The sequence below is a fragment of the Mesoplodon bidens genome (assembly GCF_964165515.1).
Source record: "Mesoplodon bidens genome assembly, contig: HAP1_SCAFFOLD_105, whole genome shotgun sequence".
Taxonomy (NCBI): Eukaryota; Metazoa; Chordata; class Mammalia; order Artiodactyla; family Ziphiidae; genus Mesoplodon; species Mesoplodon bidens.
The window spans coordinates 608,893-753,071 of record NW_027671694.1 but is presented as its reverse complement, the minus strand read 5'-3'; the positions used below and the strand labels follow the sequence as shown (position 1 = coordinate 753,071).

General features: G+C 41.5%; 1 protein-coding gene and 2 pseudogenes across 3 annotated transcripts in view; all 3 read left to right on the top strand.

The window, feature by feature from the left end:
• Positions 1-41,637: 41,637 nt before the first annotated feature.
• LOC308611162 (aldo-keto reductase family 1 member B10-like) lies at positions 41,638-42,746 on the top strand (annotated as a pseudogene). The gene is made up of 2 exons: positions 41,638-42,111; positions 42,322-42,746. The product of its transcript is annotated as an aldo-keto reductase family 1 member B10-like (transcript).
• A 36,163-nt stretch (positions 42,747-78,909) lies between these two features.
• EGFL6 (EGF like domain multiple 6) lies at positions 78,910-124,307 on the top strand (the record flags this gene model as incomplete). Its single annotated transcript, XM_081260046.1, is given in 15 exon segments — positions 78,910-79,022; positions 79,118-79,230; positions 83,727-83,819; positions 87,894-88,013; positions 90,853-90,965; positions 92,557-92,607; positions 92,611-92,698; positions 102,585-102,712; positions 102,714-102,812; positions 102,816-102,909; positions 104,298-104,378; positions 109,963-110,064; positions 112,221-112,432; positions 112,436-112,486; positions 124,197-124,307. Coding segments are annotated over 15 exon segments (1,569 nt in total).
• A 17,675-nt stretch (positions 124,308-141,982) lies between these two features.
• LOC308611155 (transcription elongation factor A N-terminal and central domain-containing protein-like) overlaps positions 141,983-144,179 on the top strand; it is a 5,498-nt pseudogene continuing 3,301 nt past the window's right edge. The window contains exon 1 of the transcript in view: positions 141,983-142,007. The product of the transcript in view is annotated as a transcription elongation factor A N-terminal and central domain-containing protein-like (transcript). The remainder of the gene's footprint in view (positions 142,008-144,179) is intronic.

Below are 144,179 nucleotides of genomic sequence, written 5' to 3'. Positions count from 1 at the left end.
GTCCAGGAAGATACCACATGCCGCGGAGTGGCTGGGCCCGTGAGCCATGGCCGCTGAGCCCGCGTGTCCGGAGCCTGTGCTCTGCAAGGGGAGAGGCCACAGGAGTGAAAGGCCCGTGTATCACACAAAAAAGAAAAAGATCCAATATGGAGTCAGATTCTGTTCTTCCCTGTTACAAAAGTACCTGGACCCAAATCAGGGAGCATTCATTAGAAGATGGATTTCAGGTCAAAAGATAAAGAAATGGGAAGGAAGAGAGAGAGCAAAGTAAAGAATATCATTAGAAGACTGCTTTATGTTTCATTTGCTTTAGAAGTGGTTTGATATGACCAAGCCTTCTATTCTGTTTCACATCAAACTGGAATTAATCAAAACAGAATCTGTTTAACAACATTATAAAAGTCATTTAAAAATTAGAAAGGGACAAATGCTTTAAAATCTGCTTTGGGATGGATTTATAAAGTGAATAAAACGCAGAGTTAGGAGATCTATGGGCTTAACTTTGGTAGTATATGCATGACCTTGGGCCTGTAGTTCTAGACCATTTGTTCTCGAACCTTGAAATGCATCAAGCATCACCTGGGCAGTTTTTTAAAATGCAGATAGATGAGCCCCAGCCCCAGAATTTTTGATGCTGCTGCAGGTCTGAAGCAGGGCCTGAGAACTTGTATTTCTGACAAGCTCGTAGTTGATGCTGATGCTGCTGATCCACATATCACAGGTGGAGAACCACTGCTGTAGACCACAATGGCTCAAGTGGTCTTATTCTCCTAATGGGAGGAATTTTTGAGTCTTCCTGGCTGGGACCACAAATCAGACCTCCACGATTCAACAACTGAAGAATCACGGATTTCATTGCTGAATCACTGAGTATTTGCACATTTATAAGACTGCTTGACTATTAAAATGTCAAGGGCCATTAATCTTGCAAGAGGACTTTAGGGAAACGTTAGAGTTGTATTAAGCAAGAACAAAGTTGGGAAGAAGGTGGGGGACCTTAATCAAAGCATTATCATGAATAAGGGGAGCCCAAGTGGCCCTGAAACTCAAGGCATCAGCCCACTGGGAAACACCAGAAAATGTACAAGGAAGAAGTGATTGCTTTCTTCATCCTACTTATCATGATTCTTCTCTTTGTGGATGTGGTTGGTTTTGATGAGTGTTTCTCAACCTCCACACTAGTGATGCCAAAAACTCAGCCTCTGTGCACCGGTGCCAAACTGAATCTTAGAGACAGAGTTTTGGGTGAAGGAGAAAAGAATAGCTTTATTGCTTTGCCAGGCAAAGGTGGACACAGCAGGCTCGTGCCCTTCAAAGGCTGTGTGTCCCCACCCAGGAGGATTTGGTGAGGAGTTTTATAGCAATGGTTCAAGGGCAGGGTGGCTCATAAGGATCAGGGTGTGTGCAGGGCCTGCACTCCTTTAATCTGGCCTCAGGTGGTCTCCTGATGAGCTTTGAGGTTATCAAACTGTGGCCTTCTCTCTAGAACATCTTCCATTTGGTGAGGGTTTTACTTCTGCAGAAGAGCTTGAAGATATTGTTATGTGGAACAGGACCTTGAGGAGGAACAAGGACCCTGCCCCAGGGCTGCCCTTCCTTGGTCTCTACACCCCCTCCCTTCCCTGATTAGCAACTGTTTGAAAGGCTTCCATGCCCAGGAGCCCCACAGGGTACTGCTCAGTTTCACTAGTGACATTTGGGGCTGAATCATTCTTTGCTATGGGGCTCTTCTGTGCATTTTAGGATGTTGAGCAGCACCCCTGGCCTCTACCCACTGGATGCCAGTAGCACACCCCACTTCCTTCCAATTATGACTGCTCAAAATGTATCCAGACATTACCGGATGATGTCTTTTGGAGGGCAAAATCTTCACCCTCCTATCCTGGGTTGAGGACAGTTGGTTTTCCATAATCAGGGGATATTTTTAATGTATCAGCAAGTCCCACTCTGTTCTGGTGTTGGCCCAGCAGACTACAGCAGAGGTCCTCCTGCCAGGGCAACTTCACCCTGGGGGTGAGGCATGGGTGGGCCTGGGGACCAGGTACAGCCAAGCCTACCCCAGCTGCCTGTGGTTTTGGCTTTCTTTCCTGGAATACTCACTAAAATGATGATATTTGTGTAGATCTAAAGGCAAATAGAAAAGAAAACATGGAAAAAAATGCCCCCTGAACAATCATACCACAGTAAGAAGTAAACCTCAACTACACCTTTAAATATAAAAGACATGTCATGTTTGAACTCCCTCTTGATTTCATTGACTTATTCATTGACTTCATTTATTGGTGAGGCAGTTTTATTACCAATATCTCCCCCTTTAATTTAAACCACTTTCCTCTCAGCCCATCTTCAGTGGGGCTGAAACACTGCATAGGAGTCGTTTGTGGGCTCCAAGGTCGTTGGGTTGTCAGCCACGCTCTCTCCCTGCTGAAGATGAGAGCTGGGCTGCTCAAGGCTGCCATCCAACTAGGACCCATTGTTACCCGAAAACTGGGCTCGCCTTTTGGTGGGTGTTGGACCAAAAGATACAATCAAGCCAAAGATCAGAAGAAGAAAGGATTTATTATTACTTGCAGCACATAAGCAGAACACTGGGGATCTTTCCCAAAGCAGTGCCTCCCAAACAGCAAAGCTGGGAAGTTTTAAACTAAGGGTACATGCATATTCATTCATGAAGGGGTTTGAGCAGAGCAGAATTCAGCATAGAATTGGGGCCAAGGTCAACAGAGTCCAAGCTTTAGTTGATTCAAGTCAGGAGGGTCAACATCATCATTCCATCCTCCACCTGGGTGGGGACCTTAGTTCCTGCTGAACTCAGAGACTGGATCAGATTGTGATGTGCATCCCTTGAGGATGAACTAGGACTCTGTTTTATCACTGAACTATTGTTTCTTGACTACTTTTCCTTTGTTCCTGAATTCCCTCACTTCCCTTAAGATCGTTGAATACTGAGACCTGTTTAAGGGCAAGCATTATGGCCAGGCTTAGATCACAAAATGGCTTAGGCCAAATATGGCTTCTCTTATGTCAAGAAAGCCATGCCTGGTTCTCTTTCTCAGAGATCCACTACCCTATCAGCTTACATCACTTCAAGGGCCCGTGACCTGTGCAGTCACACAGGGCCCTGCACTTGCAAGGGTCCCCCATTTGGTTTACTGCTCTGTGGTCACCAACTTGAAATTCTTAATTTGTGAACAAGAGGCTCGTTTTCATTTTACACTGAGCCCTGCAAACGATGTAGCCAGTCCCGCCTTCATCCTTTGTAGAAACGTGATTCTAACTTAAGCCCCCTAGCGCAGTCTTACTATCTATTAAGGACTCTCTGTAAGCGTAAGAACAAATTTTTAAAATAAATAACAGCAACAAAAACAAAGATGACCATTTTTAAGAAGGGAAACATCTTCTCTGGCACTTTCCAAAATAAAGATGTCTAATACTGGCCAGCAGATGTCATCCTTGCTGCGTGACAAGAGGGGATTTTTAACAGGCCAGCTGGTCTTGAAAGATTTTTGAGCCTTCAGGGAGGCAAGTCTTCAAAGAACTTTGATCTAAGAACGCTTATTGTAACATAATGCTTTTTTTCTGATGAGAATACTACTGCAAACACAGGAAATTCACCATCCACCAACTCTAAGAACTGCAAATAATGATTATAACAAGGTATTAATTCAGTTAAGTAAGAAAATGTAACTAAATGTCACTTCTTCAGCTAAGGGGACATATTACTTTATTTCTTATTTATTTATATATATTTTTCTTTTTGGCTGTGGCACGTGGCATGTGGGATCTTAGTTCCCCGACTAGGGGTCTAACCCATGCCCCCTGCAGTGGAAGCACGGAGTCCTAACCACTGGACCATCGGGGACACATTATTTTGTTACTGGCTTGTCCTTTCAAACTGGTAGTTAACACAGGGGATACGTAATATTGTGACTTATGATAAGAAATATAATTTGGTCTCAGTCCCCATTTCTAGTAGAGAGCCACTAAAACCCTTGGAATTTCCTAAGTGAAGAGAGTGATTAAGGTGTCTTTTGTTATGTTGATGAGGTAACTTTTGGAAGCGTCTAAGGACGCGGGGGGTGGAGCGTTGGGGTGAGGGGGCGGCAGGCTGCCAGGGGAACCAACCGGAGGACCAGAGGTTTGGAACTTTCAGTTTCACACCCCAACACCGACTTCCAGGGCGGGGCTGGAGGTTGAATCAGTTACCAATGAATGGCCAGTGGTTTAATCAATCATGAGGATGTAACGAAGCTTCCATTAAAACCCGAAAGGACGGTGTTCCGAGAGCTTCTGGTTGGTGAACACGGAGAGATATGGGGAGAGGAGGGTGCTCGCAGAGAACATGGAAGCTCCGTGCTCTTTCCCCATGCCTGCCCTCTGCGTGTCTTTCACCTGGCTGTTCGCGAGTTACATCCTTTTATAATTAACCAGTGATGTAGTAAGTAAAATGTTTCTCTGAGTTCTGTGAGCCGCTCTAGCAAATTAATCGAACCCAAGGAGCGGGGCTGGGAACCTCTGGTTTACAGCCCAATATGCAATGGGCTAAATTCCAAGCCAGGCTCCTCAACCTGCCCTTGCTGTTCACCCCTGCTGAAGGTCATCCCACTACCCACAGTGGGGCAGCTTGGTGTCCTCACAAAAGTGCCCCAGCTTGTTCCACAGGACTGGTGAAAACTTTCCTCGTGACTGTCTGAGTTACTTAACACCCTTCTCAATCTCCCCACTTCACAATCTTTAATATTTAATATGTGTTAAATAGATTTAATATTTCCTCTCTAATATTTAATACTCTTCACCATCCAATAAACACTTTTTGGCTAAAGAGATCAGTTCCAGGATGGACCTGGTGGCAGGCCAGAGACAGTCCTCCACATCAAAACCATTTATAGAATGTATAAGGAACTAAGTTTTATTGATGCCAAGCAGCAAAATTGTCTTTTAATAGTAGTAGGGTTGCTGTCCTGAGCTCCAGCCTAAGATGACCTGGGAAGGAAGAGGTCTAACCTTCTGGGCCCCTCTGCCCTGCTGTTCTCCTGCTGCACAGGGCCTGCTGGGCCCCCCAGCTTCAGACGCATCTCTGTGAGGAAAACACAGAATCTGGAACTCCTCGCCTACTGTGTCTCCTTTATCCTATGAATAAGCCTTAACTGGCTCGTTTGCTGGTTCTATAGAAAACTAAGTCAAGGAGTCTGAGTGATCAATCTCTCTAATCCTGTTACCTGCCCTGGCCCTGCCACCTGGCCTGGATGAGTTTCCAACCTAATTGAGTACAATGAGGTCTGATGGGAGATCTGCTGGGGGCTTCTAGAAAAGCAGGTTCCTGTCTCAAGAAAGTATGTTAATCTGTGTACACTGCAACAAACTGCCCCGGGGGCAATAAGATTGCTTTGGTGGTTTAACTTTAGTTACTATCCTGACTGTTCAAATCACTCCCACTCCCATAGATGCTGGACAATTTCCAAACAGGTGAGTCTAAATAATCAACTTCCTTTTTTAAAAAACAAATTTTATTTATTTATTCTGGCCACACTGCACAGCTTGCAGGATCTCAGTTCCCCAACCAGGGATTGAACCCGGGCCATGACAGTAGAAGCGCTGAATCCTAACCACTAGGCCACCAGGGAACTCCCTCACCTTCCCTTTTAGCAGAATCCTGATGCAGTCTTGGATGTATGAAAACTCAGATAGGACCCAAGTCAAGGGTCTGCTAAAGTAATTCCTTTTATATTTGCTTTTCACATTTTTCTGTTTCCTCATTTTTCTCCAGCAGATCTGCATTATTCTAATTAGAAAAAAAAAAAAAAAAAAGCTACTCTGTGAGAACTATGTTAACATCTATCCATTAGTCCTTCCACTCTTGTGGGCCTTAGTTCCTCAATGGTAAAATGGGAGGTTTGGAACCTGTGATAGTTAAATTCATTCCAACCCTGACAAACCAGAATTTGGGGAATCTAAGGAAATGGGTGTCAAGACTGAGGAGGGGGCCACTTAAAATAACAATAATAATGTGGCCATAGATCTGTATATGTTAACATGGAATGACCTCAAAATAAATTTTTAAAGGGAGGGTGTGGAATACTGCATAGTTTTTGTGTATGTACAAAGAGGCTATCTTGAATGATATGAAAGAAACAGGTTACAGTAATTCCTCTGAGTTGGGGGTAGGGACCGGCCTGGGGGTCATTTTGTACTCTCTGGTCCACTTGGAATTTTTTACCAGATGAACTATATTGCCTTCTCAAATCAAGAAAAAAGAAGTAGGAGGGCTTCCCTGGTGGCGCAGTGGTTGAGAATCTGCCTGCCAATGCAGGGGACATGGGTTCAAGCCCTGGTCTGGGAAGATCCCACATGCCGCGGAGCAACTAGGCCCGTGAGCCACAATTACTGAGCCTGCGCATCTGGAGCCTGTGCTCTGCAACAAGAGAGGCCGTGATAGTGAGAGGCCCCGCGCACTGCAATGAAGAGTGGCCCCCACTTACCACAACTAGAGAAAGCCCTCACATAGAAATGAAGACCCAACACAGCCATAAATAAATAAATAAATAAATAAAAATTTTAAAGAAAAAGTAGGAAAGTGCCGTAACAACTTCCTGCCATTTAACTTTTTATTTATTTATGTATTTATTTGTTTGTTTGTTTGTTTTTGGCTGCATTGGGTCTTTGTTGCTGTGCGCGGGTTTTCTGTAGTTGCGGCGAGCGGGGGCTACTCTTTGTTGCAGTGCGCGGGCTGCTCATTTCAGTGGCTTCTCTTATTGAGGAGCTCGGGCTCTAGGCGTGCAGGCTTCAGAAGTTGTGGCACATGGGCTCAGTAGTTGTGGTTTCCGGGCTCTAGAGCACAGGCTCAGTAGTTGTACTGCTCGGGCTTAGTTGCACCGCGGCCTGTGGGATCTTCTCCGATCAGGGCTCGGGCCATATCCCCTGAATTGGAAGGCGGATTCTTAACCACTGCGCCACCAGGGAAGCCCCTGCGGTTTAACTTTATAAACATCTAGAGCACTTAATATATGTTAGCTATTTTCTCTGCATCCTCTCCCCTCAGTGGCACCTCAGCTTCCAAATTAGTTATCTCCATTTTACAGATGATTCTGAGAAGTTACATCACTTCCTCGGGTCATTCAACTTGTGAGCCGCAGAGCTAAGATTTGGGCCTGGATCTGTTTGACTCCAGAAAACATGTTTGTATTTCCCGCGTGTTTGCATGCAGGGAGATGGAGGCCACGGGTTCTAGATGATTTTTACCCAGAGCGATGAAGAGAACATGTGTGAGTGAGCTGCGGCTGCAGAGTGTGTGCAGCAGAGGGCTTGTGGGAATCAGGTGTGCTAGTGAGCCCTCTCTGTGATGGAGTGTTGGTCTCCAGCGCTGCCATCCCTGTTGGGGCCAGAGAGAGGAGAGGGCGAGCGAGTCCGAACCACTTTCGCTGGGGCCTTCCTCTCAGAGATGGCGCGGGCACGTCGCCTCTCACCCGCCCTCCTGCCCCGAGGTCAGAGCGCCTTGCCTCACCCCACACCCGGCCTCTCCTTGGGCTACTCACGGACCCTCACCACCACCTGCCTCAGGCTCCGCCAGAAACCTTGCCACCTCTCAGGAATTCTGAAAGATTCTTTCTGCTGTTCTTAGCAAAGTATAATCAAACGTGACTGGGAATTGCCTACTTGAGTAACGGAGCAAATCAGAAACACAAATGCCCAGCAATCTTGCTCTACTTGCACTGTTCTGGGCATCACGGCCTCCATCTGTGTACGTGTTCAAGGGAAGGAAAGCTACGTGAGGACTTGCACACGTGCAAGTTACCCGGGAGCGTGAGGACTGATGGCAATTAAGGCAGATTGTTTTCACGTGGATGGCAAAGCTTGTGGAGCTAAATATTGCTTGTTTTTCATTGTCTCTTACTTGGAATTTGGGTCAAATTGAAGTGTGAAAGTGAGATGGTAGATGGTTTAAACAACGCTTTCCTTGTTCCCACTAACTGTGCTCTCGTGCGCTAATACCTCCAGACTATATATTAAGCCTGGAATTTTCTATCGGCCCTGTCCCAGATGCTTGGTCTCATCTCGATTCAGATTAATTTGGTTGTTGACTGTTAAGGAGAGCTCTCTGTACTGACCTCACATTTTTCTTCAAGGTAGACCCTTGCAGTTCTCAAAGGCTCAAAGACTTTTGGTACTTTTATCTTCTTGGTCACTATCTCATCAAACTGTCCACTTGCTCACTAATCAGGGGTTTGTCCTTCATAGCACCTTTCTAATTCACATTTCCACCGTCTCTGCCTCTTAACATGAGTGCAGAAGATGACTGGTTTATCTGGAATCTTGCACTAACATCCTAGTGGATTTCCTTACTGGAGATGGAGTACTTCCTGAAGAGCTGGGTCATATTAATCTTCAAAAATGCTTGGGAATTCCCTGGCACTCCAGTGGTTAGGATTCTGCTTTTTTACTGCTGTGGGCCTGGGTTCAATCCTTGGTCGGGGAACTAAGATCCCACGTGCCTTGCAGTGTGACCAAAAGAAAAAAAAAAAAACAAAAAACTACTCTTTTAACAACTTTCAAGTATACAACACATTATTATTTACTGAAGTTACCATGCTGTACATCATATCCCCATGACTTATTTTATAGCTGAAAGTTTGTACCTTTTGACTTCTGTCACCCATTTTGCCCACCCCCTACCCCAGCCTCTGGCAAGCAACAAGCTGTTCTCCATATCTGAGTTCAGTTTTTTTGGTTCGAATTTTTTTTTTTTAATATTCCACATATAAGTGAGATAATACAGTCTTTGTCTTTTTCTAACATTTCATTTAGCATAATTCCCTCAAGGTTCATTCATGTCATAAATGACAAGATTTCCTTCTTTTTATGGCTGAATAATGTTACATTATATATATGTGTGTAGTATCTGTGTGTATGTGTGTATATATATATACACATACACACACATACTACACACACACACACACACACACACATATATATATAATCACGTTTTCTTATCCATTCATCTGTCAGTGGACACGTAGGTTGCTTGCCTGTCTTGGCTATTGTAAATAATGCTACATAGAACATGTGAGTGCATACATCTTTTCAAGTTAGAGTTTTCATTTCCTTTGGATAAATACCCAGAAGTAGAATTGCTGGATTATATGGTAACTCTATTTTTAACTTTTTGAGGAATTTCCATACTGTTTTCCATAGTGCTTCACTAATTTATATTCCCACCAGTGGTGCACAAGGGTTCCCTTTTTTCCACATTCTTGCCAACACTTGTTATTTCTTGTCTTTTTGATGTTGATCATTCTAACAGGTGTGAAGTGATATCTCATAGTTTTGATTTACATTTTCTGATGATTAGTGACATCGAGCACCTTTTCATGCACCTCTTGGCCATCTGGATGGCTTCTTTGGGAAAATGTCTATTCACAACTTCTACCTATTTTTTTAATTGTGTTTTGTTTTGTTGCTATTGAGTTATATGAATTCTTTTTGTATTTTGGATATTAATCTCTTATCAGAGACATGATTTGAAAATGTTTTCTCCTGTTCAGTAGGTTGCCTTCTCATTTTGATGATAGTTTCCTTTGCTGTGCAGAAACTTTTTAGTTTGATGTAGTTCCACTTGCTTTTGATTTTGTTGCCTTTACTTTTGAATTTAGGTCCAAAAAATCATTGCTAAAACTGATATCAAGGAGTTTGTCACCTGTTTTCTTAGGAGAGTTTTATGGTTCCAGGTCTTACATTCAACTTTTTAATTCACTTTGAGTTAATTTTGTGTATGGTGTAAGACAGTGATCAAGTTTCATCTTTTGCATGTGGCTGTCCAGGTTTTCCAATACCATTTGTTGAAGAAACTATCCTTTCCCCATTGTAAATTATTGGCTCCTTTGTTGTAAATTAATTGACCATATATGCATGGGTTTATTTTGGGATGCTCTATTCTGTTCCATTGATTCATCTATCTGTTTTAATGCCAGTATCATACTATTTTGATTACTATAGTTTTGTAATATAGTTTGAAATCAGAAAGCATAATGCCTCCAGCTTTGTTCTTCTTTCTCAAGATTGATTTGCCTATTTGGGGTCTTTTGTGGTTTCATACAAATTTGGGGATCATTTATTCTATTTTTGTGAAAATGCCTTTTAGTTTCTTTTGATTTCTTCTTTGATCCATTGGCTTACTAGTCCATTGGTTCAGGAGCAAGTTGTTTAATCTCCACATATATGTGAATTTTCCAGTTTTTTCTTCTTGTAATTGATTTCTAGATACCATTGTGGTCAGAAAAGATGCTTGATATAATTTCAATCTTAATTTATTGATTTGTTCTGTGAGCTAACATATGATCTGTCCTGAAGAATGTGTATTCTGTTGCTTTCGAATGTATTTTTCTGTATACGTCTGTTAAAGTCCATTTGACCTAATGTGTCATTTAAGCCTGTTTTTTTCTTATGGATTTTCTGTCTGGATGATCTATTCATTGATAAACGTGGAGTATCAAAGTCCCCTACTATTATTGGATTGATCTCTATGTCTCCCTTCAGGTCTGTTAATATTTGCTTTATATTTTTAGGTGCTCCTGTGTTGAGTGCATAAATATTTACAAATGTTATATCCTCTTGTTGGACTGACCCCTTTATCATTATGTCAATATAATGACCTTTTTTGCCTCTCATTACAGTCTTTGTCTCAAAGTCTAGTTTGTCTACAGCCTTTGTCTAAAAGTCTATTTTGTCTGATATAAGTATATTTACCCCAGCTTTCTTTTGGTTTCCATTTGCATATAATATCTTTTTCCTTCCCTTCATTTTCAGTCCAAGTCTTCCCAACAAACTATAAAGCCCTATGTTACCTCTTTAAGCTCCTCACCCACAATCAATCTGCCCCGGCTCAGTCTTCTCCAGCCACACCAACTTTCCTGCTGTTTGACACACTACCAAATAGAACATTTTTTTTTACTGTTAAGATATTTTTTAATCAAAGTATAGTTGATGTACCATATTATATACATTACAAGTATACAATATAGTGATTCACAGTTTTTAAAAGTTATACCCCATTTATAGTTTTTACAAAGCATTGGCTATATTCCCTGTGTTGTACAATATATCCTTATAGCTTATTTTTTAAATATTTATATATTTATATATTTATTTTGGCTGCACCATGTCTTCATCGCAGCATGAGGGATCCTTTGTTGCAGCCTGTGGACTACTTAGTTGCAACATATGGACTTCTCAATTGTGGCATGCATGTGGGATCTTGTTCCCCAACCAGGGATTGAACCTGGGTCCCCTGAATGGGGAGTGAAGTGTCTTACCCCCTGCATGGGGATCTCAGAGTCTTACTTAAGCTGTAAGGGAAGTCCCCCTTACAGCTTATTTTATACATAATAGTTTGTATGTCTTAATCCCCTAACCCTATATTGCCCCTCCCCTCTTCCCTTTCTCCACTGGTAACCACTAGTTTGTTCTCTCTATCTGTGAGTCTGCTTCTTTTTTGTTATATTCACTAGTTTGTTGTATTTTTTTAGATTCCACATATAAGTGATACAATACAGGATTTTTCTTTCTCTGTCTGACTTATTTCACTTAGCATAATACCCTCCAGATACATCCATATTGTTGCAAATGGCAAAACATCATTATTTTTTATGGCTGAGTAATATTCCATTGTATACATATATCTTCTTTATCCATTCATCTGTTGCTGGACACTTAGGTTGTCTCCCATATCTTGGCAATTTTAAATAATGCTGCTATAAAGTTTTAGGTGCATATATCTTTTCATATTAGTGTTTTTGTATTTTTCAGATATATACTCAGCTGTGAAATTGCAGGGTCATATTGTAGTTCTTTGTTTTGTTTTGGGGTTTTTTGGTAGTTCTATTTTTAGTTTTTTGACTAAAAATTAGTTCTATTTTTTAGTTTTTAGTTCTATTTTTAGTTTTTTGTGTTCCCACCAAAGAACTTTTGTTCTAGCTGTTTCCTCTTGTGGCTTAGAATATTCCTGTGGTAGCCTGTCTCCAAAATGGCCCCAATGAATCTCACCTGCTGGTATTCATGCCTTTGTGTAGTCCACTTCCATGCTGAGTAGAGCTGACCTGTGTAACCAATAGGATATTGCAGCAATGATGGGCTGTGACTTCTAAGGCTAGGTCATAAGAGACATACTGACTTCTCTCTTGTCCTCTTTTGGATCCCTGTCTCTGGGGGGAAACTGTTCACCTAGTCATGCGGACACTCAAACAGCCCTGTGGTGGGCCCAAATGGTCAGGAACTGAGGCCTCCTGCCAACAGCCATCCATGTGAGTAAGCACCCTTGGAAGTTAGTCCTCCTTCTCTAGGCAAGTCTTTGCATGACTGTAGTCCCAGCTAACATCTTGACTGCAGCCTTGGGAGACATCCTGAGTTAATTAAGCTGCTTCTGAATTCCAGACCACAGGAACTATGAGATAATAAATGTTCATTTTTGTTTTTAGCTTCTAAGTTTTGGGGTGACTTGTTTTCCAGCAGTAGTTAATACAGTTCCTCCCCTAGATACTGACTTTGTTAATTCCCTCACCTCTTTCAAATCTTCTCTCAAATGTCACTCATCCAATGAGTTCCACCCTGATCTCTCTATTGAAATCTTTGCTCTGCCCCCCAAATCATGATTCCTCCATATCCTGCTCTAATTTTCTTTTTCTCATAGCACTTATCACCTTCTAAAATGACATCTAATTTACATGTCACTTATGTTTATTTTTGTTTGTCTATTCCATCTCTTATAACACAACTTATTTGAACACAAGTTTCTTTATCTGTTCTATTCACTGATGTAACCCAAAAACCTAGAAAAGTGTCTGGCACTTAGTAAGTGCTCAAAAAATGTTTGATAATCACTTTGATCACTCTTCAGTGGCTCTCCAGAGCCTATAAAATAAGGTCAAAGCTATATAATTTACAAGATCCTCCCCAACAGGCCTTCTCTTTCTTCAAGCCTCTCTCTTGCTTTTTGCTTCTTTCTGATACATACTCTTCCTTTCATCCAAACTCACCTGCACACTATCTCGACCTTTACTTGTATCCTTCACTCACAGTACTCTCAAGACCATCTTGACATAGGAAAATCTGACCTACCCATTCTGCTCTTGCCTCATCCATAAAGACAGTCTTGGCTCCTTTCAGTAAAAGAGTTTTTTTTGTCCTTCTGTGAACTTGTTCAGTGCCTGGAGACCCCCTAAGGTTTACACTTATATTGCGTTTAAAACTAATTATATGTATATGGACTGTGAACATGTTGACAGCAAAGAACCATTCACCATTCTAATTGAATTCAGAAACATTTATTGAGCACCTACTAAATGGTAGTCACCTTGTTAAGAGTCTGGATACAAAAGAAAAGAATGGGGGTACAAAATGGGTAAGGAAATGCCCCAATCCTCAGTGTTTTGTGCAGAAGAGAGTATGTGGCCATGATGAAAGCAGCAAACAGCAAAGTAAAATGAACCTGTGAAGACATGAGAACTGGAAGCTAAAGGGGCAGAGAGCCAGCAAGAGGCTGGCAGGAAACAATGGAAAGCAGGTGATTTGAGGAAGCAATAATCAACAATGAGCAGTGCCACAGAGAGGTCAGGGCAGAGGAGGGCTGAAAAGCACCCACTGGGTGGCAGTGAGGGGGTCACCTTTAGTGTGGAAGATTCCATCAAGATGCTCCCTGTTCATATTTCCAGGGCACGCAGGAAGTCTACATTTCCCAGACTTCCTTGCAGTTCATATGGGTGGGCCATGTGACTGATTGCTGACCAATAGGATGAGGGGGGAAGTGATGTATGCCCAGTCATAAAAATTCCTGCACAATCCTTTACTACCTCTCAGCTTGCTGGCTGGCAGAATGCAAAGGATCCAGCACAGAGCTTCAAGAGAGCCCCAAGGTGGGGCCACAGGCTAGAAGGAACTTGGACCTCTGAGTCACCACATGGAGGACAGCTGCCCAAGAGAGCCATTCAGCCTGCATGCGACTATGACAGGGCAAGAAATAAATGTTTATTATGTCAAGCCCCTGAGAACTGGAGGCTGTTTGTTACTGCAGCTAATGTTAATTGTCTTGATATAGTGACATGGTAAAGAAGAATTTTAACAGTGGAGTGAATAGTGGCCAGACTGTTGTGGGCTTCGAAATAAAGGGTGGGGGGCAGGGAAGTGGTGATGATCTGGACACTCTCCAGAGGGGAACTCAGCTATAAAGTGTCATTTGCTAACATTTCCAGCAGCGTAGGGAATGAGTGCTTCAGCTTTGAGGGGTGAAAGTGGAGGTTCTGACTTGGTGTTCTTTTTTTCATTTTATTATTTTTAACTTTTAAAATTTATTCAAGTATAGTTGATTTACAATGTTAATTTCTGCCGTACAGCAAAGTGATTCAGTTATACACACACATATACATATATGTATATATCTATTCTTTTTCATATTCTTTTCCATTATGATATTGGGTATTGAATATAGTTCCCTGTGCTCCACAGTAGGTCCTGGTTGTTTGTCTATTCTATATATAATAGTTTGCATCTGCTAATCCCAATCTCCTAATCCAACTGTCCCGCGACCCCCTCCCCGTTGGCAACCAGAAGTCTATTCTCTACATCTGTGAGTCTGTTTCATAGATAAGTTCACTTGTGTCATATTATAGATTCCACATATAAGTGAGGTCATACGGTATTTGCTTTCTCTTTCTGACTTCACTTAGTATGATAAGCCCTAGGTCCATCCATGTTGCTGCAAATGGCATTATTTCATTCTTTTTCACTTCATTTTTAAAATTTTCATTCTTTTCTAGTATTCCATTGTATATATGTACCACATCTTCTTTATCCATTCATCTGTAGATGGACATTTAGGTTGTTTCCACGTCTTGGCTGTTGTGAATATTGCTGCCGTTCAAATAGGGGTGCATATATCTTTTTGAATTATAGGTTTGTCTGGATAGAGGCTCAGAAGTGGGATTGCAGGAGCATATGGCATCTCTATTTTTAGTTTTTTGAGGAACCTCCATAATGTTCTCCATAGTGACTGTATCAATTTACATTCCCACCAACAGTGCAAGAGTGTTCCCTTTTCTCCACACCCTCTCCAGCATCTGTTGTTTGTAGATTTTCTGATGATGCCCATTCTAACTGGTGTGAGGTGATACCTCATTGTAGTTTTGATTTGCATTTCTCTAATAATTAGCGATTTTGAGCAGCTTTTCATGTGCCTGTTGGCCATCTGTATGTTTTCTTTGGAGAAATGGCTATTTATGTCTTCTGTCCATTTTTTGATTGGGTTGTTTATGTTTTTGTTGCGTTGTATGAGTTGTCTGTATATTTTGGAAATTAAGCCCTTGTCGCTTGCATCAATTGCAGATATTTTCTCCTAGTCTGTAGGTTGTCCGTTCGTTTGGTTTATGGTTTCCTTAGCTGTACAAAAGCTTGTAAGTTTAATTAGGTCTCGTTTGTTTATTTTTTAAATTTTATTTCTATTGCCTTGGGAGACTGACCTAAGAAAACATTGGTATGATTTGTGTCAGAGAATGTTTTGCCTGTGTTCTCTTCTAGGAGTTTTATGGTGTCATGTCTTATATTTAAGTCTTTATGGCTTGGTGTTCTTAATATATCAATGTAGAAAGAACGTCCTCATTCTTTTTCACATATGTAGAGCATTCTATTGTGTGAATGTACAATAGTTTACTAATTAGTTACATATCATTCATCATTTAAACTGTTTAACATCTTTTGCTGTTTTAAATATGTAGCGTACATTCTATCAAAATTTTAATATTCTATAATATGTATCTTTACATTTATCAATTTCATAGGCTTCAGATTTTACTATCTGTGTAATGAGAAAATATTGATGGATATGAAGTAAAAGAGAGAAATTATCCCATTTATTTTTTTCCAATGAGGTCACATAGATTGAAAGCAAAGAAAACAAAGAACCTGAAAACAATCCAGTGAGAAAGATGCAGAGTGACCCAAAAAAGAACAACAACAACAAAAAAGATAAAAGTTACTTTTATTAAGAAGTTTAGCTGCATGTCAAAACAGAGAAATAGACTTCTTACTGCAATTCTCAATAATTGTGTTTCTGTCATGAAATAAAGGAGTTTCCCTGAGACTGTCTGAGCTTCTATAATTTGGACCACAAGCTGCCTTCTACAAATTGGGTGGGCCCTCTCCAGAGAGAGAAGCCAGATCTGTTCTTTCATCATATGGTTTCCATACCATAGGTGGTCGGTTTATTAGTTAGCAGACACAGGGCCAATCAACACCTAGAACCTCGTCTTATCAAAACCCCAATTCTGAAAGTTTGAAGACTTACAGTCTGGCTTTTTCCAAGTTCTAAAAGCAATAGAGAGCTGGCAGCAATCCCATGAAAACAATCTACTTAAGTCACCAGAAGAATGTTTAAATGCCTAAATTATTAGCAGTGTCTATTGAATTCATGCAAGGCATGCTTAACATTTAATTGAAGCTTTGAAAAGAATTGCATGGAGAAGGCTTTGCTGGGGGTGGGAGTTGGGGTCCAGCAATAGGGAAGTAGTTCTTCATTTCTTTTACCACTGCACTGTTTTTAGAAAAACATTTTTTTTAACCCACTGACACATCTGTTGGCCACGTGAAGGTCAAGTCCAGATCAATATGAATTAGAACAATTTTGCCTCTATCTCAGGAAATTAGGTAATTAAAATAAAGGCAAACTTCAGGAAAATGTTCTTTCTGTTCTTAGAGATATTGGTACTAGTGTCTGATTAATGAGCCTCGGATCTGAGTATCGGGGCCCTTATGTGCTCTTGGCTCTTACCAACATGCTGCATGCTGTGGGAAATGTAGAGAGTTCAAATCCCTTGTGGTTCCAAATAAGCTCACATGTATTAAGGAACCAAAATTCTCATTTTTAACTGCTCAAGTGGAGACCACCCAGACCTGGGAGAACTGCTGGGGTCCAGCGTCTCAGATGTGGGATTATAATTATTCAGAGTATATTTGTATTTGTTTTTTGCTTAATTTATGAAGTTAACTCGATATGTGATCTGAAATTGTTTCTCTGAGCTGTCAGGAGTGGCTGCAGGCCTGGCCTGGTTCAGGTGATGCCATCCTTGGAACATGTAACCAGTGTCCCCTTTTCTAATCAGGTGTGTGTGTGGGGACATGGGCTGATTGAGTTCAGCTCAGTCACTTGTCACTCTTGTCAGCCCTGGAAACACAAAGTTGATTTCTTACTCTCCACATCCTGACCTGACCCTGAATCCAATTGGGACCCCAGTTCAGGAGCCCATGGATGACTCATTTACTCAGCTGGCCTCCTGAGGCAAGAAAAGAAATTGATGGCCGCTTTCCTTTCAAAACTTTCACAGCAAGGCAGAGTGAATATTTTTGTTGATGATAATCTATATTAAATCACATTCTATAGAGCTCCTACTTACTAAGCTCTTATTCTAGAAACTGAGAACTTGGGAAGAGAAGTGTGAAATATGCTTGCATTGTAAGCAAACAAGATCCTATAAATCTTTCTGTCCCACCCCAGGGCCTGAGAGAGGAGAGGCCTTCTTGGGTCAAAGGGACTACTAATATGCCTCGTTACAACTGTAGATCAAAAAATAGCTTTACATTCTGGTCCCAAAATATGGTCACTACCCTTCTACCTCTTCTACACCCAGGTAGATAGAAAATGAGCAAAAACTCAATCTACTCCTTCAGAAAAGTTCCTAGTCTGTTTTCAGTGAAGTTTATCCATTACAGCTTCATCTGGGGGCAGAAATAGTGACTCTTATTGCTACTGTAAGAGAATGTGAAATGCTTATTAAATATTGCTGAAATAATATTAGACTGTGTGATAGTTGAGTCACAGCAGTTAAACCAGTCTAATTTCCCCCCATCTCTGTATCAGGTCCTCTTCTCTAAGGGCAGCCAGCAAACCGTGATACGGAGGTTCTTTGTTCTCTATTTCCCTCTATGATCAGGAACAATTTTAACCATGTGATGGCCTGATATTTTAGGTTATTCTCCTCTGTTTCTTTTTCTGCTTTCTTTTTAAAAATTAATTAATTAATTAATTAGGCTGCACTGGGTCTTAGTTGCAGCACGTGGGATCTTCGTTGCAGCATGCGGACTCAGTTGTGACATGCAGGATCCAGTTCCCCGACCAGGGACTGAACCCAGGCCCCCTGCATTGTCAATGCAGAGTCTTAGCCACTGGACCGCCAGGGAAGTCCCTCTTTTTCTACTTTCTTGATGGCTCTACCCTTACTTTTCTCTGCACAGGCAGCTTTGATTCCCTCAGGAAAATGATGATACAGGCAAAAGCAACTATACACAAGTGGCCAAAGTTTTACTTTCAAAAGCGCAGACCTGGGCTTCCCTGGTGGCGCAGTGGTTGAGAGTCCGCCTGCCGATGCAGGGGACACAGGTTCGTGGCCCGGTCCGGGAAGATCCCACATGCCGCGGAGCGGCTAGGCCCGTGAGCCACGGCCGCTGAGCCTGCGCGTCCGGAGCCTGTGCTTCGCAACGGGATAGGCCACAGCAGTGAGAGGCCCACGTACCGCAAAAAAAAAAAAAAAAAAAGCGCAGACCTGAGTATGATACAAACATCTGGAAGAAGGCACAGCAAAGATGGGTGCAGGTGCTCTGTGATCAAACATAGAGAAGATTATCTGGGATGTGGGGGAGGAAGAGAGTCAGAAGTTAATTGAGAATCATTTAGAGGCCAGTGGGTCCCTGAGAAAGCCTGTGTCCTTCATCAGCCAAGTCAAGGAAGAGAGGAGGAAATCATTGAAGACCGGCCTAGTTTGGACATCTTAAGGTGAAGGGGAGGTGTGCTCTGTCCGTGGTTAAAGCCTAGGTGGGCAGGAAGAGTCCAGGGCTCCCTGTATCCAGCTTGCTGTGGGAGCAGAAAAGACATCAATTTGTTGTGTCTACAGGAATTGTAAGGCAGCCTCCAAGAGTTTCTCAGAGCCCTGACTTGACCAAGAATGGCAGAATGTTCACCAGTGCCAAGGTGGGTTGTGCTCATGGAACTACCAGCCAGTGGACCTCAAAAGGCCTTGAAGTTGGAAACAAGGGCATGCAGGATGGGGACAGGAATGCCCAAGGACCAAAGACCAGTGGAGAATAAGGCCGGCTCAGTGGGTGCCAGGAGGAAGGGCCACAGTGGGAAGATGATCCCTATGTAGAGGCAGCACAAGATGACAGAGTGAGTTTCTATCCTCTAGGAAGAAAGACCCAAGGGAGGTTAAATTCCATTACTTGAAATTTTATTGGTGCTAAGAGTCATACCAGAAATCTAGAAGTACTTAAGTTCCTGGAGAAGACAGATTGGAGCAGATGGGTGACAAACAGAACTGCCTTCTTTCTAGCCATGCCATGAGCTGTGTCCTGAGGATGAATGACTGATGACCAGCAACAGCAGAAGGAGAGGAAACATGCAGAGAACACTTAGAAAGAGGAAAGAGAGGCTAAGAATGAAGCGCTTAATGTGTCCCAGACACAAGAGCGAAAAAGGGTAGGAGGAGAAGAAAGAATCATAAAAACATCGAGGAGGAAGCAGGGGGGCAAGGACATGTGGACCTGCGGGACATGATTACTTTGAACTCACCCTTAATGCCAGGTCTGAAGAGCTGGGTCATTTAGATGTTTATACAGAGTGGAGACACATTTTATACCAGGAAAAATGGAGAGTTCTCCATGACTAGGGTGTCCATATAATTCATCTTCTAAACTAGGACTCTTCTGAGTGTGAAAGGGAGTGCCAGGCAGGTGAGACAATGGGACGTATGGCTACTCCCTCCAGACCTGTGAGAGACAAGGAGGGACTGGCCATCTAAGGGAAATGGCTACATGCAGGTTCATTTTCAAATTCATTAATTGGCACTTGAGGCTAGCTTTGCCCCAGAACTCCACTAATACCTAGTCAGCTCTCAGTAAAGACTGTCTGCCGAACCAACCAATATACCTTATTCTTGTCATTCTTATCTAAACTGGAAATTAAGGAAATTCCCTGGCGGTCCAGAGGTTAGGACTCTGTGCTTCCACTGCCGAGAACCCGGGTTCTCATGGTGCGGCCACAAAAAAAAATAATAATAAGTAAATAAATAAACAGGAAATTGACTTACCATCACTTCCTGAGTTAAGGAAAGTAATTCTCAAAAGCATCCCTTGGGGGGAAAAAGGAGTCATCTTATAGTTGACTTCGTATGAAGTCTTTCGTGTCACAAGATCATCCCTAAATTATTTTAACCACAAAATATTTTTAGTGGAAGACATATTAGCCTGAAATGACCTCAGTCGTTACTGATTTGGGATACCTGTAGAAGCCACTTTACTCATATCAACTCATCATTTCTCTGAAAACACCTATGAGTAGGTATTGACACTATATCACCCATTTTGCAGAGGAGAAAACTGAGGCACAGGAAGGCTCGGTGCCCTGTCCTGGGTCATAAACAGTGGAGTGGGAGAGCCACCAGGGTAGCACCACAGCAGGCTGGCTCTGAAGTCCGTGCACCATGCTGCCTCTTGCAATCACTGTCAGTGCATGTCATTGTGAACAAGCCTTTCTAGAAGCTCTTCAAATGCAATAGAATACACCATTAAGTCTGAAGATCACAAGTGTCTACCCAGTGAATGAAGAAAACATGACTGAGAATAAAATGTTCAGTGGCCCCAAGATACAAGTGGCTGTATCTCAAAACAACTTAGAAGGATGATGGAAACCTGGAAGATTCCTTTAGGTGATTCCAAAAATGCCTTCTAGAATGAAAAAGACATCAGTATTGGAAGGTGCATGTGGAGAATCTGAATGAAATACCTTTCATAAAATGTGAACAGGGAAAAATTCTAAAAGTAATGTTTTATATTACATGTATATTTAAATATTTAAATATATTTAATGTTACTAAATAAGTAGTTCTCAACTGGGGGCAGTGTGGCCTCCTAGAGGACATTTGACAATATCCAGAGACATAATTTGTCATCAGAACATGGTAGGGGCAGGGAGGTGCTACTAGAATGTAGTAGGTAAAGGCGAAGGATGCTTCTCAGTGAGCTTCTGTTGTGATTGTGTGTACCTAAACCCCATAACACTCAGCCTGGAGAAAGAACACTTCACAGGACTGTGATGTCACTTGTGATTGGATATAACCCACAGTTGATGTAGGAAAATGTTTCTCAAACATGTCCTCGACACTAGTTGTATGAAACATTCGTAAAGAATGGCTTGTGTGGTCTTATGATTTGGGAAAATGCAGTATACCAAATTCTCCCGTGTAGCTTGGCAATGGACACTTTGTGTAAGTCTCGAAGAAGTTCTGGAAAATACTGGAGTTTTGTTTAATCCAAAATTTTCCAAATTTATTTGATCACGCAGCCTTTAAAAAAATTCAGAATGGGTAGAGGGCAGCGACGCTTCTTGTGTTGTCATGTTTGGCTGTTTACATGTTGAAATGTGTTTTATGAAGAATTAATTTCATTTTATTACTTTCTATATGACTTTAGAGCAGTATACTAGTTTTCTTTGGGGGTGGGGTGGGGGAGGTACATGAAGGTTATATTACCTATGAATTTCATGTGAGGATAGGAAAGTGGGTGCTGTAAACAATCTGTCAGAAGAAGGTATGGTTCCAGTCAGGTGGACAACCACTACTGAGCAGCAATCTTCGGCACAAAGGAGAGCGATGGTCCAGGCTACACAGTCCATCACAGATGAGCCCAAAGGAAAGGAGAGAACATGAGCTGTGGAGTCCTGCTGAGGTTGCAGCATCACAGAGCAGAGCTGGAAGCCACTCAATTCCTCGAGGCCCACCTCCCACTTAACAGACAAGGAAACTGAGATTCCACCAGGTAACATGTCTTGACCAAGGGCCCTCTCAGTCGCCACAAAATGAAGGGTCTTCTTGTGCACTCCTTGAGTGGATGAACAGAAATTTCCTGAAGCAAGTATTGTCTCATCATATTGTTTCCACAGAATTTACTATGTCGGTTCATGTTCACAATTCCCTGAAGAACCATAGAGTGATAATATGTTAACTATATTTCCCTGGGACTCGTCCGTTCCCTTGAACTATGTTTACCCAACCCCACAGCACAGACTTGAAATAGTCCCCCTGGAGACTGCATGATAGTTTGGAAAGAGAATTGGCCAAGAAGCCAAGAAATATCAAACCCCCCAAAATCAGCCTGATTCTTAAGGATAACACCTTTTATATTTATTTAAACATAAAAAGTATCACATACCTCACTTGCCAGACTTTGTTGAAATGAAATGCGACTCTTTCAAACAATCATATCAACCCTAAAAGGATCAAAGTTTGCCACAACTGAGCATTTTCAAAAGTGAGAAGTCAAGGGTCTCAGAGGCTTGGCTTTTGACCTGGCTGGTTCAGGATGCTTGAGTGTGTCACCTCAATTTTCTGTCTTCCCCATCTCTATAATAAGGATGGAAATGTATTTTCAGTTTTTCTCAGGGTCGTTTTGAAGGTAAGGTAATACAAAGTATTTGAAAGCTCTTTTAAGATTTATAAAGCTTCACAAATATAAGGGACTGTGGTTATGACACGTGCACGTAGCTTTTCCCACCCTGAAATGAATGTATTTCAGGTGACTTCTGTGTTGGACCCCAGACTAATTCAGATTCCTAAGTTTGTTCATTGCCAAGTGGTTTCAGAGTGACTTACTGATTTATCCAAAGCAGTCTGGCTTCCTCCCTGTGGATGAAACCAGCAGAGAAGCCAGATAGTTCTGGAATTTAAATCCAGATGTTTTCATCATGCTTTCCAATATACACTCAACTGCAGTGGTATTTCTCCATTTCCCCAAAGGATCAGGAAATAGAAATGTTTCCACATACAGCATTGTATACTCTCAGTCACAGCAAATATGCACCTTGACTATTTTGACTTGAAGAGATTTCTGGATGCTTGGAACATTCTTTCCCAGGCAGACAGTGATGCTTAGCTTCTGGTCATTTATTTTTTTCTTCTTTTCTTTCTTTGTTTTTTTATCTTGTAAAGACCTCCATCCAAGGACCACCAGGAACACCTATAGTTGACGTGAACCTGTAGTAGAACATGTTGGGCTTATTGTTCTTTGCATCAAGGGAGACTGCCCACCATGGGGAACCACAGGGCATTTCATTAAGAGGTTTTCAGAAAGGACTTATTTTAGAATTTGAGTTTGTGTTAGATGACTTGGAGGAGAGTTTATGGAAATGGGGTTTTGCTTTAGAGTGGATACTGTGAATAAGTGGGGGTAATTCCATGATTGAGTATTTTAATCTTATTTATAAGGCAGAAGAACTACATTCAGGTCAAAGCTCTAGGTGGTAGAAGCAGCAGTCATTATTTTTGCCAGGAGAGGACATGTTTGGTCATTTTTGTGACCTTACAATGCTCACGTTTTGTCTTCTGTATTCACACGTGATAACAGGATGGTGTTGTTTTTGTCTTGATCCCTCCTGGTCATGGAGAGTGGCCTTGTCTGACGTTGATGCTCTGTGCAACATTTATATTCAGGAAAACACCCAGACCCAGCTCTAAGGCAGGCCAGCTTCTAGAAACTTCAAAGCCTACTTGATAAGGGGCTGCTTTTCTCTTTCTCAATATCTAGCATGAAATAAAATATAAATACAAATCCCTACACACAACAAAAGCATAACTTAATGAATTTTTATAAGATAAATACCCTTGTAACCACCATGCAGGTGAAGAACTTGAGCTGTGCCAACCCTCCCGGTGCCTATCTCAGGCAGAGCCCAAGGGAATAGATGTACTTTCACAATAATCACTTCCTTGTGTTTCTTTATCATTTTATCACTCAGCGTCTCTCCCTAGACATTGTAGTTTGGTCTTTCTCATCTTAAAAACTTCATATGGCTTTTGAGTCTTTGAACCCATAGATTCCCCTCTATCCCTTTCTTAAATTTATCTGTTGAAAAATTGAGGTCATTCGACCCACACCATTTCAGTGTCTGGATTTTGCTATTTCCTATTCTTGGGCAGTTCAACCCTGACCTTGGTTTTCTTTATTCCCTTCTGCTGTAATCTGGATCCAGAGGTCTGAATGGGCTCAAGTTCAGCGTCTTTGGCAAGTCTGTAGGTGGTGTTGTGTTCTTTCCTAAGGAGGTATATTCTGTCTCATTGTCCCTTAAATTATTTTTATAAGAAAAATGAATGCTGTGTCCAGGTGGGAAATACTGACTTAGCACATCCCTAACCCCCCCGAGGAGGCCAGCTGTGCTTAGCAATCCCCACCAGAGGAAACCTGGAAGACAAGGCTGAGGAAGGCTTCTTATAGCACAAAGGGCCAGGAATGGAACCTGGGATTGTACTAAATGTCTGTGAATAATTTCCCTTTTCTGCTAGTTTTATATGTAATGTGGAAATGCCTGTCATTCAGAAAAACTTAAAATAGAGCATGGTGACATCTGGCACAGATCACATTTTTCTGTGATATGATGAAAAATGCATGGTCTATTATAACATAAGAATTATTGGAATTAGTACAAGTAGACCATAGGATTCTGTGCTTCCATCCCACAAGTACTCAACTGTCACTTCTTTGTGGATTCAATGAAATATGCAAGGAGAATACAGTGCCCGGTAAGGAAGGAAGGCTGCCATCACTGATGATGGTGTCAATCTCACCATAATTAACAGGGCTTTATGTCAGCTATCCTAAAAGTTAAAGAGATCAACTAACAAAGAGTAAAACTCATCAATGTTTTACTCAATGTACTCATGTGAACAAATACTGTGACCCATTTACCCTCCAATGTCATATTCCCTGGTTCAGTCATAGTCCCATCAGGAAAATGGAACTCATAACAGTTGTTTTAACAGAGTGAATTAATAGAAGGAGTTGGTTAAACTGGTGTTGGAGGACTGAAAACAGGTAAAGGGAACACGGAGGTGTCTCAGAGATAGTAACTACTGGAAGCAGCCACCACCCCTGGGGCTTGGTGGGAAGAGGTTGAGGTTATCTGAACCTAGAGGATGTCAGGAGGGTCCCCATGGGGCTACAGCCCAGACCTCTGGATCAGGTTCTGATCTGATCTGATGATTCTGATATGGCTGAGTGGGTGCTATAAGGATCATCTGATGATGTGGGGAAGAAGAAGGAACTGGAACCAACTGCTCGGGCTGGGGCAAGAACCACCACTGGGGAGACACTAACAGGATCCGCAGTAAACAAGAAGGAGCACAGCCTTCTCCCTCCTCCAATCTTTTTTTTTTCTTAATTTTCATTGGAGTATAGTTGATTTACAAAGTTGTGTTACTTTCAAGTGTACAGCAAAGTGAATCAGTTATACATATACATATATCCACTCTTCTTTAGATTCTTTTCCCATGTAGGTCATTACAGAGTATTGAGTAGAGTTCCCTGTGCCATACAGTAGGTCCTTATTAGTTATCTGTTTTATATATAGTAGTGCCTCCTCCAATCTTGCTGTGTTCCTCTCGTGTCCCCTCATGGCAGAACCTAACATGGAGCAACTGGCAAATCAAAGATGTAGAAGAGCGAGGTTGGGCCTGAGCTATAGTAGCCTAATAACTGACACACTTCCCTCTGTTCTTCTACTCAGATATTTCTGATTCCCTTTGTTTTCATCAAAACTATCACCCTCTTCTTTTGAAGCTTGTTTATGAATCCAACGTCATTCTTAAGGGGATGGGGGATGTGGTGATGTCTTGGGTATCCTCAGCTGTAAGACAGCCCCTAATTTTGATGTGTCAAGGAACCAGGGCATGGGCTTCCCCAGTCGCTGGCTAGTGAGCATCTCCTCTTCCTTTGCAATAAAGTTCTTGTCAATGCCAGTGTCTTGTAAATTCTTCCTTTTTTTTCTTTTTTTTAAGTGAAATATAGTTGATTTACAATGGTGTTTTAATTTCTTATCACCAGAGTTATTTGGTGACTATATATATATATATATATGTGTGTGTGTGTGTGTGTGTGTGTGTGTGTGTGTGTGTGTACATACATTCTTTTTTTAAAAGTACTCTTTTCCATTATGGTTTATCACAGGATATTGAATATAGTTCCCTGTGCTATACAGTAGGACCTTGTTGTTTATCCATCTTATATATAATAATTTACATCTACTAACCCCAAACTCCTACTCCATCCCTCATCCACCTTACCTCCCCTTTGGCAACCACAAGTATGTTCTCTATATCTGTGAGTATGTTTTGTGTTTCATAAAATTTCATTTGTGTCATATTTTAGATTCCACATGTAAGTGATATCATATGGTATTTGTCTTTCTCTTTCTGACCTACTTCACTTAGTATGATAATCTCTAGGGTCTATTCATGTTGCTGCAAATGGCATTATTTCATTCTTTTTTTATGGCTAATATTCCATTGTATATATGTACCACATCTTCTTTATCCATTCATCTGTTGATGGACATTTAGGTCACTTCCATGTCTTGGTTATTGTAAATAGTGCTGTTATGAACATAGGGATGCATGGATATTTTTGAGTTATATTTTGCCCAGGAGGGGGATTGCTGGATGATATGGCAACTCTATTTTTAGTTGTTTGAGGAATTGTTTGAAATTTTTGAGCCTGTGGTCTTTTTTTCCATACCATCATGCATTCGTTCCCAAGGCCTTTTGTGCCCAGCCTCTGATTTCAAATTGCTTAGGAGCACTACACAGGTGGTTACTGGGGCCTGGAGCTTTCTCCAAAGATGCAAGTCCTAGAGTCTACCTGTTTCCTTTCTGTGTTGTTGCCACCAAAATTCTGAAATGAAGCTTCTGCTTTAAACCATGACCTTGGACCCCAAACTTGGCAAGATCTTTAAGAATATGAGGTGATTAAGGAATGTTGTGCACTTTGGGGGCTCCCCATTACTGAGCAGAGTGTATGGGGTAATTCTTCGGAGAAACATTAATAAGTACAGATACACATGGTACTCTCATTCAGTGTAAACTGCCTAGAACAAAGGACAATGCATTCTATTCATGATTCATTCATACATTCATTCACCAATTTAGTAAATATTTATTGAGCAGCTATCATGTGCCAAATAACATTTTTAAACCCTGGCAGTACAGCAGGGACAAAACAGATGACACCCTGCCCTCATGGGGTTTGCATTCTAGTGAAAGAAACATACAACAACTAACAATGTAATATATTAGGATGCAGTGGGTGCTCTTGGGCTGCACCCCACAGGCCTGCAAGCCTTGTAGTTGCCAGTCTCGAGACTGAAGAAAGAGACCAGAGACAGTGACAGAGACATCGATGGTTTATTGAACAGGAGATCTTAAGCAAAAGGTCCTGAAGTGACACCCCACCATATACGGAAGACAACAAGTGGGATGTGGCAGCAATCTTTGCTCCTCGGGAGGACAGAGGCTATACCGTTTATAGGGAGAATTGGGCTTATCAGTAATCAGGGACTAATTAAGCCCTATAATTAAGAGGGTTGGATAGTCATGTGAGTGAAGCAGAGACTGGTGGAGGAGGGGATGTACACAGAGCAGGAGAACAGCCATCTTGAATGGCCTGCCCTTACAGGCACTATGCAGAAACATAAAGTGGTGGGGGGGGGGGCAAGTGACATAGGGGACTATTTTAGAGAGGAGACATCTGTGCAGACATCTCAATAGAGACAGTGGTGTTTTGTGGCAAGTCTCTGCAGGTCTCTTGCATTTTTGCCCATCTTTTAAGCAAAGGCATTGACAGCTTTTGTTTTGTTTCCAAAAATGTTTGTATAGCAACCAGACTTGGAATACAGAGATAGTGTCTCCCTCTGAGGCTAAGGGCAGATTTATTTCTTGACCAGGATAATAAAGATAATGTCCCCCCTCCAGGGCAAAGGTTGAGCAGGTTCGCTTGTAGCCCACTTAAGTGATTGGGAATTTCCTAAACTTGGGGTTCCTCAGCTTTGAAATAGAGCCTTTGCATTACAGTGGGCCCTTGGGCCTGCTTCCATATCACCATATGGGACTTGAGGGGTAAGATAAATGGATACAGTCAGGAAGCTCACACTGCCTGCTACGATTGTCTTTGTTCTACCTACCTCTAGGAAACTGGCAGGCCAACTTGGCAGCTTGTAAGTAAGGTACTTCGTAGACTACTCAGTTTTGGCAGGAAGCATTGCAATTTTATTTTATTTTTTCTGTTTTTATTTTTTAGTGAAGTCTAGTTGATTTACAATATTATATTAGTTTCAGGTGTACAACACAGTGATTCAATATTTTTATAGATTATACTCCATTTAAAATTATTATAAAATAATGGTTATATTTCTCTGTTCTGTACAATATATCCTCATAGCTTATTTATTTTATACTTAGTAGTTTGTATCTCTTAATCCCATACCCCTATCTGGTGGGTTTTTTTTTTTTTTAATTGAGGTATAGTTGATGTACAATTTTGTGTTAGTTTCAGTTGTACAGCACGGTGATTCAGTTATACATATATTAGACCACTCAGTTTAGACAGCTGACTTGGTCTCAAAGACACTAAAGGAGGCCTTTCGTTATTAGTAGCCCCTACAAAACCATTACTTCAGCACATGCTCAAGATTGCTTTCTTGATGAGATTAAAATCAAGAGTGTTTTGAAACATAAATAAATAAGTGAAAAAAAAATTCTTCCAGCTATTACTAAACATTTCAAATCACTAAGAGAAGGAAAGCATTAAGCACCTTCTAAACATCTGCTGGGTTAAATTAAGGACATGCCAAGGAGTCCCCCAGAAGGCTTAAAACTGCTTATCTTATCAAACACTTTCATTTGTTATGAAATGAGTTCTGGCACATATTCTTTGCTATTAGCAAGCCATGCTCACTTTTTAAGAAATCTCTTATTATGCACTGTAAAATTATGCACAAGAACAGAAAAAAGGTTTGACAAATCACCTCAAGGTAAAGAAGAACAAAATAGCTTCTGCAGATCATTTTTAGTCTCCAAGCAACAGTTACAGTTTTTAACAACAGTGCAACAATATAGTGAGATTTGACCACCCGAATTTTCCCCAAGTCTTTCCAAATTCATAACAGGTTCAGCTGTATCTACTTGGCAAATCTTCAAAGGGGAATAAGATTAAGACAACCATGCGTATCAGCCACGTTATGACTCTCCAAAGACACAGTGCTATCTTTCCATGAAAGCCCAGCATTTTCCAGTAGTTTTAAACTCAAAATCCAGCCCCAGTAATGATGGACAGATGTTATGATATATTTGTGCAAACCCATAGAACATGCAACACCATGAAGCTGATGAGAAGCAGAATTTGGGGTATTTCCCATTCCTTTTGATTTCTATTCCATAACATTCCATAAGAGCTCAGAAAGCATGGAGACATCATTGCAACCTAAAATTCAGGAGTTTATTACAGACTTGGTGCCATCACATAAGAGGGCCAATGAGGGCATGGCAAAGCAAATAATGTATCTCTTCCTGATACAGAAATGCCTTCATCCCAGAGGAGACCTCGGTGAGAATGGGTTTTGAGTGATCATCTCCTAGGTACCACTATCCTCTGATTCCTTTGTAGTTAGGTGACTGAATTCTTTCTTCAGGATAAACAGTAGTGCAAATCCTACTGGATTTCACAATGATTTACAAGGACAAAATAATGCTTTCCTCTTACACACACACCCCTTGCCCCTGTGGGTTGTTTCACTTTCCTGTAGTTGTAGCCATGCCACACCCCTTCCCTAACCCCGACCCACCCACAGTCCCCATTGCATACTTCTCTTGTCAACTTGGTTAAGCTGGGAGTTAAGATTCTCAGTGACTTAGTTACAGTAGGCTGATTACCCATATGTACATTGTATCTTATTTTTTTAAGAACTTTCCCTTTAAAATTGAAATCTATCTTATGCATCTATACACTTTATACACCAGTGGCAGATCTGGATAATTAGTGTATCCAGATCCAGCTTTTTGCATTCTCTCACTACTTGGATAAATATAATAGAAGGCCAAGGAAGTGTACATCACCCTAATTTCATTGGGACACTTGATTCTCCGAGAGGGGATCTATCAAAGAAACTACAATAGGGACTTCCCTTGCGGTCCAGTGGTTGACTTCGCGCTTTCACTGAAGGGGGCACGTGTTCGATCCCTAGTCGGAGAACTAAGATCCGCATGCTGCTCTGTGCGACCAAAAACTAAAAACATAAAGAACTTAGAATAGTCACCTGAGGTCTGAGGATTACCAAGAAAAACAATGTTACCCTTGTGTTATCCTGTGGGTAGTGCCAACAGCCAGCCAGTCTATATAAATCACAACCAGGAAAACAATAAATCAATCCATTCACTGTCTCTGGAATGGCTCTCTGTCACATTGGCATGGATTAGACTTAGAGATGGTAGATATGGCCAGCTTGGAACAATGATGTGAGGTGTGCTTTAGATGCCAGTGTGGATAAGTGTCTATGCAAGTAAATTCAGGAGCCAGCAAGAGGCACAGAGAGGTGACATAACTTGCCCAAGGTCACACAACTTGTTGGCATTTGAACCCATGACAGGCAAGAGCCATAGGTCAAACACTCAAAGACTGTGCTGTCTCTCTGCATAGCTAAACAGGTTATATAGAGTCCAGAGGGGCAGAAGCCACCAAGATGGACCAGCAGAGGATCGAGACTCAGAGTGGCAATTTCAAGGAGAACTGGGGATGTAGGGAGGGTGAGGAAGAGAATGAGGAAGGGCTCTTAATTAAAGCAAGAAGAAAATGCCACAACAGATCCTCCAGAGATTGACTGATTTCTCTTTAGGGAAATTTCAAAAACCAGGGCAAGTGAGGGAAAGGAGGAAGGGCTGGCTGAGCTGAGGTCCAGGGCCAGCCCTTGGGTTTCTCTTAGGAACAAGGCGTGTGTTGACTGGGCCAGAGCTTCTCAAACTGTAATGTGCACTAGAATTACAGGGGTATCTTTAGTGCAGATTCTGTTCCAGGGGGTCCTGAGATTCTGCACTTGTAACAAGCTCCTAGGTGGTGCTGGTCCATGCACCACACTGAGTAGCATGGGACTAGGCTAATAAGAACAACATAGATTTTAAATGGCAGCTTATGTCTTCCAAGGCAGTCCCTCCAGGGTTCAAGTGGGGCCTAGCCTTCAACAGGATGAGATTCTTAGGTGGGAGGTTCTAAAACCAGCTGCCCATCAAAAACACGCATGGGCCTCAAAGCTGTATGCCCGAGACAGTTTCCCAACAATAAAGACCTTTATCCAGCTGTTAAGGCTCCCTTTGATGGTTTCCTGGCTTGGAACTAGAAGATGCTCAGGAGCACGTGGAGAGATACGTCTTTGTGAGAGGATGAGGGGGTCTGCATCTCGACTTTGTGGCCATTCCATACGTCTGTGTTCACGCAGGCACAGGAGGTCAGCGTTTACTGAACTAAACTTATTGAGCAGTTACTCTGCTCAGAGCACTATTTATCACCACTGTGTATACGGTCTGTAAGGATACATCAAACAGTTAACAGGGGCTGTATTTGGGGCATGAAATTTGGAGCAGAAAGTTTCATGTGACTTTCCACTTTAGGCAGTTCTGTGTGGCCTGAGCTGTTAAATAAGCATACTTTACACACTGAGGGACAGAATATACCATCTGACCTACTCCAGATAAACCAAGCTTTTCTTGCTTCTATGTCTTTGGACAAAGGCCTCTGTCCAGAATGCGTTTGGCCACTTGGCAAACTCTGTTTTCAGGTCCTGCTCTCATGCTACCATGTCCAGGAAGACCCCTTGGTGAAATCACAGGCTGAATCTAGACTCTTTGATGTGCTGTCACAGTACCCCATCCACTCTTTTATGAGAGTCTTTACCACAGGCTATTATAATATTGGGGTCTTTTTTGCTCTTTCTTCTACTAGACAGTGAGCAACTTGAAGGCAGAGGCTTGGTTTCCTTTCTTCCTGTATTTCCAGCTCCCAGCTTAGGGCCTGGTATATAGTAACCACTAATCCCTGTTCTTTAAATTAATCATTGTGTTGATAGGTACACACACTGTTGGTTTTCACACACTTTAGGTCTAGTTTTCAGCTGCTACAATCAGATTTGGGGATTTGGGGACCTTGCTGTGATCCTGATCTGGACTGTAAAATGTGGTCACAGTGGTTTACCACACCTTGTATTTTGGGCCAAGTTCCTAGTTGGGCTTAACACCACCAGAGTTACCACTTGTGGGCCACTGAAGTGGCTTAGTGAGCAAACCCAAATTTAAGGTCCTGTATTGATTGTCAACCATCACACAGCCTGGCTCAAGTGAAAGTGGAAGTAGCTGTTGTCAAGCTCGCAATTTGTTCAGGCTCTCTCCCTTGCCATTAACCTACACTCTTCATCTGTAAGTAATTTAAATTCCTCTGACCTTTTGTTTGGAGAAGGTAGCCGAGTCTTGACAAGGCAGGTCACCCCAAAGCTCTGCTGGAGAGATCTGTCTCCAAATCCTCCCCAAGGGACTACCTCTCAACCTCTTGAGTTAAGCCTTGGGGTCGAGCGCTAACAAGCAGCTCTGTTCTCTGTCATTTTGTGCAAGAAGTAGGCTGGGAAAAAGAAAACAAGTTTATTTGAAAAGTAGGAACTGATAGCAACAATGATAGAGGACATGCTGGAGCACAGACACACTTACTATGAGTGATACAAATCCTCAGGGACCACAGCTGTAGAAACAGAAAGTAGCTAAGAAATATGTACCGAACAGGCCTAGCATTTTGTACTTATGTGAGCCAAGTCATACTCCATTATCCACATGAAACTGTCTGAGGCTACACTAATAGAGTAGCCACTATCCACATGTGGCAATTTAAATTTCAATTAATTAAAATGAAATAAAGGGACTTCCCTAGTGGTGCAGTTGTTAAGACTCTGTGCTCCCAATGCAGGAGGCCTTGGGTCTAGCCCTGGTTAGGGAACTATATCCCAAATACCGCAACTGGGAGTTTGCATGCCACAACTATGGAGCCTGTGAGCCACAAGTAAGGAGCCCACAAGCCACAACTAAGACCTAGTGCTACCAAAAAACAAATTAAATAAAAAATTAAATGAAATAAAATTATTCAGTTCTTGTGTTGTGTTAACAATATTTCAAGTGTTTAGTAGACACAGGTGGCTGATGGTGACCATTTGGACACCACGGACATATAATATTTGCATCATTGCAGAGAGTTCAGTCATCCAGTATGTGTCTAAGTATGCAGCAAAGTGGTGTTTGTACTCTTTTCTCTTCACTAAATATGCCCCTAGAGTCTTCTTTCTGATCATTCTCCAAACCCTCTGAGGGCACCGTGCCTATTAAGACTACTTCTTTGAATGGAACGAAAGGGAGCTAGGAACAACAAAGCCAGTAGTCACTGTCAAGCACAAGCTCATTATTTTCCATTTCTTTTATTCCCAGCCAACCCCCGTCTGCCCTTGCCACCTGCTCACAGGGTCTCAGCAGCCCCCAACTAGCTCACATCCTGTTTCCACCAGAACACATGTCACACATGGGAAGGCAGGATTTCCAGAGTGAAAGAGAACTGAACACTTCTGGGATGAGGTTTTAACAGCTTCCCCATATGTGAGACCCAGGCCATTCCTCTTGGGACTGGTCTCAAACCATATGGTTTCCAGCGTTTTGAAGGCAGCTTTGAATACCTCTGGATATTTTATAGGCTGAGGAAACTGGGGCTTCATTTTAGGTATACTATAAAAGATCTCACCAGAGTAAAGAAGAAAATATGCCCAGATTCAAAGCAGTTATTTATAGAATGGTCATTCTTTTATTTTTAAAGAAAATACTTGTACCTTATAAAATATGGTACATATTTTATGGTACCATATAAAATACATACCACCATAGTCAGGAAATAGTTAGGAATAAGAAGGAATAGAAGAATTGATAAAGAGGAATGGCTCCTTTTTAAATGTTATTTTGGGGATTTCCCTAGTAGTCCAGTGTTGAAGACTCCACGCTCTCAATGCAGGGGTCATGGGTTTGATCCCTGGTCAGGGATCTAAGATCCCACATGCCACACAGTACAGCCAAAAAAAAAAAGTTATTTTTCTTAAAATACACTTTATATAACATATGTGTGTGTATGCATGTATGTGTGTTTTTATATATGCAATAATTGAAAGTTTTTTGTTCGTTTCTGAGCTCCCCATTAATATCAAGAAGATGCCAGAGACAATGATGAATCAGACATCTGCGAGAACATTGGATATCTAGAAAGGATCATCAGTTTGGGTGCAGCTGAGCAAACAGACTTGTTATTCCTGATTTAAAAGACATTAAAATAAAATGTCTTTTAAGTGATTCCCTTTTGGGAGGCCCTAAATGAAAACCATTTGGAAAAGCCACTGACTGAAGTGAACACATAATGGACTCTATTTCCCCCAGTGATAGTTAGACATATTCTATTTATTTATTTACTTATTAAATTGCTGGTTTATTATTTTATTTATTTATTTTTAGCTGTGTTGGGTCTTCATTGCTGCACACGGGCTTTCTCTATTTGTGGCGAACAGGGGTTACTCTGTGTTGCAATACATGGGTTTCTCATTGTGGTGGCTTCTCTTGTTGCAGAGCATGGGCTCTAGGCGGGGGCTTCAGTAGTTGTGGCACGTGGGCTCAGTAGTTGTGGCTCATGAGCTCTAGAGCACAGGCTCAGTTGTTGTGGCACACAGTAGTTGCTCTGTGGCATGTGGCATCTTCCTGGACCAGGGCTGAGGGTGGGCCAAAGCTCCAGGGTCTCTGTGAAGGAGAGGAGCTTAACCAAAGTTTGGTTGTCAAACATTTTGTTCTGATGGATCAGTGGGTACAACAGTTCGATGAATCATTTTTAAGGCAAAAAATGGGAATTTCGGGCCTGTGTCTGGCCTTGTCGTATGTAACAAGGGTTTGTCCACAAGTCTTATCTAAGTCCTGTGGGGAAAGGTGGTTCTTTGCAGTAAGCCTTTTCCCTGAACACAAAAGCATGGGGTTATTTCTTAACTTTCTGCAGTTTTCCAGGTGCATAGTGCTCAGGCAGAGAACAATGTTGTCATTGGTGAGAGAAAGAACAGGGCATGTTTTTCATGGCATATATACTTTTGTACTTGTGAATTTTATCTATCCAAAAATTAGAAGTTGATGGACTTCCCTGGTGATCCAGTGGTGAAGACTCTGCACTTCCCCTTCAGGGGGCACGAGTTTGATTCCAGATCAGGGAAGGTCTGCATGCCACACGGTGTGGCCAAAAATAACCCAAAAAACAAAACTAAGTTTAAAAAAATGCAAAATTTTAAAATAAATTTTAAATGAATGAGTAGAAGATCACAAATTCCAGAAACCTCTTTCCTTGCTACAGTTGAGAATTCTTCCAAAATGGCTCTGGATGTAGAAAGGAGTCTTGGGGAGCGTTTCTTAAAACTTTGGTGAAAGTGCTGAGGTTAGGAACTATCCAGTGTTTTGAACACTCTGTTCTGAGTGTCCTCCCTACAGATGTGAAGGGCACTGTGGGCATGAAGGCGGCACACTGCTGGGTGCAGAAACCACCCTTATCTCTCTCTGGGTTTAATTTCACAGACAGGCATTGTACTACCCACGACTGTGCTGAGTTTTCTTATCTCTACCTCTCCTACACTAGAACAAATCATGAAATAGGACACAAACTGTAGCCCAAATGTATGCACATAGAGAATTCTTGTTCCTCTGCTGAAAGGGATTTTGCTGAAGCCCAGTGGTTGTCACATGGATCCCTTGTTAAGCAAAGTGAAGACAATTTTGCAGAGTTGGAGGCTTTTCTCTCACCTCTGGGAACTAATCTTTTTTTAATCTTCATTTTCGACCTCAGCCAGAAGTATCACTATTCCCTCATCAGCGTGACACTGTTCCATCCTACAGATGCTTAGGCAGCGTTTACACACCCAAAGATGCTGGCCTTGGCAGGACCCAGGTTGTACAGAGCGTTTGTTAACTTGATCTGCCTCTTCTGAGCACCAGAAACTTGATTTCAATCACCAGTTAAAGTTCACGAGTCCACTTCTCTTAACAGTACTTAAAAGGGTTCTCTTACTAAAGATAACATAATAACAGAATAATTAGACCCACTATTGGGAAATGAACTATCTACAGCTTCCTAGATTTTTTTAAATTTTTATTTATTTATTTTTGGCTGCACTGGATCTTCGTTGCTACACACGGGCTTTCTGTAGTTGCTGCGAGTGGGGGCTACTCTTTGTTGTGGTGCACGGGCTTCTCATTGTGGTGGCTTCTCTTGTTGTGGAACACAGGCTCTAGGCGTGCAGCCTTCAGTAGTTGTGACACACAGGCTCAGTGGTTGTGGCTCGTGGGCTCTAGAGCATAGCCTCAGTAATTGTGGAGCACAGGCTTAGTTGCTACTCAGCATGTGGGATCTTCCCAGACCAGGGTTCAAACCCATGTCCCCTGTATTGGCAGGCTGATTCTTAACCACTGCTCTACCAGGGAAGCCCCTATGCAGCTTTCTAAATACAGTTGTCCCTCAGTATCTGCAGGGGGTTGGTTCCATGACATCCCACCCACAGCCCTTTGGGTACCGAGATCCACGGGTGTTCAAGTCCCTTATATAAAATAATGTAGTATTGTAAATGAGAATAAAAATGGAATTGGTATTGCTAAGAGAGCTCTCTAAAATGGAGCCGGGGGACCACTGAGGAAGTGGGACTTACATCTCAGCCCAGACGGAATCTGAACTTTTGACCACTTTTTGTCTTAACACAGGCATCCAGAACATCTGCAGAGTGTTCCAGAAACTCAAGACACTTATGGGACCCTTACCCTAAATAACTTGTGACAGCCTATCCCTTAAGGACAAATACTTCCTTTTTGCATCAGAGCCAATCATAATTCTTGCAAGACAACTTTAACAACCTGATGGCTTTTGCCTTTATAAGCCCCTGATCCTTTCTCTTCCCAGGGTCACTCTTTGTTTTATCCAAATCTGTGTCTCCTGAATTGAAATTCTTAAGACCCCAAGCAAAGCTCTTTGTTCTTTACAGCTTTCATACTGATTGTTGTTCAACAGCATTTGCATATAACATACTCAATCCTGCCGTATACTGTAAATAATCTCTAGATTACTTATAATTCCTAATACAATGGAAATGCTACGGAAATAGTTGCTAGAGTGTGGCAAATTCAAGTTTCGCTTCCTGGAACTTTTCGGAAATTTTTTTTTTCTGAATATTTTTGATCCATGGTTGGTCGAATCTGTGGATTTGGAACCTGTGGGTACAGATGGCTGATTGTAGTAAACTTGAGTGAATAGAGATTGATCAGGATAAGGCTGGAGATGGACTAGTTGTGACATCAACTCCCAAGTTGGTCTTAGATGGAAATGGTTGATTCTTCAACAGGAAAGCCTGAGAATGTACATATGAATGTACCTTGCAGACCTCTACCTGCAGCAGCATAGTTAACTAAGGGCTTCAGCAACAGTGCTCTGAAACAGTCACAGTGTCTCTGCTGAGGCCACAAATCCCATGCAGTGCTCCCTGCTAGTAACCAAGTGTAATGGGACACTGAGGCAGCCTGTCACTGGGAGACACACTTTCTTCTATGGACTTAGGCTCCAACACATCCCAGCAGGTTTGCCAACCCTTCCTTTGTCTTCACAGGAGTCTAGGATGATTCCACCAACCTCCTCTCCCACTCTCCTTCACGGGGGTCAGACTTACACTGAGGACTGAAGTGGGTCCAGCCTTTCCCAGCATCCTCCCCAATTTCTCCCACGGGTATTTCCCCTGGTAAAATCCTCGCATGTTTAACCCCATCATGGTGAGTGCTTTGCAGAGGATCCACACTAACCCATGGCCATATCCAGATCCTTGCTTCTGTTTGCTGGCCTCATTGTGGACCTTGGGCCTTCTTGCCTCACATCCCCACACTGGGGGACATCTTGTGCCAGACTTATTTGTATGGTTTCCTTTATTTAGAGGCTCTGTTTTGATTAAAGTAATTCCACTACATATGAACAAGTTCCGTTCTGAGAGCATGTTCATAAATCCAATGTGTTCTAAGTCCATCAAAGACTAGGTACCCAGCTAACACAATTGGCTATATAGTACTGTACTGTTTAATAGGTTTATAATACTTTTCACACAAAGAATACATAAAAATAAACAAACACAAAAAATAAACTTTTAATCTTACAGTACAGTACCTTGAAAAGTACAGTAGTCCAGTACAGTAGCTGGCATACAGGGGCTGGTATCAAGTGAACAGGCAAAAAGAGTTACTGGCTGGAGGAGGGAGAGGAGGTGGGAGATGGTAGAGCTGAAGGATCGTCAGCAATAGGAGATGGAGGGCAAGCTGCAATTTCACTCATGCCTGACGTTAATGGCACAGGTTCTGGTTCCTTGCTGGATTCCATTCTACCTACCCTCTTGAAAAAACCGATCCAGTGATGTCTGGGAAGTAGCTTGTTTGCATCTTTGAAAGTTCTCATGTAGGGGACTTACTGTATAATGTCTTAGTCTTCTGTGATTTCTGTTCATGGGGTGCACATCCTTTATACATTGTGTTTTTAAGATTAAGATTCTGCTGTCCCTAACTGTTACAGCATAGATTTGAGAAATTCCAGAAAATTACTCTCACCTTTGATATAGGCTGGAAAACACTGGCTGCTATTCCCCAGTGACTTGGCATGTCTTTTGTCTGTCTCTGTACTGCAGAATTTCAGGACATTCTGGGTTTTGCCTTCAGTCTAAGTTGGATGGTAGTTGTTGAAAAGGGTTAAAATGGTAGGAATATTTGGTTCAGGAGAGCAAGTTACAGATTGAAAATGACCCCAGCAGTTTTCCCTGGGCCAGAAGTCACTGACTCAGTGACAATTCAGGTGTCTGATTCCGATGTACCCACTGACTGTTTTACTACTTAACCCCTTTACGGTCATTGTGGGGCTACACACATACAGGTCATATCATTTCAGTTCATTGCAAATTATTTTGTTGGAATGGAATTTTGCCACATTGAATATTGAACAATATTAGTAGAAAACTATGTGAGTTCAAGAACATGTTCATTTTGAAAATGAATCATCTCTACATAGGTAATGATAATATTATCTCCAGGAAGGGATATTGAGTGATGAGAGAACACAGGCAAACAGGAGGATGACTTTTGGTTTAAACACTTTGAATTACTTTGGGCTGAGGAAGTATTACTACTTTTTCTAAAAGCTCTTAACAACAGAAAATGAATTAACTCATAAAAAGCAAGCAAACAATGAAAATGTGATTCTCCTTGGATTATTTAGACTTTTCCCTTTACCTAACCGATTGAATCTTATGCTTGGCCTGATGCCATCAAAACTGGATGCTGACTGGGACTTCCCTTGTGGTCCAGTGGTAAAGAATCTGCCTGCCAATGCAGGGAGGGGATGTAGGTTTGATCCCTAGTCAGGGAACTAATATCCCACATGCCGCGGGGCAGCTAAGCCCCCACGCTACTACTACTGAGCCTGCATGCCTCAACAAGAGAGCCCACGTGCTGCAATCTACAGAGCCCACGTGCTCTGAACCCCACGTGCCACAACTAGAGAGAGAAAACCCGCATGCCACAACTAGAGAGAAGCCCACGCACCACAACGAAGAGACCACGCACTGCAACGAGAAAGATCCCACATACCTCAACTAAGACCCAACACAGCAAAAAACAAAAACAAAAACAACTGGATGGTGACAATCCTGCTTGACTCCACTTCTAACTCTACTGACTACCATCTGTCTCCTCTAACGCCTTTCTGTTCACAATAATGTAGAATCTAATTCTCACTGCACCTTCACTCATTTGCTCCTGGCAATGGGTATTAGTTTAACCATCTTTGTTTTCTATGATGGTCAGCTTTCAGTTAAAGATGATGAAGTCTTTAAAGGGTCCATGTATATGTATAGGCACAAAACTACCTCAAAGAGAAGGTAACTATCTGTAACATGATGATGTTCTTCCCACTGAAAAAGGAAAATATCCCTATGTCTTTAAAATCTGATGGGGCTTCCCTGGTGGCGCAGTGGTTGAGAGTCCGCCTGCCGATGCAGGGGACACGGGTTCGTGCCCCGGTCCGGGAAGATCCCGCATGCCGCGGAGTGGCTGGGCCCGTGAGCCATGGCCACTGAGCCTGCGCGTCCGGAGCCTGTGCTCCGCAACGGGAGAGGCCACAACAGTGAGAGGCCCGTGTACAGCAAAAAATAAAATAAAATAAAATAAAATAAATAAAAAAAATAAAATCTGATGGCTTTTTAATGGGGGAAAGGCTGTTAACAGAGAGGTACGGCATTTCTAAACTAACATATGGAAAGTATTATAGACCAAGAAGTGAAAGAGTACTGAATTACATCCAAGAGGTCTCGCTGGTTATAATTATAAACACTTATGAAATCATCAATGTATAAATGCAGCAATACAAAACCCTCAGCTCTTGGTCAGAGGTGGGCAAAGCTTTTTTTTTTCATTCCAAAGCCAATGATTTATATTTATAACACTTCCAAGCTGAAACTAGCATTCTTATTACATTTATTCATAAAAATTATAAATGGGCCATTTCCTGATGAATGAGCAGATTTCCTAGCATTTCATGGAAAATAAACTACAAAAGAGGGAAAATGTCACTGAACAAACACCTCTGTTCCTTTTCTATCTGGACTGACTACTGAAAGTGACATGAAAAATGAGTATGAGGCACTAATTTCAGGGATCCTAAGGGTAGGGTCTCACGTGTAGCAAAATCAAGAGGCACTAAAGCACTGCGTCTAACTTTCTGAACTGAGGCTGAGCCAGCCTTGTGAGGAGAGGAGAAGGGACATGGTCTGGAATAATAATACCAGACCTTGGAACACACGTGGCGGTGCCTAGGAGGTAGGAACTGCTGCCTTCAGACCTGGGGTGTTAGCAGAGTTAAAATCAGCAACTCTTTCTGAGTTGCTAACTGAATTTAGGGTTGGTCCTGATATATATATATATGTGTGTGTGTGTGTGTGTGTGTGTGTGTGTGTGTGTATATGTGTGTGTGTGTATATATATATACATATATATATGTATATATATATATATACACACACACACATATATATATGTGTATATATATAGGTAGGTAGATAGATAGATAGATAGATAGATAGTATATATTAAGTTGTTTAACCTCTGTGTCTGTGCTGGTCACAACGCAGCCTGCCCACAGGTGCCAGTTCACACACTGTTTTATGAGATGAGCCTGTGCCAGAAGGGAAAGCAATTTCCTTCATCAATAAAGTCTTTCTATGAAAAGAAAAAAAAAAGTCATCCTGACTAAACACTCTGCTGAGTGCCATATCAGATTTACATTTTGGTATAAGCTTTTTGTCTCAGTTTTTACCAGTAACTAGCACTTCCTGTAGTGGCACTAGGGTAACACTGCCTTCTATCACTTACAGTCTGGATCTTATTGTATAAAGGAGCAGTCGCTGAAGTGGTAAGAGGGCAGTAAAGGGATAAAGTAGTTAATCTGGAACAACATCATTTATTCTACTGTACTTATGGAGCATCTGTGACATGCCAGGTTCTGTGTTAAGTGCTGGGAATACAAAAGTAAACATTCTGGACAAAGTCCCTGCCTGAAGGCCAGTCCCCTTAACCAGGTCACAAGGTACCTATCTGCTTGCTCAGAACTGTTTCTGCACTGACCGTGGGCACCTTCATGGTACTCAGTACCAAAGCCAAGATGGCCATTGTGGATCTGGGCACCTGAAGGTCTCCCAAGGCAAAGTCAAGGAGCCTGTGAAGGAGACCACTGATGCAGATATCACCACATTGTGCCTGTGTCTATCAGAAGAAGAATGAGATGGTGGAAACCATCTGAAAGAAGGTTGTGAAGAAGGAAGATCTCTTCATCATTGACAAGTTATGACCCCTCTTCTTTGAAAGAACCTAGTGAAGGAAACCTGTCAGAAGACCCTCAAGGATCTGCAACTGGACCATAGGGACATTTATCTCAATCACTGGGATCATAGCCTCAGGATGACTTTTCTCCAAAGACAATAAAGGCAATGTCCTCGCCAGTGAAGTAACATTCTTGGTTGCCTGGGAGGCCACGGAGGAGCTGGTGGATTGAGGGGGTTGGGGAAAGCCATTGGAATCTCCAACTTCAGCAACCTCCAGATCAAAATACTCTGTATTTCATTTGCTTTAATTTAAATTTTTAAGGTGCAGTATAGTTGATTTACAATACTGTTAATTTCTGCTGTACAGCCAAGTGATTCAGTTATACATATATATATACATTCTTTCTTTTTTTAATATTCTTTTCCATTATGGCTTATTATAGGGTATTGAATATTGTTCTCTGTGCTATACAGGCCTTGTTGTGTAACCAAAAAACTATTGAACAAGCCTGAAATGAAATACAAAGCTGTGACTAACCAGATTGTCACTTGTACCTCATGAGGGAGAAATGGAGCCAGTACTGCCACTCCAAAGGCATAACTGTCACACCATACAGCCCTCTGGGCTCTCCGGTGAAACCTTGGGCCAACCCAGAGGACCCTTCCCTACTGGAGGATCTCAAGATTGAGACTGCTGCAAAGCACAAAAACTACAGGCCAGGTTCTCATCAGGTTCTGTATCCAACGGAATGTGGTTGTAATCCCCAAATCTCTGACACCAACATGCATCGTTGAGAAATTTTAGGCCTTGACTTTCAAATTAAATGATGAAGGGATGGTGATCATACTCAGCTTCAGCAGAAACTAGAGGGCCTGCACCATGAACCCTCTGTCTCATTTGGAGGATTATCCCTTCAATGCATAATATTGAAGCTGAATCTCCAGATTAGATTGCCCGGCAGGTGTTCTCCGTTCACTTCATTAAAGTCTAACTCTCTCCACGAGAGTCCTATTTTACCCAAGCTAATCTGAGATCATATTGAACCTGGCCCTGCTATAGGCCAGAATCTGGACAGTGTTGTATACTGGGAACATATTGTCACAAGGAGATAGGATTCAGATAAGCAAATTACAGTATTTTTCACTTATTTGATTTGATTGCCAGGGAACTCAGCTACCACTGAGAATATAAAGATTAAAATAATAAAGAATAGGGCTTCCCGGGCTTCCCTTGTGGCACAGTGGTTGAGAGTCCGCCTGCCGATGCAGGGGATACGGGTTCGCGCCCCGGTCTGGGAAGATCCCACATGCCACAGAGCTGCTAGGCCTGTGAGCCATGGTTGCTGAGCCTGCACTTCCGGAGCCTGTGCTCCGCAACGGGAGAGGCCACAACAGTGAGAGGCCCGCGTACCACAAAAAAAAAAAAAAAGAATAGGGCTTCCCTGGTGGTGCAGTGGTTGAGAGTCTGCCTGCTGATGCAGGGGACACAGGTTCGTGCCCCGGTCCAGGAAGATTCCACGTGCTGCGGAACGGCTGGGCCCGTGAGCCATGGCTGCTGAGCCTGCGTGTCCGGAGCCTGTGCTATGCAACGGGAGAGGCCACAACAGTGAGAGGCCTGTGTACCACAAAAAAAAAAAAAAAAAAAAGAATAAAGAATAATAGTGCAAAAAAAAAATCCCTTCTCTTATGGAATTTACTTACTAGTAGACAAATAGATCAACCCACCAATGAACAATCCAGTACACAAACAGATATGTAATTTCAAAATGTGAAACATCATGAAATAAATGAAACAGCTAGTGTGATGGAGATTGAGGGGTAGTGTTGCCCATCTCCTGGAATCTTGTTAGAAATGCTGGATCTCAGTGCCTTCCCCCCACTACCCATGCTCTGTCCTCCCCTCCAAACCACCGAGTCCAAGTCTTCATTGTAACAGACTCCCCAGGAGATCCATGTGCACAGTACAGATTGAGAGCTCTGGATACAACCTCAGATGTGCTCGTCAGGAAGACTTCTCTAGTGGAGGTGGGGGCATTTTAGCTGAGACCTGAATGATGAGAAGGACCCAGCATGTAGAGATCAGGACAAAGTGTTCCAGACAGTGGGAACAGCAAAGGAGAACTTCCTGTGATGGGAATGAACAGGGGAAGGCCAGTGGGACCTGCGCGGGGTGAGTAAGGGCAGAACATAGGAGAGGATATGAGGACTGGAGCGTGCTGGGCTTCTTGGGAGGTGGGGGGAGGTTTACATTTTCTTCTAAGTGAGATGTGAAGCCATAGGAGGGTTTTAAAAACAAGAGTTATTGACCTGACAACAGGGAGAATTTGCTTTTCTCAACTTCACTCTTCACCGCTCTCCAATTATGTCTGGAGACTTGACCCCCTGCAAGTGCTGCCTTTGACCTTCACAATCTTTGCTAAGGCCTGAATGCATGAAGGCAAGTTACTAAGACACAGCCAGTGGGCGTTCTTGTAGCTCAGTGTTCCACGGGGTCTGCATGGGTTCACCAGGACTCGCCACATAGGTACGCAGAGGGACCATGTCTATATTGTGTCTCTCTCAAGGGCCAGGGCTGCCTCTCACTCTTTGAAATAAATGCCACTGTTCTTCAAAGGAATTTGTTGCCAATGAAGTTACATATTGCCAGAAATTATCATTCTGTTGGACATTTTCAACACCATTATAACAATTTCAGAGGATAGGCTATTGCTAATCAGTAAATCTCAATCTTTTGTTTATAAATGATAGTTCAGAGTCTCTTCTTAAACACCTACAAATAAAATTAACCTTTATGCATTAATTTATTTATTAATTTATTCATTTGAAGAATGATCTAATATTGCGGATACCTATCTTTTAATAGTCCCAGCTTCTTATCTAAACCCTAATTCCCTGCTTCCAGATGTACATAAGACATCACTTTTCATTATTTTTTTTTTGATGTGGACCATTTTTAAAGTCTTTATTGAATTTGTTACAGTATTGCTTCTGTTTTATGTCTTGGTTTTTGGACTGTGAGGCATGTGGGATCTGAGCTCCCTGACCAGGGATTGAACCCACACCTGCTGCATTGGAAGGCAAAGTCTTAACTACTGGACCACCAGGGATGTCCTGGACATCACTCTTTGAATAAGTTTTTCTTATTTCTTTCTCCTACAAATGTGATGCCTTTTTTTTAACTACTTGCTTTATAGCAGTGGGAGGTTCCCAGATGAAAACATTAGGATTGTCTTTTAACTTTTGTTCCTGACCTCTTATTATTTATATCCATTTTGTTATCAAATTGTGGTTTCTTTTTTTTTTTTTCTCCTCTTACACTTTTCCCTCAGTTCCTACTGGCAGAACCCTAAAGCCTTCATTTTTCCAAAAAGATCCAGGCTCTCCATACCTATGGATTATATATAGTCCTTGGACTACAATTCTAGGAATGAACAGGACACCTTGATATGGCCTTCTTAGAACCATTGTTGCCTTTTAGAATTCAGGATGAAATGGTCTGTCCTGTGCCTCTCCAGAAGTAAAATGCAGGAAAAAAATCCTCAACTCTACACCTCTAAACTCAAAATAGCATCTTTATAACATGTAAAGTATGGGGTGCTGTCAAAACCCATATTTTATTTTAAACAGCAGTCTTGTCTCAGCCAACTACCAACTCTCTTAAAAAAAAAACAAAAACTTTAAACTCTCTAAGGTCTGGAACCATAATCTTTCTGCCAATAGGTTTCCCTCCAGATATATATTCTTTCTTTCAACCTAAATCCCAAAGGCTCCTCGACTTCTTTCAGCTGCTTAAATGATTGATTTTGAATGTCAACATTTATAGTACCCAGAGGTTGACATTTACAAAGTCTTTAGCTATATTTTTTGTGTGTCATATACAACTCACTGAACACTTGTGTCATTTGGGTTTTTTTTCTGGTTTTAAATACATATTCTTTTTCAGATTCTTTTCCCTTATAAGTTATTACAAAATACTGAGTATAGTTCCCCGTGTTATACGGTAGGACCTTGTTGTTTATCAATTTTGTATATAGTAATTTGTATTTGCTAACCCCAAACTTCTAATTTATCCCTCCCCCCTTTCCCCTTTGGTAACTGTAAGTTTGTTTTCTATGTCTGTGAGTCTATTTCTGTTTTGTAAATAAGTTCATTTGTATTCTTATTTTAGATTCTGCATATAAGTGATATCATATGATATTTGTCTTTTTCTGACATACTTCATTTAGTATGATAATCTCTAGATATGTGTCATTTGTGACCTTCCTTTTTTTATATGCTAAGGACAGAGTGTTTACTAAAATGACAGTCATCTATTCTGGGTTTACAGTGGGAAAGGCATCTTGACATGAAATAAAACTTTGCCTATGATCTCTGATGAGGCCCTCACACCCAAAATGTTTAACAACGAGTTAAATGTTTAAAACTGTTACTTTGAATCAACCACTTTGAATCAACTACTGTTCTGTCTCTGATGACTTCCACAGATGAATGTTTCAATGGTTTTGATGTTTCCCATATCTTCTTTTTCCAAAAACTCAGGCTAAATGACATGTTTATTCAGTTAAGTTTCAGTTTCCAAATATTTTTGTGTTCCGGTTCTATTTGAAAAAATAAAAAAGGTGTTTATTTGGCATGGCTTCATTAATTTTGGGGGAAATATTTTCCATCAGTTTGCAATTTAATGCTTTTAAATTTAAAATTCCAGGAAACAGAGACTTGTTGGGTCCCACCATTTCCAAGGGAAGTTGTTCTCTTACCAGCTCTTACTTTGGGAGAGAGAAACTTGAGTACAAAATGGAATTTTCAGATCACACATCAAAGCTGGTCTGCTAGGGCTTCCCTGGTGGCACAGTGGTTGAGAGTCTGCCTGCCGATGCAGGGGACACGGGTTCGTGCCCCGGTCCAGGAAGATCCCACATGCCGCAGAGCGGCTAGGCCCATGAGCCGCTGAGCCTGAACGTCTGGAGCCTGTGCTCCGCAACGGGAGAGGCCACAAGAGTGAGAGGCCCATGTAACGCAAAAAAAAAAAAAAAAAAAAGCTGGTCTGCTAAGGTGGGGAAATATGCCCTGTCAGTCATAAGGAGTGTGTAAATATATTTGGGTGGGGGACACTGCTCTTTCTTCTAGAGCAGGGATCAGCCAACTATTGTCCATGGGCCTGTCCACAGCTTGTTCTTGTACATTCTAGGAGCTAAGAGTGGTTTTTACATTTTTAAATGGTTGAAAAACAATCAGAAGAATACTTCCTGACACATAAAAATTATGTGAAATTGAAATTTCAAGGTCCATAAATAAAGTCTGATCAGCACACAGCCACGCGCATTCAGTTATGTACCATCTCTGGCCACTTTGGCCCTGCAGCAGAGGAATTGAGTGGTGGTGACAGAGGCCATACAGCCTGCAAAGCCTAAATTATTTACTCTCCATTCCTTTACAGAACAAGTTTGTCAACCCCTACTCCATAGGATCTTTTCTGTCACTGTCATTTCTCTCTTTGAGTCCTTGTGGCCACACCCCCTGGGTTGTCTCCCTCTCAGAAGATACACAAAGCCTGTTCCTCTAAGAGGTTAAATTGTGTAGGTCTGCATTAGCCTTGGTCTTGAGCAAAAAGAGTTCTTCAGGATTACCTCCATATAATCCTAGACTAGAGGAGGGCCTAGCCCTAAGCCAGTGGTGAAGAGACAGAGTGTGGATATTCGCCTCAGATGCTTCGAGTGCCCGGTTTCTCTCAGGGGAGTTGTCAGAGAGAGGCATGCGGGTGGGACACTCATGGAAGACGCAGGTCTGGAGATCTGTGAGTCTGTTCATCTGTGCTTAGGTGCAAACAGAAGCCCAGCTGAGCTCACAGGTGATAAGCAGAACCTCTCTGGCATAATCTACATCATCAGAGGGTGGGGTGTGACTGCCACCATGGGAAGCCCACGTGGACAGAAAGCTGGGCTGCAGAGTCCTCCTCCAGCATCATGGTGTGAGGTGACATATGTTGTGGAATATAGGGCAGGCATGGTGAGATGAGAGGGTGCTGCGGTTTGCCCCCTGGAGGATGTGTACATATGTTTCTGTAGCCCAGATGTCTCCAGATTCTCTAGGGTTCAGGGATAACTTCCTTTTCCAATTACCAAAGCCTTCAGCCTCCGTTGAATGTGGAATCCTGTCTTGCCAGGTCCCCTTTCCAGTGCACCGGAGTTGAGAGGTGTGAAAGAGGTCTGCATTATTCCCCGATCTGTTCTGGTCGCTGCTTGTCTCTTTCGCTTGAGGAAAAAGCTTTAGTCTTCCTGCTCATCTGTCGTCCTTGCCTTCTGACTTTCAGATCCTACAGGAAACTACAGCCCCTCTCATGCCTGTCTGCCCCGTCACGGACAAGTGATTGTCCCCTTCCCATCTGGTGGTGGACACTGACAGTGCTCCACCCACATGCCCTTGACACCCCTTACATTTGGGGGCACGGTGCCTCCATTGTGTGTTCCTCTCAATAGCCAGCACCTGCATGTATTCTTAGGCAGAGCAGCCTCCAGCTGCCTGAACCCACTTTAACCACACATGGGAATTTATATATTCCCCAAGAATATCCCTGAACCCAAGTCTGATGAATGAGAAGGTATAAATACCCCAGGTCCTCTGCACACTGACTGGGACAACTCTAAGAAATGACCCTTACTCTCTCCAGAGCTGTCCTGTTGAACTTTGCCCAATATTGCATCCTTGCCTGCGCAACTTCTCCTGGTCCTTCTTCCCACCTCCCCATTGACTTTCCCTAGTAACACTTATGGCTAAATCTCATCTTAGTGTCTACTTATGGGGAGCCAGTCTTAGTTGTACCCTCCCAAGGGACAGTTGCCCTCTGGAGTCAGACAGACGAGATGGCACGATGAGTGGAGGGAGGAGTTGTCAGTTGTTTCATATCCCCAAAGAGAATTTTTGTAGAATGTTCACACCTCCTTGGGGCCACCAGACACTAGCAAGGAATCCTGTAGACCCCTCCATGCTGTCATGGGGGATTCCACTTCTGCCAGCACTAATATTATGTTCCCAGAAGAGTGGCTTCCTCTCTGAAGACCGTCACATGTGTTTGTAGATGTCGTCTGTTCTTGGGTAGTTGAGAGGAAGGAAGGTACAGAGGAAAATATAGGGGTATAATCTATTTGAAGAAAAAAGGTAAATCTGTAAAGTGGAAGTTAATAACACAAGTCACAGTGAATGGCAAATTGGTGGTGGGAAGTTCTTCCCTCCTTACCATAAATATGCTCCTCTCTCTGATAACCTGGGAAATAATTTGTATTGACCAAGCTGCCAGGGTTTGATCCTGATTTCTCTGCTTAGTTGGGCAAGTCCCTGGATGTCTATAGACCTCAGTTTGGGAAAATGGAGATGATAAGCCTCCCTATATCATAGGCTCTTCTAATGGCCAAATGCGAAAGTGTTCACCAGGGGCTTAGAGTTTGGCCCATAGTAGGAGCTCATAGTGAGTGGTTGCTATTGTTGCCTTCTTTTAAATTTATTCATAGAGTTACCTGCAACTTTACCTTCACTTCTTCCCAACCCACTGTCCTTATTAAACTCATTGGTACATTAGTACCTTAGAATTGCTTCAGGGGCTTTTAGAAAAACACTGACATCTGGAAGCCAGGGATATACCTCTCACCAACTTAATCAGAATCCCTGGAGATAAATCCTAGGGTCTAATGCATATTTTTGGTAAAGGTTTTCAGATGGTTCTAATGGACAGGCAGGATGGAAGATCAGCCACAACCTGCCCAAAGCTGGATTCCACTGCCTGAGCCCCTGAAACTGTACTAGAAAGCCTCCAGGGTCTTGCCTGCCAAATTCAGTGTCCTTTTTCTCATCATCCTTGATCTCACTGAATCTGTTGACATGGTTGACTACTTTCTTGAAAGTTTCCCTTTCATTTTTACTTTCTTTTCCTCCCTGGTCTTTCCTATTGAGTCTTCTTCACTATTCCTTTCTTGCCCTCCTAGACATGACCATTCTGTGAAAACCAATCTCACATCCAATGTTAATAGCAGCATTATTTATAATTGGCAAGATATGGAAGCAACCTAAGTGTCTATCAGCAGATAAATGGATAAGGAAGATGTGACACACACACACACACACACACACACACACACACACACACACATGAATACTACTCAGCCATAAAAAATAATGAAATTTTGCCATTTGTGATGACCAGCATGGACTTGGAGGGTATTATGCTTAGTGAAATAAGTCAGGCAGAGAAAGACAAATACCATATGATAACACTTGCATGTAGAATCTAAAAAACAAAACAAAACAAAACAAAACTAGTGAATATAACAAAATGGAAACCAACTCACAGGTATAGAGAACAAACTAGTGGTTACCAGTGGGGTGAGGGAAGTGGGGAGGGGCAAGATCGGGGTAAGGGATTAAGAGGGACAAACTCTATGTATGAAATAAGCTACAAGGATATATTGTACAGCACAGGGAATATAGCCGATATTTCATAATAACTATAAATGGAGTGTAACCTTTAAAAATTGTAAATCATTATGTTGCACACCTAAAATTAGTATAATATTGTAAGTCAACTATATGTTAATTATAAGTTTATTTTATTTATTTATTTTTGGCTGTGTTGAGTCTTCATTGCTGTGCACGGGCTTTCTCTAGTTGCGGTGATTGGGGGTTACTCTGTGTTGCGGTGTGCGGGCTTTTCACTGCGGTGGCTTCTCTTGTTGCAGAGCATGTGCTTTAGGCACGTGGACTTCAGTAGTTGTGGCACACAGGTTTAGTTGCTCCGCAGCATGTGGGATCTTCCCAGGCCAGGGCTCGAACCTGAACTCGTGTCCGCTGCATTGGCAGGCCGATTCTTAATCACTGCTCCACCAAGGAAGCCCCTATACTTCAATTAAAAAAAAAAATCTGGGACTTATCTGGTGGCCCAGTGGGCCAGATTCTGTGCTCCCAATGCAGAGGGCCTGGGTTTGATCCCTGGTTGGGGAACTAGATCTCACATGCATGCTGCAACTATGAGTACGCATGCTGTAACTGAAAGATCCCGCATGTCACAATGAAGATCCCTCGTGCCGCAGCTAAGACCCGGCGCAGCCAAAAACAACAACAACAACAACAACAAAAAATTCCTGTGACATCATGAGCCCTAGCTCTGACCTTTCTTGTGAGCCTGCAACTTGCATATCTAGCTGCCTGTTAGACACCCCAGAGGCCCCTCCAATTTAATCCAATCCCAATCTCCTGATCAGAACTCTGGCTCTGCCATTTACTTTCAGTGAAACCTTGGACGAGTCACTTAACCTCTGTGTCTCAACTCCTCATCCATAAAATGGAGTTAACCACAGTACCTACTTCTTAGGGTGGCTGTGAGGAATGAGGATTAAGTTAGTTAACTCAGGTAAAGGATTTAGCTCACGGCATAGTCCATAGTGCTCTCCACAAATGGTAAGTTTGCTATTGTTGTTAGCCCTGCGCCTCCCACCTCAGCACTTCCCGGCACTATCTATGAGCCATGGACACTGCAGTCTTGCTGAGACATGAAGATAATTGAAAACTTAATATGATTATACACAGCGTAGTTAGCTTTTTTTGGTAAATCAAACCTAGGGCGACCAACCATCCCAGTTTGCACTGAACTGAAGGTTTTCCTAGGACAGAGGACTTTCAGTGCTAAACCAAAAAGTCCCAGGCAAACTGAACCAAGTTGGTCACCCTGTTAAGACAAACCCCAGCCCTCTCCACCCACCTCCAAAGAATTTAGAGCAAGATTAGTTTATCTACAAAATTGCCTTGACTTTGCCCACAAGGGTAAAATGGTAGTATGATATTGAGATTTATGATAAGAAATAGAAGTATTTGGTCTTTGTATCCTTCCTGGCACAGAACTCCTAAAACCTTCGGAATTTCCTTGGTAAACGGAGCGATAAATTTGTCCTTTGTTGTGTTAATGAGGTAGCTTTTAGAAAGCACCTCCGTATGGGGGGCTGGTTGCCAGAGGAACCAACATTTAGAGAGGGTTGGAATTTTCAGTCCCATCACTAGATTTCTGGGGAGGGGAGAGGGAATAGAGATTTTCAATCACCAATGGTCAGTGATTTAATCAATCGTGCCTTTGTAACAGAGCCTCCAGGACAGGGTTCAGAGAGTTTCCATGTTGGTGAACACATGGAGATTTGGGGAGAGGAGGGAGCTTGTAGAGAGCTTGGAAGCTCCGTGCCCTTTCCCCATACCTGCCCTCTGCATCTCTTCCATCTGCCTGTTCCTGACTTACATCCTTTTATAATTAACCAGCGATCTAGTAAGTAAAATGTTTCTCTGAGTTTTGTGAGCTGCTGTAGCAAAGTACTTGAACACAAGGAGGGAGTTGGTCAGAAGCACAGGTGACAACTTGAACTTGTGATTGACCTCTAAAGTCAGGAGGGGGAGGTGTGGTCTTGTAGTACTGAACCCTTAGTCTGTGGGATCTGATGCTGTCTCTGGGTAGATGGAGTCAGAATTAGTTGAATTTTGGGACACGTAGTCAGTGTCCTCAGAAAACTCAGTTAATTGCTTAGTGGTACTTGGAAAAAAAAAAAAACTGGAAGGTTACAGGAATAACTGCTAACCATGTTGTCTTTGTTGTTTTTTAGTTTCTCTGATGACAAATTGGTCTACTCCCATCTTGCCATTTAATTTTTAATAGCCCTCTCCAGTCAACATAGGTGGTCCTAATATTTTTTTTCTTCCAGTTCTATTGAGTTATAATTGACATGTAGCACTCTGTAAGTTTAAGGTGTACAACATAATTATTTGACTTACATACATCTTGGAATGATTATCACAGTTAGCTTAGTGAACATCCATCGTCTCGTATATATACAAAATTAAAGAAATAGAAAAATGTTTTTTCCTTGTGATAAGAAGTCTTAGGATTTACTCTCTTAACTTTCATACATAACATACAGCATGTTAATTATATTTATCATGTTGTACATTACATCCCTACTACTTATGTGTCTTACAACTGGAAGTTTGTAGCTTTTGACTGCCTTCATCCACTTCCCCAACCCCCCACCTCTGGTAACTGCAAATCTGATCTCTTTTTCTATGCATGAGTTCATTTGTTTTTTAAGTATATTTGACCTATAACACTGTTATTTCTTGTTACACAACATAGTAATTCGATTTATCTATGCATTTCAAAATGATCACCAATGATAAAACTAGTTACCATCTGTCACCATACAAAGATATCATTTAATTATTGATTATATTCCCCACACTGTACATTTCATACCTGTGACTCCTTTATTTTCCACCTGGAAGTTTCTACCTCTTATCTCCCACACCTATTTCTCTACTTCCCTCACTCCCCTCCCTTGTGGCAACAATCTGTCTATTCTCTGTATCTATAACTGTTTCTCTTTCGTTATGTTTGTTCATTTGTCTTGTGTTTTAGATTCCACATGTAAGTGAAATCTTTGTCTTTCTCTGTCTGATTTATTTCCCTTAGCATAATATCCTCTAGGTCCATCCATGTTGTTGCAAATGGCGAAATTTCATTTTTTTTAATGGCTGAGTAATTCTCCATTATATGTATATACCATATCTTCTTTATCCATTCATCTATTGATGGGCATTTGGGTTGCTTACATGTCTTGGCTATTGTAAATAATGCTGCAATGAACATAGGGGTGTATTTTTCTCTTCTAATTAATGTTTTTGTTTTCTTCAGATAAATAGCAAGGAGTGGAATTGCTGGATCATATGGTAGTTCCATTTTTAAGTTTTGGAGGAATTTCCATACTGCTTTCCATAGTGGCTACACCAATTTGCATTCCCACCAACAGTACACAAGTGTTCCCTTTTCTGCATATCTTTGCCAACACTTGTTATTTGTTGTCTTTTTGATAATAGTCATTTTGACAGGTGTGAGGTGATACTTCATTATGATTTTGATTTGCGTTTCCCTGGTGATTAGTGATGTTGAACATCTTTTCATGTACTTATTGGCATCTGTATGTCTTCCTTTGAAAAATGTTTATTCAGATCCTCTGCCCATTTTTTTAATCACGTTGGTTTTGTTTGTTTGTTTGTTTGTTTTGATGTTGAGTTGTATGAGTTATTTGAATATTTTGGACATTAACCCTTCATCAGATATATTGTTTGAAAATATTTTCTCCTATTCAGTAGATTGTCTTTTCGTTTTGTGTATTGTTTGCTTTGCTGTGCAAAAGCTTTTTAGTTTGATGTAGTCCCATATGTCTATTTTTGCTTTTGTTTCCCTTGCCTGAAGAGACATATCCAAAGAAATACTACTAAGACTCATATCAAAGAGATTATTGCCTATGTTTTCTTCTAGAAGTTTTATGGTTTCAAGTCTTACATTTAAGTGTTTAATCCATTTTGAATTTATTTTTGTTTATGGTGTGAGAGAGTAGTCCGATCTGATTTTTTTGCCTATAGCTGTCCAGTTTTCCCAACACCATTTATTGAAGACACTGTCTCTTTCCCATTGTATATTCTTGCCCCCTTTGTCATAGATTCATTGCCTATATAAGTGTGGGTTTATTTCTGGGCTCTCTATTTTTTCCATTGATCTATGTGTATGATTTTATACTAGTACCATACTGTTTTGAAGACTGTAGCTTTCTTTGTAGTATAGTTTGAAAGCAGGGAGTGTGATACCTCCAGTTGTTTTGGCTATTTCAGGTCTTTTTTGTTTCCATATCGATTTTGAATTATTTGTTCTAATTCCAGGAAGAATGCCATTGGTAATTTGATAGGGATTTTGCATTAATCTGTAGATTGCCTTGAGTACTATGGACATTTTAACAACGTTAATTCCTCCAATCCTTGAATATGCTATATCTTTCCATCTGTTTCTCTCATCTTCATTTTTTAATCAGTGTCTTATCATTTTCTGAGTACAAGTCTTTTATCCCCTTAGTTAGATTTATTCCTAAGTATTTTATTCTTTTTGATGTGATCTGATATGTTAATTTTCAAATTAAATTTCATTATCTCTATTTGAATAAATTTGGGTGGGTGAGATATTTTGTTTTATTCAAATTTAAAAGCTATATTGGGGTTAAGTGGAAATAAATTGTGACCCAAAAAACGGGTTAGGGAATCTAAGTTGGTAAAAGTAATACAGACTAGAGCATAAGCAACTGGTAGTGTTTTAGTTATTAAACCAGTGCCCCACAAATTAAAAAACCCAATATTTAAATAATATATGGTGGGCTTCCCTGGTGGCACACTGGTTAAGAATTCGCCCGCCAATGCAGGGAACACGGGTTTGAGCCCTGGTCTGGAAAGATCCCACATGCTGCAGAGCAACTAAGCCCATGCACCACAACTACTAAGCCTGCTTTCTAGAGCCCATGAGCCACAACTACTGAGCCTGTGTGCCACAGTTACTGAAGCCCGTGTGCCTAGAGCCCGCAATCCACAACAAGAGAAGCCACCACAATGAGAATCCCACACAACACAACAAAGAGTAGCTCCGTTTGCTGCAACTAGAGAAAGCCCGCATGCCTCAATGAAGACACAATGCAGCCAAAAATAAAGAAATACAAGAAATAAATGTAATATATATATATATATAGTACTATATATGTTCATATTATATTTCAACTCATAAATATATCAGTTAGTTCTGATTAAAGATTAAGATTGAGATAATTTTCAAGAAAGGCAAAATCATAAAGATATAAGATAAACACATGTTAAAGACTGTATTTAACTATGGTGGGAACTAGTAAAATATTACAACTAGTTCCAAGGAGAAACCAAAGAATTGACACCTATAGGTCAGGAATGTTGAAATGAGCTTGCAAATGGAGGCAAAACTGTCCTCTTCCATCATGAGGTAGGAAAGTCACTTGAACCTCCAGAAGACAGAATGTACATGTCTATAGATATGCATGATTTTGCATGGTTATACCAGTAATTTACAACTTGCAGTAGAATTGCTCAAAGACAATGAAAGGATAGACTCAGAAAACCAGGAAGAGTGTGATCTAAACAGTACATTTTCTTTTTATTGAAGCATAAATGTTTCTCTACACCTCCATAAGATAATACATTTTTTTCTTTTCCTATTTTTTAAAATTGAAGTATAGTTGATTTACAATGTTGTGTTAGTCTCTGTTGTACAGCAAATGATTCAGTTCTATATATATATATATATATATATATATATATATATATATATATATATATATATATATATATATATATTCAGTTCTATATATATATATATATATATATATTCTTTTTCATAACCTTTTCCATTACAGTTTATTACAGGATGTTGAATATAGTTCCCTGTGCTATACAGTAGGTCTTTGTTGTTTATCTCTTTTATATATAATAGTTTGTATCTGCTAATCCCAAACTCCTAATTTATCCCTGTTCTCCTGACCCCTTTCCACTTTGGTAGCCATAAGTTTGTTTTCTATGTTTGTGAGTCTCTTTCTGTTTTGTAAATAAGTTCATTTGTTCCATTTTTTAAGATTCCACATAGAAGAGATATCATATGATATTTGTCTTTATCTGACTTACTTCACTTATTATGATCATATCTAGGTCCATCCATGTTGCTGCAAATGACATTATTTCATTCTTTCTTATGGCTGAGTAATATTCCATTGTACATATGTACAACATCTTCTTTATCCATTCATCTGTCGATGGACATTTAGGTTGCTTCCATGTCTTGGCTATTATAAATAGTGCTGCTGTGAACCTTGTGGTGTGTGGATAATATATATTTTTTGACTAATTTTTCTTATTGGTGTGGTTGTGCTTGGGATCTAACATAGCTGAAGAGTAAAGCTTTAGTGGGTTTATTATAGAAAACAGGAGGCTAAACAAGACAGCTTTTTAAGAAGCTTTTTATGTTAGAAAGCATTAGCAGAATTCTTGCAATAAATACTGGCTCTGTATTTGTCATTATGCAGAAAATTAAGTCTACCAAATGCATACACCTCTTTGGTATGCTAATCAACAATATAACTGGGAGATTAACTTCTGTTTGACCCCCAAACTCCAAAACCAGTGTTAGTTTTATAGTGTTGTGTTATAGAAAGAACACTGGGCTGGGAATCTGAAGCCCCGGTTGCCTTTCTGTAGTTGTGGGCCTTGGATCCATCTCATAAAAAACAATTCCAACCCCAATGACATCTAACACTTGTGGGTTCTTGCCCTGTGCCAGGCACCATTCTAAGGGCTGAGTCTGTATCAGCTCATTTAACTTCACAAGGACACTGGAAAATATTATAACTTCTTCACACTTCACAGCTGAGGAAATTTAAAAAAAGAAATTTAACACATCTCATGTGATACAGTTAGTAATAGATGGGGCTTTAACCTTCATTCCATATTTGTGGAAATGATCCAGGTCATTCACAAGGTACCATCAAGCTCTGAAATTTTATGTCATAAAACAGTGTCAAAACAAATTAAAGATAGAGGATACCAAGTAAAATTGGATCTACTTCTTTATAAATTTGTTTTCCAAACTTGTCTTTCTCATTATTTCTCATGTTGATGCCTTTATGAATAAGAATGGAAATCAGAGTTCTCAGCTAGCCTTGCACTAATTAGAGTAGGACAGAAAGGGAAAAGCACAAGATGAGATTAAACCATGGCTGGCAGGTTTTGATCACCTCCTTCAAAGGTGGTGTCTCATATCTATTTGCACTTAACACTTAAATCAGAATACAAACTTTCTAAATGTCTCACATCCTAAGAGTATTCTCATTGACCCCTGAGACTGGTGAAGAAATAACGTCAAAAAATGATTCACCTTTACCAAGAATTAGTAGCAGTTTGAGATAGATCACTTGATTTGTGAATCTTAGAAGTCCATTCAGGGACTTCCCTGGTGGCGCAGTGGTTAAGAATCTGCCTGCCAATGCAGGGCACGGGTTCGATCCCTGATCTGGGAAGATCCCACAGGCTGTGAAGCAACTAAGCCTGTGCACCACAACTACTGAGCCTGTGCTCTAGAGCCCATGAGCCACAACTACTGGGCCCTTATGCCGCAACTACTGAACCCCATGCACCTGGAGCCCGTGCTCCACAACAAGAGAAGCCACTGCAATGAGAAGCCTGCACTCCGCAACAAAGAGTGACCCCTACTCACTGCAACTAGAGAAGGCCCACACACAGCAACAAAGACCCAGTACAGCCACAAAGGAAGGGAGGGAAGGAGGGATGGAGGGAGGGAGGGAAGGAAAAGAAAGGAAAAGAAAGAAGTCCATCTATATTTGATCTCATAATTACATGCTTGTGACTCTCTCATTCCAGGAAAACAGATCACATAAAGTTCAGGATAAGGAGATTTGAGCTGGGTTGCACTTCAGTAGTATTGTTGACATCCAGGTGACATCCATTGGTGGGTTTGGGTCATGCCTCTGGTTCAATTCCTTAAGAACAACAGAGAATAGAAGATTCTTAACTTAGCTCCCCTAAGTGGAAGCAAAACTCAACAATAAAAAAAACTCAACTACTGTGAAGACATTTTTCCTGCTTTGAGAAATAGGATATCTTGTGCTGCCTTATTGCTGAAGTTTGCGCTTTTATTATTTCTCTGCAGTTCCTGACGTTGAATGATCAATGATCAGTTTGGGACTGAGTAATATTAAGCTTTGGACAGCTATTTGCAGGAAGTCCGAGGTCACATTTGAAAGGTACACATGCTGTGATTAATACTCCTCTCCATTTATCCAAGGGAGACAAAATGAATATTTTGCTGTTTTAAAAAGTCTTTATTAAAATGTTGCTTTGAAAGATAGGTTTTAGAAAGCAGATGTAATTTAAATAAATGACGTGTAATGCCAAACACAAGTTAGTGACTTGACTAAAATTTCCAATTCTGTTTTTCTGTGATTATAAAGCCAAATCAAGAAAAGGCTTAGCTGAGGCTTCCCTGGTGGCCCACTGGTTGGGAGTCTGCCTGCCGATGCAGGGGATGCGAGTTCGTGCCCCGGTCCTGGAAGATCCCACATGCCACGGAGCGGTTGGGCCCGTGAGCCATGGCTGCTGAGCCTGCGCATCCAGAGCCTGTGCTCCGCAATGGGAGAAGCCACAACAGTGAGAGGCCCGCATACCGCAAGGAAAGGGAAAGAAAAAAAAAAAAAAAAGAAAAGAAAGAAAGGGCCTAGGTATGTAACAGGATGTCCAAATTATTTAAAAATTTTCTCTATAACTAAAATAACAGTATATTACTTGCATATTTATGTACTTTTCTTTTTTACAGTTTTTTAATTGAAGTATATTTGATTTATAGTATTGTGTTAGTTTCAGGTAACATACAGCAAAGTGATTCAGTAACCATGTAGATTAGATTTCATTATAGGTTATTATAAGATAATGGGTATAATTCCCCACACGAAACAGTATATTCTTGTTGCTTATCTTTTTTACACATAATAGTTTGCATCTGTTAATCCCATACACCTAATTTGTCCCTACTCCCCTTTTCTCTTCCCTTTGGTAACCACAAGTTTGTTTTCTATATCAACAGTGAGTGTGTCTGTTTTGCTTATACATTCATTTGTGTTATTTTTTTACATTCCATATATAAATGATATCATATGGTATTTGTCTTTTCTCTGTCCAACTTATTTCCCTAAGCATAGTATTCTCTAGGTCCATCCATGTTGCAAATAGCACTATTTCATTCTTTTTTATGGTTGAGTAGTATTCCACTGTATATATATCTATATATCTCTATATCTATGTATCTATCTATATATAGATATAGATATTGATATAGATATATACTACATCATCTAAATCTAGTTGTCTGTTGATGGGCACTTGGGTTGCTTCCATGTCTTGGCTATTGTAAATAATGCTGCTATGAATATTGGGGTGCATGTATGTTTTCAAATTAGCGTTTTTGTCTCTTCTGTGTATATACCCAGGAACTGGATTGCTGGATCATATGGTAACTCTATTTTTAGTTTTTTTAAGGATCTTCCATACTGTTTTCCATAGTGGCTGCACCAATTTACATTCCTACCAACAGTGTAATGTAGGAGGGTTCCCTTTTCTCCACATCCTCTCCAATATTTTTTTTTGTGTGTGGACTTTTTGATGATAGCCATTCTGACAGGTGTGAGGTGATGCCTCATTGTGGTTATGATTTGCATTTCTCTAATAATTAATGGTATTGAGCATCTTTTCATGTGCCTGTTAGCCATCTCTATGTCTTCTTTGGAGAAATGTCTATTTAGGTCTTCTTCCCATTTTTTGATTGGGTTATTTGGGTTTTTTGACATTGAGTTGTATGAACTGTTTGTATATTTTATGTATTAACCCCTTGTCAGTCTCATCATTTGAGAGTATTTTCTCCCATTCAGTAGGTTGTCTTTTCATTTCGTTGATGGTTTCTTTTGCTATGCAAAAGCTTTTAATTAGGTCTCATTTGTTTTTATTTCTTTTGCCTTAGGAGACTGATCCAAGAAAATATTGCTATGATTTGTGTCAAAGAGTGTTGCACCTATGTTCTCTTCTAGAAGTTTTATGGTTTCAGGTCTTACATTTAGGTCTTTAAATCGTTTTGAGTTTATTTTTGTATATGGTGTGAGAAAATGTTCTAATTTCATTCTTTTACATGTAGCTGTCCAGTTTTCCTGGCACTGCTAATTGAATAGACTGTCTTTTCTCCATTGTATATTCTTGCCTCCTTTGTTGTAGATTGACTGTAGGTGCCTGGGTTTATTTCTGGGCCCTCCATTCTGTTCCATTAATATATGTGTCTGTTTTTGTGCCAATACCACACTGTTGTTGTTGTTTTTTAAATTTATTTATTTATTTATTTTTGGCTGTGTTGGGTCTTCATTGCTTCACATGGGCTTTCTCTATTTACAGTGAGCAGGGAGCTACTCTTCCTTGTGGTGTGCAGGCTTCTCATTGAGGTCACTTCTCTTGTTGCAGAGCATGGGCTCTAGGTGCAAGGGCTTCAGTAGTTGCAACACATGGAGTCAGTAGTTGTGCTCATGGGCCCTAGAGAGCAGGCTCAGTAGTTGTGGTGCACAGGCTTAGTAGCTCCATGGCATGTGGGATCTAACTGGACCAGGGCTTAAACCCGTGTCCCCTGCATTGGCAGGTGGATTCTTAACCACTGTGCCACCAGGGAAGTCCCACCACACTGTTTTGATTACTGTAGCTTTATAGCGTTGTCTGAAGTCTGGGAAGGTTACACCTTCAGCATTATTTTTTTCTCAAGATTGCTTTGGCAATTCAGGGTCTTTTGTGGTTCCTTATAAATTTTAAGATTATTCTAGTTCTGTGAAAAATTTCATGGGTATTTTGATAGGGATTGTATTAAATCTATAGATTGCTTTGGGTAATATGGCCATTTTAATAATGTTAATTTTTCATTCCAAGAGCATGGGATAGCCTTCCATTTCTTAGAATCATCTTGAGTTTTCTTCATCAATGTTTAAAGTCTTATGAGTATAGGTCTTGCACCTCTTTGGTTAAGTTTATTCCTAGATATTTTATTTTTTTATATGATTTTAGACAGGAATTTTTTTTTTTTACTTTCTTCCTGATATTTCATTATTAGTGTATGGAAATGCAACAAATTTCTGTATATTAATCTCATATCCTGCCACCTTGCTGAATTCATTTATTAGTTCTAATAGTTTTGAGGTGGAGACTTTAGGGTTCTCTATAAAAAAAAAAAACACATCATCTGTAAAAGGTGACAATTTTACCTCTTTGCTTCCAATTTAGATAACTTTTATTTATTTTCCTTGTCTGGCTGCTGTGGCTAGGACTTCCAATATTATGTTAAATAGAAGTAGTGAGAGTGGGTATCCTTGTCTTTACTGAATTTAGTGGGAAGGATTTCAGCTTTTTACCGTTGAGTATTATGTTGGCTGTTGGTTTGTTGTAAATGGCTTTTATTATATTAAATAGGTTCCCTCTATACCCACTTTGAGAGTTTTTATCATGAATGGACAGTAAATTTTGTCAAATGTTTTTTCTGTGTCTATTGAGATGAACATGTGATTTTTGCCTTTGGTAATGTGGTTATCACATTGATTGATATGTGTGTGTTGAAACATCATTGTGACCCTGGAATAAATCCAACTTGATCATGATCCTTTTCATGTATTGTTGGATTCAGTTTTATTTTACCTAATTGTTAATTGCCTGTTTTCTCTCATTATAAGAAAGCTCTCAGAGCAGGAATTTTCTTTTTCCTACTCTGTCTCTGGATCTGTGTTGCATAAACCTTTACTGAATGAAAAAGCAGACAAAATCAACTTTTTAACAGTAAACTTTGAGCACAGTCATATATTCCATCAGATCTATGTTGTATTGTTAATTCTTGAAAATATGCAGTCATCTAAAATGTTTTAGTAATTAACTTGTCTTAATGGAGCCCAGTAGCAAACATGGGGTAACTTATTTTCATAATCTGAAACTTAGTTAACATCAACAAAAAAAATTACATATTATTTTCTGTTTATCAAAGAAATGTATAATACTTGTCATATTGTGTTTATGCCATATGCTTCTAGCTGCATAAATTCTTATCCCTGACACCCAAACAGTATCATGAGTTTGACAAAAGAAGGAAATACTAGAATTTACATACATCATAAATCTATCATTTAGGGAATTTATAATGTACTTTGTTAAACTGAAAAAAAAGTTTAAAGATGTGTTTTCTTCATTTTCACACCATACAAATTTCATACCATACAGAAAATATCACATCCTTACAAGATCACTAAATGAAAGGTATGGGGCCAAGCAATGAGGTTAGGGTTCCACTCATGTGTTTTATCCCCTTGATTTTAGTAAGATTAGTATAAATGAATACATCATACCAAAATGACCACTTCTCCATCTAAAGAAGGGCAAAGTGCCCTCACTCTTCTCAAATTGGCCTTGGGGAACCTCAGAGCTCACACATACAATAGAATTTATATTAAATGGAATTAAAAGGGGGTTATCTTTCCAAATCTGCCATAAGATGTAATTCAAAGTTTGAATGGAAATAGTTCCTACCAGAATATATAGGTGTCTAGTCTGAGGCTTCCCCAGAGGCAAGGAGGTGAATGCCAGCAGGATTTGAAAGGTGATTCCCAGAAATACTGGCAAGGGAGTGGGAAAGTGAGACAGGGAAGAGAAGGAAGCCAAGAAAGAGTAAGTTATCAAGCATATTTGGAAATAGGCATCTGGGCATCTGGACCTCATTCCCACTGGGGATCACTGGGAGACCATGAAGAATATGCCTCAGGTTTCTCCCAACCAAGGGGTGGGGTGGCTGAAGTGTGAACTCACCAAGTCCCTATCCATTGTTGGTTCTGGGCTGCCATCAGTGACTAAGAAACCTGCAAAGAGTTGCACGTGTTCACAGTATGCAGCCTTTGGCAATCAGTAGATTCAGAAGTCTCCATGCTCTTGAACACACATATGATCATGAATCCTGTTAAGCCCTGTTTAACTTCCCTCAGTGGCTCCCAGAGCCCATAAGATGCAGTGAAAACCCTTTAGCCAAGCTCATGAAGCTCCCCATCATGCTAGACCAGTGGTTCTCAACAGGACAGTACCACCTTCATGAGGGTGTTTGGAAATGCATAGTGGGTTTTTAGGTAGACATGATGATTGGGGACACTAATGTCAGTTAACACTAGACATCCTCAACTTTATATCACAAACCCCAGGCATTGTGCCCAGCACCAAGTGGGTACTCAGTCAATTAATTAATTAATTAATTAATTAATTAATTAATTAATTAATGTATATGTGTAAAAGGTCTCACAGAGTGTGGAATAAACTCCAGAAGCAAAGCAGGATGAATCTTAACTACAATGGAAGACAAAATTCATTCACTCATTCATCCACCCAATCAGATCAAGATTCCTTTGCTGAAGTTAACCCAACTTTGCCATTTCAAATACTGTCTTTGGGGACATGGTTGATTTTTCTCCACCGTCCTGCCAACGAAAATGTTTGAATCATGCAACTTTGGAGAAAGACCCTGAAGTATCCAGAATCCTTTGCAAGCACAATATAGATGTAGAAAGTGAGAACCAAAGAGGCAAACTGGCTTGCAAAGTTGGTAGAACTTGGAACTAAATCCTGATTCTCCTAATTTCCAGTCCTGAGCTCTTTTTTTTTTTTTCTTCTTCTTTACTAAATACTGCCTCACTCAAGAGTAACAGAACTCCTGAGTCAGTGTGGTTTGGGATAAGTTATTATCTGAATGAATATAACTTTCAACGTTTTCTATTTTCTAGAAATCTTGCCATCTAAAAATCAGTTTAGGGACTTCCCTGGTGGTCCAGTGGGTAGGACTTCACACACTCAATGCAGGAGGTCTGGGTTTGATCCCTGGTCGGGGAACGAGATCCCGCACGCATGTCGCAACTAAGAGTTTGCATGCTGAAGCTAAGAAGCCCACATGCCCCAACTAAGAGTCCGCATGCTTCAACTAAGAAGTCTGCCTGCTGCAACTAAAGATCCTGCGTGCCACAACTAAGACCCAGCACAACCAAAATAAATAATAAATAAGTAAATAAATATTTTTTAAAAATGAAAATCATTTTATAAAATGGTCATGAAAGCAGGGGATCAAACAGGGACATTTACATGTATAGAACACAAAGAATTTATCTTCTCCCTCTCTTATTTCCACAGCATCCCAAAGTACTTTTATGAAGACTTAGGCCATTAATTGTAATAATATATTTACATTTCTGTCACCTAGGGCAAGGGAGTATGTCATAGTCATTTTTTATCTCAACCAAACAGTGTCCAGCACATGATTGACTAGGGAACATTATATGTTTGTTAAAGAAATAAATAAGTCTGTAAACCATATAGGAGAACTTTTTTTTTTTTTTTGCTGTACGCGGGCCTCTTACTGTTGTGGCCTCTCCCATTGCAGAGCACAGGCTCTGGAAGCACAGGCCCAGCAGCCATGGCTCACGGGCCCAGCCGCTCCGCAGCATGTGGGATCCTCCTGGACCGGGTCACAAACCCGTTTCCCCTTCATTGGCAGTTGGACTCTCAATCACTGCACCACCAGGGAAGCTCTAGGATAACTTTCTGAAAATAGGTAGATAATGTAAAAAAAAAAGAAAAAAAGAAAAAGAAAAAGAAAAAAAGAAAAGAAAAAAAAATTTTGTTTCAGCAAATTTTGGTACTTTTTATTTTTTTAATATCACAAATGTAGTTCTAATTTTATAGTCCACAGAATATTTCTCAACCAATCTTTCCCAAATCAAGTTGGAGTGACTGAGTAAAAGTCTTTACTTTTAAGGCCTGTCTAAACTGAGTTTTCTGGCTTTAGTCCTAACAAGTCATTCTATAGGGTTTATGTAGGAAAAAGCAAATAGACAAGCTGTAGATGTATTCCAAGATATCATTACATTCAATTGTGAACAGGAAAATAGCAAAGGATATTTACACATGGGACAGGAAGGAAGTGCACAGGATGGACTCAAGACATACCTTCCCACAATAAAGACAAAAAAGCACCGGGTGACTGAGTGCCTTAAGCTGGAAACTTATGAATTTGGTAAAAGTCAAGGGAGCTAACATTCAGACCAAGAGATTTTATTCATGGGCAAGGAGGTTTTTCTATATAGTAATGACATTTAAAGGGTCATAAACTTGCTTAAAAATCTGAAGTCCTCTTGCTCCTCACTGGAACATACTCCCCTCCCCTACACATAAAATATTATTCACTGTTCCTGGTGGTGAGCTGACCCCCCCACCAACAACCACTTCATGCCATAAAAAATGAAATTTAGTGGCAAAATTAATCTCCAGTGAGACCTGACTTCAAAATTCATGTTCTTTCCATTACGTTGATAAGTGACCTTAGACAAGATATTTATGTGCTCTAAACCTCTCATTGTTCATCTGTAAAATGGTGTGGTAATAGTTACTTTATATAGGCGTTGTTAAGAGTAAACAGTTACTCTCTCCAAAATGTGTAGCATGTAATAATTACTCTACAAATATCAATTTCATTCTCTTCCTCAAATATCAAGTAGGGAGTTGGCTAAATTTGAGGGGAAAATGGATCATGGTATCTTTTTTTTTTTTTTTTTTTTTTGCTCTTTGCATCATACCTTAGTTTTTTTCTGCTTCCTAAGAAGTGAGAATTATATTGCTAAAGACCAGATTTTCTAAGAACCACATGTTGGTTGTCCAGCCCATGTCATCAGGGAGAAAAAGGAACCAGGGACTATCTGGTGTACACATTTCCAACAAGCTGTCCCCACTGCCTATCCCAGGGCCTGGCATTTTGTAGGTCCCAGATAAATGTTTGAGCAAGGGAAGAGGGTAGGAATAGAAACGGAAGGATCCAGTGGTGGGGGTTGAGATGGGAGGGAGAAAAGGGAGGAAGACTGTTAGTGTTTGGAATTTGTTTGACAGGCACAGAATGAAGGAAAGCAGTGTGAACCTCAAGACACACCTTCCCCTGCAGAATTTAGCAGTGTCTGCATTGAGTCTTACACTTCTTCACTGCCTCCTTTCATGGAAAAAGAAGACATGGAAAGAAACAGACTAAGAAAAGACATCCATTTCTAGAACATGATTCTGGGCTACAGTTAATGGAGAAGGTGAAGAAGAGATGCCATTTTCTTCTTCAGTAGGAATGGTGATGGAGAAGACGTCATGAAATTTGAGGGGGAGGCCTATGTGATGGAAACACAGGGATGTTAACTCATCCTGTGTGTGGCCTCAGGCAAGGCGCTCCACACGCTGAGTTTTTTCAACTGTAAGATGTCAGATTTGGTCCAGATCAATGGCTCTCAATATTGGTTCTCCATTAGAACCACCAAAGGAATTTCCAACTGTCCCCATGCCCAAGCCATAGTCCAAACAGTAGAATCACCTTAGATGGGACCCAGGCATCAGTAGTTTCAAAGCTTCCTAGATGATCCCAACATGCAGCTGAGCTTGAGGACTACTGGGCCAGGTGGTCTCTGGACCCTCACTACACTAAGTGGCTCTCAACAAGATGCATGGGCATCACTTGGGTTCGTTTTTGAAACAGAACCACAAACAAGACCCCCAGGTAATTTGTATTGATGTTAAAGTTTTAAAACTCTGGCCTAGACAATTTTCCACCCTGCCCTTTCGTCCAACAGTGCTTTGCTTCTGGTGCTGATATTTCACTATAACTTCTGGATCTCAGCACCAGGCACATCATAAGTGTTGAAAGATTTATATATGTGTTATGGGTATATACTCAACACAAAAATACCCCCATCACACCTGTTCCATGCAGGGGGCTAACTGGAAATAGATTGGAAAACAAAAAGTATTCTTGTAAAAGGGGTGGATGAATTTATGAGATTCTGATCAAAGCTTGTTTTGCCTTTGTAGAATGGAGTAGGGCTATCTAAAGAGCAGTTCTCTTCAAAGTCAGCCACACCAGTGTGGTTATTAAAAACAACAGCCTCGACGTGGCAATTTGTGTCTAACATCCTCTCACCTGGCAACACATCATTTCTATGTTCCTTCTCTGTTCCACATGCTTCCTGATGGTGCCCTTTTTGACAGTTCTCCCCAGGAAATAATAGGTGCATTGGCTGAGGAGTGTTTGACTTCCTCTGGAAGTTTTCTGTTGTCATGTTCATCATCTCCTTTAATTAAACAGAAGAGAAGTCAGCTCTGAAAAAAAAAAAAAGAAGAAGAAGAAGAAGAAACAGCATCAAAATGCTGAAACTAAAGCTAGAAAGTGACAGATAAACATGCATGATGTTATTCTGACCCTTTATGACTCAGGGCTAAGCAGGTGGGATGGCCCCCGCATTTGAGGCTAGTCATGTTTTAGTTGGACTTTTTTGAATAATGGTGTATTTGGAGGAGGAAGTGTTTGGCTCTGAATGTTTAGGGAGCAGTGGCATGGGTAAAAACATAATTCTCAGTTCAATTCAATTTCTAGACTTTAGGACTTTCTAGACTTTAGGTAACAGCCAATGTGGTGCCCTGCCTGTATCCCCCTGGACTACTATTTCAACATTGGGCCTCTACAGGGCTAAGGGCTTTCTTTGTCTGTCGCCCCCCACTCTGACGTCAGTTCAGCAAGCAGAAGTTTTAGGATCAGTAGCCTGGTAGAAGCCTTCAGGCAATGACTGAATGCAGATGTGGTCTATAATAGCCCAACTCCCTCACCTGTTGGGCGAGGTCATGTGGAGGTGCACCATCTAAGCTGGCTCTGGGTGATGCTCAGCAGCCTGATGCTCCAGTTTCTCCAGTTATAACTTGATACACACATGCTACTGTTTTCCTTCCCTTCCTGTTTCACTCCGTCACTCCCTTACCAGTGTTCTATGAGCCTTCAGAACAAACTACTTCCGCTCAAATCCTTGCCTTAGGGTCTGCTTGTGGGAAAAGCCACACTTAGACAATATTAATCTTGCATTTGCTTTAAGATATTTGTAGGTGTACAGTTCGTACATTTATATTCTTTCCTTTCAATTTTAATATTTTCAGTTGATAAAACTAGTTATGATATGAAGAATTCAAAGGGTTTTGGTAATGGCCTTGAAGAGACCATCTTATTACCTTGTTCATGAGACTCATTTGACATATGAAGTCACCAAGGAGTAAGAAGATGAAGAAAAGGTATCAATATAAGAGTGGCACAGGCCAAGGGGAGATGAGCCCTGTTTTTCAATTCTGGTTCTACACTCATTAGCTGTGTGAACTTGGGCAAGTCACTTAACGTCTCTACCTCTCAGTTTGACACTTCAAACATGGGAGAGTTAATCATCCCTACCTATACAGTTGTGAGTGTTCAATAAGATGTGTGTAAAGCATTTAGGATAATGCCTATCACTATTAGCTATGAACAGTTCAATGGCTTAACTGGCTACTAACCAAGGACACTGAATCCATTAAGATGTCTTCATCCATAAAACAGAAGATCCAGTGTAGCATGGCTCATGCCAATAAGGACATCAATGGTCTGCAGCAAGAATCTGCCCCATCCCCACTTCTCACATTTCACTGGCTAGAATTAAGGCAATATGCCCATTATATAACCATGAGTCAAGCTTATAATCAAGACAAATCTCCTATTTCTCTATAGTCTTCATTTTATTTATAATACCAGGTCACAGGTGTATCAGACATTTATTGCTGTGTAACAAATTATCACAATAAGCCTCAGTAGCTTGGCTGGCACTGCTGATCTTGGCTGAGTTTATTCATGTATCTATGGGTTGGCTGATATACACTAGGCTATCTGTGAGTCTACAGTTGACCAGGTAGCTCTCTTTCACCTGATGCTCATTCTTGGGTCAAGAGGCTGGCTGGGGCATGGTCTTCTCATGGCCATAATAGAGGCCCAGGTGTTTTACCACCTAGGCTTGGAACTGGTCCTCAGGCCATTCATCAAAAAGGTCCCAGAGCCACGTCCGAAGCCAAAGTGTGGGGACCATAGGCTCTGCCCACCCTGAAGCCACAGGGTGTGGGTGAGGGTGGGGCTGCAGTAGGGACCGAGCATTCATTCTATTATAATAGTTGTCAAAACGAAGAATATCTAAATACCCACATGAATTCTCTGAACTCATATAGTGCTCGAGTTTCTGCCATTCATTTCTGAAATGGTTACTGCCTTACAATATCTTTTAGTGGTCCCGTGTAAGTAATGTGTTGCAAATGAGCAGGAGAGATCACTTGTCAGATGACGGGGTTGTACAGGACTTGGTGACCTTCCAGCTCTAGTTGTGCATGATTTGCATTCTGGGAAGAAAAGCCCGCAGAGTATGAAAACCTAGAAGACAGAAGTGTCTTTCCAAACCGGCATCCCTTGGTTCATGCTTTGAATGTTCAACTAAATTGTGAAATCCTGGAGCGCGGGTATCGCCGAAACCTGTCCCATGTCTGAAACAGATGGCGAAACGTGGTGCTGGTGACAAGAGGGAACGGACCTGAGTCTGAGGGAAGTTTCTCAGCAGCGAACAGTGAGCGCAGAGGATGCTTGGGTTGTGCTGGAGGCGGGTCCCAGCCAGCTGTGCATGGCACGCCTCAAGCTCTCTGGCACACCAGTTGCCACTTCATGCATAGAGGAGCCGCTGCCCGGCTTCACCTAAGCCCTGAAACTTATTTTCCCAGAGATCAGTAAAGCCACTTAATAAATACATACTTTTAAAATCTAGGGGCAGGACAGGAATAAAGATGCAGACGTAGAGAATGGACTTGAGGACACGGGGAACGGGAAGGGTAAGCTGAGATGAAGTGAGAGAGTGGCATGGACATATATACACTACCAAACATAAAACAGATAGCTAGTGGGAAGCAGCCGCATAGCACAAGGAGAACAGCTCGGTGATTTGTGACCACTTAGAGGGGTGGGATAAGGAGGGTGGGAGAGAGGGAGATGCAAGAGGGAAGAGATATGGGAACATATGTATATGTATAACTGATTCACTTTGTTATAAAGCAGAAAATAACACACCATTGTAGAGCAATTATACTCCAAAAAAGATGTAATCCAAAGTTACAGTAATCAAAATAGTGTGAGACTAGCAAAAAAAAAATAGATAATAGACTAATAGAATAGGACTGAGAGACCAGAAATAAACTCATACATGTACAGTCAACTAATATTTGACAAGGACGTCAAGAATAAACAATGGAGAAAAATAGTCTTTACACTAAGTGGTGTTGGAAAAACTGGATAACCACATGGAAAAGAATAAAACTGAACACCCATCTTAGACGACTCAAAAATTAACACATGAACAGAAATCACAAAATCCCTAGAATAAAACAGAAAAAAATCTCCAAGACATTTGTCTCAGCAATGACTTTTTTGGATATGATACCAAAAGTAGAAGGAACAAAAAGAAAATTCAACATGTGTGACAATATCAAATTTAAAATCTGCACTAAAAGAAACTTGAACAGAGTGAAGAGGCAATAGAATAGGAGGCATAGGAATTCTCCTATGGAATGGGAGAAAAGACTTGCCAACTACATGCCAGCTAAGGGACTAATGTCCAAACATAAAAGGACTCAATTAAAAAAAAATGTTGAATAATATAATTTGAAAGTGGGCTGAAGACCTTAGCAGATATATTCCCCTCATAGGAGACCTACAAATGACCAACAGACACATGAAGATTTGCTCAACATCTGTAATAGTCAGAGAAATGCAAAATAAAACCACAATGAGATATCAACTCACACATTTCATAGTGGTTATTATGAAAAAGACAAGAGATAAAAGTGTTGTCAAACACGTAGAGAAAAGGGAACTGTTACAGACTGTTGGCAGGAATGTAACTTAGAACAACCACTACAGAAAATAATTTGGATGTTCCTCAAAATACTAAAATTAGTACCACCATGTAACCTAGCAATTCCATTTCTGAATATACATATTTGAAGGAAATGACATCAGTTACTTTGCAGAGATATTTGAACTCCCATGTTCACTGTATTAATATTTACCAAAATATGCAAGGCATAGACACTAACTGTTTATCAATGAATAAACGGATTAAGAACTGTATATATTACCACAATGGATATTATACAGCCATATAAAGAAAATCCTGCAATTTGTGACCACATGAAATCAACTTGTGGGCATTATGCTTAGTGAAACAATCAGAGACATAAAGACAAACTGTGTGGTCCCACTTATTTATTAAATCTGAACGGCAGAGGTCATCAAAACAGAGAGTTGATATGTATTTAATAGGTGTGGGGTTGGGAAAAATAAGGAGATGAGAGTCAAAGAGTACAAATGTCCTGGTATAAAATATGTAGATTCTTGGGATCTAAGTTACAGCATAGTGACTTAGTTACCAACACATTATTGCATATTTCAAGGTTACAAGGAAAGGAGATCTTAAATGTTCTTACAGCACACACACAAAAATGGTAACTATGTGAGGTGATAGAAGTATTAACTAACATTATTATCACATTATTTCACAACATAGATGTAAGTCTAATCATCATGCTGTGTACCTTATAATTACCAAGGTTATATGTCAATTATATCTCAATAATGTTGGGGAAAATGTGTTAAAGATAGGACCTAAATGTTTCAAAGCCTTTGAGTAAAGAAAAGGAACAAACTTCTCAAGATTGGCCTTGGCAATAATTTCTTGACAATGACAGCAGGAGAGCAGGCAACAAAATCAAAAGTTAAGTGAAGTGAAATTGACCTGAAACATTCCTACATAATAAAGGAAACAATCAACAGAATTAACAGGCAATCTATAGAATAGTATAAAATATTTACAAACACGTACCTTAGAAGTGGCTAATATCCAACATACATAAGGAAAGTGCAAAACCTCAGTAGTGGGATATCACCTCATATCTGTTAGATTGGCTATTATCAAAAAAGAGAAGACAGCAGGCATGACAAAAGGGAACCACCTTACACTCTTGTTGGGAATGCTGATTGGTGTAGCCACTCTAGAAAAGAGTTTGGAGGTTCCTCATAAAACCAAAAATTAGAACTACCAAATCATCCAGAACAAAATCTTTGGTTATTTATAAAATGGAAGGAAAAATGCCGACTCTAAAAAACACCTGAATACCATGTACACTGCACCATCATTCTCAAATGCCATACCAGGATAACTACACACTTAGCCTGAATAGATGGATAAAGGAAATGTGCCCCAGCAAGTTATTTTGTGTGGCAGGAAAAAAAAGTGGCACAATAAAAATATATTCAGGCATACTAGAAATAAAATGGTGCCTTTTTGTAACAAAACGGGTGCACCTTAAGGGCACTATGTTAAGTCAACATCTCTAATAGTAAGAGATGTTGAGAAGAAGTATGATGAAATAAGAAGTAAGAAGTACTTAAGAAGTAAGTCAGACATATAAAAACAAACATGGTGTAATCTCACTTATAGGAAAAATAAATTAATCTTCGTTGCAGGTTTTTCACCTTCATCACTTTAAATATATACTGCCAGTCCCTTCTGGCTTGGAGAGTTTAACAACTGTCCTTCACAATCACTTCCAAAATATAGCAGAGGGCAGAACACTCCAAAACTAATTCTATGGCGCCACCATCACCCTGATACCCAAACCAGGGAAAGATATAATTAAAAAAAGAAAACTACAGGCCAATATAACTGATGAATATAGATGCAAAAATCCTCAACAAAATAATATGAAACCGAATCCAACAGCTCATTAAAAGGATAATACACCATGATCAAGTGGACTTTATTCCAGGAATACAAGGATTCTTCAATATATGCAAATCAATCAACGTTATACACCATATTAACAAATTGAAGGAGAAAAACCATATGATCATCTCAATAGATGCAGAGAAACCTTTCGAAAAAATTCAACACCAATTTATGATAAAAACCCTCCACATAGTAGGCATAAAGGGAAGTTTCCTCAACATAATAAAGGCCATATATGACAAACCCACAGTCAATATCATCCTCAATGGTTAAAAAAGTGAAAGCATTTTCACTAAGATCATGAACAAGACAAGGTTGCCCACCCTCACAACTCTTATTCAACATAGTTTTGGACCTATTAGCCACAACAATCAGAGAAGAAAAGGTCATAAACGGAATCCAAATCAGAAAAGAAGTAAAGCTGTCACTGTTTGCAGATGACATGATACTATACATAGAGAATCCTAAAGATGCTACCAGAAAATGACTAGAGCTAATCAATGAGTTTGGTAAAGTAGCAGGATACAAAATTAATGCACAGAAATCTCTGGCATTCCTGTACAGTAATGATGAAAAATCTAAAAGTGAAATCAAGGAAACACTTCCATTTACCATTGCAACAAAAAGAATAAAATATCTAAGAATAAACCTACCTAAGGAGACAAAAGACCTGTATGCAGAAAATTATAAGACACTGATGAAAGATATTAAAGATGATAAAAATAGATGGAGAGATATACCATGTTCCTGGATTGAAAGAAACAATATTGTGAAAATTACTACCCAAAGCAATCTACAGATTCAATGCAATCCTTATCAAACTACCACTAGCATTTTTCACAGAACTAGAAGAAAATATTTCACAATTTGTATGGAAACACAAAAGACCCCGAATAGCCAAAGCAATCTTGAGAACGAAAAATGGAGCTGGAGGAATCAGGCTCCCTGACTTCAGACTATATTACAAAGCTACAGTAATCGTGACAGTATGGTACTGGCACAAAAACAGAAAGATAGATCAATGGAACAGGCTAGAAAGCCCAGAGATAAACCCACACACATATGGTCACCTTATCTTTGATAAGGGAGGCAGGGATATAGAGTGGAGAAAGGACAGCCTCTTCAATAAGTGGTGCTTGGAAAACTGGACACATACATGTAAAAGTATGAGATTAGATCCCTCCCTAACACCATACACAAAAATAAGATCGAAATGGATTAAAGACCTAAATGTAAGGCCAGAAACTATCAAACTCTTATTAGAGGAAAACATTGGCAGAACACTCTATGACATAAATCACAGCAAGATCCTTTTTGACCCACCTCCTAGAGAAATGGAAATAAAAACAAAAATAAGCAAATGGGACCTAATGAAACTTCAAGACTTTTGCACAGCAAAGGAAACCATAAACAAGACCAAAGGACAGCCCTTAGACTGGGAGAAAATATTTGCAAATGAAGCAACTGACAAAGGATTAATCTCCAAAATTTATAAGCACCTCATGCAGCTCAATAGCAAAAAAACAAACAACCCAATCCAAAAATGGGCAGAAGAACTAAATAGACATTCCTCCAAAGAAGATATACAGATTGCCAACAAACACATGAAAGAATGCTCAACATCATTAATCATTAGAGAAATGCAAATCAAAACTACAATAAGATATCATCTCACAGCAGTCAGAATGGCCATCATCAAAAAATCTAGAAATAATAAATGCTGGAGAGGGTGTGGAAAAAAAGGAACACTCTTGCACTGCTGATGGGAATGTGAATTGGTACAGCCACTATGGAGAACAGTATAGAGGTTCCTTAAAAAACTACAAATAGAACTACCATATGACCCAGCAATCCCACTACTAGGCATATACCCTGAGAAAACCATAATTCAAAATGAGTCATGTAACAAAATGTTCATTGCAGCTCTATTTACAATAGCCCGGAGATGGAAACAACCTAAGTGTCCATCATCAGATTAATGGATAAAGAAGATGTGACATATATATACAAAGGAATATTACTCAGCCATAAAAAGAAATGAAATTGAGCTATTTGTAATGAGGTGGATAGACCTAGAATCTGTCATACAGAGTGAAGTAAATCAGAAAGAGAAAGACAAATACCGTATGCTAACACATATATATGGAATTTAAGAAAAAAAATGTCATGAAGAACCTAGGGGTAAAACAGAAATAAAGACACAGACCTACTTGAGAATGGACTTGAGGATATAGGGAGGGGTAAGGTTAAGCTGTGACCAAGCAAAAGAGAGGCATGGACATATATACACTACCAAACGTAAGGTAGATAGCTAGTGGGAAGCAGCCGCATAGCACAGGGAGATCAGCTCGGTGCTTTGTGACCGCCTGGAGGGGTGGGAGGGTGGGAGGGAGAGAGATGCAAGAAGGAAGGGATATGGGAACAGATGTATATTTATAACTGATTCACTTTGTTATAAAGCAGAAACTAATACACATTATGAAGCAATTATACTCCAATAAAGTTGTAAAAAAAAGGAGATATTTTCTCCTCTTTAAAAACATTATTTGAAACATTTCCTTTCAAAATGTAATAACTTTAGCTGTCTCTTCGGAAGGAGTTATCTGGTATAATGTTTCTTAAATTTTTCCTCAATAAATTTTAGTAATTTGAAAAAAAATAGATAACCAACAAGGACCTACTGGATAGCACAGGGAACTCTACTGAATACTCTGTAATAACCTAAATGGAAAAAGAATATGAAAATGAATAGGTATACATATTTTTATAACTGAATCACTTTGCTGTACACCTGAAACTAACACAATATTGTAAATCAACTGTACTCCAATATAAAATACAAGTTTAAAAAAAAAGTTGGCAAGTGATCTCTATGGTTTTGTTGATAGATTGAAATCTAATTAAATGAATCCCACGTTCCTTATAAAAATATGGAATTAAATTCCCATAGGCAGAATTTCCCCCCATATAGCCTTCCTATTTATCATGTTTTCTTTTAAATCCACCTGAAATGTCGCCTCCCCTGTGACACCTTCCTCCTCTTTTCCAGGCAAAGTTAGTTTCTCCCTCCACTCTGCTCCCCAAACGTGAGCTCCATGTTGTTAAAGGAAGAGGAAAGAGATGTGGGCACTTTGTCAAGGTTTATTACAAACATGTATGGTCAAGAAACTGACTCTGAGCATCTAGGTGGAAGATTTTGTTCACAGGGTGAGATAAAGTTACATTACCTATTCACCAGGATATGGGGATACCTCATTTTCCTGACTAGTTTTGATCTTTGTGTTCAAATCTTAAGGACATCAAGACAAATAACCCAACTGGAAAATGGGCAAATGACCTGAATAGAATGGCTGAAATTAAAAAATGGACAATAACAAGTGGTGGTGAGAATGTGGAGAAATTGGAACCCTCATACAATGCTGGTGGAAATATAAAATGATGCAGCCATCTTGGACAACAGTGTGGCAGGTCCTCAAAAAGTTAACATAGAGTTACCCTATGACCCAGCAATTTCACTCCTAGGTATATACCCAAGAGAAATGAAAACATATGTTCATACAGGAACTAGTACACAGTTGTTCATAGCAGCATTATTCATAGTAGCCAAAAAGTAGAAACCTCTCAAATGTCCATCAGCTGATGAATCGATAAACAAATGTGTTCTGTTCATACCATAGAATATTATCCAGCAATAGAAAAGAACAAAGTACTCTTATGTGTCACAAGATGAATGAACCTTGAAAACATGCTAAACGAAAAAAGCCAGATACAAAAAGACCATATAGTATATGATTATATTTATGTGAAATGTCCAGAATATGCAAATCCCGAGACAAAAAGTAGATTTGTCGTTGCCAGCAGATAAAGGGAGGGGAAAATTGGGAACTAACTACTGTTAGGTATGGGGTTTCTTTTTGGAGTGATGGAAATGTTCTGGAATTGGATGTTGGTGATGGTTGCACAACACAATGAATATACTAAAAAACACTGGAAATGTTGCATTTTATGTTACGTGAATTCTAACTCAATTTTTTAAATGCTAAAAAAGGATTTTTAACTACATCAGTGTGTTTGAACTAGCACTTATTCACTCAAGACACTTCATGTTCATTTGTCCACTGTTTCTTGTTTGGGAATTGTCAGTTATGTGCAGACTGGGTCAACATTATGGTATCCCTTGCAGAATTGTTAGTAATATCCAGATTAGATTATGACAGATGGCTGTATTATTTCTCAGTCAAACTCTTTCTGAGAGCAATGTAATGATACTTACCATGCTGCCCTATACTCTAATATATCTGTTTACAATAGACTATGAACTTAAGAGAGCAAAGGTCGGTACTTTTTAATCACTCTATGTGCCTAAGACAGTGCTTGGAATATAGCAAGTGCTCAATAAATGTTTCATTTGAATGCAGTGGTACTTAACAGGGCACAGTTTTGCCCCCCAGCCCAGGGGACATTTGACAATGTCCAGAGACATTTTTGGCTGACACAATTGCAGGGCTGGCTGCTACTGGCTCTACAGATAGAGTCCAGGGTTGCTGCTAAATGTCCTCCAATGCACAGCACAGCCTCCAACAACAAAGATTCATCTGGCCCCAAATATCCGTCATGTAGAGGTTTAAAAACCCTGTTCTAAATGATGGAGTGATTGACTTATAAATCCCTCAAATGAATTCCTTTAGAGGGTGAAAATAAAGTCCCCTTCAAGAAAAAGTCAGTAGTAAAATCATCCTTGCATTTGGTGTCCTCAGTTAATGAAATGTCCCAGACCATATGTTTGCAGCTCTTCCCTGAATAACCAAGTTGGTAGGAGAAGCAGACCACAGGGGAAAAGCAACAGGGTTGCTTAACTTCCTGAACTTGACTAAGGTGTTATTAAGTTGCATAGAATTCAGTCGTGCAGCAGAAAGCACATGGTGAAATGTGCATTCCTTGTCTGTTAAAGTGCCTAGGTATTTAATATGCATATGTTTTATAGTGTATTTAATGTGCATGAGGAAACAACCCCAGCCATCCACAAAAATAAACGACTTAAGCAACCCTGTCCAATCCCAGACCACTGAATAATGGGTGAACACGCAGGGAGCTTCAGCTGTAGTGCTTTGGTGCGGGGCCCATTCTCTCTGGCCTCTAGATCAGGGTTGGCAAACTGCAGGCCCCAGGCCAAGGCTGGGTGGCCCTCTGTTTCTATGTGACCCTTGAGCTAAGAATGGTATTATCTTTTTAAATGGTTAAAGGTAAACCAAAAGAATTTTATTGTATGACACGACATGTGAAAAGTATATGAAATTCAAATGTCAGTGTCCATAAATAAAGTTTTATTGAACACAGCCATGCCTATCTATTTACTGTTGCCTGTGGCTGCTTTTGCATTTGGATAAAGACCCTATGGCCCACAAAGCCTAAACTCTTTACCATCCGACCCATTATGGAAAACATTTGCCAACCCCTGCTCTATGGTTGAAAAGTTGAGTGAATTGTGTTTTCAGGAATGAGAAGGCGCCTTGGGCTGGAATCCCTGACATGGTTCTGCTGGGGCTGTGACTCTGCTCTGTTGGGCTGGAGTTTCCTCATCTGTAACATGAGAGGGCTTCGATGAAAGATCTCTAGAGCCTTCACAGCTTTAACCGTCAATAGTGTATTGAGATTCCAGTTTGTTCAATGGTCCCCAGGTGTCCAGTGGGGTAAAAGTGCAGCTCTCTTGTCTGGGACAAAGCCATGGGGCCTGGGAGTCACATCAGCACACTTGGCACTGAGGTGGAAACAGACCTGGGTAGCCACTGTGTCTGTACAATGCAGATTTGAAAATTAGCCCTCTACAAGGTTCAGAAACAGACATTTGTGGCCGCTTTTTTGTGTCCTAGTTTTATAGATTATGTAACCCAATTCTTCGAACCCTGGGGAAGAAGGAAATGGATGATGCTAATTACTGGGGAAGGCTGGCAAGAGGTGGTAGCAGAGGCTGGCACCCCAGAATTCAGGTTTTCAAAATCTGATCTAGGGCTTCTAACAGGTTTATGGAAATTGACCAGGTAATCATCATGTCTCCTGTCCATATAGTAGCAGGGCAGAGTCTCTGTGGCCCTTCCTGTTTTCTCAGTACTAACATGTGGCTCTTTATCTGCAGTCCAAGGGATCACGTGTTGTCGGCATCGTCACTCCAGCCTGGGGTCTGTTGTTATGGAACCAAACTGGTTTGCTGCTATGGCTGGAGAAGGGGCAGCATGGGAGTTTGTGAAGGTAATTTTGTAAAAACTCAGACCACCCTGTGCTCAGGTAGTAGGTCTGGGTCCTTCGGTTTTCATCTGTGACACCATAAGCTGTCACCAGCTTGCCAGTGGCTTCCCTAGAGGAGGGACATGCTAACAGCCAACACCCAAGGTCTGGTTCCTGTGAGATCTCTTCCTATTCAAAATATGGCTGACACCATCACTGTCGACATGATTTGTTTCAGGAGCCCTGTCTCGTCAATTATTTCTGCTGCTATCTTAGTAAGTATGGGGCTGGGTTGTTTGTTACTATTTTTGTTTTAATCTAGAGAAACTGAGTTGGGCAAAAATAGATCAGTAAATCCCTCCTTCTAATTATAATTTTTCCAACTGATTTCTTATGAAATTCACTTTTTAATCATGAATCACCACAAACAAGAAAGTTATCCATTTACTTTACAGTTTGGTTACTCACATTTTTTAAGTCTTTTGTGCCAGTTTCTGGATGGTTTCAAGGGATGCATGCATACATGCAAAATATGCATGGTTCTCTTGTATTGATTTCAAACTAAGGTACCATAATTTGCCTTGGACATTGTTTCTCAGTCCATGTGTTAGGAACTCCAAGAGAGGCCTTTGATAATTTCAAGAGAGTTCGGGAGTCTGGGGCTGACCACAGAGTTTTGTGTTGCATTGTTTTTTATATAATTTTCTATAGTAATCTACACTCGCAGTGTAGAAGAATCAAATCTGCATTCCTCCTAGCTGACTGTCTGACCAGGGGTGCATTCCTTCAGCACAGGAATCTGGTCTCAGGGTCCCTGTGTACCTAGTAGGTGGCATAGGCCTGAACCGGATCCTTTATCTTTTAAATGGGATGAACACATGACTGCATGTCCCATATGCTTCAGGCACTGGTATGGATCATAGTGGATTATAAACTGTAAAGGACAAAAAAGTTAGCTACTTTTTAGAATAACAATGTTACCTTATTTTTGCTGCTCTTTCCCTGCCCCAACCTCCACCTCTTTAGTTGGTTCAAAAATATCTGGATAGACCATAGGTGAGGGCAGAACTTGATCATGTCTGAAATCCATGAAACGTTGGGGGACATGGATATCGCTCTCACACGCTTGATGTTATGTAAAACCTTCCACTGTCACAGTTTCCTTATGAGGATATGACAAGAGTATGAAGATACTAGAAAAAAATGTTTGAAGCTCATCACTGTTTGCCTAGAGAAAGAAAGTTAGAACATTCCCCCTGGGACCTTGTCAGTTGAAAGGGTGGTCCTCACACTGATTGGATGTATTGCGTCATGATCAAGGGCATTTTCTTGAGAACCAGAATGATGTGGGTGACCTTGGGTGAGGTAGGTAAGCTCACTCAGGCTGCATTTTCTCCGCTGCAGCTTGGAAAGCTGAATACCTACTTCAGAGGTAAGGAGTGTATGCATCAAAGGCTGAGCTCATTCCCCGACACAAATAGAAAATGCCTCATAAATTCCCCTTGATCCAGAAAGGACCCAGAACTCTCATTGCAGACTTCTGTCCCTCAAAGCAGCAGGTGATGGGGGAATTCAATGTTGCTTTATTCTTTTTCTAGACACAACATGACACATTTTTCTTTGAAGTCAGTCAGGTGCAAAGGGTCAAAAACCATGTGGGATGCCTGATTTGGAATCTCTCTTACAGTCACATGAAACTTTTACTGCCATAAATCTTGCGTGTCTCTGGTGAATAAATGAGGGGGAGCTTTGGCTTTCTGGAGGGGCTATTCTGTAACTAGATCAGAGCAAGTTGGCCATGGTACACACAGCCAGTCACACTCTCAGTGCTTTTGTGGACAGTATAATACCATAGGCATGAAAGAATTGAAGGCAAGATGCTAAAGGGGTTAGTTTCTTTCCTCTCTCCCTCCCTCCCTCCCATCTTCTTTGTTGCGCATGGGCTTTCTCTAGTTGCAGTGAGTGGGAGATACTCTTTCGTTTCAGTGCGCAGGCTTCTTGTTGCAGTGGCCTCTCGTTGCAGAGCATGGGCTCCAGGAGCGAGGGCTTCAGCAGGTGTGACTTGCAGGCTCTAGACCGCAGGCTCAGTAGTTGTGGCGCACGGGCTTAGTTGTTCCGCGGCATGTAGTATCTTCCCGGACCAAAGCTCGAACCCGTGTCCACTGCATTGGCAGGCGGATTCTTAATCACTGTGCCACCAGGGAAGCCCTGAAGGCGATTCTTGTACAAATATTATATTGAGAGGTGCTCTCAGGAGAAATCTGTAAGGGAGTGAGGGAGCAGGGGAAGAAGAGAGACAAAGGATGTGGCTTCAAGAGAAATCTGGCTTCAGTCTGATCCCACAGGGAGCTCTGGAGTGTTAATTGTACCACAGAATTTTTCCTGCCCAGAAACAAAGGGCTAGGCTGTTCAACCCCTGCATCCACTGGTAACAGGCTGACGTGGGGAAAGTGGGGAAGAAAGAGAGGCATGCGGTATAATCTCCCAGATATCTGTGGGCAAAGTGGTTCCTATTAGCTAGATAAATAATTGTTCTTTGAATGAATTGGTGGTAGAAACAGGGATAGAAGGATAAGATGCTGTAACTGATTGGGTTGGGGACAAGAAAAAAATACTGACACCTGAGATTTTGAGTCCAGGTAGCTGGGAGATGAATGGTGACAGCAAAAAGTAGGGCTGGGGTCAAAGGGGAAGATGCTGGGGTCCTTAGGAGCAAACTTGCTTAGGGGTGGACCTACTATGAGACAGGGAATCAATGGGTAGAGAACTAAGCAAGCATTTCTGGGCAGTTGTCGAGTCATCCTGTCATATGCTGGCTGTTTCTGGAGCTCCTACTAGATCCAGAAAATACGAGGGTCCATGATTCCCTACCTGCCTCCTGTCTCTCTCATTCATTATTTTTTCTCTCTCTCCTCTTCTTATGTTTGGGTTTTCCCATTTTCCTTTCTTCCTATCTGTAACTTTTTTCTCCCTATCTCTTCCCTATGAGCTGGACTCAAAATTTCCACCACCTCTGACTCTATTTTTTTGCCCCCAACCCAAGCTGTTCCCCATCTTAGCCTTGTTGTTTCTCCCGCCACATCACTCATCCAAAAAATATTTATTGAGTGCCTAATTTTTGTCAGGTGTCTGGATATAGAAGTGCATAAAACAGAAAAACAAATCCTGTCTTTGTCATGCTTCCATCACCATCACCACTACCATCACCAGCACCATCACACTTGTGGTTCCCATCATTGGGGCTGGAGATAGCATCTCTCTGTGGGTTGTTCATTTTGACTGATAACACACAGCATTAAAAAGATTTTGATCATTCAAAAGAAAAATAAGAGAGACAATATGGGAGAGAAGAAAGAAGCAACAATATAAAGGAAGAGAGGGACCTTGGCCCTTGCTGCAAGATGGAGTCTCTTCCAGCTCACAAATCGTATTCCTTTTACTAAATTTTGTGTTTACATGCAAAAATGGCTGACTGTGGCCTGGGAGGCTTTCTTTTTCTTTGAGTGCCACTGTGTTCTCGAATGTACATTTGTGTGCCCGACACGCAGTGAGGCCAAACAAACCCAAAACATCAGAGGTTGGAGCAGAACAGTGTTTATTTCAGAGCCATGCAAGGAGAAATAGGCTCCCCAAAACCCCCAACTCCTCAAAGGGTTTCAGCAAAGCATTTTAAAGGCAAGCTGAAGGATGCGCATTGTCGGTTGCTGCATACTTCTTGGTGACAGAATCCTTTGTTCTTGTAGCTGTCCACCTAGGTCAGGTCACAATGTTCCTGTAAACCTCCAACAAGACAAATGTTATTCTCTGTTCTGCAAATTTTTATCTCAGTTTGAGTGGAAGAGTGTTATATGCTTAAAGGTCAGAGCCTTGAGAATGGGCTATCCTGCATATTTCAGGCTATAGGCAACATTCTTTTTTTTTAATTCATTTTTTGTTTGGCTGCGTCTGGTCTTAGGTGTGGCATGCGGGATCTTCGTTGTGGCATGCAGGATCTTTCGTTGTGGTGCACTGGCTCTTCGTTGTGGCACGGGCTTCTCTCTAGTTGTGGCACTCAGCCTCCAAAGTGCGTGAGCTGAGTAGTTGTGGCGCACGGGCTTAGTTGCCCTGCAACATGTGGGATCTTAGTTCCCAGACCAGGGATCGAACCCATGTCCCCTGCATTGAAAGGCAGATTCTTAACCACTGGACCCCTGGTAAGACCAGGCGGAGTCCCTATAGGCAACAATCTTAACTCGAAGCAAAAGCAAAGGTTGAAGTAAAAGAAACATCTAATACAGAGTCAGATTTCTTTTTCCGTGAAAAGGAGTGGGTGGATAGGGCCCAGTGATATAGCTCACAAGCAAAATGCTTTCCAGTATCTTAAAGGTGAAAACTAGAGACTAGAGAGGGAGCAGATTGCCCTCTGTATGTCGCCGTGTATTTCTCTGCCATACAGAAGGCACCTGAGTTTGACATCTGTGCATTTCACTGGGCTAGGTATTCCTGTTGTTTTATGGTCCAAACACCTTTTCTTTCCACAGCCATGAGTGAACCTGGATGCAAGTTTGGTGAGTGTGTGGGACCGAACAAATGTAGATGCGTTCCAGGATACACCAGGAAAACTTGCAGTCAAGGTCAGTACTAGAGACCAGGATGGTAATACAGACCTACCACAGAGCTTTCAGACGCAGATCAGGCAGTGCAGCGGGGTTTGGAACACAGTATGGTGCTCAGAATTCTGTAGTTTCTAACTCAAATCTTCAAATGAAAGTGGTTTCAGAACGAGATTTTTCAATCAATGTCTTCTAGAAATATGTCAAAGTCATTCTGATGCTTTTGTTAAGATACCAAGTAAAAGGCTTTTTTTCCCCTCTGAACCAATCATGCTTATTGTGTTTTTAAGCTACTGAAGTAATGCATATCATTTACTAAAAAAATCCAACAGTGCACAAGAATATAAATTAAAAAGTGAGCATGTCTGGTCCCAGTCCATCCTCTCCCCAATAACTAAGAATGTGTCCTCCATCTCTGCAGTTCCTTTTTTATTATAGTACAGACATGAATATTTCTCATGGGCATCTTTTCATGTCAGTGCACACAGACCTATCTCATACTTTTTAAGGTTGTATCCTAATCTGTAGAGAAAATGTTTTTATCATTTACATAAAAAATAGTTTAACCACTATCATCTAAGTCGTCCTGAATTTTTTGCCACTACATACAGCACTAAATCAGACATCATCCTATGCATATCCTTGCACCCTTGAGTGCAAGGATATACCTTTTTATAGGGTAAATGTCTAAAAATGGAATTGATGGGTTGAATGACATGCATATTTTTTATCGTAATTGATTTATTTTATTTATTTATTTTTAAATGTTTTATTTATTTATTTGTTTGTTTGGTTGCGCATGGTCTTAGTTGCGGCAGGTGGGCTCCTTAGTTGCAGCTCCAGGGCTCCTTAGTTGCAGCTTGCCAGCTCCTTAGTTGTGGCATGGGAACTCTTAGTTGCACATGCATGTGGGATCTAGTTCCCTGACCAGGGATCGAACCCGGGCCCCCTGCATTGGGATCATGGAATATTATTCACTGTGCCACCAGGGAAGTCCCTGTAATTGATATCCCTTAAAAGGCAATTTATGACTTTTGCCATATGCTGTATCTGAAGATATTAAAGAGGTTATAATATCGAGAACAGTAGGCAATTTTGTCCCCCTGGAAGAGTTGCCAGATAAAATACAGATCCCCCATTAGATTTAAATTTAAATTTTATTTTCAATTGCAATTTCATATAAACAACAAATAATTTTATAGTGTATGTATGTTCCAAATATTATATGGGACATATGTACACTGAAAAAGTATTAGTCATTTTTCTGAAATTCATATTTAACCAGGCATCCTACATTTTTATTTGATAAACCTGGAAGCCTTACCCCAGGGAACATCTGGCAATGTCTGAAGACATTTGGAGTGGTTAATACTGGCATCTGGTGGGTAGAGACCAGGGATGCTGCTAAACATTCCTACAATGCACAGGGGAATACCCACCACTAAGAATGATCTGTTCCCACATGCCACAAAGCAGCTAGGCCCGTGAGCCATAGCCACTGAGCCTGCGCGTCTGGAGCCTGTGCTCCGCAATGGGAGAGACCACAACAGTGAGAGACCCGTATACTGCAAAAAAAAAAAAAAAAAAAAAGAATGATCTGTCCCCAAATGTCCACAGTGCCGAGACTGAGGAACCCCTGCACCAAGAAAGCTGCACCAATTAGGAAAGCGTCCCTAGTTCTATAATGCAGTTGAGCAAAGAGCAGCAAATCCAATTCAGCTGCCCTTAAGAAAGAGCCTTGCCAGGATTCTAGAAGGGCGAATGGAGTTCCAGAGAAGGGCAGGCACCCACTCCACTCTGCGCCCCCCAAGTCCTCACAGCCAAGCCCAGAGGTTAGCTGCAGATGCTGAAAAAGCCTTTCTTTGTTCTGCCAGCCCTGCAGCTTCAGAGAGGAATATCTCTTCTCTCCCACCACAAGCATGGAGACCAGTGCCGCTAAGGTGCTTCTTAGAACCGCGTCCAATGGCTTGAGGGAAGTGCGTCAAGAGTCATGCTCTCACAAGTAATAATTCAGCTGTGCCCCTTACCAGGTCTTTCACACCAGAAAACCTGTTTTTTCATATGTCTTAGATACTGTACCAAGATACCTTCTCAAGAGAGTTGGAATAGAGAGGGTATTTTTCATGCTGCTTTTCAAGTCCCAGCAAAATATTAACTTTGAGGGAGTGGTCCAGTCAGCTCAGATTTGGGATCTTACGTCTCCCCTCCCTAGTGTCCCTGCCCCGAGGCAGCCTGATCAAAGTCCCCCTATAAGCACTAACAGCCACAGGCCTCAACCCTCCACTGATGTCTTTCCCCAAAATACTTCTTCCAAGAGACACCTCTGAGTTAGGGCCAAGTGATGGGATAACTCTGGCTTTCCCATTATATCCAATCAGTATTTTTAAATTTCTGCTTTTGAAACACTTAGCATCCATGCAGGAGATGGTAGCATAGAGGGAATCGGCAGTGGAGAAGTGGGTTCAAATGTCCAGCTAAGGCGTTGGAAAATCCCCACATAAGGTTCTTTTCAGAGGTGAAAGCGCCAGTTCTTTATTTTCCAGGACGGACTTCGCCTGTTGCTGCACTGAATTTTCATCTTACATGGAATTTGGTTCTTTTCTCCTTTCTATTTCTTCCTTGAGGGAGTTAAGACATGAGGTACCCACATGACCACATTCCCAAAGATGAGACCCATGATTGCTTTTCAAGTTTTATTTTCCTTCTGTATCATTTTTTATTCTATAAAAAGCTAATTCATTCTTAATGTTTTGTTAAACATTAAGTATTCACTGAAAAGCATAGAGAAGAAACACCCTCAATTTTACCACCAGGAGGTAAAGATTATAAACATATAGAGCACAACCTCTTAGGCTTTTGTTTGTTTGTTTGTTTTTTGGCTGTGCTGCATGGCTTGAGGGATCTTAGTTCCCCGACCGGGGACCGAACCCAGGCCCTGGCAGTGAGAGCACTGAGTCCTAACCACTGGACCACCAGGGAATTCCCCCAGACATTGTTTTTCTATGCTTTTTATTTAAGAAATTTTAGCATCGATCTGTATACATAGTTTTGCAAACTTCTTATTTAACAACATCCTCTGAGCATCTTTATATGGGATTAAATATTATCCTGTGACCTCACCACCAATAATAGCTGCCTGGCAGTGCTCCCTCTGGAAAGGTGTGAGCCAAGACAATTTAGCCATCATGGAGCTGCCCAAAATAATAATTGAAAGGAGGTTGTGCTGTTGGTATCTGTCATAGGCCACCTGGGACAGCATTAAAGGCAGAAGTATCTAAATTATATATTTCTAACTTTTTATTCAAGTAGGAAACACAAAATTATACATCTGTCAAAAATGTACAACTCAATAAATTTTCAAGAACACCTGCATAACTGGTGTTCAGATCAAGAAACAGAAACTTAACAGCCTACCTGAAGACCCCTCATGCTCCCCTCCATCACTTGCCCCCAGCCTTCAGCAAGGAACCATACATTGACGTCTTACGCCACAGAATAATTGTTCCTGGATTTGTTTTGTTTGTTTCACGTGTGCCTGGTTTGAATGTACTCATTTATGTCCAGCTTCTCCCGCTCAATATCATGTCTGTTCATCCACGGTTGCTTGTACTTGTATTGAATAGTTTGTTCAGTCTTGCTGTATAGTATTCTATTGCATGAGTATACAAGTTGTTTATCCATCCTTTTTTGGGAGAGATTTGGATTCTTTCCGGTTTGGGGCTATTAGGAATAGTGATACTGTGATCATTTTAGCATATGTTGTTTTGGTGAGCACATAGCCATGTTTCTATTGGGCATACACCCAGGATTGGAATTGCTGGGTCACAGGTATGTCTCTATCTAGCTGTAGCAGGTGCTGCCAAACAGTTTTCGAAAGTAGTTGTACCCATTTACATTCCGTCCGGCGGAGTGTGACCATCCAGTTTGCCCCACGTCCTCACCAACTCTTCCCTGATGGTTGGCAACAAGGCGAGTCATCGCCCCTCGTGCTCACCCTCACAGGTGGGCTTCAGGGAAGCCAACCCCATTTCCAACCCCATCTGGAGGCTTCCTCATTCAGTTAATCTTTCTCCATTTTCTAACGGTTCCCTGCAGGTGTGAATGAGTGTGGATTAAAACCCCGGCCGCGCCAACATAGATGTGTGAATACACACGGTAGCTACAAGTGCTTTTGCCTCAGCGGCCATATGCTCATGCCGGATGCCACGTGTTCCAGTAAGTTTCAGCAGTCAGCCTGCTCTCAGTCAACCCGGAAGCTTGACTTTTGCCATTTGATGCTTGAGGAAAAGCTGACTTGCTTCATTGGGGGGAAAATACCCCAAAGACTCTAACATCACCCCAAGCTAAAACATCTTTGAGCGCTCATTATAGTTTAGTTTATTTATTTTTATTTTCATTTTTATTTTTATTTTTTTGCTGCACCATGCAGCCTGTGGAATTCTGAGACCAGTGATCGAAACCGTGCCCCCTGTAGTGGAAGCGCAGAGTCTTAACCACTGGACGGCCAGGGAAGCCTGAGCACTTATTTTATTTTTAATTGTGGTAAAATACATACATAGTGAAATTCACCATTGTGAGCATTTTAAGGTGTACAGTTCAGTGGCATTTCGTACATTCACAATATTGTACAAACTATCACCACTATCCAGAATATCTTCATCACCCCAAAAGGAAACCCCATCCCCATTAGCAGTCACTCTCAACTCATCTTGCCCCCAGGCCCTGGTAACCACTAATCTGCTTTCTGTCTCTATGGGTGTGCCTCTCCTGGCCACTAAGTTTTTAAATAAAAAGACTAACTGAGGAGAAAAATAAATTATATATCTCTCTATACGCATGGACATATTGGGTTTCTTCATGAAAATAAGCATACTAAAGAAAATAAACACATTGTTTTAGGAAGGTGATAAATTTCAATTCCATCTTGGAACATCCATTCTTCCCACCAAATATCTTTCTTAGGCCCCTTGCCCCGCGGTCAAAGATTAGTGACTCTTCTTGGAAATCCTTTCCGATGTACATTCCTGAAAATAAAAACGCTTCTTGGTTAAAGAGAACCCATGTCCTGTGGGAGGATGAGTGTCTATATCCATTCATTTATTGAGAAGGAAGGCTTTTCAGGTTTTATGTTGCAACTGAAAAGCAAACCCATCCTCCCTGCCTCCCCCAGTGCTCTCCTCCCTCCCCATCTCTCTATCCTCTGCCCTGCAGTCCCCAGCAAACCTGGAGTCTGCACCTTCTGCCAGCTTCCAATGGTTGCAGAGTCCCTCGGACTCCCCAGCCTATCCTGGGCTCTCCCTCATTTGTAAAATCTGGGCTTTTACACAGCTCACTGCTCCCCTACCAGTGCATCCTTCTACTGCCCCCTCCCACCTGGCAAAGTGCCCCAACACCACCCATCACCTAGATTCTCCATTAGTAAGCATGCTTAACAGGTAAAGCAGTCATTCAAAGAGTCTTTAAAAAAAAATCCTTATTATAAATTAAACAGAAACCCCCAAGAAACAAATGTGCAGCTTAAAGAATTCTCATGAAGCCAGCACCTGTGTAGCCACTACCAAACAGAACTTGGCCAGAACCTCCCCTCCCCACTCCCCAGCCCCATGGGATGACTGTTCAGGGCTTTCTAGTCATCACTTAATATTTTCAAAAGATCTATGCTAATGGATGTTTCTGAAACATTCCAAGAAAGCCTAATTAGTGCCAGAAAAGATACCTTTCTCTAAATGGAAAGTTAGAATGATGTAAATTTTGAAGATTAATTTTGAAAGAAGACACCTAAAGAGAAAAAGAATAAACTAGAAATATAACCATCGCTTGGTATTTGTTACATTACCATGACCCAGTATCTATCCCTGTACTCTCTTTGTCTATTTCTGTGTATGTGAGTGTTGCCTGTGCCTCCATGTTTATAGCTCACAGTGTCCACGTGACCCTAAATCTGTCTCCTGGATGCTGGTTTTATTTTACCTTGGCCTTTGTAGTCTCTTTGGTGCAGCAGGGTGATTGGCATGTTATAGATGCAGGTGGATGAAGACAAGATTTCACTGTGCTCCCCTGTTATAAGCATTTTTGATCCATACATACTGGAACCCTGCTAAGGCTATGAATTTTTGTGACATGCATTCTATTTAGCAAACAGTGACAGAAAAATCCAACTAAATTATATTTTAAAAGCTGGAGGCAAGCAGTTCCAGAACAGGTCAGCAAGGACTCAGCCTCTGCGATCCTCAGGGTGTTGATTTCATTCTCAGGCCTGTGGCCTCATGATTACAATATGTCTGCCCCAGCTCCAGATATCACACACACATCAAAGGTAGGCAAGACAAAGAGGAAAGGAGTGATGTAAAGGAACAAATGCCTCTTTTATGCATGTGCCTTTTATCATGCAGCAGCATCTTTTCCAGAAGCTCCAGCAGACTTATCTTAATATCTCTTTGGCTATAAGTGAGTCATATGGCCACTCTTTACTGCTGCACGGGAAGCTGGGAAAAAGACGAGTAACTGGTTTTCCAGCCTCAGTGATGGGAATTGCTTTCAGGTAGCTGATCAGTCTTATCTGCTACATGTTTTAATATAGGTACCTAAAAGACAAGGTTTTGTGACTCAAGTGACTCTCACTGAGACTAGATATGACTGGAGAGATGGCTAGAATTTGCATTCTTTTCCCCTATTTATTCAGATGAATCATCTACATCAGAGGTTGCATTTCAGCCAATAATAGAGACCAGCCAGGGGACATAAAGGAGTGATTAGAGCTTGTATGGGAAGAGAGAGAGAGATGCCGCCTTTGGTAACTGAGTGGTGCATGCTCAGCCTAAAGACAGTCAAATGTAATGCATTGGCCAACAAAATATACCATGGGGCCACCAAGACACCACCCCTGCCCAGATTCCATTTGGCTCTCCATTTGGGACTAAGATGATGAAGCTTATCTTCTAATACCATTCCACGTATTACATTTCATGTCCCAGAGATTAGAGATCATTTCTCAGTCTGTAAGTACTTTTTATTATTTCATGGGGGAAAGGCTAATCTGTGCCTCATTTTGCAGACTCTAGGACGTGTGCCATGACAAACTGCCAGTATGGCTGTAGAGATACAAAAGAGGGGCAGCACTGTCTGTGTCCATCCTCGGGATTCTGCCTGGCCACAAATGGAAGAGTTGTATAGACAGAGCAACCTGAATCACCTCCTCCCCTGACTTCTCCCTTTACTGAATTCCTCCTTTTCCATTCATCTAGTCAATGTTGACTAGACATTGAAAGCTCATAAAATGACAGGTTTATATCCATTTCTAAGACAATGTTTATAGCCACATATGCTCTAGACACACTTTGTGATGCTAGAAAGAACACTTCTCTATAATTTTTGGATTGCCCAATGCCATAGTGGAAAAAGATAAAAGTAATTTTAATTTTGAGTGTTTACCCTGCATTTTTAACTTCAACTATCAACTTCTATATACTCATAGTGCTGTATTTAACTAAATCGCACTAAAGATACATAATACTTAGACCAAGTGAGCACACAGAATTAATATAGGATGTGAAACCAAATAGGATGTTGAAAGAGTTCTTAATCTCTTTTGATTTAAATAAGCAAATAGCAGTATGATTTAATATTCTAACTTCTGTACCACAATAGAAATATTTTTAGTAAAGGTGGTTGGTGTTTATGTACATAACTTGATAAACCTCACTTATAAAGCTCAGCCAAATAGATCCTAAATCAGTTAAACACTTTTTTGAAAAATCTGTGTAAACTAAAAATTTGGTTCCGTTCTTTGAGAGTAGTCAAAGATTTAATCAATTCACAGGATTTAGTACTCTTCAGTAAAATCAGATTTATGTGGCAAGGCTAATTCTTGACCAAACTGAATCCAAATTGTTGCCCACCTCGTTGACTTGTCATGTACCATTTTTATTAGAGGGGAAACATGATGTGCCCAGAAGTGATCCATGAAAATTAATTCTGGTCAATCCAACACTTATTTGTTAATTATTTTAAGAATGCAAAAGGAACAATAAGACAGCACCAAGCTGCAAGTTTAACCACAGTTTCAAAATAACCACAGTTCCAAATCCATTTCATTTGACATCTGCAAGTTAAGGCAAAGTGTGAGTCTTAATGGTTTGGTCAGCATAGCAGTCAGCCCCTCTGTGACATGGCTTTCCATGGTAGAAAAGGAAGGAAGCCTCTTGTCTGCTGAAGATGCATCATCACATCATTCCGCTTGACACACAATTTATGTATAGGTGCATTCTTAGGAAACCACATTTCTGTGAGTTGGGACAATATGGCAGGATTTGGAGAAGTTTGCTAACGAAATAATTCTTTTGTAAAATGCAAAATTTAAATGTTTGTATATTGGGTTTGCCATACAATATCTATAGCTGGAAAAATAATAATTCCTTCAGAAAAATGTAATGTCTGTGTCGTAAGTGCCAGCCATACGCTCCTTGCCCCAGAAAAGGCAGGCCCTAAAGAGAGAGAAAATGTGAACATAAGCAATGCCATTACAGTGAGATAATGACTCTAAAACAAGATGTACGAAGTGATAGAAAGGCAGTGAGTGTGCCTCAGTGATCTACAACACTTCCCGGATGTTGGTACCCGATGTTGATACCCGAATAATCAGAGTTTTCCAGTGAAGAAGCTGCATGTGCCCGTGTGTGTTGTGTGCTGTTGGTGAGTGCATGAGAGTATTTTGGAGGGACGGTGTTTTCTTGCTATCCCTGACATCTCCTGGTTCTCCATCCTAGATACTGATGAATGTGCCTCAGATAAAGCCATCTGCCCCCACGATTGAAGATGTGTGAACACATTTGGAAGCTACTATTGGAAATGTCATGTTGGTTTTGAACTAAAATATCTCAGTGGCCGACATGACTGTATAGGTAAGAATTGGTGGCACCTATTATTTTTTCCTCTCCCCATTAAAAGTGTAGGCTTTCTCTACAGATATTTTGACATCAGTTCAGTCTATTAGTTGAACTATCTACTGTACTGACCAGCTTAACAACATAGAAAAAGTTATATTTTTTTTAAGTTTTTGGCATTTAGGGAATTCTGATGACATGAATTATATGAATTCAGGTCCATCAAGATTTAAAGTAAGGAACTTTAGTCTCTATATCTCTATTATGGAGGTAAATAGCTTGAGATGATTTTTGTGGGTTTTTTTTTTAATTGGTCGATTTTGTTTTGCTTATATTTTTGGTTCCGTCTCCAGGTATAGCTAAAAATGGGAACCATGAAGCATATTTATATTTGATAAAAGGAAGAATAACAAGGCCTGCTTAACCTTGATCTCAGTGGTCTGTTCATAAGTTTGCTTCAGGAGTGACTGTAGAAAAACGGAGATGAAGGCACGTGCAGTTTCCTTTCTCCTCATTCAGTCCATCCATCATTCAAGCTCCACAGCCCCTTTCCAGGGTCACCAAGATCATGCTGATTAGATTCAGGTATCACTCAGCTATCCGCCTGATCTGGGTGAAATAGAAGATCCTGTCCCTTAGGGAAGGAATTCCAAGTCTCAATGAGCAAGACATTTGGGGAGCCCTTGGACACTTTCCCATTGCCCTTGATAGAATGTGATGGGTCCTGTCCTGCAGTGAAGGGACATCCGGGCTCCCTGTAGATTCCTGTTTACATAATATGCATAACATGGAATGCTAACATTGGGGGGAAAAGTAGTATTTCTTTCCATTCTACACTCAGAGCTGCCCAGGATGTGTCCTGTGTAATCGTGTTGGGGCAACACTCGGTTCCTGGGTTTTGAACTGTCTTATGAAGCCTCCATAGCTCTTCCCTTAAGTTTAGAGGCCATCCTGGACCAGCTCATAAAATCCCCATTTCTTGTGGGCTAGGATCCTATGCGCTGCTACAGACCCCTCCAGCTCTGTAGTGCAGCCAGGCTGTGTCACAGACTAGGAACCTGCTTGCTGATACCTAAAGGGAGGTGCCGTTGGACACGGTGGGAGTCCACATGGAGAGCTGTCCAGGGAAACAAATCTTTGTGATTTGAAAAGTGATTACGGTTAGCACCTGACCCCCTTGTGCCTAAGTTAAAAACAATAGCCTATTTTGTGTGCATATGATAAGTATAGAAAGAAAGTTGAGGGAGAAGAGGGCCAAGGAAGCTCTCACTTGTGTGGATTTCAGCAAAATTTCCTAGTCTAAACCCAGCAGACAAGCTCAGACGAGCCTGACACCCTGCTCCTGGTGGCCTTTGAACAAAATGTTCAGATTTTTCAGATGATGTCAGTGGTTGCCTGCCCATCTTGTTCTTTGCTGTTTAGGAGTTCCAAGCCCTTCCATGTATAGAATTTATTTTCTGATATTGTTACTTAGTTCTAAGTTAGGCTGGTGAAAATGTTAAGAAATCACACCTGAACATCTTAGAGATTTCAGTAGTGCTGATAAGAAGGAGATAAGGTTGTGGTGGGGAAGGCGAGCTGCAGACACACTCCCTACCTACCGGGCATCAGGCAAAGCCAGGGCTCTGGGCCAAGGCCCCGGGAGTCTTCAACACCTCTCAGTTCCCAGGCCACTCAGGGCTCACTGAGAGAGAGAGACTGGCTGCTTGTGCAGGGCTGTGCATTGGCAGGATGTGGGGAAAGATGCCATAATTTTGAAAGGCCCTCAGAGAAGAGATGGAATAAATCAGCTTTCCACATAGGATCCACATAGGATCAGTGGTCAAGGGCTCCTTCACACCACCAAATTTGCACATGTCTGTTCCGGCCTCACTTGTCTCAAGCTGTATGATGTAATAATGGTCAACAGCCCAGTCTCAGGGGAGACGAAGGCCTGAACTTGAATCTGAGCTGTGCCCCATGATGGCTGTGACATTTCACAAGTTGCTCCACCCCTCTAAACTCAGTTTCCTCCTATCCAAAATGGGGATCCTGGTGGTTCTGTGGTGGGTGCTTATAAGTGGCCAGGCCACACTCCCTTGGAGACCCCTAATTTCAATGAGGCAGGTGGACAATTCTGTGCATGCCCCTGAGCCCTGGTGCCGTGGACTCTCTCTGCATCGTGGCCCTGTGACTTCCTCTAGAGGGTGCCCATTCCCCAGTAGGTACATCCCTGAGTTCACATCCCTGGGGACAGTCCTCAAGCGGTGAAAGCCAGGAGTCTGTGCGTAAATCCTCCAGCTTCCCCTGTACAGCGGAACAGTTCTGAGGTGGGTTCTATGCTAGTTTCCAGATGTCCCCTGCAGGACTGAGCCACAGTCACCCACAGTGTTTACCTGCCCACTGAGGTACCTTTTCGACTTTTCTCCCTTCCCATCTCACTGTGCCCTTTCCCCCACTTCTGACTCCTGGAACCACCTCCTAAGTAAACCACCTGCACCCAAATCCTCCTCTCGGGTTCTGCTTTGGGGGAGCCCACATTCCTCCTGGTAGCTCTCTCGTAGGTTCCTTGCAAGATTTGAATGAGGTAACTAATACAGGTGGAGAGAGCTGGGCACACAGTAGATGCTCAAAAAAGGTAGCTCAGGCTCTGACTGTTATTAGCATAATTTCAATCATATTCATTAAGGTCTAGCTGCTCTTGACTCTGAAATCCTGTAAAAGTGAATTTAAAAAAATGCCATGCAGAGAAAAAAAAGATGCCTTGGGAAAACACTTGTGTCAGTAAGTGGGCAACTCACCTCCACGTACACACCCCTGCCCGCAAACTAAAGAATCAAAGGGATTAAGGAGAACTGGCCAGAGTAAATCCGGTGTCCTCTTCCTTCTCGATCATTTGCTCCCTCTTGAAACCACAGTGTGTTATCAACATGGAAATGAAGGCACTGTCTTTAAGTATGCAAGTGGGTAGCTGTTTGCAACCTGCATTTTCGATGTTGTAGCCCAGTGTTTAGAAATTATAAATCCTACATCAACCCAAACATGTCTATTTAAAAAAATTTTTATTGGAGTATAGGTAATTTACAATGTTGTATTAGTTTCAGGTGTACAACAAAGTGATTTAGTTATACATATATTCATTCTTTTTCAGATTCTTTTCTCACATAGGTTATCACAGAACATTGAGTAGAGTTCCCTGTGCTACACAGTAGGTCCTTGTTGATTATCTATTTTATATATAGTAGTGTGTGTATTAATCCCAAACTCCTAATTTATCCCCCCACCCAACCTGTCCCCTTTGGTAACCATAAGTTTGTTTTTGAAGTCTGTAAGTGTGTTTCTGTTTTGAATATAAGTTCATTTGTATCATTTTTTTAGATTACACATATAAATTATATCATATGATATTTATCTTTCTCTGACTTACTTCACTTAGTATGATAATCTCTAGGTCCAGCCATGTTGCTGCAAAGGCATTATTTTGTTCATTTTTTTTTTTTTTTTTTTTTTTTTTGTGGTACGCGGGCCTCTCACTGTTGTGGCCTCTCCCGTTGTGGAGCACAGGCTCCGGACGTGCAGGCTCAGCGGCCATGGCTCACGGGCCCAGCCGCTCCACGGCATGTGGGATCCTCCCAGACCGGGGCACGAACCCGTGTCCCCTGCATCGCCAGGCGGACTCTCAATCACTGCGCCACCAGGGAAGCCCTATTTTGTTCATTTTTATGGCTGAGTAATATTCCACTGTGTATATGTATCACATCTTCTTTTTACATTCATCTGTCAATGGACATTTAGGTTGCTTCCTTGTCTTAGCTATTGTAAATAGTGCTGCAGTGATCATTGTGGTGCATGCATCTTTTTGATTTATGGTTTTCTCTAGATATATGCCCAGGAGTGGGATTGCTGGATCATATGGTAGCTCTATTTTTAGATTTTTAAGGAACCTCCATACTGTTCTCCATGGTAGCTGTAACAATTCACATTCCCACCAACAGAGTAAGAGAGTTTCCTTTTCTCCACACCCTCTCCAGCATTTATTGTTTGTATACGTTTTGATGATGGCCATCATGACTGGTGTGAGGTGAACCTCTTTGTAGTTTTGATTTGCATTTCTCTGATAATTAGTGATGTCGAGCATCTTTCCATGTGCGTTTTGGCCATCTGTATGTCTTTGGAGAAATGTCATTTTAGGTCTTCTGCCTGTTTTTTGATTAGGTTGTTTATTTTTTTTTGACATAGAGCTGCGTGAGCTGTTTGTATATTTTGGTCAGCCCAAACATTTCTTATGTCAAGAAAACTTACATTTTTCTTTGACCATGCAACTCTAAGCTTAGTGGAGGGGGGGGCGGTAAAACAATTTTTTCTTGATTCTTGGAAACCTCAAATTCATCACAATGTTCTGTTTGATATCTGAAAATCATTCATCTTGTTACTATCCATTCTGCAGCAGAATCATTTCTTTAGTCTTCCACCAGAATATTTATTTACAAGAGAAAATTATCTTTGGGCCATTCACTGTATTACTTGTCCAGTCCTTTCCATCCTGGTTTGATTGATTCTCTGTAAAATAAACAGCCATGTGTCTTTTGAAAATTGATCTTAAAGTCTTAACACACATTGCTTAAAGGATGGCCAAAAAATCCACCCTTATGTGCAAAGAAAAGTCACACAAAAATGAAAGAATTGCATCCAATTAGCATCCAGCATTATACAATACTATGTTGTAAAATACATTTGTATCCATGTGAATTGCTATTGTATAATAACATAGCAACTTTTATTATGAGTTCACAGTTTTGGGGAAAGTTTATGCCCTACGTGGCAGTACAGAAGAGGAGTTAGTCAATTATCCTTATGTACCATCTGTACCCAAAGGACAAAGCAACCTAAATGTTGATGTATGTATTTATTTTACTGTTGTAACATATGTTAGTATTAATAATACACTGTTCGATAATTTGGTCTTAATATGACAGCAGCTATGTGTCATTCTAAGGAAATCAAAACTTTACTACTACCCGACTTGGGTAGTAACAGTCAATTTAGGAAAGGACAGTAAGTCATTTAGTTACCAGGAGCGTGGTTTCTGGAATCAAATTACTTTGGCTTGATTGCTGGCTCTTTAGCTTACTGCCTGTGGACTGAAACTGTTTAAACTTTCAGTGTCTCAGTTTCCACATCTACAAAATATACATAGTAGTATCTGGCCCATAATATTGTTTTGACGATTACATGAAATCATCTATATATAAGCAATAAACATTCACATATAGGGCTTAGCTCCAGCCCAGAATGTATTAAATATTCGATAACCATGCACTAGTAATAGGAGTAATAGTGGTAATGGCTTCTTTACCAAAATTCAACAATTGTTCCCATTGGAAAGCAGGCTTCTTTAGTCATTAAGAATATGCTTTAGTCATTATTAATTCAGTTTATACAGAGCATATTCAAGAGCATAGGTGTTGCTACAACCAGGTCATTGAATATTTTTTCTTTCAGTAATAACATAAACAGAAGTTTGGAGGTATGGCCTGGAAATTTTTTTTTTTAACTCAATAGAAGATTTTCAACATTCTGGTGATGAAATCTAAAAATAATAGCAAACACAGGCCAAATGTATATCAGGCACTAATCTTAGTAATTGACATGTGTCCACTCATTTCAGCCTCACAAATACCCTCTTCTTATCCCAGCTTTATAAATGGGTAGACTGAGGCAAAGAGAATTTAAATATGGGCTTGAGGACATAGAAGGTGTGGGGACTTGGGAGTCATACCCAGGAAACCGGGCTCCAGGGCTGTGTGCCTGAAGGCAGGATAGATGTGTTCACGACCCATGGCTACTCCTCTGGGGTGGGCACCTCTACGGGGCCCCTTCCAAGCAAACCTCCTGGGTCAGCTTCTCTGCTATCCTAGCCCCTTCCTGATGCCTGCATCTCATGGTACAGTACGTTCCTCAGTCATGATTAAGCCTCTCTGCCCAAGACCACGTCTAAAGTGCAGATGAGAGGAGAGTTTCTCCTGACAGGTGATAGGAGATCATCTGGTGAACCTGGCACAGGTAAATGAATGTTAAAGTCATGTTCTTCTGAGAAAGATGGTGTCACATCATAGAGGTCTCCTCTAAGCAAACTGAGGATTTTCAGGTAAGTAGAGTTCTTGACAACATGGATATTTAGAGAAATCTCAGATCGCTCCAAAAGAGAAATTGTCAACCTCATTTACAGAAGACTACTGGCCTGTGAATCTGAAAACTCTGGAATTCCGTTTTTATGTCTAAGATCCCCAAATGTGGCAGACTTTCCTACTGCAACTTCCTCCCACATTTGTATATTCTCAAAAAGATATTGCACTAATCAAGAAATTTTCAAGAGAAACAGTCATCATCTGTTTCAGATTTGAAATAACAACACCTAAATACAGCCAGATGTATCCATTCATAGTCATGCATATGGATAGTTTGCTTTATACTTGCCCCAGCTCTTTACATACTGAAGGAGTGAAATTGTTGGCACCACAAAGGTTGTGATGATTCTATTTTTTTTTTCAATAGGAAAAATCAAAACTTCAGCACAGAAAACAAAGGCAGATGTTTAGGTTTGCTGGTGTGGACTGAAACCCTCTCCTCATTATGTATTAAAGGTCTTCAGTGTTAGGTTACTGACTGCATAAAGGAAATTTCCAGGGAATGGGTATTTCCTGTTAATTTTTCATGCTGGGTTCTGGGAAAAGAATCAGAGACCCGTAGACAGAATTGCACCACGCGGCCTTCAGAGGAAGGTGTATATATGCACATTAGAATCAGAGCTTTTTCAACTTCTGGCAAATCAGCTGAAACAGACCATCTGAAGTTCACGAAAATGAACAATGATGGATTATTTGTATTACTAGTCATTGGTTTTGAACCTGTAACTACAGGCTGTCACATTGATAAATAACTAGGACATTTCATTGAAAAGAGAAATGTACCTCTTGTCATCACAATCTTGATTGATTTCAAAGTAAGAGCAATGTATTAATTAGGAATATATATATTGTCAAAGCATTTTTCTTTTTCCTTTGTATTACTCAAAATATTGTGGACCTCTTCTTATTTATTTTTCTACCATTTTGGTACACAACAAATCAGCCAAATGTTGGAGAAGCAACTGAGAAGAAGAGACTAAAATATTGCCAAGAAAAATATGCTAACAAACTCTCAATCTAATGTCTTTTTGTAATATTCTTTTTGGACACTGACATTGGTGCCTACTCCCTTATTTCATTCCCCTCTGAACTTTATCCAGGTTGTAGAATTGGTTCAGTGGTATTAGACCCTTTTTGCTTACTCTTACACTAGCACATCCCTAGATGTTTTATAAAAGGACAACATATTTGATTTTAAAGGCCAGGGTTTTTAACCTTTTTAAATAACTTTTTTTTTTTTTTTTATGGCCACACCAAGTGGCTTGTGAGATCCTAGCTCCCCAACCAGGGATTGAACCTGGGCCTTCGAGAGTGAAAGCATGGAGTCCTCACCACTAGACCTCCAGGAAATTCCCTTAAATTACTTTTTCACATCAGTTTGGATATTCTTTTTTTTTTTATTGAAGTATAGTTGATATACAATGTTGTATTAGTTTCAGGTATACAACAAAGTGATTCACATATATATATATATATTTATACATATACTTTTTCAGATTCCTTTCTATTATAGTTATTACAAGATAATTGAATATAGTTCCCTGTGCTGTAAAGGAGGTCCTTATTATTTATCTACTTTATATATAGTAGTGTGTAGTTAAATACTCTTTATTATCACTAGTAGATCCCCAGAAAGGAGGCATGTATCTTTAGACTCTAGATCTCGAGGAATTTGAGGCAGTTAGAGAAAAGTAACCCTTAACCCTAAAGCAGGAAGAAATATGTCATGGAAATAGGACTGGAAAAAGACTCATTTATCTGCTTTACCCTCAAATCTAGCTCTGCCCCTAGGTAGCTGAGTTACATTGAGCAAGTCATTTAACGTTGTCCAGTTGCCTCATCTACAAAAAAAGATGCTGGGCTAAAAGACCTTTTTTTCCTACCTCTCAAGTTCTACACTAACATTTTCCCCCAGTGGTCATTGATCCACTGGGGAGTATGAGTAATCACCCTAGAAGTACATTTTTTAAGGTAGAACTATTTATATATACAAACATGACAGTATCTCCAGACATTCATGAATAAAAAAGCAGTTGTCAAATAGTACAGAGAGTATGAGTCCATTTATGTGAACCAAAATGAATAGTGTGGACAAAGTCTGAAGGATGTTTTCCACCCTGCTAACAGTGTTTAGCTCTGGGGAGAGCTCTAGAATTGTGGATGATGGTCAAAGGAGAGTTTGTTTTTATCCATATTGTTTGTATTTTTTTTCAATTGAAGTATACTTGATTTACAATGTTGTGTTAGTTTCAGGTGTAGAGCAAAGTGATTCAGTTATACATAAACACACACACACACACACACACACATACATTTTCAGATTCTTTTCCATTATAGGCTTTAACAAGATTTTTTAAAAATAAATTTATTTATTTATTTTTGGCTGCATTGGGTCTTTGCTGCTGTGCGCGGGCTTTCTGTAGTTGTAGCAAGTGGGGGCTACTCTTTGTTGCAGTGAGTGGGCTTCTCACTGTGGTGGCTTCTCTTGTTGTGGAGCACGGGCTTTAGGCACGTGGGCTTCAGTAGTTGTGGCATGTGGGCTCAGTAGTTGTGGCTCACGGGCTCTAGAGCACAGGCTCAGTAGTTGTGGTGCACGGGCTTAGTTTCTCTGAGGCATGTGGGATCTTCCTGGACCAGGGCTCAAACTTGTGTCCCCTGCATTGGCAGGTGAATTCTCAACCACTATGCCACCAGGGAAGCCCCATCACAAGATATTGAATATAGTTCCCTGTGCTATACAGTAGGTCCTTGTTATTTATCTATTTTATATATAGTAGTGTATATCTATTCATCCCAAACTCGTAATTTATCCCTCCCTTTCCCCTTTAGTTATCATAAGTTTGTTTTCTATGTCTGTCAGTCTGTTTAAAGGCACACTTTAGAATTTAATTTAGTGATGAGAAATAAGAAATGAATGAAAAACAGTAAATATAGATGCCTCTTTATAAATAGTAAGTAAAATCATTTAGCTTTTCATAGTATTTGATTGAGGTGAAGAAATTCAAAGGGGAGAGAGAACAGGGAAGAAAAATTATGTATGTATTCATTGAATCGAAAATCACCATTTTATAGGTCACAAATGACCCATTATTGGCAATTTATATGGTTCACCATAATGCTAGCCATAATCTTTGAATATCACAGTTAAACAAATTACAGGGCCACCTGGGCAACAGCAGCTTTGGCGAATAGAACTGTGGAAGCAGAAGAGGATCCTGGAAAATCCATCACGTTGGAATCTGTAGCCCAGCTTGGTAGGAGCAGGTATTTCATTATCACAGTCTCTGAAGCAAAACGAAAGTTTGACCTCTAACAATTAAGGTAGTTAAGATCCTACCATGGGCTTCCCTGGTGGCGCAGTGGTTGAGAGTCCACCTGCTGATTCAGGGGACACGGGGTCGTGCCCCGGTCCGGGAAGATCCCATATGCCAGGGAGCGGCTGGGCCCGTGAGCCATGGCCTCTGAGCCTGCGCGTCCGGAACTTGTGCTCCGCAACGAGAGAGGCCACAACAGTGAGAGGCCTGCGTACCGCAAAAAAATAAAAAATAAAAAAAATAAAATTGGAACTGCTTAAAACCGATGCAAACATATCCTAAAATATCAAATGGTTGAGCCTCATATGTGTTGATTCTGGAAGCATTCATGTACCTCACTTTGATGCTTTTTAAATGCTCCATTTTTCGTGAGAGATCTAATTATTGGCCAATGTGGAACTTCTCTTTTACTGTTGGTTTTAGTTATCCCTGAAAATTCTGTGAAGGAATTCCTCAGAGAACCTGGTACTATCAAAGAAAGAATCAAGAAGTTGCTTGCTCACAAAAATAACATGAAAAAGAAGGTAAAAATGAAAAACACCACAGAACCTGGGGCGGACTCCTGCCCTTAAGGTTGACTCGCAGCCCTTTAACTCTGAAGAGAGCGTTTCCAGAGATGGGAACCCTCATGGAGAAAAAAAGAGGGATGAATAGAGAAAAAAAGAGGGGCTGGAAGAAGAGAAAAGAGAAGAGAAAGGAATGGCAAGCCATGTGCAGGAGGAGCAAAGCCTTCTGGGAGATGTGTTTTGTGAGTATCACTTTTGTGAATTTATACATCTTATGAAAAGTGCATTGTAGTTTCTCCTGGCAAATGAAAGAAAAAGGGAAGACAGTTTCACGCCTTAAGTAAGATGGGGTCAGCTTTAAGTCCTAAGAAGCAGGGTTCTATCTAAGGTCTGGAAACTTAGTCTTCCACAGATACGAAATCCAGTTTGCTGCTGTGGGACGCACGGAGGGTCAGGCCTCTTCCCTTGCCTGTGGGGTTTCCTGTTTGATGCAGACCCGCTTTCTGCTCCAGGCCAAGGAAGCCCAGTTGTCCTGCCAGCAGGGTCGTCTGGACACCCAGCTTTGCATGCAGCACAACCCCAGGCCCCAGAGAGCGCCCCTTGGTGAATCTCCCAAACTCTACCTTTTTCCTTCATGAAGGCACTTTTTACAGGTGCACTCATGAAAGAAGATTTTCAGAGTTGCGTGGTTATTATCTAAAAAAGCAAGACAGACAGTTGGAGGAAAATTCTATAGAAACGTTAAGCTTAAGTTTTCTGCATGAGCTGGAGAACTGCCCTTGTCACTGGTGGCCGAGCAGAGCCCATCACCAGCCTCAGCCCCTCCAGGGTGGTTTCCATGTTAACCCACCCTGGATCCCGCACATTGAGACTTTCCATTTCTTTCTCACCAGGCGTCTGTTGCTCCCTCTATATTTTGTCTTGTCTGTTCCTGCTCCATGGCTGTTAGATTTAACCAAATGAAAAGTAGCTCCAGCCCCACTGGTCCAAGAACTAGCATACCAATGACATTATCTCCATTAATAGAGTCAAAATCTCAAAAGATATGTTTCCAAAACATGGTGATAAGGGATGTGTAATTTAGGTTGCTTGGGTGATGCTTAGGTCAACTGGGGGCACCTGTGGAAAAAGATGTTCTACATGAGGAAACTGGAACAAATACGAATGCTTTGGAAATGTTAGGGAAACACAGTTGTAACATATTATGTCCGTAGAACACAGTGGTCCCTTGGTATCCATGGGGGATTGGTTCCAGGAACTCTCACAGATACCAAAATCCATGGGTGCTCAAGTCCCTTATATAAAATAGTGCAGCATTCACATATAACCTACACACATCCTCCCATATACTTTAAGTAATCTCTAGATTACTTAAAATACATAATACAATGTAAATGCTGTGTAAATAGTTGCCTGGCGCTCAAGGCAAATTCAAGTTTTGCTCTTTGGAAGTTTCTGGATTTTCAAAAAAATATTTTCGACCTGTGTTTGGTTGAATCTGTGGACATAGAGCCCATGGATATGGAGGGCCAGCTGTATATGATAAAACCCTCTTTGTTTGTTCATTCATATCTTCTTAGCACGTGAGGCTTTAGGATTTTTTTTTAACTGATCAAGTGTTCATTGTTAGCCCCTAAGGTGAACGAAGCGGGAGAAGTTGATCTGGTTCTGGTCCAAAGAAGAGCTACAACATCCCAACTGGAACACAGAGGTGAGTAATGCCTTCTTCCAAGTATACGCTCTTTCATGGTGTCCCATGGCCCTTTCATTTCTTCATAGGATGAGATGGTTGTGTATGAATCACTGCTTCATTCCTAAATACCCAAGGGAAGAATCATTACATCATGATAACCAGTGCCAGTGTGAAAATAGCAAGTCCTTATGTGATTAATACCAATGATTATGGTACTATAAGGATGTTTTCTCTCTACATGAAACCTGGAGTAAAGAAGTGAGGTAGATCATATGTATGGAGACGGCAGAAAATAACATTTGCTTCAACTTCAACCCATGGGGGCCCACAACCTGAAAATCATCATGTACTAAAATCTGGCCCTAAGTGCCTGTGTCAGTTACCTATTGCCACAGTAGCGCTTTGTAACAGACAACCACAAACCCTCAGTGCCTATGTCAATAAATATTTAGCTTTGCATGTGAGTCTGTGGGTTGGCTGGACAGTTCTGCTGATCTGGGCTGGTCTGGGTGGGGCTCGCCCCTGTGTCTGCATCAGCTGTGGGCCTGCTCGGTGACTTCGCTCATCTTAACTGTGCTCCCTCACAGGCCTGGGGCCTCAGATGGGACACCTGGGCTGACTCTGGTCTGCTCCATGGGGTCTCTCGTCCTCCCGGAGGCTAACCAAGCTTGTTCTTGTGAGGCAGTGGCAGGGTTCCCAGAAAGAGAGCAGAGGCACACAGGCCTGGTCTAGGCCAGAACTGGCACAGCGTGGCTTCTGTCATACTCTATTGGCCAAGGCAAGTCATAAGGCCAGCCCAGGCTTAAGAGTTGGGGAAGGCACAACAAAGTCATATTGCAGAGAGTGTGGACAAAGGGAGGGCTAAAAATTGGGACCATTTATGTGATCATTCTAGCAAGGCCTCATAATCTGGAATTTCTTAGGCATCATCCCTAATTTCCTCTGAGTTTATTTAGCACTTTCACTACCCACGACAAATTACACGCGCATCTCTACACAGACATCAGGGAAAAGCCTACCTATATATGTATCCCTTTTACTTGGTGTAAATATGAATGTCTTGATCTCTTTCCTTTTCAAACTTTCACTTACCACTATACATGTTCTAAGCTTGTGCTAATTGGATTTCCTTCTATGTTTAATCCATGATTACATTCTCCAATTCTGCACTTTTTGTTTATAGGACAATCTCCACAATGAAGAAAGTACCTCTCTACTTCACTCCTCCAAATTTAATCTGAGAAGCTTCTACAAAAAATTTTCCAGAGGGTAGTGACCCATGACCCAACTCCTATAGGCATCTTGTTTTCTTCCACATTTCTCCTAAGTGTCCCGCGTTTTTGTTTTTGGTTTGTTTTTTGTTTTTGTTTTTGTTTTTATGCAGCATGCAGGATCTTAGTTCCCTGACCAAGGATCGAACCCACTCCCCCTGCAGTGGAAAAGCAGAGTCTTAACCACTGGACTGCCAGAGATGTCCCAGTGTTCCGCTTTTTTAATTTCTCTGCATCAAACATCTTATTGCCCATTTTCCTGGTTAGGAAGAAAATGTTTTATAGCTCAGGGGTTAAGCTACCTTCTTTAGGTGCTTGGAACTTCTGCCCCAGCTCTGCTTTACACTTCTAAATGACATTAATAAATTATTTGAGTCCTCTTTGGATCTCCAAATCAACCAGGTTTCTTACTTTACTTTTTCTTCCATAATCCTCAAAGAAACACAGAAAGTTTACAATTTTGTTTATTAGCTAATGCCTCTGATTTTAAAGGTCTTTGAATAAGGTGTCCAGAGTGCTCAGTCTCAATTAGTAGACTCAGGTGAACCCCCCAACTCCTCCACTTGATGTTTGCCTGGGGCAGGTCACGTAGGCTTGTGATATCTCATGGCTTTCATGTGTAAAGTCAGAATAAGAGCAACACTCCTCTCTAAGGTGCTGTCTTAGGCTGAGTTCCTCAAAAACAGACCTTGAGACAAGAATTTGTGTGCAAGTGGTTTATGTGCACAGTGATTCCATGAAACAGTGGTTGGAGACCGGGGAAGAGAAGGAGTTAATAAAGGACATGTCATTGAGCAAGTTTCCACTGTAGGTGCCTGGAGCTGGATCCAACTGGGGAATCTGGGAGCCAGTGTATAGAACACATGGCTCAGAATTATCCTACTGGAGGGGCAAGGGAGCTGGGGTATTTATATACCAACTCCCATCTGACATTGATTGAAGGCCACTCCCAGGAAGGTGTTAATTCCCTGGTGCTCCTGGCCTGCCATAAAATCAGGGAAGGACACCACTGTGGCAACTGGATCTCTATCCCATTTGGACCCTTTACAAGACTGGAGAGAACCTGGATTCCAATCTGACTTCAGGTCCAGGTCCAATTCCAGAACTTAGTGGTCATACCCAAAGGCAGGGAAGCAGAGGTAGCTAACCACCAAGTCCTGTCCATCACTGGTTGAGGACTCACCGAGGGAAAGAGCTCCCTGTTATTCTGGTCTGACTGGCTTTGGCCAAGCATGATCCAGCCAGAGAATACCCTCACTCAGAGAATTGTGTTGTTTTCAGTAGAAAGCCCTGTGCCTGCAAGGGAACATAACGTGCCAACAGGTACTGGTGCGGCACCAACAGCATCTGTTTTGGAGGGTGGTATGGATTAAATCAGAGAATGTGTTTGAAAGTACTTTGTAAACCATAAAGTGCTATACGAATGAAATATGGTGCTAGTGAGACCAAAGCCTTGAGTTTTATCTCTTAGTGGAATGCTTGGCTACATACCGTTCCATTGCCCCAGTTTACATTCCCCATCTCTCACATGATGCAAAAGAAGGGGGAGTTTGGTACAAACGTGCCATTACAGTTATAAACCAACTGAAACTTATGTTGCATTATTTGTGGACTGCTAACATAAACTTGTCAAACGAGTAATAGCACTTACTAAAGAATATTGAAGACTGGGGCTTCCCTGTTGGTGCAGTGGTTGAGAGTCCACCTGCCAATGCAGGGAACATGGGTTCATGCCCCGGTCCGGGAAGATCCCGGATGCTGCAGAGCGGCCGGGCCCGTGAGCCATGGCTGCTGAGCCTGCACGTCCGGAGCCTGTGCTCCGCAACGGGAGAGGCCACAGCAGTGAGAGGCCCGCATACCAAAAAAAAAAAAAAAATTGAAGAGTGGAAGCAAGTGTTACCTGGCATTTTTTATCTATTTATTTTTCCTTTTTTTTAATTGATTTTTATTGGAGTATAGTTGCTTTACAATGTTGTGGTAGTTTCTGTTGTACAGCAAAGTGAATCAGTTATACATATACATATGTCCCCTTTTATTTGAATTTTCTTCCCATTTAGGTCACCACAGAGCATTGAATAGAGTTCCCTGTGCTCTACAGTAGGTTCTCAGTAGTTATCTATTTTATACATAGTATCAATAGTGTATATACTTCAATCCCAATCTCCCCATTCATCCCATCCCCCTGCTATCTTTTAATTTTAAAACTGGGACTAGAAATAAGATATCTTTGCTGGAATAGGGAAAAATAAGTGTTAGAAAGACAGGAAAGTGAGAGAAGAAGCCATGTGTTTGTAATGGCTTAAGATATGTGCAGACAGACAGCCTGGATTTCAGTCTGATTTAGGATTCAGGTCCAGTTCCAGCCCACAGTGTCTGGGGGACTTGGACAAGTCACTTATGACTCTTAGTTTTACTTACCTGAAAATGCGCCTGATTGTGGAATTTTTGTGACAGTCAAATCAAATGATGTAATGTACATGAAAATGTTTTGCAACTTGTAATGAGTCAAAACCAGTTGCTGCCACTTCTCTCTTTAGCTTTTCCTTTTCCCCTTTCCTTGCCATTCCTTTATTCCTCAGTATAAACTGCCAAGACCCCAAATCCAAGCCAGAGGCTGACGTTTGTTATAAATCAGAAGCATCTCAGTCTTTCCCCTCTTTCCCAGTGGTGTTTTCTAACACCGACATGACATCAGGGGTCAAGCCTTTTTTGTAAGGGCCAGATGGTAAATATTTTAGGCTTTGTGAACCATACCATCTCTGTTGCATCTGTCAACTCTGTCATTGTAGCTCAAAAGCATCCATAGACAGTATGTAAATGAATGGGCATGGTGTGTTTCAATAAAATGTTATTTGCAAGAACAAGCAGTGAGCCAGGATGTTAGTTTGCAGACCCCAATCTACATAAAAGTAACCAGAGGCACTAGTTCAAAGTTTGTACTAACTGGCCCTGTAGTCCATGCAGTTGTTAGAATTTGTTAAATTAACATTCGTTAAGTAGAGCCCCTGCGTGCCACATGGCTCAACAAAACCCCACAAAAGAAATTGAGATAGAGAAGCTTATTACTCTGGGTCCTGGGGGACTACATGGCAAGGCCTCCAGGGGCCACAGAGGGAAGTCGAGGCAGGATGTGGGGCACACACCTCTATTAGGGTCCATGTGCGGAGCACTTTGGGGTTGCTGGGCGAAGCCTGCTTGATGCATTCCAACAAAAACAATAGGGTTTTGGTAAGCTACGAGGGGGTCTTATCTAAGGAGTGCACAAGGGCCAGGCCCTGGGAAGTAGGGAAGACTGTCAATCACAAGGGCTGTTGGGGAAGTCATATCAGGAACTCACTTTTATTCATGACTCTGCAAGCTCTTATCTAAGGCGTGCACTTGCACAATGACTAGTGCCAGTTAGAGGCCCCCACAAGCCGTGTTGCCAAACAAAACGGATGCCAGGGCAGCGATACTGTGGTGTAGCTTGGCTAAGCTCTCTCTTTTTTTTAAATTGAAGTATAGTTGATTGGCAATGCTGTGATCATTTCTGGTATACAGCAAACTGACTGTTTTATATATATATATATATACACACACATATATATATATATATATATTCTTTTTCATATTCTTTTCCATTATGGTTTATTACAGATATTGAATATAGTTCCCTGTGCTATACAGTAGGACCTTATTGTTTATCCATCCTATATATAATAGTTTGCATCTGCTAGTCCCAAATTCCCTAAACGTTTATTTATTTATTTATTTATTTAATTTTGGGCTGTGTTGGGTCTTAATTGCTGTGCACGGGCTTTCTCTAGTTGCGGCAAGTGGGGGCTACCCTTCGTTGTGGTGTGCAGGCTTCTCATTGCGGTGGCTTCTCTTGTGGCACAGCACGGGCTCTAGGCACGCGGGCTTCAGTAGTTGTGGTACATGGGCTCACTAGTTGTGGTTCCCAGTATCTAGAGTGCAGGCTAAGTTAGTTGTGGCTCATGGGCTTAGTTGCCCCATGGCATGCAGACCAGGGATCGAACCTGTGTCCCCCTCATTGGCAGGCAGATTCTTAACCACTGTGCCACCATGGAGGTACCCCAAATTCCCTAAACACTTGACAGCAACTGAAAACATGGCATTGCCTTCCAAAGCTCCCAATGTTAAACATTTTCCTAATGCTTTTTTTTTTGGCCGCTCCACGTGGCTTGCAGGATCTTAGTTTCTGACAAGGGTTTGCACGCTGAACCCGGTCCCCCTGCAGTGGAAGTGTGGAGTCCTCACCACTGGACTGCCAGGCAATTCCCTTTCCTAATGCTCTTAATGTTGATGAAATGCACCCTTTTTCTCAGCAGATTTAAATATCTCAGGTGACTGCAGCTTTGACTACGGGGTCTGTGACTGGAAACAGGATATAGAAGATGATTTCGTCTGGAATCCTGCTGACCGAGATAATGGTATTCAGATTTCACTATTTCATGTTATGCGATATGGCCCAGGGAAAGAGAGATCCAATGATTGGAGAGTGATTTTTCCTATCGCTTGTGTGGTCAGGGTTGTTTGTTAAGTTTGGAAACTTTTAGACCTTCCCAAGTCTCCCCTGATGAATGATTGACTTGGGTCAGCATATATTCTCCTCCTTAATCTCTCTCCCACCCACCTACCCCCGCAAAGGATTCTCCAGCAAAATTCTTCCATATTCATTTTCCTGCTGCTGAGAGACAGATGTGGGAATTCATATACGCATTAAGAGTATTTGGGGAAAGGTAGAAGGAAATTGTTTCTTTTTCCCAGTTTACCAACTGTGGTGCTCTGTGGTTTTGTTTTGGGTTTGGAAGGCAGGGGATATAAATCTGAAAAGGAAATATGATCTCTCCCTAGACCTGGAGTTTTAGTAGAGTTACCCTTCAGAACATTGAAACCATAATGAGCATCAAATCAGCAATCTGAACTCTTGGACTAGACTTTCCTTCTATTCCTTGAGGATTTCTTTCTTTCCACTGGATTTTTCTCTGCCTAAGCTCTGAGCTGCCTGCTTTCCACTGCCTACTTAAACACTGTTGATGAGTTCTAACTTCCGTTTGGGTAGAACATTTGGCTGGCTGATCCCATTTGGAGCATAAATTGAATCTTGGTCATTTAAGGCTGACTCTATAATTAGAGATAACTGTTATACCTTTAGGAAATCCAGATCCTTACCAAATTGTTTATTTGGGGATGTATAGGCTCAGCTCTCAGGTAAAAGGTCCTTCTTGTAGATCCTTCCTCTAGACTAATTCCTCCCTGAGATCTTTCCTTGCAAGCCCTTACATGCAATCAGGAAACTGGATATCTCCTAATAAAAATTCCTTTTAGAAATTGGGATTAGGGTAGAGGGTAGAAGTCCCCTATTTACAAATACCTCATTCACAAATGACCCTGGGGTTCTCAGCTTTTGCATCACTCAGATTGTCCACCCTCCCTTCCTGAACTTCCATCAGATCTCTAGGTGGGCTGGTTCTTCCCTACAGTTAAATATAGAAAAGAAACATGGGATGAATCAGCATTTTTAGAAGGATAAAATATCAAGGACAGATCAAAATGGGCTTCAGCTGGGAGTGAAAGGGAAACCTACCACAATGGGTCACAGAAGAGAGTATAGCTAGGAGAACTGCCACATAAAATATAGGATACCTAAATTTCAGATAGCAATGCATACTTTTTAGTATATCTCAGACATGTTGTTTATGTGAAATGCAAACTCCACTGGGCAGCCTGTATTTTTAGTTTCTGAATCTAGCAAACTTACTAACTGGGGAAGAAGACCAGAAAATCTCTGGGTCCAGTGAAAACTAAAGCATCATCAACCTGGGTCCTGGGAGTGTCTGTGGACTAGCAGAAGACTCCACCCACCCACCATGTCTTTCTTCTGGCTTCTAGAGGAATTCCTTCTTCCTATCAACTTCTTCAAACCCCACTCTATGAGAGTTTTTGCCCAAGTCCATCAAAGCTACAACCAGAAGACTGGAGATGAGCAAACATCCACCACACTGGTTAAAAAATACCTGAGAAAAGGATCTTAGAAACAAAAGTGACCTGTGTTCCTGCCATGTTCAATCAGAACTTAGAGTGATACATTACACATGGTGGCTGAGCACCACGTGTACATTGTTACAAAGTCATGTATGTGTGGATTAAATACTACACTGTGGACCCACCTGATGATCTGGCCATGATACATGCCAACTCGGGGAAATGCATTCCAAGGTTCAAACAATCAATGTGGAAAGTTCTGGAACACAAGTTCTCCATTAGCAGAAAATCACCTACAGTGATAAAAGACCATTTAATTAGGTTCTTGCCCCATATCTGGTATTACCAAGCTTTGTGAATGAGAACAAATTCTTCAGTTTCTCTGATTCTTAGTTACCTTGTCTGGAGAGCAAAGAACTTCACCTCTGTGATCTCTAAAATCCATTTTAGCATGACAATTTTGTTCCTAAATGTTTGAAATGAAAAGGACTTCAGCATTCCCTATAATAAACTAGCATTCATTTTTTATAGATATTTTATATACTATAGCCAAACCCTTTACATTGGCCTCATTAACTGTGGGTTTTTCTTCTCTTTCAAGCTGTTAGCTACTATATGGCAGTTCCAGTACTGGCAGGTCAGAAGAAGGACATCGGCCGTTTGAAACTTGTCCTACCTAACCTGCAGCCCCAAAGCAACTTCTGTTTGCTCTTTCATTACTGGCTGGCTGGAAACAAAGTAGGGAAACTTCGAGTGTTTGTGAAAAATAGTAATAATGCCCTGGCATGGGAAAAGACCAGGAGCATGGATGAATGATGGAAGATGGGGAAAATTCAGCTGTATCAAGGGATTGATATTCCCAAAAGCATGAGTGGAAAACATATTAAATGAGATATTTACATTGTTTTTCAGTGATTTAACAAACAAAATGAAACACTTACTGAAGTATATAGGCACTGGGGCTACAAAGATGAATTAGACTCTTTCCTCCACTTAAAGAGCTTATATTCTGGAGCAAAATAAATGAGGTAATTAATAGCACAACTAATGATAATACTTGTCAAGTGCATGCATATCAACATTTTATGGGAATGAGCTGTTTGTGTGTCAGGCTCCTCTCACAAACTTCCTTCCAAACCAGGCACTAAACACCTTAATAAGTGAAAGCTCATTCATTTTATGCCCATGAATGGAGACTAGAAGGTCACTTTTTAAAAAAATTATTTTATTCAAGTATAGTTGATTTACAATATATTTTTTCTTTTATTTATTTATTTATTTTATTAGTTTCTGCTTTTTAACAAAGTGAATCAGTCATACATATACATCTGTTCCCACATCCCTTCCCTCATGCATCTCCCTCCCTCCCACCCTCCCCATCCCACCCCTCCAGGAGGTCACAAAGCACCGAGCTGATCTCCCTGTGCTCTGCGGCTGCTTCCCACTATCTATCTACCTTACGTTTGGTAGTGTATATATGTCCGTGCCTCTCTTTCGCTTTGTCACAGCTTACCCTTCCCCCTCCCCATATCCTCAAGTCCATTCTCAAGTAGGTCTGTGTCTTTATTCCCGTTTTACCCCTAGGTTCTTCATGACACTTTATTTTTTTTTAAATTCCGTATATATGTGTTAGCATACGGTATTTGTCTTTCTCTTTCTGACTTACTTCACTCTGTATGACAGACTCTAGGTCTATCCACCTCATTACAAATAGCTCAGTTTCGTTTCTTTTTATGGCTGAGTAATATTCCATTGTATATATGTGCCACATCTTCTTTATCCATTCATCCGATGATGGACACTTAGGTTGTTTCCAGCTCCGGGCCATTGTGAATAGAGCTGCAATGAACATTTTGGTACATGTCTCTTTTTGAATTATGATTTTCTCAGGGGATAGGCCTAGTAGTGGGATTGCTGGGTCATATGGTAGTTCTATTTTTAGTTTTATAAGGAACCTCCATACTGTTCTCCATAGTGGCTGTACCAATTCACATTCCCACCAGCAGTGCAAGAGTGTTCCCTTTTCTCCACACCCTCTCCAGCATTTATTCTTTCTAGATTTCTTGATGATGGCCATTCTGACTGGTGTGAGATGATATCTCATTGTAGTTTTGATTTGCATTTCTCTAATGATTAATGATGTTGAGCATTCTTTCATGTGTTTGTTGGCAGTCTGTATATCTTCTTTGGAGAAATGCCTATTTAAGTCTTCTGCCCATTTTTTGATTGGCTTGTTTGTTTTTTTGCTATTGAGCTGCATGAGCTGTTTATACATTTTGAAGATTAATCCTTTGTCAGTTGCTTCATTTGCAAATATTTTCTCCCATTCTGAGGGTTGTCTTTTGGTCTTGTTTATGGTTTCCTTTGCTGTGCAAAAGCTTTGAAGTTTCATTAGGTCCCATTTGTTTCTCTTTGTTTTTATTTCCATTTCTCTAGGAGGTGGGTCCAAAAGGATCTTGCTGTGATTTATGTCATAGAGTGTTCTGCCTATGTTTTCCTCTAAGAGTTTGATAGTTTCTGGCCTTACATTTAAGTCTTTAATCCATTTTGATCTTATTTTTGTGTATGGTGTTAGGGAATGATCTAATCTCAAACTTTTACATGTCCCTGTCCAGTTTTCCCAGCACCACTTATTGAAGAGGCTGTCCTTTCTCCACTGTACATTCCTGCCTCCTTTATCAAAGATAAGTTGGCCATATGTGCGTGGGTTTATCTCTGGGCTTTCTATCCTGATCCACTGATCTATCTTTCTGTTTTTGTGCCAGTACCACACTGTACCACTAGTGTAGCTTTGTAGTATAGTCTGAAGTCAGGGAGCCTGATTCCTCCAGCTCCGTTTTTCGTTCTCAAGATTGCTTTGCCTATTCGGGGTCTTTTGTTTTTCCAAACAAATTGTGAAATATTTTGTTCTAGTTCTGTGAAAAATGCCAGTGGTAGTTTGATAGGGATTGCATTGAATCTGTAGATTGCTTTGGGTAGTAGAGTCATTTTCAAAATATTGATTCTTCCAATCCAGGAGCATGGTATATCTCTCCATCTATTTGTATCATCTTTAATTTCTTTCATCAGTGTCTTATAATTTTCTGCATACAGGTCTTTTGTCTCCTTAGGTAGGTTTATTCCTAGATATTTTATTCTTTTTGTTGCAATGGTAAATGGGGGTGTTTTCTTGATTTCATTTTCAGATTTTTCATCATTAGTGTACAGGAATGCCAGAGATTTCTGTACATTAATTTTGTATCCTGCTACTATACCAAATTCATTGATTAGCTCTAGTAGTTTTTTGGTAGCATCCTTAGGATTCTCTATGTATAGTATCATGTCATCTGCAAACAGTGACAGCTTTACTTCTTCTTTTCCAATTTGGATTCCTTTTATTTCCTTTTCTTCTCTGATTGCTGTGGCTAAAACTTCCAAAACTATGTTGAATAAGAGTGGTGAGAGTGGGCAGCCTTGTCTTGTTCCTGATCTTAGTGGAAATGGTTTCAGTTTTTCACCATTGAGGACAATGTTGGCTGTGGGTTTGTCATATATGGCCTTTATTATGTTGAGGAAAGTTGCCTCTATGCCTACTTTCTGCAGGGTTTTTATCATAAATGGGTGTTGAGTTTTGTCGGAAGCTTTCTCTGCATCTATTGAGATGATCATATGGTTTTTCACCTTCAACTTGTTAATATGGTGTATCACATTGATGGATTTGCGTATATTGAAGAATCCTTGCATTCCTGGAATAAACCCCACTTGGTCATGGTGTATGATCCCTTTGATGTGCTGTTGGATTCTGTTTGCTAGTATTTTGTTGAGGATTTTTGCATCTATGTTCATCAGTGATATTGGCCTTTAGTTTTCTTTCTTTGTGACATCCTTGCCTGGTTTTGGTATCAAGGTGATGGTGGCCTCGTAGAATGAGTTTGGGAGTGTTCCTTCCTCTGATATTGTTTGGAAGAGTTTGAGAAGGATGGGTGTTAGCTCTTCTCTAAATGTTTGATAGAATTCGCCTGTGAAGCCATCTAGTCCTGGGCTTTTGTTTGATGGAAGATTTTTAATCACAGTTTCAATTTCAGTGCTTGTGATTGGTCTATTCATATTTTCTATTTCTTCCTGAGTCAGTCTTGGCAGGTTATGCATTTCTAGGAATTTGTCCATTTCTTCCAGGTTGTCCATTTTATTGGCATAGAGTTGCTTATAGTAATCTCTCATGATCTTTTGTATTTCTGCAGTGTCAGTTGTTACTTCTCCTTTTTCATTTCTAATTCTATTGATTTGAGTCTTCTCCCTTCTTTTCTTGATGAGTCTGGCTAATGGTTTGTCAATTTTGTTTATCTTCTCAAGGAACCAGCTTTTAGTTTGGTTGATTTTTGCTATCGTTTCCTTCATTTCTTTTTCATTTATTTCTGATCTGATCTTTATGATTTCTTTCCTTCTGCTAACTTTGGGGTTTTTGGTTCTTCTTTCTCTAATTGCTTTAGGTGCATTGTCAGGTTGTTTCCTCGAGATGTTTCCTGTTTCTTAAGGTGGGATTGTATTGCTATAAACTTCCCCCTTAGAACTGCTTTTGCTGCGTCCCATAGGTTTTGGGTCGTCGTGTCTCCATTGTCATTTGTTTCTAGGTATTTTTTAATTTCCTCTTTGATTTCTTCAGTGATCACTTCATTATTAACTAGTGTATTGTTTAGCCTCCATGTGTTTGTATTTTTTACAGATCTTTTCCTGTAATTGATGTCTAGTCTCATAGCATTGTGGTCGGAAAAGATACTTGATACAATTTCAATTTTCTTAAATTTACCAAGGCTTGATTTCTGACCCAAGATATGATCTATCCTGGAGAATGTTCCATGAGCACTTGAGAAAAATGTGTATTCTGTTGTTTTTGGATGGAATGTCCTATATATATCAACTAAGTCTATCTTGTTTAATGTATCATTTAAAGCTTGTGTTTCCTTATTTATTTTCATTTTGGATGATCTGTCCATTGGTGAACGTAGGGTGTTAAAGTCCCCTACTATGATTGTGTTACTGTCGATTTCCCCTTTTATGGCTGTTAGTATTTGCCTTATGTATTGAGGTGCTCCTATGTTGGGTGCATAAATAATTACAATTGTTATATCTTTTTCTTGGATTGATCCCTTTATCGTTATGTAGTGTCCTTCTTTGTCTCTTCTAACAATCTTTATTTTAAAGTCTATTTTGTCTGATATAAGAATTGCTACTCCAGCTTTCTTTTGATTTCCATTTGCATGGAATATTTTTTTCCATCCCCTTACTTTCAATCTGTATGTGTCTCTAGGTCTGAAGTGGGTCTCTTGTAGACAGCATATATATGGGTCTTGTTTTTGTATCCATTCAGCCAATCTGTGTCTTTTGGTGGGAGCATTTAGTCCATTTACATTTAAGGTAATTATTGATATGTATGTTCGTATTCCCATTTCCTTAATTGCTTTGGGTTCGTTATTGTAGGTATATTCCTTCTGTTGTGTTTCTTGCCTAGAGAAGTTCCTTTAGCATTTGTTGTAAAGCTGGTTTGGTGGTGCTGAAGTCTCTCAGCTTTAGCTTGTCTGTAAAGGTTTTAATTTCTCCATCAAATCTGAATGAGATCCTTGCTGGGTAGAGTAATCTTGGTTGCAGGTTTCTCTCCTTCATCACTTTAATTATGTCCTGCCACTCCCTTCTGGCTTGTAGAGTTTCTGCTGAGAGATCAGCTGTTAACCTGTTGTTTTTGGTGTCTGACCCCAGTGGCTAAGGTTGTTTCAGTAGGTTGTGTAGGCTTCCTGGTGGGGGGGACTAATGCCTGTGTTCTGGTGGTTGAGGCTCGATCTTATCTTTCTGGTGGACAGGTCCACGTCTGGTGGTGTGTTTTGGGGTGCCTATGGCCTTATTATGTTTTTAGGTAGCCTCTCTGCTAATGGGTGGGGTTGTGTTCCTGCCTTGCTAGTTGCTTGGCATAGGGTGACCAGCACTGTAGCTTGCTGGTCGTTGACTGAAGCTGGGTGCTGGTGTTGGGATGGAGATATCTGGGAGATTTTTGCTGCTTGATATTATGTGGAGCTGGGAGGTCTCATGTGGACCCGTGTCCTGAAGTTGGCTCTCCCACTTCAGAGGCACAGCACTGGCTCCTGGCTGCATCACCAAGAGCCTTTCATCCACCCGGCTCAGAATAACAGGGATAAAATGTAGAAAGAAAGAATTAGTAGAAGAAAGAAAGAGAGAGGGAAAGAAAGGAAGAAGGGAAGGAAGGAAGTAAGAAAGAAAGAAAGGAGGGAGGGAGGGAGGAAGGATGGAAAGAAAGAAGGAAAGAAAGGAGGGAGGGAGGGAGGAATGAAAGCAAAAGGAAGAGTGAATGGAAGAAGGGAGGGAGGAAGGGAGGAAGGAAAGAAAGAAAGAAAGACAGGAGGGAGGGAGGGAGGGAGGAAAGAAAAAGAAAGTGGAAAGAAGAAGGGTGGGAGGGAGGGAGGGAGGAAAGAAAAAGAAAGAAGGAAAGGAGGAGCCGAGGGAGGGAGGAAGGGAAGGTAGGAAAAAAAGAAAGAGCAGGTAAAGTAAAATAGAATAAAGTATGAAATATAGTAGCGTTATTAAAATTAGAAGGTAATTATTGAAAAAAAAAAACGGACCGATAGAACCCTGGGACATATGGTGGAAGCAAAGCTATACAGAGAGAATCTTACACAGAAGATTACACATACACATTCACAAAAAGAGAGCAGGGGGAAAAATCAAAAATCTTGCTCTCCAAGTCCACGTCCTCAATTTGGGATAATTCGTTGTAAAAAGAGGAAAAGGGCGAGAAGTCTGAAATCTTGCTCTCTAAGTCCACCTCCTTAATTTGGAATAATTCGTTGTAAAAAGAGGAAAAGGGGGGAAAGTCTTAAATCTTGTCCTCAAAGTCCACTTCCTCAATTTGGGATGATTCGCTGTCCATTCATGCACTCCACAGATGCAGGGCACATCAATGGACCGTGGAGCTTTAATCCGCTGCCTCCTAGGCTGCACAGAGAGATTTCCCTGTCTCTGCTCTCACAGCTCCCGGGTCTCAGCCTTGGACCTGGCCCCGCCTCTGCGCGTAAGGTCGCCGGAGGGCGTCCGTTCTTCGCTCAGACAGGACGGGTTTATAGGAGCCGCTGATTCGGGGGCTCTGGCTCACTCAGGCAGAGGGGAGGGAGGGGCGCACAGTGTGGGGCGGGCCTGCGGCGGCAGAGGCCGGCGTGACGTTGCAGCAGCCCGTGGCGCTCCCTGCGCTTTCCTGGGAAAGCCGTCCCCGGGTCTCGGGACCCTGGCAGTGGCGGGGTGCACAGGCCCCCCGGAAGGCGGGGCGGACAGTGACCCGCGCTCGCACACAGGCCCTGCGGCGGCGGCGGCGGCAGCGGCAGCGGCAGCAGCCCCAGCGTCCCATGCCCGTCTCCGAGGTCCGCGCCTTTAGCCGCGGCTCGCGCCTGTCTCCAGCGCTTCCGCAAGCAGCCCTCTTAATGCCCTCTCCTCGCGCACCAGTAAACAAAAGGGAAAAAAGTCTCTTGCCTCTTCGGCAGCTCCAGACCCTTTCCCCGGACTCCCTCCGGGCTAGCCGTGGTGCACTAACCGCTTCAGGCTCTCTTCCTGCCGCCAGCCCCAGTCCTCTCCCTGCGCTCCGACTGAAAGCCGATACCCGAGCCTCAGCTCCCAGCCCCGCCCGCCACGGCGGCCGAGCAGACAAGCCTCTCGGGCTGGTGTGTGCCTGAGGGCACCGGTCCTCTGTGCCGGAATCTCTCCGCTTTGCCCTCCGCACCCCTGTTGCTGTGCTTCTCCTCCGCTACTCTGAAGCTTTCCCCCTCCGCCACCTGCAGTCTCCGCCCGCGAAGGGGCTTGTAGTGTGTAGAAACCTTCCCTCCTTCACGGCTCCCTCCCACTGGTGCAGGTCCCGTCCCTATCCTATTGTCTCTGTTTATTCTTTTTTTCTTTTGCCCTACCCAGGTATGTGGGGAGTTTCTTGCCTTTTGGGGGGTCTGAGGTCTTCTGTCAGCATTCAGTAGGTGTCCTGTAGGAGTTGTTCCACGTGTAGATGAATTTCTGATGTATCTGTGGGGAGGAAGGTGATCTCCGCGTCTTACTCTTCCGCCATCTTCCTCCGGGCCGATTTACAATATTGTGTTAATTTCTCTGTACAGAAAATTGATTCAGTTATACATATATATATTTTTTCATATTGTTTTCCATTATGGTAAATCACAAGATATTGAATATAGTTCCCTGTGCTATACAGTAGGAACTTGTTATTTATCCATCGTCTCTATAATAGTTTGCATCTGCTAATCCCAAACTCTCATTTCTTCCCTCCCCACCGCCCTCCCCCTTGGCAACCACAAGTCTGTTCTCTATGTCTGTGAGTCTGTTTCGTAGATAAGTTCATTTGTATCATATTTTAGATTCTACATATAAGTGGTATCATATGGTATTTGTCTTTCTCTGGCTGACTTACTTTACTTAGTGTGGTCATCTGTAGGACCATCCAAGTTGCTGCAGATGGCATTATTTCATTTTTTTATGGCTGAGTAGTATTCCTTTGTATATATCTACCACATCTAGAAGGTCATTCTTTAAATGTTTTTTGGACTGCACTGAGAGAGTGGCCATTGTCTGGGGTACCAAAGACCACCTCAGGTTCCATTATTCCCTAGAAGGACTCAGTACTCAGAAAACCTGTTATATTCACAATTATAGTTTGTTACGGTGAAAAGATATAGATTAAAATCAGCAGAGGGAAAAGGCATGTAAGGCAGAGGAGAGATTGGGCACAGCATGTAGTTTTCTTCTCCTGGTGAGTCATAGAGACAGCTCTTAATTCTCTTAGTAACAATGCATAACAACATTCACAAAGTACTGCCCACCAGAGAAGTTCACACAAGCCTTGGTGTTCAGGGGTTTTGTTCTGGGTCAGTCTGCCTGCATGAGTGCCCACATGGCTGACCCTGGTTTCTCAGTCTTTAACTTCTCCGGAGGACAGGCTGATACTGTGTGGCCCAAGGTCCCCACCATAAGTCAAATTGTTAGCATAAGTTATCTGGTGTGGCCACAGACACTCTTAAGAGGTAAGATATTCCAGGGACTTAGAGGTTATTTTCCAGGAACCAGTCAAGGGCCAAACCTGTCTTTGGAATGTGCAGAGTTTGGACAACCCAGACCTGCTAAGTTCATCCTTTATTGCCCAGTGGATTTAATAAAGGAAAACGGAGCAGAGTTTTAAGAGGAAGTTGACCAATGGGATGTACTGCTCAGAAAGAATAAATAGGATAAAAATGACAGTCTATCAAGTTTGACCATCAGGAGGTGGCTACCGACCTTTGCAGGAGTAGTATCTTTGGAGGGGAAGAGGGAAAGCCACACTGTAGAGGCACCAGGAGGGAAGAGAACAGAGCCCTGGGGACAGCCCCTATAGGCCATTATGAAAAGTTTGCTCGAAGTGGGAAGGGAAAAGATAGGGTGAAATCTAGAAGGAGATACACGAAGAGCAGAGTACCAACCAGTGGTGACAAGAAGAATGATCAGGATTCCATTTCTACTCTGCTTGTGAAAGAGAATGTGTTACTTAGTGTAAGTAAAATCCTGTAATAGGTGTCAAACCAAAAAGCCAGGTCCTTAGTGTTAGATGTTAGATTCAGCATCTCTTCATTCACTCATCACACTTGAATCAAAGCAGAGCATTTATATAAAATACATCCTGTGGACCTCCCTGTTGGTGCAGTGGTTAAGAATCCGCCTGCCAATGCAGGGGATATGGGTTCGAGCCCTGCTCCGTGAAGATCCCACATGATACAGAGCAGCTAAGCCCGTACGCCACAACTACTAAGCCTGCTCTCTAGAGCCCACCAGCCACAACTACTGAAGCCCGCGTGCCTAGAGCCCGTGCTCTGCAACAAGAGAAGCCACCGCAATGGGAAGCCCGCGCATTGCAACAAAGAGTAGCCCCCACTCACCGCAACTAGAGAAAGCCTGTGCACAGCAATGAAGACCTAATGCAGCCAAAAATAATATATTAATTTATTAAATACATTTTTAAAAAGAATAGATACCTAAAAAAAGGATTTTTTTTAACAAATAAATTAATTAAATAAATAAAGAAAATACATCCTGGGCTTCCCTGATGGCACAGTGGTTGGGAGTCTGCCTGCTAATGCAGGAGACATGGATTCAAGTCCTGATCCGGGAAGATCCCACATGATGCGGAGCAGCTAAGCCCGTGCACCACAACTACTGAAGCCTGCGTGCCTAAAGCCTGTGCTCTGCAGCAAGAAGCCACTGCAGTGAGAAGCTACACACCACAACGAAGAGTAGCCCCTGCTTGCCGCAACTAGAGAAAGCCCATGCGCAGCAACAAAAACCCAATGCAGCCGTAAATAAATAAATAAACAAACAAACAAATAAATAAATATTTATAATGAAAATAAATTAATTAATTTAATTTAATACATCCTGAGACATGACTTTAGTTAAAAATATACGTTGGGCCAAGTTAATGAACTTCCTAACCATTCTTTCCCAATTCTAGGGCTGGTTTAGCACTGACGAACACCTTAATTCTAGTTTATTCTCACTGCAAAAAATTTGAGTCCATACACATCCAATCCACATATTTACACTGTTGTGTTTGTAGCATAGTTTGGGGATCGTAACGTTGAGTCATGCTGTAAAGGGTTGAGATCCCTGTTGGAGAATTGAAGTATGCTCTGCACAGCATTCGTAATTACCTCAATGTTTACAGAATTTATATACTGAGAAATATTTTACATAACTCAATAGCTTTCTGGGGTGTGTGCTATCAAAACAGTGCTTTTATTTAAATGCACATTTTTGAAAACATGCGCCCAAAGAGCCTGGCCTGTTAGAAGGATATGCAGGCCCAGCAGGGGCCTGAGACAGGCACCTGTGCCCTGAACTTTTTCAGTACTAGGGCAAACCTTGATGGGGCATATTGGAGGGTGGGGAAGCCAAGTAGTCCAGACTAAATAATGCATTTCAGTTTATCAGTGTCATATTGGCTGTGGATATTTGTAGCAGATGTGAGTCTTACTCCATGAATTCAGGCATACAAGGTAAGTAACGTTGCTTTCTCTAAATCAAATTATATCTGAACCCAAAGCCCCATCCCACTAGGCTGTGTGGCGGGGGGGTGGGGCTGCTTGGGATTCAGTCTCCGTTATTTGCTCACACAGGGTTGAGTGAGGGCCACCCTCTCCAGGGTGGCCTAAGCATCTGAAAGGCTAAAAGTGGCACAGACATTAAGAGAGGGGCAGCGCATCTTCACTTCATCATGAGGGCCCTGGAGACCCACATTTTCTGCACCCACGTAGTTCTTCAAGTCACTCATCTCTTGAATTTCCATGCCAGACTGGACCCAGAAAACTTTACTGAAGGTTTCAGGCAACAGTTTCCCACCCAGGGCTCTGCCACAAAGACACAGTGGTGTGGTTCCTAGTCCTGGAGAAACTCACTTTTCCCCTCATTCTTTCTTCTTCTACTCCTCACAGGCACCTCACTCCACCTTCTACTGGCTTAGTCTACTCAAGGAGGTTAAGCCTGCGGGGGGCAAATATCAGGAAGGGGATGTCTTGTAGAAAAGTCTACTTTTGATTTTTATATCCCAAATCTCCTTGATGAAAGAGAACATGAGAAGCCTCCCTCAATTTTTTTTGTTGTTCCAGACTTGGCAAAAATGCAGTGGAAAAACAAACACAAATTAGGATGTCAGTTGGTTATCCTGATATTTATTTTTAGTTATCTGGGAGTATCGGTCAGGGATTTTAGTGTTGGGAAAACCACCATATCCCAAGATCTAGACATGCCTCCCTTCATTATCCCACCCATTGCAGCTGCTGTGAGGGGTCTGCTTTTCAGCTCACTACTTTAAAAAATTATCCGAAAGGAACATATTTCTGAAAGCAGTTCCTTCCTGAGAAGAGACTAGGGGAGGAAGAGATTTCTATACCCAGTTATACTATCACTTGCTGCTCAGTGATAGCTTGTCTCCAGCCATTCTCAAGAAAGTGAATCCAGGGAGAATAAGAACAACAGATAGTAGCCTGGGCAGTGGGCATTCAGTCTGTCTTTGCCCCCATTTGTCCTTCTGAGGCTTCCACTTTTCTCTTTGGAGAGCCAGGGAAAGCTGGACACACTGGTCACCATGCAAGCCTAAAATTGCTTCATCTCTGCTGCTCTGAACACTGTTCTGTGATCATTTTATGTTCACAGGGAGTATTAAATTCCTTCTAGCCTGGTTTTCGAAAAGAAAATCGTATTATTTTTTTAGGTTTTTTTTTTTTTTTCCCTTTAATTGGGAATTACAGAATTTCCTCTTAAACCTGACTCTTCTCAGCTATCCAGGGCTTTCCAGGTTCTTTTAGGTATTGCAGTGACCCTGTTTTCTCTGAATGTAATTCACTCAGTGTAGATACCTGGCATCTGGAAAATATATTATTATATATTCAATGTCAAAGCCTGTTTCTATGCAACAGGGACATATGAATTTAGTCCAGTTTAATAGCTATTAAATAGTGGGACTTTATCATTGCTTTAAATATTTTGAAGTAATTTTTTATTCCCTCTACATTATTAGATCATTTCTGAAGCAGAACGTGGTAAGGGCAAAACTGGAGAAATTGCGGTGGATGGCATCTTGCTGGTTTCAGGCTTATGTCCAGATGGCCTTTTATCTGTGGATGATTGAGTGTTACTGTTGTCTTTTGTATCTTTATATTTGGCTTTTTATGTCAGTCCTCTGTTTTTTGACATTATATAATAGATCCTCCCTGTATTTTAGAAATACAAACTGAAAAATTGTGATGTATCAACAGAATCATTATTTTAAGATGCCTTTCTTGTACAAGATATGCCAATATTTGCTTTCAATATAATACCACTGTGTCTTCTCATTCATTTCTGAGTCTATAAAATGTGGATGTGTCAGTTCAGCCCTCCCCTCCAACCCCAGTATGTTTGATATGTCTACATGATTTGATGAACCACTTTATATAACATTTTGAGAATTACAAAAAAAAAAAAACAGAGAAATGTTTAACTGTTTGACTTTTATGGCACTTCTTGGAAAGTATAACATCACAGATAGACTTTTACCTAAGTGTCTTAGCCTGATCTTTTACAACCAAATTTGTATATTTAAATTCTTTGTAATAATAATATCTAAATAATCACCTTCTGTCATAGTTTAAGTATTTCTAAGTAAGAAAATGTGTTGTTGATCCTGTGTTTAATTACGTGTATGGTTATTTGCTTTGCTAGAAAATGTGATTTTCATTCCTTTCTCTATGGAAATACATACATACATACATACATACCTACATATATATATATATATATATATATATATATATATATATATATATATATATATATATATATATATTTTTTACTTACATTCTTAAAAATTCTTAAAATTACTTGCCATTATGGGGACACATGACTGCTTTATTAGGCCTCATAACTGCAATGCGGATTAGCTTAAGTTGTTTAAATGAAGGCCTCAGAGAAATACGTAAAACCAAATTATGCTAGTAGCCAGGTTCCAAAAAAGACTAATGCCTCCTTTTCTGTTTCTCTTTTCTTCTGAATTCAAGAACTGCTTTGTGTGGTAATGAATCCTGAGTGTATTCCTTTAGGATGAAAGTATATTCTTAAGATTCTACATCAGAAAGAGGTTCAAGAGATCTCCCAAACAGAAGATTCCCCAGATACTCACCTGTTAGCCTGAAAGCAATGAAGGCATTGAGCTGTAAAAGGAAGGAAAGCAAGAAGGTGTCCACTTATTAATCTTACTAAATTTGTAGCCTTACTCTTAGAGTTTTTTTTATACTGAAACTCTTGGTAGTCCTTCTTTTTCCTTTTTTTAAAAGTAATGTTTCTTCAACAATGTTCTCTTTAATACAGCAAACACATACAACCTTTTAAGATGGTAGGAAAAAATACATTGTTTTCCTTTAGTGTAAAGTTCTTTGGCCATAGAGTCTATACAGGACTGTAGCTGTATGTGTTAGGATAACTGCTAGTTATAGAAACCCCCAAAACAGTGTTTCTAGTGAGACCAGATGGAGAGCTGCCTGGCTCAGTCAAATCAGCCCACAGAGTTGCAAGAGATAATAAAATAGTTGTGTTAAAATGTGAAAATTTGAAGTGCTTTGTTATACAGCAATGGTTTCTAACACTGTGCTAGAACTTGAAGAAGGACACCCCCAACCCCATCCCCCATCTCTTCAGTGACCAAGGAGATTTGAGAGCATAGTTTGGTTTAGATTAAAGGAAAATAGAGGGGAGAACTTGCAGTGAAAGACAGTGCCCCAGTAATCCAGGTTACAGGAAGAGATATTGAACCAGAAATGAAATAGGGAGGCCTGCAATTGCGTTACTATGGGGGAGAAAATCAATACACAAAGATGATTTAAATTGAATAATAATATTTCATGTTTCTGTAATATGTGTAGCAGAGACTTCTAGTTGCCTACCCCATATCCATTCTCACCTTCTTCCTTACTAGTATAACCATATATATGGGGGGAATGTAATGTGCTCAGCTAAAAGACTGTATTTCCCAACCTCTCTTTAAGATGGGGGAACACACTGAAGTCATTGGTGGGGCTTCCAGAAAGGATTATTAAGGCTCTCATTTGGCAGCCCCTTTTGCCGTTTCTCTTCCTCCTTCATCCTGCTTGCAATGTGGTTGTGAGGGCAGGAGCTCTGAGAGCTGCCTTGTGACCATGAGGGCAAGGGCCACAACCTATGGAGGAGTGTATAGCTGGAGGAAGCCTGGGTCCCTGATGACGTGGTGGCATGTCTACTCCATCCCATACTGGTCACTGCTTGACATTAAGTAAGACAAAAATAAACCTCTTTTGGCCTATCTAGGATTTCAAATGAAACACAATCCAAAGTCAGTTGACCACTCTTCCCTGACCACTGGTGGGCTCCCCTGCCATTTCCACTACAAGACCACAGTGTTTGTGATTAACTTCTTGGACCTTACATACCAACATATTATTTTGAATTCCAGTCAATGGCCAAGAGCATCATGGACCTCCAGCCTGAAGTAGCATGGAATCATACTTGGGTTCCCTTGGGGAAACTAAGGTCAGATAATTCAGCCATGACTCCCATAAATGTTGACCCTGGCCATCACCCAGCATGCAGCTGCCCCTTGTCATCCATCCTCTCCCACTCTCTCATCCCTTCACTGTTATGGGCTCCCTCCTGTGGACACTAACTCCCACCATTTCTGCCCCCTCCCCATCACACAAACTCCATTGTCTGTAAACAGACTCCATCACTCAACCTTAGCTGAACTGAGCTCTCCAAGGGCCACCGCTCCCCCTGCATCCAGATCACATGAAGCTGCTCATCCTCCCCCACTGCACTCTTTTCAGGGGCTGGAGTTGAGGGCAGCATCCTCATTGCTCCAACTCTTGTCCACAGTCTCTTCTTTCTCTACTTGCACGTAAAGGCCACTGTTCCTTGAAGGTGCAGTTAAATAACTCTTTGGCCCTCTGTCCTTCTAGCCATAGCCATCAACCATCGTGGTGGCATCTAGCCAAATGACCCATTCAGAACCTGCCCTCACGGTTCTTTGACCTCCTCTATTCCAGTAACCATCTTCTCCTCCTCAGTCTCTGCCCTGTGGCCCCCCTTGAGCTTGATCATCACCTCTGAACTCTTGAACTCCAACATCAAACTCTCCTGATTGACCTGGCTTTTTCTTCTTAATCTCCCCATGCTTATCCTTTGACCTTTTAAAAATGAAACCCCCATTCCCTTGACATTTCCATTTTCTCCCCATCTCTTGGTTTCTCCCTTGTTTGACTCTCCTCTCTAATAAAACACAACCTAGACCCCAAGGCCCACCATACCTTCAAAGACACCCTTGCCACTGCCTTCCCAAGGCCCGTGCTCTGGTGTCTTTCTGCCACAGCCACCAGGCAGAGCCCCAATCTGGATCAAGTCAACTGCTTTCTTTTCTTCATCTTGTCTCCAGGCTGTGAAGCACTGTGAGAGAAACGGACAGACTGTGCAGACTGGGTCTGCAACAAAACCAAGATCTTCAACCTCCCACAGGCCCTGAGTGCTGCCCAAATTTCTTACCACTGACTGGTGCTGCCTGTCTGCTGGTATAGACTAGATTACCTTCATCAGGATCTACCACGACCTCCAGCCTCACGAGTGTATATAAACATTGAAATAACAATGGCGTGAGCCCTGTTTTTGCCTCCTCAGGAGGCTGAATGTCAGCGGCTGCCCAAAGCACTGAGTTAAAGATTTTTATTTTTATTTTTTGCGGTACGAGGGCCTCTCACTGTTGTGGCCTCTCCCGTTATGGAGCACAGGCTCCAGACGCGCAGGCTCAGCGGCCATGGCTCACAGGCCCAGCCGCTCCGCGGCATGTGGGATCCTCCCGGACCGGGGCACGAACCCGTGTCCCCTGCATCGGCAGGTGGAATCCCAACCACTGCGCCACCAGGGAAGCTGTGAGTTAAAGATTTTGAGACCACATCTGGGCCTCTGTCCTAAACAAGGAAGGGTACTGAATGACCCCTTCTAGTCAAGCACTTGATGCCCCCCTATAATTGCACTGATCTCTAGTGTGGCCTGATGTAGCCTATATTTTTGGTACTTTTCTTTTTTTTCTTAGGCACAGAATACTTGTGGGATGACTCTGGAATACTTTTACCTGAAGATGTTTACAGATGTCAAGAACTGTTCCCCTACTTGCAAGCTAACCAGTTGGTCTGTCACAGTTTCATAGATATCAGTTGAAAACATGAGACTCCTGGGTCAGAGGTGGACTTTATTACCCACAGGACAACAGGTAGCATGGGCCTGAGGGTCACACCGCTGCCCCTTGTCCCCCACCCCAAGTCTCAGAGGGGGTGGGGCAATGCAGAGGCAGGTCCAGGTGGATGCTGGGCACACAGTGAGTTTGTGCCACAGTGAGGAACTCTGAGTTGAGGAAAGCCCCAATCTTATAAGGGGACCAATAGCCAACCTGCCCAAACTTTGCCCCAGAAGGAGATGATATATTTATCTTTGTCAGGAAATAAATCTGCTCTTGAGAAATAAGATACTATCTCTATATTCTCCCAGGCTCTACCAACACCCTTGATAAGATAGTACAGAACAAAAGCTGCCAATGCCTTTGTGCAGACAATAGGTGGAAACACAGGAGGTCCATGGAGAGTGCCCTCCCAAGATCCGACTCTTATTACTTTTCAGGTATCAGTGAGATGTGATGCCAGTGAGAAAGACTGTAGCAAGGTTGGCTTCTTATAAATTTATAGCTTTGCAGATAACATTCTCACCTTTGTTACTACTGCTTTCTGGAACTTACTTTTCCAGTACTTCTATTTAAATCTTGTTCCAATCAGACCATAAGATATCAGGTAAATTAGTTTCTGCAAAATAAACATAGAGTAAAATCATTCTACATTGTGAGAGAGAACTATCAAAATTTTATTTTTTAATTTTTTTAATTTAATTTTTTATTTTACATTGGTGTATAGTTGATTTACAATTTTGTGTTAGTTTCAGGTGTACAGCAAAGTGGTTCGGTTATACATACACATATATCCATTCTTTTTCAGATTCTTTTCCCATATAGGTTATGACAGAGTATTGAGTAGAATTCCCTGTGCTATACAGTAGGTCCTTGTTGATTATCTATTTTATGTATAGTAGTGTGCATATGCTAATCCCAAACTTCTAATTTATCCCTCCCCTTCCCCCTGCCTCTCTCCTTTGGTAACCATAAGTTTGTCTTCAAAGTCTGACAGTCTCTTTCTGTTTTGTGAATAAGTTCATTTATATCATCTTTTTTAGAGTCCACATGTAAGTGATATCATATGATATTTATCTTTCTCTGTCTGACTTACTTCACATCCATGTTGCTGCAAATGGCATCCAAAAATTTTAGAATATGTTATAATTTGATACTTTCCTCCAGTAGTGGTTGTTTTTGAATCAAGTGTTCTTGCCTTTTAAAACATTTAAGAAATCCGACAGTAGCAAGTTGGATAATGACCATTTAGCATCATTTCAAGTAAATGCAGTTCTTTTGGTACGTGTAGTGCTATCAGACTGACAATCCAAATCAAGTATAGTTTCTCCCCAAGCAAGAATGAGGGGCAGGGGTAGTGACTAGTTTAAAAGGGAAACATATGTTTCCCTTTGAAAAACTGGCTTTTATAGAGAAGTGGCCCTAACCACATTTGCCAGTAGATTTTTTTCAAATTCCTTTAACAGACCTGAGGCCCTTCAAGAATGTTTAGACCAGATCAACATTTAAAAGGCCATTGTAAATGCATTCAACCTTTTTTTTTTTTCTCCTCCAAACAGTGACTGCAAATGCCAAATAGCTGCAGTCCGTCTCCATTCAAAACATCGTCCTGGCACTGCATGGATGCAGCTTCATTCTGTTTGGCCAGGGAATGGCAAGGCAACAAGCAATTTGTGATTCCTGTAAATGTGTACAAATAAAGGTCATTTGTCTTCTGTGGGGAATGGAGTTGTAGATTGGAGTGGTTACTTATGACCTCTGGGGAACTCTTATATCTTTAAACGTCCTGTCCTGCTTCACAAAAATTCTATCCTTAGCATACATGTGAAAAGATTCTGTACAACAGTTTATAAACAGACTTAGAGGCAGTTGTAAGGGGCGGTGAGAGTCTGGCCTGGAGCTGAGAAGGGCTGCCCCAAAGTGGGTTTAGGATAAAAAGTTTACATATGCATATATTTTTTAACATCCGTATTGGAGTATAATTGCTTTACATTGTTGTGTTAGTTTCTGCTGTATAACAAAGTGAATTAGCTATACGTATTCATATATCCCCATATCCCCCTCCCTTTTGCATCTTCCTCGCACCCTCTCTATCCCACCCCTCTAGTTGGTTGCAAATGAGGTATCACCTCACACCGGTCAGAATGGCCATCATCAAAAAATCTAGAAACAATAAGTGCTGGAGAGGGTGTGGAGAAAAGGGAACACTCTTGCACTGCTGGTGGGAATGTGAATTGGTACAGCCACTAGGGAGAACAGTATGGAGGTTCGTTAAAAAACTACAAATAGAACTACCATATGACCCAGCAATCCCACTACTGGGCATACATATGCGTATTTTTGACAAAAACTTGTCCTATGTATATCTCTAATCAGTTTGGTAATGTTATAGAAATTGTTCTCAATTTCTAGGTGGTGGTTTTGTTTGTTATTGTTTCTCCCACCCTGTGGCCACTTTCTAGATTATGATAGAAGCAGTACATAATACCAACCCAGAATTCCAGTCCTAGGTTTATACTCAATAGAAAAGCATCATGGCAGTTTTTGTAATAATCACAGTAGAACAACTCAAATATCCATACTGTCCCTTGTAAGCAGAATGGATAAATAAACTGTTATATTTATTCAGTGAAATATTACCAAGAAATGAGAATGAACAAACTAATGCTACTCACAGCAACACAGATGAATTTTTTAAATGTGGCATTGATCAAAAGAAGCCAGGGAATTCGCTGGTGGTCCAGGGGTTAGAACACTGCACTCTCACTGATGAGGGCCCTGGTTCAATCCCTGATTGGGGAACTAAGATCCCACAAGCCCCACAGTATGGCCAAAATTTTTTTTTAAAAAGCCAGAAAGTACATACTGTATGGTTCCACTTATATAAGTTTTTCCCCCCTCCACTTACAAAAGTTTTGAGATCAGGGACAATAACTGTATGGTGGAGACGTTCAGACTGTGTTTACCCTTGGAGAGGGTGCTACAAGGGAACACAAGTGGGGGACTTTTGGGAGGGAGTGGTCATTGTTTCTTGATGCTTTTTAAATGGACATGTTCACTCTGTGAAAATCTCTGAGCAGCACACTTAATGATTGCTGCACTGACTTTTGTATATAACAAGTGTTAGACTTCAATAAAAAATTTACTTTAAAAAGTAAAAGTATTACCCCCCACCCCCCACCCTTTAAGATGAACCTCATCTATGTGACTTGGTGCCAGTTGACCAGGGACACCTGGAGTGAATTCGTCTCTTAACACCAGGCGGGTTGTGACTGAAGGCAAATGGCACTGGGGTCTTGAGGAGTCATTCAGCAGGAGCGAAGGCCTGAGGGTTTCCTTTCCTGCTGCTCAGGAGCCTGGAACACACGCTCACCTTCCCCACATCTGTTGCTCTTTCTGCACAGTGATAAAAGTTTCTGCGTCCCCTTTCCTATCCCTGTTACTGTCCTTTTAAAAATATTTTTCCTCCTGAGTTTGAGCTGCACGCACACAGCTCCCCCGCTGAAAGGGAAACGCTTTCTCCTTGCCTCATTCGGTTTCCAGACCCTCTCTCAGAGTTCCAGCAGTGCCCCCTCCTGGCAATTTACGTGCATGTGTGTGGCTGCCAGCAGGCAAGCAGCAAAGAGGGCTGTCTTCAGCATCTCCTGCTTCATCTTGGCTTCGTTTCTCTTCTCCTCAGTTTCTTGTGAACTCATGCTTCTTCTGGGTACCGAGAACCTTCCAATCAGTCACCCGTGAGATTTTGAAGAATCTAATCTTGCAGACCTCTCATTCTCTCCCAGTTCACCCCTCTCAACATTTACTTGTTCAAGTCCCATTCTGCTGATCTCTAACAAGTAAAGAGAAACGACCCTTATAAGAAAACTCAGGTGTAAGGAGAAAAGAGCTGGCAGTGTAACCTTCCCTAAGTAATACTTGTTCTTTTGTAATAGCAGCTTCCAATGCCTTCATACAAAGGAACGAATAAGAAGGCAATTTCAGCACCATGTAAGATCAGGAATTCTCTTCCGATGACTCAAATCACACAGCTACATCAAGACGGGGGCTGAGTCAGTGTTTGCTTGTAGCAAGCAACAGAAAGAGACCTCCACTAACCTACAGCAAAGGGAAATTACAGTAAGGAAACAGGAGTGTGCAGGTGGATGGACAGACCAGAAATCCAGCCTTGGATATGAGGTGCAGGGTTAGAAGCAGGACAATGGGAAAAAGCCATTGCTGATCAGGAAGCCACCATCGCAGGAATAATCTCTTACTATGTTAGTCTCCACATTACTCTGCTTGAAATTCACATCCCAGGGAGGGGTGTGCAGTCAGCCCCGCTTCGGTCATGTAGCTGCCCCCTGGCTAGGGCAGAGCGGGGCACCCGATGGGCTGTTCTGAAGGTGGGCTGAAAGCCAGGTGGCCAAAACCCACCAAAGTCCACCACGTAGACCCCATTACATAAAAGCTGGTATTGAGTACATGTAATTGGCTCAGCCAACATACCAAACTAAGTGATTTATTCTTATAACTAAGGAGTTGATGCCTTCATTCTCTTCAGCAGCTAGAAAACTAGGTGGTGTTTGGATCAGGTTTGAAATGAATAATAACTAGCAAAAATAATATTGTATGCGCCAAATCATGTGGCAACTAAAAAGTATTAGGTTGTTATGGGGGAAAATGAGGCTGAAATGGAAAAAATCCTTCTCTTGGGCACCATAAATCAGAATGGTACACTTCTGGCCAAATGTCTCTCCCACTGAAGACTTAGAAGACCTAGGATGAGCATGGTTCCCCTTTATATTGTCGTTTCTGATGAATGGTCGCTTCTGGCAGCACACCCAGGTCATGTTGGGAAAGGGGGGCTGTGGATGGTGTGTACAGTGGTGAGTCCATGAGAATAAACATTGAGGCTACAGGGTGCGAGGATGAAAGACAAAAGAAGCAGCACAGACCAATGGTTTTCAGTTCAGTGCTCACATCTTGCTCCTCTGATGAACTGCTGTTACAAAATGACCTCCTTTTAAAAGAAAAACCTGAGAACCAAAATGCGGTGAGGCATTTCATGGAGCAGTCCACATCCCTGGCAGACACATTCCTGCTGGTACCAAGCCACCCTGACAGAGTGAAATCCCAGCGGGTGGGCTTCAGTTCAGATTTGTTAACCACAAGGCGGGAGGCAAATGAGTAGACAGGTAGCAGTGTTTGAGTTGGCATCCGTTTATCCCATCCCTTTTTGTACTTTTTCTCCATTTTTCTGATTACATGGAATTTTGAAGCATCTCCAGGAACAAACTAGTATAAATATTGCTTTACTGCCTCTGAACTTCCATCGTATGATATGTGCCACCAACTGATGGAAGCCAGGCTTCCTTCATTCTCTACAAACCTGTTGCCATAAATCTAGGGTACAATAACTTACATTCTAGAGAAATGGCAAAATGGACAAATGGTGTGGGAAAGGAGAGCAAGAGGTATGGGAACGAGCTAAAGATTACTCTGAGGGGCTTCCCTGGTGGCGCAGTGATTGAGAATCTCCCTGCCAATGCAGGGGACTTGGATTTGAGCCCTGGTCCGGGAAGATCCCACATGCTGCGGAGCAACTAAGCCTGTGTGCCACAACTACTGAGCCTGTGCTCTAGAGCCCGTGAGCCACAACTACTGAGCCCGTGTGCCACAACTACTGAAGCCCATGTGCCTAGAGCCCGTGCTTCACCACAAGAGAAGCCACTGCAATAAGAAGCCCATGTACCAAAACGAAGAGTAACCCCTGCCTGCCACAAGTAGAGAAAGCCTGTGCACAGCAATGAACACCCAATGCAGACATAAATAAATAAATTAAAGAAAAAAAGATTACTCTGGGTACAAGAGGATGCTAAATGGAACTTTTCCAGACTTGAAGTTTCACCCAAATCTGAGCCCAGTGTTAAGTGCCTTCTGGGTACTTTTATAGAGGGACATGCTAGACCATCTTCCCAGTACTAAGTGGGGAGCCCAACACTATGTCTGCCACCCATGGCCTGTCACCCCTTTTCTGCTGATGTACAGGAGAAGACGAAATTGGAAGATGGCTGTTAGAATTCTAGAAGCTTCCTCCCGCATCCCAGCAAGTGGAGGGGAACTTGAAAGAACTATTCAGAGAGATTGACAGGTGCTCCCAAATTGAATTGAAAGGGCACTAGAAATGGTGCACGATTTGCCCAAAAAACTGGACAGTTTTGTCAGCTGGGGTTGCTTAAGTCTTCATATGACTGCAGAGGGAGCGGCCTCTGCTTCCAGGGTTTGGTGGGGTCAGAGCTGCTGGGACTTTGCCAAGGGCTAAGTCAACATCAAGCAAGTAGTTCTGGAAGGACCTCGCCCAAGAGGCCTGTCTGAAGGTGAGCTGATCCAATAGAAAAAGGCTGGGTGGGATGTGCCACCAAATGCAGGAGCTGGTGGTCAACCAGTGTATCATCTGAACCAGAGAATGGGTAAGTAGGGGCCCCCCAGCAAGAGGGTGGGGTCTCCAAAATATCCCCAAAGTGAGCGCACAAAAAGAACAAAAGAAGCAGCCTTTGGATATCAACACACAGAGAGCTCCAATACCAGGTAACAGTATCATTAACTGAATTCATTTCCTGTGGCTGCCATAAAAAACTGGGTGGCTTAAAACAACAGAAATGTATTCTCTCACAGTTCTGGAGCCGCATGTTCAACCTCAAAGTGTTGGCAGGACCATGCTCCTCCCAAAAGCTCTGGGAGAATCTTTCCTTGCTTCCTTCAGCTTCTGTTGCCTCTAGGAGTCCCTTGGCTTGTGGCTGCATCACCCCAACATCTACCTTAGTCTTTACATGGCTCCTCCTCTGTCTCTGTGTCTTCTCCTCTTCTGTCTCTTCTAAGGACACTTGTCACTGGATTTAGGGCCCACCCAGGATGGGCCCTACTGGGGCCATTCCTTCAGTAAGGGATGATCTTACTGAAAATCTTTAACTTAATTATATCCACAAAGACCCTTTTTTCGAATAAGGTCACATTCACAGGTTCCAGGGCTAGGGAGTGGACATATCTATCTTGGGGGTATGGGGGGACCATTCAATTCACAATACTAATCAAATAAGACCTTTTTACCACTCCTTCCTCTTCCTGCCCTCACCCTGGGGAGAACAGAAAATAGTGCAGGAAGCAGAGAAAGGGTCGAGTAAGGAGAGTGAAGAAATTAATCCATGTATCTTTCCCTTTGCTGGGCCACAGAGTTACAGATCACACCTGAGCTGAGCAAGGGTCAGCACTTTAAATTGGTTGAGTAATAGAAGTTCTGATATTAGATTAGAATGGATTTAACAACCTAAAAATAAGATTGTTTCTTTATACCTGAAAGTGACTGGAAAAGCTGTGGGGAGGCAGGGGAAGGGGAACTGGATGAAGGCAGTCAAAAGATACAAACTTCCAGTTATAAGATAAACAAGTAATAGGGATGTAATGTACAATATTATAAAGATAATTAACAACTGCTGTATGTTAAATATAAAAGTTGTTAAGAGTAAATCCTGAGAGTTCTCATCACAAGGAAAACATTTTTATTCTTTTATTTTGTATTTATATGAGATGATGTTCCCTAAACTTATTGTGGTAATCATTTCATGATGTATGTAAGTCAAATCATTATGCTGTGCATCTTAAACTTATACAGTGCTATATGTCAATTATATCTCAGTAAAACTGGAAGGAAAAAGAAAAGAAAAGCTGTGGGATCTGCCCAAGCCTCAAGCTCCAGCCCTGGGGCAACCAAGGGGACCGAGAGAGCCAACAGAGCTTGTTTCAAGGCAATGGTGAGAAAAAATTAAGTTTCTTCTTTCTTACACCCTGCAGAACCCCGCCTGTTCAATAAAGTAGATTAATAGGTGTCTCACTTTGTTCTTGTGATGGAAGCAATTTTGTAGCACTAGCCTTTTGAAACTAGTCTCTGAGGTTACATCAAGGATTAAACTTGCAATGTTTCAACAGTTTTTAAAATGGAGTCGCTGCTGCTGCCTTACTAATTACAGCTTTAGTCTTGGTCCTGTCTTCCCTCCTTCTAGGTAAGGCTTATTACATTGCTCAGTCATAGAATCACCCTGCTTCCTGACAGCATCCAATCCAGAGCTAAACCCTGCTTCCTTTAACCTTCCTCCAAGTTACCCTCCAGAAGGCTGCCACTTTCTCTAGTTCTACCAACACTTTGTCTCTATTGGACCCTTGCAGGTAAAGAATGTGTACAGGTGGGAAGTACAGGATGCACAAGGCTACTTAATGAATGTTTTTTACTTTCATATCAGCTGATGCATGCGAAAGGTGCAGTAGGTACTTGTTCAATTAATTACTGCGTTAAATAAATAGATAATTCACAGTTTTTGTCCAAAGTTTTGTCAACATTTAGCTGAGCGCTGTCTTGACTGGAAGCAGAAAGGATAGGTTACAGAGTAGTTCAACACACTGCAATGCTCAAAAGCAATAGTAGGGCTAGCTTCTTTCAGTTCGGGGCCCGGTGCGGACCTCCGGCCCCAAACCACAGGACCCCATCCTGGGAGCTGCGGGGATGGAGGTGTGTGGCAGGAACGGGGATGGGCTGACCTGCGGAGGTGGCCCCGGGCCCTGACCCGGTCCCCGACCCGGACCCCTCGGCTGCCAATCGCTCAGCGCAGGCGCCATTTCTCTAGTACGCATGCGCTGGGTCCCGGGCCGTGTTCTCCAGTCTGCGGACTTGGATTGGTTGAGCTTTCGTGGTCCCGCCCCGGGACCGGAAGTTCTGGACGCGAAGTCTCGCGGGGTTAGCCTGTGCTTCTCCGTGAGCTATGCTCTGTGTTCGCCGGCGTCTCTGTCTCTGCGGGCAGGCAAGTCCTTGTTCCCAGTGGAAGCCCACCCCTGCTTGGGGAGGTTCTCGGTGTGCCCAGGGCCGGTAGACTCGAACGTGCCCTCGCCCTCGCCTCTCCTCCAGCTGAGATCTCCCGGGTGGGCCGCTCCCTCGGGGCCGCCGCTGCCTGTGTGCTGGGTGCCAGGCTGTCATCCTTGGACGGCTTGCAACAGGCTTTGCTTGTCGCTCCACCCCACCCACTGGTACCCGAACCCGGGCCAGAGTGGGCCCTTGTGCAGGTCCTTTCCCCTCGTCACTTCCTCTCGCTGCACCTTTGCTAGGGGTCGTCATAAAGTGAAAGGGCCCTAGAGCAGTACTGCGTGACTTCAGAAACTGCGACGCCCCTACCAACATTTGGCATCATTTCTCTCCACAGAGGAAGGCTCCCTGTGTAGCCGGAGAGGTGTATGTGAGTTACTGCTAGAAACTTAAATTTTCTCTTTAGGTCTTAGATCTAAAGATCTAAACAGATCTAGGTTATTGCTGATTTGTTACCAGCTTTTGGAAATTTCTCTTTGATCTTTCATCAGGTTTTAGGGCGGATGTGTGCACTTTGTCCATATATCCATAATGTCAGCTAATATTTATAAGGTTTTGTATGCATTCAGTCAACAGATATTTAGGGCCTACTCTTGTTGGCACTGTATGAAGTGTTTTTAATATGTATTCAGAAGCTAGGGGTATAGGTGTGTATCTCAGCATTATCTGTACTAGCATATGCTCTAGAACTGTGTTGTCCAATATGGTAGCCACTAGCTACATAAGGCAGTTGAGTACCTGAAATGTGCCTGGTCTGAATTGAGATGTGCCTTAAGTGTGAAACAGCGAATTTTGGAGAATCAGTATGAAGAAGACAATGCAAACTATCCCAGTTTTTTTATATCCATCAACGTGTTGAAACAGCAATATTTGGGATACACTGTGTCAAATAAAATGTATTATTAATTTCACCTGTTTATGTTTTTTACATGGCCACTAGAAATTTTACATTATATCTTTGGCTTGCATTATATTGCTATTGGACAGCACTGTCCTAGAAAGGGGTCAGCAGACTATGGCCTGCAGCCAAATCCAACCTTCCTGTCTTTGAAAAAGAGATCTTTGGAAGTGAAGCCATATCCATTCATTTCTGTATTGTCTGTGACTGCTGTTCCTGATACAAAAGCAGCAGAGTTGAGTAGTCCATACAGAGGCTGCATGGCCTGCAAAGGCCAAAGTATTTACTATCTGGCCTTTTAAACCTTTCCTTTATCTGACACCCTGCTCTAGAACAATGCCCAGTAGGGTAGATATAACTAAACCTTTTCATTGTAGTCCTGTGTAATTGTCAGTTAGGCTTAGTGTGTGACATAGTTCTAAGGACTTTATAAAGACTCTCTCGTTTAATTCTCATAATTATTAATTCTAGGATGTTGGATTTCCCCCCCACACACATACTTGACACCCCCTACTTCTGGGAACTGTACCTTCTAGACCCTCCTTATCCCCAAATGGCTTGACTCCTGGAGCCCACCTGATTAGCCCACAGGAGGCACCATGCTTCTTTTTTCTTTTTTTTGAACTAGAATATTTAAAAATGATTCTCTGAACTAGAATTGAGATGAGGTTGGGCTCCCGTGGAAGAAGCTGAGGGACACTGGGCTTAGATGCAAGTGGGTACAAGCAAGCTGGTCCGTGGTGAAAAGAATGATGCTCACCAGCAGAGAGGAAAAAGTATTTGTTGAGTAATAGTAAGCCCTGGCCAGGTGTTTGCCAGGTGTGAATGAAACAGACGTTGTTCTTCTGTGGTCTTGTAGGGAAGGTAGACAATAAAATTTTTTTTTTCGTGTGATATAAACCATGAAAAAAAAAACCAGTGTGCAAATATTTGATGTTCTTAATAGGTTTCCTCATCTGTAAGATGGAGCTAAGTGCTATACCTGTGTCGGGGTTTTTCTGAGATGGAGATGACGTATACGGCGCACAGTGTTGCTCGATGTGCACTGTATTCTGCTGTTAGAAGGTAATTGCGGGAATGACTCTTCGGGACTCTGTGCACCGTGACACTTAAAATATTGCAGTCACCAGTTGTGGTTTGTAGAGAAGGTTCTCAGGTGAGTTGTGCACAGCAAGCGTTTTTAACATTTTGTAATTTAATGAGGCTCCTCTAGCAAAATGTGAAGTCAGAGAGGTTGTGCGTGTTCAGTATGGGGGCAGGACGGGAGCTGCCTTCGGGCTGATGGCAGCAGAGCTGGGTTGGTCTTGCTGCGGGAGGGGGGTTGTGCCTGTGTGTACAAGGCAGTGGTGGCAGCTCTGGTTTAGATCAGTCACCCAGAGAGCTGCAAAACACCCAGGCCTGCCCTCAGAGATTCGAATTCATTCTGTCTGGGGTGAGGCCCTGGCATTGTTTTTGCTTTTGCTGTTTAATTTCTCCAGATGATTCAGATTGGCAGTCAGGAGTGAGACCCACTCCTGGTGAGAGACAGGCAGGCAGGCCCAGGGAGCTAATGGGGCAAAGGCATCGAGCTGGGAGGTAGGCAGTGTCTGTCAGCGATTCAGCACGATCACACTGGAAGCTGGAAGGGGGCTTTTCATTACCTGGCTAGGGACCGTGGGCTCCATCCTGAGAGCAGAGGGGAACCTGTGAAGGGCTTTAAGCAGGCAAATGGGGGAATCTCTTGCTGAGCTCTGTACTGGAGGATGAGCCCTCTGACAAAATGTCGTGAATCAGAGTGAAAGCAGCGAAGAAGTAATTGGAGCCAGCCCGATGATGGGAAGCCCGGGTTTGCTTTCTGTATTCCTCCTACATGTGTCCCTTAGCAGCGGTGTCTGTCCTTGTAATTGACCAGCTTCTTGTCTGTATTCCTTCCGCTGGGCTGTCAGCTCCTTCAAGGCAGAGAGTAGCTCATTAGGCTCAGCATTTATCGTGTATGAGATACATAATAGATATTTATTGAATGAACTGTGTAGAACTCTAAACTGGACACACAGCCTACTTTGTCTTTTTGTGGCAGTTCTCAAAATTTTATATCCCAGGTGCTTCCACACTATAGCCTCCCAGGGCAATAAATTGCTTTATATCCACGTGACTGTCCCACAGGGAGAATAGAAAATGTGACAACATTTAAATGCTGTTAAAAATATGGAGGAGAATGGAAAACAGTATGGTGGTTCCTCAAAAAATTAAAAATAGAATGACCATATTGATCCAGCAATCCCACTTTTGGGTATATACCAAAAAGAATTGAAAACAGGGTCTCAAAGAGATATTTGTACATTCATGTTCATAGCAACATTATTCACAAGAGCTAAAAGGTAGAAGCAGTGGATGCATGGATAAACAAAAAGTACTCTATCCATACAATGGAATATTATTCAGCCTTGAAAAGGAAGGAAATCTGACACATTCTCTGATATGGTTGACCCTTGAGGACATTATGCCGTGTGAAATAAGCCCAACACAAGAAGGCAAATACTGTATGATTCCACTTATATAAGGCATCTAAAGTAGTCAGATTCATAGAGACAGATAGTAGAATGGTGGTTGCCAGGGGTGCAGGGGAGAAAGAAATGGAGAGTTGTTGTTTAATGCGCGCAAAGTTTGTTTTGCAAGACAACTAGCATTCTGAAAGTTGGTTGCACAACAATGTGAATGTACTTAATGAACCATCCATGTAAAAATGGTTAAGATGGTAAATTATATGGTATGTGTATTTTACCACAATTCAAAACAAAAAAATATGGAGGAAGAGTAAATAAAAGGATGCATGAAGGGGCTTCCCTGATGGTGCAGTGGTTAAGGATCTGCCTTCCAGTGCAGGGGACACAGGTTTGAGCCCTGGTCCGGGAATATCCCACATGCCACAGAGTTACTAAGCTCATGCACCACAACTACTCAGCCTGCTCTCTAGAGCCTGCGAGCCACAGTTACTGAGTCCACGAGCCACAACTGCTGAAGCCCATTTACCTAGAGCCCGTGCTCTGCAACTAGAGAAGCCACCGCAATGAGAAGCCCGTGCACTGCAACAAAGAGTAGCCCCTGCTCGCTGCAACTAGAGAAAGCCCATGCACAGCAACTAAGACCCAACACAGCCAAAAATAAATAAATAAATTTATTTTGTAAAAAAAGGACATATGAAATGCAGAGCAGAATGCTTATATATGAATCCATTTAACTTCTGTAGATTTCCATGAGTAAAGAAAAAGTTTTACTGTTAAGACAAACAGTGCTCCCATTGCCCTGAAGCCCTGAAGCCACAATTAAATTCCCCTTCAGAATCTCCTTGAAGCTGTGACCCTTCACTGAGAAATTTGACCTGAGTTAAATATTGCCTAACCTCATTGTGGGCTCTAGACTGGTCTCTTATTAACCACTTTGCTGACATCCAGCCAACTTCAATCTTGCTTTCTTTGGTATTGATGCATATAGAATGAGTATAGATGCGGGTAGGATGAATACTTATTAGGAAACTTTCCCACAACTGGGGGGAGGGCTCAAGTTTATTGAGCTGCTTGAGACCTTATCATTGTGATGCCCCTGCTTGACTTCCTCCAGATCCCAAGATCTCAGGCAGACAATGCTGAGAGCAATATTCAGCAATCGAGGATGTGTGTTTTTAATTTTTCTGTGCTGTCTTGCCTGTTCTCTGTTTACTGAGCCTTTGATTCTTAGGAAGACCTCTTTTACTGTTTTCAGTCTTTAAAAGTGGAATTCAATGAAATAATGCCATTTGCAGCACCATGGATGGACCTAGAGATGATCATACTAAGTGAAGTAAGTCAGACAAAGACAAATACTGTATGATATCACTTACATGTGGAATATAAAATATGACACAAATGAACATATATACAAAACAGAAACAAACTCACATAGAGAACAGACTTGTGGTTGCCAAGGGGGAGGGGTGATAGGGGAGGGATGAATTGGGAGTTTGGGGTTAGCAGATGCAAACTATTAAAATAGAATGGATAAACAACAGGGTCCTGTAGGTACGATAGCACAGGTAACGATATTCAATATCCCATGATAAACTATAATGGAAAATAATATGAAAAAGAATATATATGTATAGCCGAATCACTTTGCTGTACAGCAGAAATTAACACAACATTGTAAATCAACTATACTTCAATAAATTTTTTTAAAACTGCATAAGTAAATGGGTAGAGCTATGTTCCAATAAACTTTATTTATAAAAAAATAAGTAAATCTAAATCTTCATTCTGATCATTCAAAAAAAGAAAGTGGAATTCAAAAAGGAAAAACAATGATCTTGAAGTACCAATTCTCAGTAATTAGAAAATGCCACTTAAGATACAGAATCAATGGCCCATTGAGTTATTGCTAACTGACTTTAAGAAAGAAATAGGGCTTCCCTGGTGGCGCAGTGGTTGAGAGTCCGCCTGCCGATACAGGGGACGCGGGTTTGTGCCCCGGTCCAGGAAGATCCCACATGCCCCGGAGCGGCTAGGCCCGTGAGCCATGGCCGCTGAGCCTGCGCTTCCAGAGCCTGTGCTCCGCAACGGGAGAGGCCACAACGGTGAGAGGCCCACGTACCGCAAAAAAAAAAAAAAAAGGAAAAAAGACTGCCCAAGCGGTAAAAATGCAAGACCCAGAATTTTGGTCATCTGAGCTCTGCAGTGGGGAAAACCAGTAGGAACCTCAGAGTTGTAGTCCTGGGCACTTAACTGTTCACATTTGGGGCTAGAGCTTGAGGGGAGATGGAACTGGTTTCGATACAGCAGTGGACTTGTGAGGAAATTGTGAGGGCTGACCTGAATACAGAGCCATGGGTGGGGTGAGGCGGCCGCTTTGTTGTGCCCTGATCTCCGAGGGCAGTGAAGTGGAATGAACCATTTACCATGCCGTTTTCCAGTGGCCACATATCTTAAATGTATAGGGTTTATCATGAAATTGAACTAGACTAATCACTGTTCTCATTAGGAAAATAATACACATTAGAGGAAATTCAGGAAAAAGTAAAAGAACAAATGAAAATCACTTAAAATCTTGCCATTCAGAAAATACTTCTGTCTGAAATTTTTTGTATCTATTTTTGGCCTTTTCTCATCACGTGATTTTTAAATTAAATTTGGATCAGACTCTAGATGTTGTTTTTCTTTTTATTTATTTTTAATTAAAAAGACTTTTTTGTTTTTTTTTGGGGCTGCCCCACATGGCTTGTGGGATCTCAGTTCCCTGACCAGGGATTGAACCTGGGCCCTCAGCAGTGACAGCATGGAGTCCTAATCACTGTATTGCCAGGGAATTCCCTAGATGCTGTTTTTAAATTTTTATTACTAAAAAAAAATTTTTTTTTTACCACTCAACATGTGGGATCCTAGTTCCCCAACCAGGGATCGAACGTGTGCTCCCTGCAATGGAAGCATGGAGTCCCAACTGCTGGACCACCAGGGAAGTCCCAAATGCTGGCTTTAAGTAACAGCTTTGTTCAAATATAGTTTATGGTACAATTCACCTACTTAAAGTGTACAATTCAGTGGTTTTTAGCTTATTCACAACTGTGCACCCATCACCACAGTCAACTTGAGAGAAGATTTTGCACCTCCCCCAAGAAAAACTCTGCACCCATTAGTAGCCACTCACTCTTTTTTTTCTAAACATCTTTATTGGATTATAATTGCTTTACAATGGTGTGTCAGTTTCTGTTTTATAACAAAGTGAATCAGTTATACATATACATATGTTCCCATATCTCTTCCCTCTTTTTTTTTTTTGCCGTACGTGGGCCTCTCACTATTGTGGCCTCTCCCGTTGCGGAGCACAGGCTCCGGACGCGCAGGCTCAGCAGCCAAGGCTCACAGGCCCAGCTGCTTCGTGGCATGTGGGATCCTCCTGGACCAGGGCACGGACCCGCGTCCCCTGCATCGGCAGGCGGACTCTCAACCACTGCGTCACCAGGGAAGCCCTCTTTTCC